At 35.4% G+C, this 144,179-nt stretch overlaps 2 protein-coding genes across 2 annotated transcripts; one reads left to right on the forward strand and one right to left on the reverse strand.

Moving 5' to 3' along the window:
• Positions 1-3,750: 3,750 nt before the first annotated feature.
• LOC138309721 (uncharacterized) lies at positions 3,751-91,192 on the forward strand. Its single transcript, XM_069250940.1, has 4 exons — positions 3,751-3,880; positions 75,013-75,717; positions 82,824-82,982; positions 90,834-91,192. Exons 2-4 carry the CDS (start codon positions 75,156-75,158, stop codon positions 90,998-91,000), a joined length of 888 nt encoding a protein of 295 aa, XP_069107041.1. The 5' UTR covers positions 3,751-3,880; positions 75,013-75,155; the 3' UTR covers positions 91,001-91,192.
• Positions 91,193-117,724: 26,532 nt separating this feature from the next.
• LOC138309078 (cholecystokinin receptor type A-like) lies at positions 117,725-120,566 on the reverse strand. The gene is made up of 2 exons (XM_069250211.1): positions 120,280-120,566; positions 117,725-119,118 (listed from the first exon to the last, which is right to left on the reverse strand). Exon 2 carries the CDS (start codon positions 119,114-119,116, stop codon positions 117,788-117,790), a length of 1,329 nt encoding a protein of 442 aa, XP_069106312.1. The 5' UTR covers positions 119,117-119,118; positions 120,280-120,566; the 3' UTR covers positions 117,725-117,787.
• Positions 120,567-144,179: the final 23,613 nt, after the last annotated feature.

Raw genomic sequence — 144,179 nt, forward strand, 5'->3', positions numbered from 1 at the left:
CCAAGAACTAGATCTCCCCGAAGGCTCTATTCCATCATTATTTTTAAAAAAAATCCCGATTATGGAAACGCTAATAAGTCTTTTTTTGTTCTAACCGTATAGCCCTTGCTCTTATCAATTCGATATGTCAACCAAAGCCATTGGGAATTAGCAACACAAGATCAAGTTTGGTGTATTGCCGGAAGCAAATTTTACGTAAAATATTTTTGACTGGCTTTTCAATATTTGGATGCAACCTTCAAAGATATGATGTGAAACAAAATGTCAAATAAATTACCATCAATTTAATATTGTTGACCGTCTTTGAAACGCTGTAAAGAAAAACCTATTTGGTATCATTCAGTTTATGTCGTGTCGCTTAAGGCAATACTATTTAAAAAACCAAAACAACTTTTGCGATAAAAATAACTGAATTTGTCAATCAAGTGATAGTGCAAGGTCCGAGTCGAAATGGAGAAATACGGAACAAATAAATAATCTAAATAACGAAATTTCTTGCGAGCGCTTATGGCCACTTGTGTGCTTTTCATGCCTTTTTGGTAATATTTTGCATGTTCAAGAATATTTCAAACTGTCAGCCTACATTTGTACATTGATCCAATCATTATTTTTCTTTCAAATTCATATCCCGAATGCTGAATAATTTGGATTTGTGCGCTACATGACAAAGCTGGTTAGTTCCAGCCATAGGCATTCTGCACTACGTGGTTATTAGCTGTACCTAGTCGCACGTTCTTTATTCACATTTGATAACAGAAGCGTGAATTCTAATGAAAGTGAAATGCCGGGCAAAGGAAGGCTATAGTTGGTAAAAACGGTGTTGATAAATTCGGTATAATTTCTTTTGAAAGAGAAACAATAACACTTCCCATCAAAATCGATCTACATTCATGCGAGCAAAGAAATTAGTTTATATTATAGGAATCCTAAAATGTCATACCGGCTGACTTTGTCCGTGTTGACATTCCCACGAAGCACTGCTTTCAGAGTTTATTTTTTGAACTGTGCTAAATTTACACGGGGCTTTTTCATACTTCAACGGTCAAAACTGGACAATGTAATCAGGACGTTCGGAAGGCCAACAAACGCATTTGGACTGGTTTCATTGCCCGACTATTCACTTTAAGCTGTAATGTTTGTTTGTTTGATTAATGAACGTCCTATTAACAGCTATGGTCATGTAAGGACGGCCTCCCATGTATGCTGTGTGTTGTGTGTATGTTGTGCGAGGTGCGTGTTTCGGGAGACTGCGGTATATTCATGTAGTGTCTTCTTGTATAGTGGAACTTTTGCCCTTTTTATAGTGCTATATCACTGGAGCATGCCGCCGAAGACACCAAGCAACACACCCCACCCGGTCACATTATACTGACAATGGGCAAAGCAGTCGTCCCACTCCCTTTTTGCTGAGCGCTAAGCAGGAGCAGAAACTACCACTTTTATAGACTTTGGTGTGTCTCGGCCAGGGGACAGAACCCAGAGCCTTCCTCACAGGGGCGAACGCTCAACTCAAGGCCAAAAATGAGGCGGTGCCAAGGGAGGCATTAGGAAAGATAAAGTCGGTTAGGAAGAATAGAAAAGATAAGATCCTAAATTTAGTCGCCTTTTACGATCATGCAATAGGGGCAGCAGGTACAATTCTAACGCCCTACCTGCAGGGCCAAAGCTGTAATGTACGGAAACAGGTGGAAACGATAGTTATGAACATCGTTCATTAGCTTTTTGCGCTTTTGTGCGGTGAAGTCAGGAACAAAACAATTGGAATAGTATCTCCATCCGGGAATACCGTAGATTAAATTGTTATTTTCGGGGGCTAATATTGTGGTGAAGTCGCGGGACAGTGATTTGATCTTGAAATTTTGATTCGCGAAATATTGAGTAATAATGAAATGATATCCTTAAAGCCAGATCGAGAAAATAAAAAAAAAATCTTAAATTTAATTATTCTTTTTTTTTCATTTTAACTTGGAATCGTAAAAATATTGACCTGCGTAGATGAAATACACTACTGTAAATCCTATTAATTTCGCATATACAAGATTTCAAATCTTCGTTTTTCTCGATATTTTAGCGATCAAGGTCTCTTTCTGACAATCGTGCATTAATATATACGCTTCATAGAATTATTCGCGTATCATTTAGGTTTGCGTTCGAGCTCTCTAGAGCTATTACGTACAAATATTCAGCTCGCCAAAATATAGTGGTTTACAGTACACGGTATCAGGGAACATACGCGGTGGGTAGATACATGAGTAGGGGACCTACTATGATAATTATGTGTCAATCTCTAGAAAGTATGATTTTAATGAATATCGATAACTGAATACTAACGCACACATACAGCTGGTTATTTACACGGAACGGGTTACACATTTAGCAATGCGAAACGTGAATTTTAGCGGTTCTATATTTACTCGATCTAGACAAATGGTCATTTATATGTGCCGCGGAACCTCGGAATCCGCGAAAATAACCGGTTATACGGTATTTCTAAAAGTTTTGGAAATTTCAGATAGCCAAGGTACCAAAACCTACAAAAAACAACGAGATACCGAATACATTCTTAATACTTTTTCAATTTTATTTTATATCTTTTGATATAATTTTTGGTCTTTTATTATTTTTTTTTGCATTATTTTCAATTCAAGGAAACAGCCACGTTATGACCATTTGAAGACTGATGGTGTATTCCTACATTCTGCAAATCAACTGATTTTCTTGGTTCCGTAAATTCGCGTCTTCATAACTAGCGACGTTTTCATGGAGATGCAATTTCGCGATTCAAACTACATGTACTTTAAATATCTTAAACATTTTCGAGACGATTTATTTCCCGGGTTTCCTATTTCTCGCGAAAAACGACATTAAATTGGTTTATGACATGTTCATGTCATGATGCTCTGTTCGCATGTTGAGTGATATATATCCCATTTATACATATATAAAACATCCACTTTTCACTTTTTTTGCAGATAATGTGTTCTCAATGACCCCTTATTTGTTAACACTTAGGGGATTGAAGTTTATACATACCTCCATTTATCCTGTACCCAAATACATCAATAAGAAAACATGTGCATCAATAATCACACCATGATTGGAATTGAATTGAAATGTCTTTTTAACAGGCAGGTGTAACGTGAGAAATATATCCCGTCTATTTACAGCGATAATGAGGTCCCCGGCTGAATGGATACTCTGCATGTGGGACTATTGAGTACATCAGTAGAATAAACAACTTTCTCAAAAGCTCTCTCCGTGTTGTTATAATTTTATTTACCGGTACAAATTACCTTTCTACATCTTTACTAAGTTATCTTCTACTAGTTTTAAGTTTTGTTTTAAAGTACCATGTGTCGCCTTTAAAACATTTATAAATTAATTTACTGAGTCGACATTGACACGCTCCGCTACTTTTACCATTAAATATTAAAATGTTTAAAGTTGTGACTGATATTAAGCTAACTTAATAGCGTTATAAAAGTTAACAGTACTGTAGATAGTTGAATGTATTTATATTCATAAATTAAAAGGTTTGGGCATCTATATACAAGTTATATCCTTAGTACCAAGCACGATATGTAATCTGTTCATTTGTCATGCATGACTTGCCTTTTTATGTTAGACCTGATTCATATATTGAATTCGTTTTATATAGTTAATATAGGGTGACCGTTCTATCTAGTTATTGAATTTAGATTTGTTGACTTATTACGACAGAGACGGTTAAACATATTATCTTTAGATATTCTAACCAGAATAAAATGACAAGGAGCAATAGTGAAAAGTTGTACGTGGATTTAAAGTATTGGTCTAAAATTTGAAGCCTACTTTTCGTCTGATCTGGAATCGAAATCGATGACTGCTTGTTACTCAAAGGGTAAGTGCTATTTATTTTTATCATTTTTTCTTTATCGCAGTGAAATATATTTTTTTCGGTGAACGTAAAAAGATATACTTAATTTTTGATATTTTCACTGGAGTGAAGTATATCGCTTTTAATATGTTGATATTTTCACTCGATTTTGACTAATCGGAATGCAGTATTAACAGCGAAAACATAATTTTGACTGTTACGTCATAAGATTGTACACAAAAGTGACATTATATATTTGTGTAGAAATATTACGTTATGCTCACAAACATGCGACGTAATAATCGCGACGGAAAATAACTCTGTAAAAATACAATGGCGGAATAACCTTTGGCAGAAGCGAGAAAATGTAAATAAATGGAATATTCCTTGTTTCTTGATAAATACCAGTAATATTTCATCTCGATATCAAAGTTTCCACCTCACTCGATGAAACACAAATGGTATTCATCGAGAAACAGGGGATATCCTTTATATATGTTATTATCATCATTTATTATATAAATATAAGACTAATTTGATTCATTTACGTTCAATATCAGGAGGTAAGATGTTAACGGTTGAAAAAGCATTAAAGCACAAAAAGCGGCCTCAGAAAAACAAAAAAACAAAAACCTGTGGCCGAATAAGGGTCTGTACCTAGCAACACACATATTATATCGAAGCAAATAGTTGTAAGATATTTTGATTAGAGTTATTCCCGTTGATTTCCGGAAGTTTATAATTATTCTTTAATTAATTAAAGGCTAATTAATGGGCAGGTCTGAAATATTGTAAATAGTTTCTAACTTTACAGTTATATGAAGGGCTTTACAGTTATATGAAGGGAAGATATATTGGGAATGATAGGTTGATCACAGTTGAACTAATAAGTAGTTAGTAAATGAAATTCTGTATGCCAAGAATAATCCACCAATCATAACATATATAGTTTAGCTTGATTGTCGATAGGGAACACGATGTAAGAGGCGAATCTCTTTTTCGGCAAGAATCTGTCGGTGACCAAGCTGAATAAGTTTGGGCCCAGCTGAGAAAGTTGGAGTTCCACTGATGCTTTCATTATGGGGTATACGTTGAAGAGTACTGCAGTACAAGGTAACGGGGTGTCAGTTCGATACCATGTGTTCAGTAACACAGGGCGACGTGTTGCTTGAACAATGAGACAAGATTTGCCAAAGCACTCGGTGCCGCGGTAAAAGGGTGATTCGGTATTGTAGTCACAGGTGTCTCGGTATAGGTGTCGTGATACTGTGTACTTCGTACACGAGGAACTGACTGTCATAGTGAAGCAGCCTCTTTACTTAGACCTGTGGTATTGAAGACACAGGGTGCTCAAGGTGATTCAGTTGTTGTATTTACCATGTGTAAATGAATCGGATCATGGCTGTTAGCATGTGATTATGAGTCAGGTAGACTAACCATTTATTTATATATATTGTAGGCAGTATTTAGTTTGTTGTCTTTAACAGTGCCTGGGTCCAAGATAGAACTTGGAAATGGACCGTTGTAGTTGCAGCACAGAGTAGCAACAGGCATAGTCGGTCACGCGACCGTTACAGTATGATCCAAATTTTTTCAATATGATTCATAAATTTTTCAGAAACTTAGAAAAAACAGAATTTCTTGTGATAAAACGTTCATGTAAATTTCCCATGAGATTCATGTATATTTCATGTGGCAAAATAATCCCATATGAATTAATAATGTGTCGGTAAAGGTGGTTACAATGCCGCTCGGGCAATATCTACACTAGTATGCGGTACCGGAGTGAAATGAAATTCATTGCATATTTTGAAATGTGTGACGTCATCGATCAGGACATGTTGTCGTGCAAATATACAGTTTACTACGTGTTTCACATTAGAATTATCAAATCATTGACTTAGAAGGATTATAAGTTTTGATTACTATACTTATCAAAGGCTTCACCAATAAGGTTTTCCTTGAATCGAAACTGATTTGCATATTATGAAACACCGAAGCTTTCTCACTTATTCATAAGTGTTAAGGTAATAAACACTATCTAATCAAAATTAACACACTGCAGTTTACTTTTCAATCTTGACGTCGTGAAAGATTTTGACCATTTGATTAGCCAAAATCTTTCACTCTGGTTGAGATATCCCTTTCAATTTGACAGACCCATGAAAGATTCTATTACTCACCTTCATCAGTCAAATGACGTTAGATAGTAATATATATAGCAAGTGTTAAAGTGATGAAGATGGCAGTGACACATCGTTCTTCTCATCGAGAACCCCACACATGAAATAGACACTGGTGGTGTAATAATATATATTCTACCGAGGGTCACAAAATGTTGTAAAACCTGAGGCTTACAACATTTTGTGATCCCGAGGGTAGAATATCCCTATCCTTCATATCCATGCATGAAAGAGTATTTTCTCTCTCAAACCTCGACATTTTATTGCAATTTTACTACTTATTTTCTCTGCCATTTTGAAATTACTGCAATATACTTTATACATGAAAATGTCATGATATTTTCAACGCAAATTACTTTGTATCTTTAACGTTAATCTACCCTAGTTTCTAAAAAATTAAAAAGTTTAAATTGGACCTAGAAAATAGTAATTTTGTTGACGCTGTAACGTCACGAGGCTTTACTGCATGTGCAGCTATGCAATACAGATTCAGGAGACAAGAGTATATTGCCCTAGACCAGCCAATATTACATGTGTAGGTATGACAGAAATATAATTACACACCTATGTTTAGAAAACAAAAGTTTTACGATTGGGCAACAAATAAAATAGCATGTTAATCATGTGTTTGCCGAGAATTTTTTATCCTTAAATAATTTCCAGTATATTCTTTTTGGAAAAAGGAATTCATATTAAGTAGAAAATGATAGGCGATTGTATGTTGGTTTGCTCAACTATAGCTATTTTCATCTATTTGAATATATGGAATTTAAAATTATGGCCGTACACTAGAAACACTGAAGCATTACTTTCAAATGAACTGTATGTATGTTTATCAATAAATGGATAAATGCTGTTAAAACTAAAACACCATTTAATAATATAGGGCCCCAGTGAGGCTATAGAGTTATTTGCTGATGAAGTCCCCTGTTTGAAATCTATTATGCCTTGGGATATAAAACCGTTTGAATCAACTATTGATATAGTCGGGTGATATAAATCATATTCTGACAGTTTGATTTGATATTTATACCGTGTTTAATCATTTATTATTCTCTTGATTCTCTCAAACTCTCCCCTAACTCATGTCGTACATCACTATTAACTCCAGCGGACGAACAAAAATCGAGATATTAGTTGATAGTTTGAACTAGATCAGTACATATTTTACACTTAGTGACGCTCTGTTGATGGGGATATTATTTTCACGTTTTAATGTCATACTATTTCTGCCAAATGATTGTAAACATCCTAATAAAATGTCAACATGTAATGAATATTTCTTTTAACATTTTCAGCCTCCGAGATACTTAATATCGTTATATATTATATAGCGTATTTGTACCTTCTCGTTGATCAAAGTACCGTTACAATTTATAATTATAACTTTATATTTTTTCGTACTTTTGACATGCTATGAATTTCTTGTTTGTTGTTGTGTTAGTAAAACGCAATCTGAAAACTTTCCAATGATTGATTTGAATTGTGTGCTAACCTCAACGTCCTTTACGATGCAATGAGAGTGCTTTTACAGTTAAGGAGACTATGGTACATTTCATATCCGTGTTGTGCTTCTTTGTTATAGTGGAACGAATGCATTTTTAAGTGCAATCCCACTGTAACATGCAGCCATTGTACAGAATTCTTATGATAAATATATGTCAGTAACGCAAATAATGTAAATCTTACATATATGTAGAGTTGACAAAACATTCTCAGTAAAACGGAACTCAGATGTCACAACAAGATTCACTATTGCACAAGACCATCTTCAAAGTCACACTCACGGGATATTACAAAATTGTAACTTTTTATAATTAATACAGTTATATGTGCCTCAATTTTCCTACTGACGAGTCCAGAAGAGCTTTTCTTGTTTTATTTACAACAAAAACTACCACCAGTTTGAAAATTACAATACTTAAAATGCATAGGTTTTAATTTTAAGTATGAATAAGAGCTGAAAATGATTTTTGGCAGTACTGTCAATAAATCATTATATCTACACTTATAGTGCAGTGAAATGAGTACATACGGTCAGACCATGAAGCAAAATGAAGTCTACAATTTCGTTTAACATAGTTACAATGTAATCAGTAATTGTAGAATTGCTTCTGCAGGTGTATTTCCATCTAAACATACATATAAGAATTTTACATTGCTTGAGTTCTTTCTTGTAAATAATGCTCAAATTGTTTCGTGTAAATAATGTTTAAAATGCGTCATACATGTTTTTCTGACCATTTAAATGATTTTCACGGCATCAGTCATCAAACCTGTTAGTTTTCAATAGAATACTGAAGAAAAAATAAACATGTCAAAATTTTCGCCCAGTTACGGCACATATAACTTTTAATAAAAAAAACATTCATAAAAGTTAAAGTCTTAAAAGGAAATGTAAACATCAGCTTACATTGACATTTTGTTTTCATTCGTAACTTCAGAGTCGTTTATATGGCAAATGTGAATGACATCGAGATATCGTTAGCCGCAGTCATGTATTTGTGCTTCAAATGAAACGATGCCGCAAAGGTGTATATGTTTAATTTGGAAAAATGCTTTATGTTAAGGTTGTGATACTTATTAATTGTCGTCTCTTGTCCATTCCATCATGCTAAACTTAATGCTGAAAGCTCTAAGTGGCACACCCCTCGCGGTTACTTTATACTTGGTATATTTGTAAACCAGTCGTATCACTCCTCTTAGTATACAGCAGAAGAGAAAATGTAGCGGCCAGACCGAGGTTCGAACCCACCACCGGGCCACCTCTTAGCACTTACAACTGGATTCTGTAGTGATTTAGCTACCTAGCCACCTATTTTCGACCCAGCCCTGTCCCGCTTCATTTTTTAAACTGAAGGAAAACAGTTTGCTTTAATGTTTCGTTGTTGGTAAAAGCAAAAAATCACCAGGGCTCGGCACCAGACAAATTTTTTACTCAAGGCTATGGAAAATCATATACTTGAGTAAAAAATCTGTCTGAGAATAGTTATATGGTGCAAGGCCCTGGTATTCCAGAAAAGTGCTTAAATAAAACATGCGTTAGTGATATGAGTCTCTGTTGAATAATAAATAAATTACCTGTAGAATTTGCATCCGGGATATTGTGTACTGATACAACGTAATACCACACTTTTAAGTCATCTGATTTTCCATCTCACCAGGTCAACGGGAACGCACAAAAGTTCATCAACCACATTAAAAAAACTTTTAAAGTACACCGTTGCAAAACATTTAAAAGTGCCTATAAAATTATACGATGTTTTTACCGTCAATATATGTTGTATATAAACGTTAAGCAGGTGTTAACAACTATCATTAGATTTTATTAGTGTAATACAGGTAGGAATCTAGAGTCAAGATACAGGTCATATCATGGAGGAAGTAATGTATTAAAAACAAAATACAGACATAGAAACACACTAACGACCACCAGTATATAAAAGTTATGTCCGTTTGGGGTGACGTAACAGCTAGTTAGAGACCAGATTAACAAACCAAGATAATTGCGTTGTTTTTAGGACTCCGCATCGGTAATAATTAGTCCGTCAGCCTGTTTATTATTTCATACCATTACAATGGAAGGATTTTTATTTTTTATTCTGAAATTCGAATGTTTTTATGCCATCTTGGGCAAACCGAATTTAAAACACAACTGAATCTTTGATTGTAACATTGATCAAAAGAGAGTTTTATATAAAGGAAGTATACTTAAATAGATGGAATATTGTTTTTAAATTTTGTGGCAGGATTCCCTTTGGATTCAAAATGATTGCTCAGTGGTCATATTTGATCTAAACAAAGACACAAATGAGAGCGTTTTATAAAGGATCTGGAATATTATTCGAAAATTTTGTAGGAAGATTCCGGATGCCATGTAAAAATGTGATGTTCTTTTTTCGCATAACTGTATTCAAAGTGGCTGTTCTTCGGCCATCTTGAATTTTAACAGACAAAAATGAATATTCTGTATTGATCGTTTGTTGAAGTTTTACGGCCCATCGACAACTAAGGTCATTTAGTGCCAAACTTCAGGTCAGGCATTAATATCAGAATATAATTAATGATTGCATTTAAAAGACCGGGCTACCTATTACATATGAATGTGGACTTTCGGTAGAGTCTAATATCCTGGTGTAATCGTCATCTTACGGAGCCCTCCATGACTTGCAAATATAACCTCTCCTCATTACAAGGTTTATTTAAAACCAAACTGTCTATTGTAAGAGATTGAAGGAATACGTATTTAAAGGTAATACTTTAAAGATGCTCCACCGCCGACAGAGCATAAATGATAGTCGTCATTTGAACAATAATAGGTGTTTAATCGTGTATATATATATATGGCTAATTAACACAAAAAATAATATAAAATAATTTATTTCGCTTTTAGTGCAAGCGCAATCAGTGCTTCATTCCATATAGGATAAGGTGTCACGGACTTTTTTCGGAATACAATTAATTATTTTTCAAATTTTTAACTTGAAGTAAAATTAGAAGCTCAAACATTTCACTGTTGGTGATGGTGTAAAGTAAGTAACTTTTGTAAGTGAAGAAAAACACTAAATCGTCTGCTCCTGTTTTTGATAGTGAAAAAAATACCATTTGTCAGCGGCGGAGCATCTTTACCGGAAATGGTTCTAAATTTTAAATATTTGAATGGTAAACGAATTTTGTAGAGTCACTATGATGACAGCTACCTAAGTACCACAGATGTCAGCTCATGAACAATTTAGATAGGTAAATTATGCATTTGGTCGGTGTTATAATATAATATAATCTTAGGTCGGGGATAAAAACAATTCCGACTTTATTATTCAATAGATTAAACTTTTAATGTTTGCGTTGGAAATGAAGAGGGCCTTTAAGAAGATGTTGCCGTATATTTGTTTGTTTGTTTGATTTATTAACGTCCTATTAACAGCAATGGTCGTGTAAGGAAGGCCTCCCATGTATGCGGTGTGTTGCATGTATGTTGTGCGAGGTGTGTGTTTTGGGAGACTGCGGTATATTCATGTTGTGTCTTCTTGTATAGTGGGACTGTTGCACTTTTTATAGTGCTATAACACTGAAGCATGCCGCCGAAGACACTAAGCAACACACCCCATCCGGTCACATTATACGGACAACGGGCGAACAAGTCGTCCCACTCCCTTTATGCTGAACGTTAAGCAGGAGCAGAAACTACCAATTTTATAGACTTTGGCGTGACTCGGCCAGGGGACAGAACCCAGAGCCTTCCTCACAGGGGCGAACGCTCAACTCAAGGCCAAAAGTGAGGCGGTGCCAAGGGAGGCATTAGGAAAAATAAAGTCAGTTAGGAAGAAGAGAAAAGATAAGATCCTAAATTTAGTCGCCTCTTACGATCATGCAATAGGGGTAGCAGGTACAATTCTAACGCCCTATCTGCAGGGCAGTGTTGCCGTACAATTGCACAAACCTAAACCAGTCGATAACGTGTATATTCCACATTTAAGTAATTATGAACAAGACTGGTAATGCTTTAACCCTTGTTTAGCACTTAAAGATGAACCGTCGTCGACTGAGCATAACCTATACTCATCATTTCAACAACAATTGGTGTTTAATTGTATGTTAATATGTAAAAAATAATTTAAAATTTATTTTGATTTTGGTGCATGCACACTCGGTACTTCATTCCCTACAGGACATAATGCCACGGAATGTTTTCGGGATGTAATTAATTATCTTTAATAGCTTTGTCTTCAAGTAAACTCATAGGCTCAAACTTTTCAATGATGCTAATGGTGTTTAGTTAGTGATTTTTGTAACTGAAGAAAAACACTCGTCTGTGGTTGATAGAGAAAAAATACCATTTGTCAGCGGTGGAGCATCTTCAAAGTGAATAGTCGGGCAAAGAAAACTAGTCTAAATGCGTTCATTGGCCTTCCAAAAGTTCTCACATATTAATACGACGGTCAAGTTCTGCTTAGTTTTCCAGTTCTGACCATTAAAGTAAAGAAAAGTCGAAAGCATTGAAAGCGAGGCTGCGTGGAAATGTAACCACGGACATAGTCAGCCGGGAGGACGTTTTAGGATTGCTATAGTTTTAATAAAGATTTTGACGAGAGATTTTATTTTTTCTATTTCATAAGAAATTATACTGGATACATTAACACCATTTTTACCGACATTAGCCATCCTTGCCCGACTGTTCACTTTAATTCTGTGGTTCGACCGGATTTAGTCAGCAACAACAGCTGTAAAAAACTCTATATCAAAGAATGTAGATATTCAATGTAATGAATCTATTCATCTAAAGGCGATTTTTTTTCTTTCAAGTTTCTTTCCCCCCCTAAAGGCGATTTTTTCTTTCAAGTTTCTTTTCCCCTAAAGGCGATTTTTTATAAGCTGTTACTTAGATCAATATGTGTCCTCGATATATAATATCTCCCACGTAATTCTTGCAAAATAAAACCCCCAGATTAATTGTTTTATAGGTCATCTCGTCTAGTTAAATCGACCAACTGTCTCATCCAGCTGACTTCGATATGACTTGAAGACTAAACAACTACGTTTGTAATGATGTTATATAGCGAGTCGGGCGCGGGTGTACTTTAGCGATAAAATTCATAGGAGGAAAAGCAATATCATCATTGTATAAACCCCCTAAATATAGCATATGGAAATATCACCAGTTCCATAGAAACATGTTTTATGGCGATGTGTTGGTGTCAAGAAATCATTACCGTATAGATTTATACTCTCGGTTGAGGAGTTCAGCTTAATTGAACCAAGGCTTCTTAAGGAGACAGAGGTCAATAGTTTAAAGTTTCTTCCATTGGCAAAGACAACACCCTCCAAAATAATATCATAGAGACATATATTTGATATATATTTTGTTGTTGTTTATCTATTCAGTTTTAATATGAAATGAGAGTGGTAATTGTACATTATATATGAGCGGACCGCCATGATTTTCAATTACGATATCTATCTTTTTATGGCATTTTTGCTCTGGTTGCAATAAGATATAGTTGCCAAAGACAATGAATAAAATATCAAGGGAAATATACTGATACAAACACATCACAGGGGCAACGCCCTGGTAAGATCGGGAAGTGAAAAGTATTCTAAACCATCTTACTGTAAATCTACCTATATTAGCGATAGTTTTATTTTAGCGCTTTTTGCACTGATTTTTAGTGCTGTCTTTGGAGCGCTCATTCATAATCAGCGCTAAATGTTGTAAAAAGGTGTTTCCGATATTGAACCACTTTTATACGACTTTATAGAGTGCGCAAACTCTTGTGATAGAGGTGTCTCAGTAACGTTATTATATGTAATTCATCCATATATGTAGAGTTGAAAAACTTTTCGTAAACCGGAAACCGGAAGTCAACACAATATCCAGCATCGCGCAAGACATTATCCATAGTCACACTCTCGCGTGATTGCAAAATCACACTCTCGCGTGATTGCAAAATCACACTCTCGCATGATTACAAACAAGTAACGCTTGGAAAAATTGAAAATGAAAACATTAGTGAAAGATGAACCTTCCAATTTATTCTTACCTGAATCTAACAATTACACTTTGTCTTGAATCTTAACTTAAAAGCCGTTTTACGTGAGCAGTTGCTTCGGAATTTTCCCCCTGGCAACGGAGAATGACGTTGAGATATAATTTGTAGCCACAGTCACGTATTTTTGCAGAAAGTGAAAGAAGAAATATCCTGTGTTCAATATTGTTTTTCTTGTTATTAACTCAATGCAAGTAATTCAGCAAAGCTATGATTCTAATAATTAATAATTCTATAAATGATTTCTAGCAGTACAGTTATTCAGCGCAAACAATAAGCTATAAAACAAAACACATGTCAACATCGATAAGACTGATGGGTCAGGGGAGATTACTCTTTCGCCGTTGGAAATCCTTCATTTACCTTGCATATTTTCTATTAAGTTACACATTTAAAATAACAACAAACGAAATCCTTCATTTACCTTGCATAATTTCTATTAAGTTACACATTTAAAATAACAACAAACGAAATCATGGCTTAACTGCTGCGCTCTCACATAGGCTTTGCCTAAATTATATTAATAAATATAATAATACATACGTAAGTAAGGACCCAAATGTTTACGAAAAAAATAATAATCTCTATTTTCGCGATCAGGAGACCTTTGCGTATTTAGCGAAAAATTTTCCCTCGCTTAAATTTCCATGTTTCCAGTATATGTTTGTACAGAATGGGTAACAGATGTATTAGTCTCATCGACTTTTTAGTATAAATAAACAATAAATATATAAAATGAATTACTATAAAATAGGAAACCAGATTATCCGATAACCTGGTGGTGTGTAGCCACGCCTCGTGCTCGTCGCACACGTGAACATATACAATGTAGCAGCAAAACAGGAAGTCCACACAAGATACAGCGTTGCGCAAGACAGTATCCAAAGTCACACTCTTGCGTGATTACGTCACAACCCGGACAGCTGTTATCTATTACAGTGAACTATTTGTGGATGCATGTTTTATTCTGCTGATATTCTGACTTTGTTTTGACGAGTGAGTTTTATCAATTTTTCTTTTATTTTTGCGCTGAAATTCTTCTCGATTTTTCTCGCCGTCAAAGACACCCTACAACAAAACCTAGCCCGGTCACATTACACTGACAACAAGCAAACCAGTCCCACTCCCTTTTTGCTGTGGGTAAAGCAGCAGGAGCTAAAACTATTACTGATACATATAAAGGCAATTTTATGACCTTTTGGCACACAGAACGACTAATTTGTGATCCCCTTATCTCTTGAAATCAATTAATGTGATTTCATGTGACAGTTCATCTAGTAGCAACAATGATATATATTCATTTTTACGTTCTGATTTATATTGACTTAAAAAGTCAACATCAAAGTTTCTCTCAAGACGAACGGGCGTGTAGGCGAGCGTTTTTATCTTTGCTGTAAAATTGCTATGAAGGAAATCTATGTAATCATTACTGAAGCCCCCCTGACGCTGAGAGATGAAAAGTGCACCTGTTACTCCAAAAAATCCCGTTTTATACATGTATCTGTGTTATTAAAAATGTCATAGTTATTACTATCCTATACTGTAGGCCTTGTCTGAGTTAATTTAGGTTAATTTAGTAGCTGTAGCTTAAGAGCAGTTGTAAGCTATGTTCTTAGAACATAAAATATACAAAGGAGTAATTGTCTTTTCCGTCTGTTTCCATTTTAGTTGCTTTTCCACACACCCACATAATTTATACGAAGATCCATCAAGATATTTTATGGCAAAAGCGTTATCAAATCTGTCGTCGTTATAATTATTCTTATTATATGGTGCAATTAAAACTTATAATCAGAAGAACTTGATAATTTTTTTTTGATGATATCAAAAATGTGTATAGACGCGGTTTCTCGTCGACGTTTTATGACGTTTTTCACGGGGTATTTCGCAATTTAGATTTAAATGATTCCACTTTTTAAATTCCTATGGCAATTGTTTAAGATTATTTTAAAGTATCGTTGGCTTTTTGATATCATTAATGCCATAAAAGTCAGCCACCATGCTCGTGATTGAGTATTGTAAACATTTAAAATGTTCGCTAAAGCTAATTGGCTTAATGCAGTCAAACGAAAGCATGCGAATCCAATTATAAATATCGATCGGAGACTTAAAGTACACCAAGTTCAAAAATCGAATTGAAAGATGCTAAATGTTAACCTCTTTACACATGGATTTCTCGGTCTTGGTTTGATTTTGTTAGTTGATCATTCAACATGTATTAACAGCCAGGATCATTTTAGGAGTTGTGAGGAAAGACGGAGTTCTAGAGAAAAAACACCGAACAGCAGTCAGTTATACATTTATTCGCGAAACGTTTGAATTCGTGATTGAGTTTTCTCGCAAAAAAAGTATCCGAGAAAATAAATGGGTTAGTGGTACATTTATTCATTTGCTTAAATTAGTGTCCATATCACAAGAGATTATAAAAAATAGTCATAAACATTTAAATGATTGCCTAGCTTTTGCATGCTTCGTTGGGTCATACTTAAGACTTGGGTAAGTCTCATAAGCAATGATCACAAATTAGAAAGACATTTTATCACATGGCTACAGCCTACATTGCAACAATTCCAACCTCAAAATATATAGAAAAAGTCCAACGGAGGTAGCCATTTAAATTTGTCAGGCTGTCCTGGAATCCTTACAAGTTCCGTTATTTTTGTGACGCCACAACGATTTTGCGACTTTTGTCAGATACTTCAGAACTAATGTCATTATTTATTTTTAATTTCAAAGGGATATGTAAAGATAGCGGATTCTCACAGAAGATTATGGAAATAGAGATATGAGAAAATTAAGAAAATACATATCGGCCAGAAAACAGAATGTCAGATTATGCATGAATAACAAAGAAATATTATTTGCATACTACAAGGAAACATTTTTCATCCTCTTCCGTAGATCAAACTATCCTATAATTTAATCTTTCTCTCATTCTCCGTATTTTTTATCACATAATCGGTCTGATATCCAGTGACTTAGCCAAGATTTTTGTACCTATGTCATTCTGAAGACCCGCTCCAAATCCATGTGTTGGGTTTGGGTTGAATATATCGATCGAAGGGGGATATAGCTGCGGCAGAAAAAAAGTTGTTTTTGATGTTCCATTTGGTCACCTTGAATATTTTAATTTTTTTTCCATCTCGATCCCGAGGGGTTGCGATCACATTAGCTATCTCGTAACGAGATCGGGAATATTTTTTCCAGTGTTGGCGATAATTCATAGTGATATTCCGTATTCAAGAGGCGATTAAAGTGTGCTATTGCGGTTATGAAACATACATTTATTGCCATTTATTTCACTGCGGCATTTTGTTGATCACCTTTTTATGAGATTCCAATATATAATGACAACTATTAATTCGGGAGTAAAACATAGATTTAAAAACGATTTGATCGGAAATTGATGTTTATTAAAAAACAAACGATAGCGAGTGCAGATAGGTGAGGCCGATGAAAAACGTACTAAGCTTCTCTACGTCTTAATGTGGTAATTCATGTTGATAACATGCATAGATAACTGGAATGTGAAGGTAACATATTTCATAAACAGAAAATTAGTGCGGTCGATTTTCAAAATGATTATTTTCTGTTTAGTTCCCGGAGCATATTTTGTATTTCATATTACAAAGTTATCTGCCTTTGTTAGTGGGTAATACACTGATATATACATTATTTTTTACGGGACAAGGTAGTAATTCCAACCATGTGGACAAAAAAAGTCAAATTTTCGAGGCGATCTATCCCTTTATCAAGACATACCAAACGAACACGATTACATAATAGGATACGAACAGTAATGTGGGACAAAGTAGACAAGTATTTTTTATGAATATAATGCCATAGAGAAAAACGAAGTCAGGTTTGCTTCCTAAGTTAAAATGTCAAAGTCGATACCTACCTACAAGGGAGTAATTCTGTAACATACGATATATACTTGAAAATATACTGGTTTTGAAAATAGGCCGAACTTGAAAACAAGCCTTGGATTTAATGCAAGAAAATTATCTAAAACATCTAAAAGTTTATTTTATCATATGCATACATGCATATGTATAAATAAATGCAAATTTGCATTAATTATCATAATTAATCCGTGTAGGACAGTTTCCAGGTACTGAACGCTGATTGATGATTTTTTCCTTCAGGTACTCCGGTTTTCCTCCACCAAACCTGGCACTCGTTAAGTGACCATCGCGGTTCATAGGACGTTAGGCAATTAAAACTGAACAATAACTAAGCAAATTCAGAGTTCGTCTGTCATCTATCCGCTGGTGTAACATCAAGTGCAGATGCATGTGACATGGCAGCAACATCTCATACATTACAAAAGGCTACACGTCAATATACGAAATTGTTCTTTTGGCCATTTGAGATTTATAGCTATGAAACCAGTACAACTGAAGTTATGAGGCAAATTCATGCTTGAATGCCTTAAGTGAACAATTGAACGTTCTAAGCATGACTTTGGGTATCTTTTGGTGACAAATTCAAAAGTGTCACACATCAGTAAGTATAGAAAATTTTAAAATAAAAATGATAAAAACAATTCACACATTTAAAAAAAAACAATCTTCAAATGCATTTCCCTGATGTCCTTTTATTTAAAGTTATAAAATACTGTGCAGTATTGCACTCTTATTTGAATTGATATTTTATAATAGGGCACATCGACAGTTTTCCATATTATTAAAACCTCCTATTAATAAAGTGCAATGATCAGCTACAATGAATCAGTTTTTGGTTATTGATGCTTGTCTTCCACATATTTCCTTTCAACATTGTTAGTTAACACGTGACTCATGTACCAGCAATTATTGTCCTCCGGTCATTTTTTCAGATTATTAATAAGAAGCCAATAACATGAGAGTTACAAAGCAGATCCAGATTTCGATAACCTGTTATACCTACGAACGACTAAACACGGCAAGGTACGAAGAACCTAGATATATCATTCAAGATACTTCATTTTATGAACCATCTGTACTGATAAAATGGTCTGTTATCTAGCCAAGATAAACCAAAATTGGCGTTTCTGCTTAAAAATTCTACACAACTGACGAATTCGGGTTTTTTCGCTGTCAACAACAGGAGTAGACATTTTAGCATTTTTCTTCAGTTGCGCATGTCCTGTATGGAATAAATACTGATTGCGCATGCACCAAGATCAAAAACAAAAGATTTTTTTATGTAATTTTGTTGTAATTTGACATATAACATACATAAGATTAAACATCAGGTATGCTCTGACCAGGAGAGCTTAAGGTTATATCCCCTGACTTGCTCCTGCTTAACGCCCAAACCACACGCTCAATCAAAACACAACACATCGCATTTAGGAGAGGTATTTGGCCTCAGATGATATTAGGACAATAAAACTAAATGTGCCGTAATTTATATATTTTATATATTGAGGAACGAAGAGGAGCTTGCATATGTTTTAATTTCACACAGATAAATCAAAGCACAAAATGAATTTTGGTAGTACTGCCAAATAATATAATATTTACGTTTACACGTCCACGTACATTGCAGTTTTTAACATCCAGGGTCATGTAATGACGACCTCTCATGTATGCAGTGTGTAGCGTGTGTAAAGTACGAGGTGCGTGTTTTGGGAGACTGCGGTATGTTCATGTTGTGTCTTCTTGTACAGTGGAATTATTGCTCTTGTTATAGTGCTATATCACTGAAGCATGCTGCTGCAGTCAAATGCGGATGTACGGTCAGACAATAAAGCCAAGATGTGATCTACAATTCTGTTTCATATTTTAATCTGTATTCAAAATCATAAGTGACTTCTGTAGATATTGTTCATCTTATCTTACACAAGCCACAAGTACAAGAACTTTAAGAAGTCATAAATGTTATGCTGTAACCAATGTCTATAGAGCACCATACGGGGTTTTTTCTGTGCCTCTGACAATGTTTAAAGCTTTAGTTATCAAACCTCGTGGTTCATTACTTCTATTGACCACGGCACATCTACTCCGGAGGCACACACACCCACCCCAAAACGACAGCTTCGCTACTTATTTTCAATGCTTTCTCTTTCTTTAAAATTCTTTAAAAAAACGGATAGTGGTAGAATGAGAAATTCCAACAGTTTTGGCAATATCTATAACTTTCCTACAGTATTTTTTAATCGTATCACTTATTCTTTTTCACAAAATATCAATTCTCATCAATAATTGTTGACGTCTGCTACAGCGCTTAAAATAGTCCCACGCGGACAGATATGGGAGATAACCTCGACACTGCATCTTGCGTAACACCAGAGTTTTGATTATGGTACAAACTATTACGTCGCGATGAAAGAAAATGCAATTATATCAGGGTATCGACCGACGACGCGTCATAACATGTGAAAGAGACTGGAAGTTTTTTTTAATTTCAAGCTATTCTTACGGTTTTAGAAACATATATGATATGACAGACATGCTGGTATGTCATTGTTTTTGTAAACAATATTGCATTAAACAATCTTACTTGGTTGATACGTTCACACGAGAAAGTGTTCTTCGACGTATCGTACGTGTCATGCGACGCACATGCGAACATAAACTGTCACATCCAAGGTCAGAGGTTAATGAATAAAGCAAATCAAGACAACGGTGTTGCAAATGCAAGTATGTGGTTAAGCTAGGCTTGAATCTTTATAAACATGATTCTCAAAGTATTATTCAGCGAATTTGCAAGGCATCACTTTATCTGGCAAATGAAAACATTGTTGCAAGCAGGCGAATTAAAAACGGACTAAGGATCGGTTTATTTAGGACCCAGTCGGTGATCAGTGGAATCGTGAAACACAAACTGGTTTTAATTCGGCGGTTTTAACTACAACTCACACACTCAGCACTCAGTGCTATTAATGGTCGCACAGAGTGCAGTGGGATGGGCTCTAGTGATTTTTTTCACTTTGTTGCTAAACATTATTTCTATTAACAGCAAAATGGATGTATCTTTAAAGAGCAGAAGCAATTCCTAATTTGTATTGTAGAAAGCATAAAAACCTTAGAGAAGTCTATTTACGTCAATGTATACTTTTGATGTAATGTGGATAAAAACAACTTAAAAAGATTATTTGGTCAGAGGGTACATTGGTTTGTATCGGTGCTTAAAGATGCTCCACCGCTGACATTTTTCCTCTATCCAAAACAATAGCAGACGATTTGGTATTTTTCTTTATTTACGAAAGTTACTTGCTTTACAACATTACCTCCATTGAAAAGGTTAAGCTTACAATTTATTTCAAAATAGAAATATTAAAGATAATCAATTGCATCCCGAAAAAAATCCGTGGTACTACGTCATATATAGATTGAAGTAAAATAAAAAAGCAAAATAAACTATTTCATATTACTTTTTGTATTAATTAGACACACATATATACACATGAATAAACACCAATTATTTTTTTAATATGATGAGTATCGTTTATGCTCTGTCAGCGATGGAGCGTCTTTAACCAATTATAATGTACGTTGGAGTAGTTGGTATCAACGTGACTTGCCTATATATGTCTATGTGATCTATGTATGCGATGCGAAGAGTAGCTCGCGCTGCGCCATAATAAATTGGTGGTAACTACTTCTTGCACGTCGAACCCGTACCTGCTCTATTAGAATAATGCACCTTACAATTGTATGTCTAGCTCATCTTAATGAGCTCTTACAATAGTGTATTAACATTAATCTTGTCTTTAAAGTACCATTTTCTAACGACATTGGCTTTTTTTCTAGGATTTAGGAATAGGCTATACAATTGCTTGATCGTACAGTGATTGGATTAGGAATCAATTGAAATAATGGAATATGTCATTTTTGTTGTATACGAAAGTAGAACAATAGTAATATATAACATGACGTTGTAGTTGTATGACAGAATACAACAGTCATACAATATAGGAATATCGAAAATTATTTATCATTCTTTCTATCCCCGGAAAAGAGACACTATTTACAATTAATTTTACTTTATACAAGAAGTTGCTTATTTTACCATGTTTTACACCTGTGAATATATTCTAAAAAAACATGATTGGTGTTTTTATTTCAATGCCTAACGGAAGTCTGCGAAGGTCTCCATACACCTTGGAGTAGATAAAATTACATTGCTTGCTAATTTCACTGTAACGATATGTCACTGAAACATTTGATATTAGAACATTGACATGTAACTTGATGATTTAGTTCCCCAAAAGTATTTGGGATCATATATTCCTAGTTTTGAATTAAGCGCCTTCAATCACAGCTATGTTCAGTGACTTCGGGTTTTGTCGGATTCCTCATCGCATCACGTGACTGACGTTCGACACGACTTGCACGTGGTGAGCCAGGTAACTAGTGTAAGCGCATGTGTTTGTTTACGTTTTCCTTCTGGCTATGAGCAAATAATGCTGGTATATGTCCACTGAATGAGTATTTGAAACATCCAATTCCCACATTGCCGTAAAGTATTGTGTGTATCAAATATTTTAATGTGCGAGAATTACTTTTCTTTGTAGATCTAGTCTGCTGATATCGACCACATGTTTTATGAAAAATTGTTGACATTTTCTCTTGGTTTCACAACGCTCGTGTTATTTCGAGATTGTCGCGTCGATGTTCGGCAGAGTTCGGAATGATTCGGCATCTTTCGAGTCTATTTTTTACGTGTACACATTAAAAAGATTTTTACTTTTATAATTAAAATTAATTCCAGTGCTGCAACTTTAAGTGGTAAAATTAGAAAGTTTTAAACTCACACAGACAGAGAAATATGTAAAACACTTTTCTCTATGACAAAAAGAGCGAAGATTATAGACCATACAACTTTAAAAATGGATGTAATATCTTACAAAATTTCATGATATGGGCTGTTATTAGTCCAGCTAATCAACTATACAATTCAACTGTCGTGTGAATAACCTATCGAGGGTTCATGAAAGAGACTAAAACCTATCAGAATATGAAAATGACGACGTTCATTTTATATTTTTATCACGCTGCGTGTGATGATAGCAGCATAAAAAGGTCTGGCCCTTTCCAAGTGCACAGAGGTGATTATGCACTAAGTTGTGGCGTCCATGTACATCAGTCAGGGATATTGTTCTTTAATGACGTAGCTGATGTACGCCAACGATACAAAAAAAAACCCATTTCTATCGGTTTTGACGTGTGTATACATAGAAAACGGTCCCTTAGGGTAGTTACAAAACAATGATGAAACATATTAGATTGCGATTCTGAGGAAATATTAATGGGACTTCTCTGTATAGAAAGTCGTGGAGACAGTTCTCATATAAATATACTCCAAAACTCCTTTATTTTTCGTATAATGTTCTTTTGTCTGTGACGAATATGAGAATAGATTGTCTGAGGTCAATGCCCCCCCCGAAATAAATGATCTCACTTCAACACTCAATATTCAGTTACACATCGTTCCGAGTTCAAATATGCTCCACCGCTGACAAAGTTTGTTTTTTTGTCAATAAACTGGATAAGACGAATCCGTGTTTTTCTTCAGTTATAAATCAAATAAACTTTATTTACACTATATTAACACAGTGAAATAGTTTGATAGTTGATGAGCTTTAACTTCAAGATAAATATATAAAAAAAACAATTGCGTCCCGTCCATAGTACTGTACCCTTTGTATAATTCAGTACTTATTGCTTGCGCATCAACCAAAAGTAAGACAAGGATTTTAGGATTTTATATTATTTTTGTGTTATTTAGAACTGAGTAAACGCCAGTTATGCTCTGTTGGCGGTGGAACATCCTTTAAATTTCAGTCGGGGCAGTATATAGTTGATAAAGAGCAAAAAAAAAAAAAAAAAAAAAAAAACAAGATTTGAACAATAAGTGGTGTTTACTCATGTCAATGTATATGAAATAACCCAAAAATTCATAAAAAAAAATAACTTGTTTTGGTCGATCTGCGATCAGTACTTCATTCATTATAGGGCAGAGTACGGTGGATTTTTATCGGGAAGCAATTAAATAGTTTAAATATTTCTGTCTTGAAGTAAAATAACAAACTCAAACTTGTCAATGGCAGTAATTATGGTAAGTAAGTAATGTTTGAAACTTAAAAAAAAACCTAATGTGTTTGCTTCAATTTTTGATGAAGAAAAAAAAAATGTCATTCGTCAGCGGTGTAGCATCTTTAAATTTTGCGGGTGTAAAATGTCGTGGTTTAGTAAGTTCAGATTATTGGCAATGGTTTAAATATTTGAAAAGATCATTTACGTTTGCAAATTTTGGTATGTCTGCGACTTCAGCGTAATTAAAGTCCCGCGAATATTAGCAATTATACAGTTTGGTTCTGGTAGTAAATATAAACAGCGATCAAACTGTTGACATTTGATATTTGAACATTGACATGTAACTTGATTTAGTTCCCCAAAAGTATACGAGATCATATATTCCTGGTTTTGAATTAAGCGCCTTCAATCACAGCCATGTTCAGTGACTTCGAGTTTTGTCGGATTCCTCATCGCATCACGTGACTGACGTTCGACACGACTTGCACGTGGTGAGCCAGGTAACTAGTATAAGCGCATGTGTTTGTTTACGTTTTCCTTCTGGATAATATGAGCAAATCATGTTGGTATTTGTCCACTGAATGAGTATTTGAAACATCCAATTCACACATTGCCGTAAAATATGTGTATCAAATATTGTAATGTGCGAGAATTATTTTCTTTGTAGGTATAGTCTGCTGAGGTCAATCACATGTTTTGTTTATCAAAAATTGTTGACATTTTCTCTTGGTTTCACAACACTCGTGCTATTTCGTGATCATCGCGACGATGTTCGGAAGAGTTCGGAATGATTCGGCATCTTTCGAGCCTCTTTGTTAGTGTACACACTAAAAAGATTTTTTACTTTTATAATTAAAATTAATTCCAGTGCAGCAACTTTAAGTGGTAAAATTAGACAGTTTTAAACTCATACAGACAGAGAAAATATGTAAAACACTTAAACAGTTTTCACAATGAAAAAAGAGCGAAAATTATAGACCATACACCTTTAAAAAAATATGTGATATCTTACACAATTTCATAATATGAGCTGTTAATAAGAAAACAAGTCCAGCTAATCCACTATACAATTCAACTGTCGTGTAAATACCCTATAGAGGGTTCATGAAAGAGACTAAAACCTATGTTTGTTTGTTTGATTAATTAACGTCCTATTAACAGATATGGTCATGTAAGGACGGCCTTCCATGTATGTGGTGTGCTGCGTGTATGACATGCAAGGTGCGTGTTTTATGAGACTGCGTTATATTCATGTTGTGTCCTCTTGTATAGTGGAACTGTTGCCCTTTTTATAGTGCTATATCACTGAAGCATGCCTCCGAAGACACCAAGCAACGCACCACACCCTGTCACATTATACTGACAACGGGCGAACCAGTCGTCCCACTCCCTGTATGCTAAGCGCTAAGCAGGAGCAGAAACCTATCAGAATATAAAAATGTGTAATGATGCCCGATGTTCATTTTATATTTGTATCAAGCTGCGTCTGATGATAGCAGCATAAAAAGGTCTGGCCCTTTCCAAGTGCTCAGAGGTGATTCTGCACTAAGTTGTGGCGTTCATGTACATCAGGCAAGGATATTGTTCTTTAATGACGTAGCTGATGTCCGTCAACGATACAAAACAAAATCATTTCTCTCGGTTTTGACATATGTAAACATAAAGAACTGTCCCTTAGGGTAGTTACAAAACAATGATGGAAACATATTAGATTGCGATTCTGAGGAAATATTAATGAGACTTCTCTGTTTAGAAAGTCGAGGTGACAGTTGTCATATATATATGCTCCAGAACTCCTTTATTTTTCGTATAATGTTCTTTTGTCTGTGACGAATATGAGAAAAGATTGTCTGAGGTCAATGCCCCCCGAGATAAATGATCTTACTTCAGCACTCAATATTCACAGTTACACATCGTTCCGAGTTTAAATATGCTTCCGCCGCTGACAAAGTTTGTTTTTTGTCAATATACTGGATAAGACGTATACATGTTTTTTATTCAGTTAAAAATTAAATAAACTTTATTTACACTATTTATTAACACAGTGGAATAGTTTGATAGTTGGAGCTTTAACTTCAAGATAAACATATAAAAAACCAATTGCGTCCCGTCCATGGTACTGTACCCTTTGTGTAATTAAGTACTTATTGCTTGCGCATCAACCAAAAGTAAGACAAGGATTTTTTGTGTTAATTAGAACTGAATAAACGCCAGTTATGCTCTGCTGGCGGTAGAACATCCTTTAAATTTCAGTCGGGATAGTATAAAAATGATAAAGAGCAAAAAGATTTGAATAATAATTGGTGTTTACTTAGGCCAATGTATGTCTAATTAACCCTACAATGATCACAAAATAACTTGTTGTGGTCGATCTGCGATCAGTACTTCATTCATTATAGGGCAGAGTACGGTGGATTTTTTTCGGGAAGCAATTAATTAGTTTTTTTTATAATTATTTTATTTTTCCAAAGCATTTTTACAAATACAAAACAAAAGATTATCATCACTCATCATCTGCCACAGCAGTTTCATTCACCATCATCATCATAATCTGCTGCATCAGCTTCATTCATCATCCTCATCATCATCATCTCATCATCATCATCATCATCACCATTCATCATCATCATCACCATCATCATCATCATCATCATCATCATCATCATCATCATCATCATCATCATCATCATCATCATCACCATCACCATTCATCATCATCATCATCATCATCATCACTATCATTATTCATCACCATCATCATCATCATCATCACTATCACCATTCATCACCATCACCATTCATCATCACCATCACCATCATTATCATCATCATTCCATGATTTTCATCATCATTATCATCATCAATATCATCATTTCATAATTTTCATCATCATCATCATCCATCATCTTCATCATCACCATCACCATTCATCATCATCATCATCATCATCTTCAGCAGCAACATTCATAATAGTCATCGTCATTACCATTCTTCATCATAATCATCATCATTTGCAGTCGCAGTTTCATACACCATCATCATTGTCTGATTCATCAGCTTCATTCATCTACATCATTATTGTTCATCATCATTTATCATCATCATCATCATCATCATCATCTGCACTATTTACGAACATGATCCTCACTCCCACATCCACACAGACACATATACGCCACACACGCCTACATAAAAACCCTCGCACGCACGTTCTTACACAAGCACTCTAAGGAAAAGAATATGATACCTATTAGAGAAGGAGAGAAAGAGAGGGAGATCGAGAGAGAGAGAGAGAGAGAGAGAGAGAGAGAGGACTAGAGATCGAAACAAGATTTATGTGGTGTTATAAACTCCAGGAGCTCAATGAAGGATAACTAATTTATGTACATGGTAAAAACGTTATAGTACATGATACATAGTTACATGTATATATTGTCATGATAAGACTATCATAGATTGTCGCATTAATTAAAGAAACATACAAATAGTTAACTAGTCAGCTAAATCAATAAGTTTTTCCCAATTTCTCCATTCATTTTCACATTTCCGCTGAGCACCTCCACCTTTACTATTGAAAATATGTTTTTGAGAAATGTAGTGTTCTTTAATTAAGTTAAGTAGAGCATGTAGACTTAAAATTTTATGCAAACATCTGGTTTTGTATATGTAATACTAAATAATAATCAAAATTTCATTGTCTACTCTATTTATAGTATGATATCTATTTTATAAAAACAAACCAAAAAGAAAGCTTTGTTTATTGAATTGAAACGGGATATAGAGTGCATCCAGGAATGTCTCTACGCTTTGCAAAAATCTTTGAGTTTCTCAGCATTTCAAAAGAATATGGACAATGGTTTCTCTTTCAAGATTGAACAAGTTACATATCGGATTATTAGCTAATCCTACTTTACATAAAAACGTGTTTGTTGTTAAAATATTTTGTACTATCCTATACTGAAGCCATTGAAGTTTTGTGTTTTTAGTAACCTTGAAAGGATTATTATATATATTGACCCAATTTAGTTCAATATCTTCAAAAAGATCATCCCATTTTCTTCTACCAGTTAAAATGAGATTATTTTTAACCATAATATTATAAAAATCTTTTGTACCATTTAATTTTTTCATAAAAAGTAAGATAATATTAGGGATAATTGGATAGACTATTTCATGGTTCATATTTACAACATTAAGTCTCGTTAAAGTCTTTTGATAGATGAGATTATACCCTGAAATTGAAGGAAATTTATATCGATATTATAAACATGAATGAATTCTTGATATGTATAGAAGGAACATGTAGTGGGATCTTTTACTAAATCATTAATTATTGTTACACCTCTATCATACCAGGACTTATAAAAAACTACCTTTCCTCCAATAGTTATATCTTTATTATACCATAATGGCTTTGTCTGTGTACATGATAATATATCTATTTTTTCTCTCACCCCATCTACATCATTGAATTTTTTCCATGCTTTAAAAACATCTTTCCAGAAATTATTCCTGCAATGTGACCTACATTCCTCAATATACTCACTACCGCATATTGATAACTTTTGCAAATCAGTATGTGATTTAAAAATAATTTGCCACTTGCATGTCTTTTTAAAAGCCGGCCTACCCAAGTAAGTTTCAAGGAATCAATAAATAGTTTCACATTTACCATTCTTAGACCGCCTTCATTAAATTTTGCACAAAGCCACCCCTCTTTATTTCATCTACCTTACTGTTCCATAGAAAGTTAAACAGGATAGTGTTAAGTTCTTGAACTTATTCATTAGGATTTGGTAATGAAATATAAAGTGAATAAATTGAGACAAGAAAAGAGACTTAATTAGGGCTATTCTGCCAATGGGTGTGAAAATTCTTTTGCTCCATGTCTTTATTAGTGCTTTAAGTTTAATTAACTTCTTATCGAAATTTAATTTTGGAATCTCATGCATGTTCACACTAGATTCAATTCCAAGCAGTGTAAATTTAGTTTTATCCCATTGTAAATTTAACTCCGGTAAAAAGGTATCACCACTATAACTTTTGCTCCCTATCCAAATGACCTGTGTTTTATCAACATTAAGTTTTATCCCAGAGATTTTTGCAAAGGAGTTCAACTCACAAATAGATTCCTTTAACGATACTTCTGAACCATTTAGCATAAGTGTGGTATCATCAGCATATTAGGAAATAAGAATGGGAAAACTACCAACATCTATACCCTTAATCTTCTTGTTATTTCTTATCCTGATACCTAGAATTTCAACACACAGCATAAAGATGTATGGAGCAATCGGGTCCCCTTGACGGCAGCCTCTTCTGATGTGGAGAAGACAGATCCCCCCCGGTTCACAGCAGCAATAATATTAGTGTTAAATATTTTAACCCATTTTTGAATATCTGGACCAAAATTGAAATATTTCAAAACTTTATTTACAAATTTCCAAGACACAGAAAAAAAGGCCTTTTCAAAATCTAACATGAGTAACATATCTGGGATATTTTTTTCTTCGGCATATTGCATGATATCGTAGACAAGTCTTGTATTTTCTCCAATATAGCGACCACTAAGAAATCCTATTTGATCCTCACAAATTAATTTATCTAGAACTTTTTTAATCCTGCTTGCTATACATCCTGAAGCTATTTTATATACAATATTTAAAAGAGTAATAGGACGTCAGTTTTTCAAAAATTGCCTGGGTTTATCTCCCTTAGGAATACATGTGATTACACCTTCTCTTTGAGTTACAGACAACGTTCCCTTTATATATCCAAAATTTATAGATCTAACTATGAAAACCCCTAACTGCTTCCAGAAACATTTAAAAAATTCTGAAGTGAAACCATCTGTGCCCGGACTTTTATTGTTTTTCCATATTTTTCAGAGTTTTAGCTGCCTCATCTAAAGAAATTATCCCTTCCAAACTTCTAGCCTCGTTATTATCTAATTTTGCAACATCATACCTACCTAAATAATCTGTTCAGTTAGCATCCTCTGTATCAATGTTTTCATCATATCGTAGCTTTTCATAATTAGAATGAACTTCCTTGAGAATATCATCCTGATCAGTAAGTATAATATTATTTTTTCTATCATAGGTATAATATTAGATGTAAAATTCCTATTTTCTAAACTAAAAAAGTATTTTGTTGGTTCTCACCTTCTTCTTGCCATCTTGCCATCTTGCCCTCGATCGAATAACACTGCCTTTATTTTTTTTAAATCTGATTTTTTCCAATTCCCTTTTCTTATTCTCTAATTCCTCAATGTCTACCTGATCTTGTTCTTCTAAACTTTGAATAGCTTTCTTGAGATTATCTTCATTTCTATTTAGCTGTTTCTTTTGAATATAATGAATAGGAGATAGTTTTACCCCTAATTTCCATAAGCAAAGTTTCAAGGAAAAGCTGGTCATTAATCAATAAATCAATATCTGTATCTGAAATATTTCCTATCTCACCCCTATTGTATACTGGTAAGCAGTACTGACTTTTTATATCTAAAATAACTTTATTGATTAACTTAAGGAAATCTTTATCATACAATAGCGAAGAGTTAAATTTCCAAAGCCCTATAGGAAAAGAATGATCAGATCTATATCCTGCTTCAATTATTGCATTAACCGTACTAGTTAACAAATTATCAGATATCGGATAAAAATCCAGTCTTGTCTGTTTTAATGGTGATTTCTTTCTCCAAGTATAGCGTTTGGCATCAGGGTGAAGATCCCTATAAATATCTACCAGTGACAATCTGATTAAAATACAGATCCTTATAACCACTCCGTTATATAAAGGATCTGACAATATCCCATAGGAGGTCACGTCCAGATGACCTTTATACCACGTGGTCTTCATATAGGATACATTTTCTACACCTGTCACATCCATTGAAAACGATATTTCGTCCCAGTATAGATAAACAATTAGCTTTATTGTGCTCTTTGGGCGAGATGACTACGTAAACCAAAATAATTCTGACAGTTTTTTCAAACTATTTCGGCCCTGAAATTCACTGTCAAAATTTTGCAAGTAGCAATTTGATTGGCCATTTCCAAAGGTCACCTGGACATGACCCCTAATGGGATTTTCTCAGATCCTCTTATCAAACGTAGTGATAATAAGGATCTGTATTTTAATCAGATTGCTACCAGTGACAAATTTTCAATAATTTTTAAAACTTTATCTCTTCTAAAACTTTATCTCTTGCCTTGGGGTTATTTATATTTTTGTAGCAACTGTCATAGTCTAGATCGGGGTTGATGACTAGATTGAAATCTCCACATATAATGTACTTATCATTACCAAAATCTTCTAAAGTATTTGAAATAGTATCAAAAATGTAGGTGTATCAATGTCAGGACCATACAGTGTAATCAATGTCATTTTAGAGCCCTAACTACAATATCTAGCGCCAAAAAGTTCCCAGACAAATCTTTTTTTTTTCTTTTACAACACTGATTTCACAATTACTGTTAAGCAAGATTGCAACCCCTCTAGAATTAGACTTAAAAAAACTAAAATAACAGTCAAAACCCCACTCAGTTCTTATAATGTTATGATAATCTTCTGTAAAATGGGTGTCCTGTAAACAATAGATACTGCAATTGTTTGCCCTCAAGTATAAGAAAACATCTTTTCTTTCCATTTTATCTCTGCGCCCCTGACAGTTTGCCGACAGGATTGATATACACTCCGTCATCTTATACTGTAATTAAGTAGATTAAGTATCACAAACACGATCTCTAGTCCAGAAAAAGAAGAGGGAAGAGAAAGTAGAAGATTAGGAGAATAAAACATTTCAAAATGGTCAAATTTAAGTACCACTGTCGACTCACGTATCCACACAATCAGACAAGAAAACACAAGGCGAATCTGCGGAAGCAACATGCAAACCGGAAGTAGTACACTAATATTGGAAGCGGGAAATTAGAAGAACGATATAAAATATCCGGAAAAGCATTCGTTAGGAAAGCAACGAATTTACATTCCAAACTAAATTACTACGACAAAATTACTACTCACTCGATTTTCTCTTTGGATCATATATATACCAATGAAGATATTTTCCAATGTAATAGGGCGTTGTTAAAATGACTTACTAGTTTATATGGATGTTCCATATATATGTATATATCGTACAAAATTAACCATATCATTATATGATTTTTACACATACGTAGTGATTGCATGTAATCCAAAGTTGGCGGATAATGATATAAAAGATTATAATAAGGAAACACTAGATCCAAACTGCAAATATAATTTGCGTGACACGAAAATTACTCATTTGGGTTTCCTTTTTGAACTATACAGTACCAGAGAATAAGATACAGTGTAGTATAGAAAGGAAGATATTTTCTAATTTAAAAAGTTGTAAACGTTGTAAAATAGCGACTTACCGGTTATATAATTTTTTCCATACACAATCCAATGTTATGTGTACACACATATGATCCAAAATTAAGGAAAACACGTCATATAAACAGATTTTAAAATGAAACACTAGATCCAAAGAATTTTTTACGAGTGTCCGATTGATAAACCAGAGAAGTACTTAATGTACCTAAAGTCACTTATCGATCACATGGAACACACAAAGAAAAATACACTAAATATCAAAATTAATAGATCCAAATGTGTTCATCGGAAAAATTAAAGTCCCTTTCGAAAGTTCCTGTCATCTGCCAAAAACTGATCTGTCAATTCAGTATCGTCACGCAATCTGCGGTTCTTGTCATTGTCCAGTACCACAAAGAGTTTTCCATCTACACTGTACGTATGTTTCACACTCTTAAGTTTGTATGCCTCTTTGAGAATGTCCTGGTTCCGCTTTGTAAGGTCCTCAAAAATCACTTGTGGTTTCCCCCTGAGTTTCCGCCGGTTGTTGATAATCTCTGCCTTTTTCCTCCTGTGGGTAAACTTGCAGATCACAGTCCTCGGTCGGTCTCTGTTGTATCGTCCGAGCCGATGGGCAATATCTATGTCCTTGTCACTGATGTTAACCTTAAGGGAATCTTTGACGAATTTTACAATTTTACCCACACAGTCTTCTACTGATTCCCGTCCATTTCCATCCTTAAGGCCTATAATTCGAATCGAATTTTTCCTCCCTTGCTGCTCAATATCATTCAACTTATATTCCATGGTTGGGTTGAACTTTTCACTTTCCCTGACGTGGTCAACAAGTGATGCTACTTTGTTCCTCAGCAGTTCATTTTCCTTTTCTAACTCAAAAATTCTCCCTTCAATCTGTTCAACCAACACACAGTTTTCCTGTCTAATATCCTCTCTGAGTCTTTCCAATTTTTTGTCAATAAGTTTATCCATGTCACTCTTTGTAACCAGTGAGGAGATCATTCCGAATAACTCTTCTATTCTGTCCTTTTCCATGGATTCTGACAAAATATCCAACTGTTATACGGATTTCGCCCTCCCACCTACACTTTGTCTAGATCTGTTAGCCATAATAACAAGATAGTTCGTCAGGTAGATACACACAGGTAACACACGTGTAGGTAAGGTATATATATACACACTAGAGTGAGTAAACAGTAGTCACTCTACTGGTCAGTCCATTGTGCTCGACGTAGTCATCAAAATCAACATTTCCACTGAATCTTCACTAAAATGTTTATGGAATAAGGTTCACTGAGCCATCAGCCTGCTGCGTGCCAAATATAAATGTTCCATCTTCGATATAAAGTAGTTAGCTTCGATGAAATACACGGAGCAAAAAATAGCTGGACATGCGGTAATTTTGCAGCGTTACCATAAAAAATAGCCAACGGGGTGTCAACTACCCAGGTCCGGTACTGACCATTTGGGTGGTTTTTGACCTCCAATTAATTAGTTTTAATATTCCTAGTTTCTTGAAGTAAAATAACTAAAAAAACTCAAACTTGTATCATTTCAGTCAATGGCAGTAATTGTGTGGTAAGTAAGTCAAGTAATCGTTTTGAAACTAAAAAAACCGATCTAATTTGTCTGAAACGCTTCAGTTTTTTGATAGAGAGAAAAAAAATGTCATTCGTCAGCCAGCGTAGTAGCATCTTTAAACTTTTGCAGGTGTAAAATGTCGTGATTTAGTGTAAAGAGAGTTCACCAAAAGATTATTGGAAATAAATGGTTTATATATTTGCCAAACACTTTGAAACAGATCATTCACGTTTGCAAATTTTGGTATCTCTGCGACTTATTCGCGTACGTATTTAAGTCCCAGCGAATATTAGTAAAACTATACAGTTTGGTTCTGGTAGTAAATATAAACAGCGATCAAACTGTTTGCGAATGCTAAGGAATGAATTTAAAATTCCGGATTCAATTTTTCAAATTTGCTTGCAAATCCAAACCGATGCAATGTGCAAGATATCAGTAGAGTTCTTCAGGGTGGCGTCTGTGACCATTGTTTTTTCTTGTAATTGCATGCTTATTGGAAAATCTGTTTGACATTTCTCAAAGAAATTACTTTTCTTTCATACCTACACGTGTAATTACTGGCTGGTCTAGAGCAATACAACCATGTCGCTTGAAGCTGTATTGCATGGCTACCTATGCAATATAGCCTCATGACGTCACAGCTTCAATAAAACTACTATTTTGTTAAGCCTAATACTCGTTACAAGTAACAATGAATTATATAGGCATATTAGATATAACATACCCATTATGGCGTAGTTGATAGTGCACTATTCTATCTCTCAACAATATCATGAGGCAATAAGGCCCTCTCAACCAGGTCATAATTGATAAGTACAAAATAAAAGACGAAAATCTAGATAGAGTGTCATCATTGTGTCTACCAAGAGCACCAATCAAGACAAAATGCTGAAGCAATGTCATATTTGTCTAATTGTAATAATCATGGGACCATGTTACATGGGGGAACGAGACAGATACGTAGTTATACAAAAACAATTTACACATTATTTAGTAATATTTACAGTTAGTGGTGAATTGATAGTATAAACCCCGTTTATTTCAACCAAAGGCAGATACATTTTATTTTTGAGTATGTGACGCGCGATTTGGAGCCACGCTTATGGATATACATGTATGATAGTTCGAATAAGAAACTGTTAGTATTTTCAGTACCGATCGTACGGTCGAGGAACATGTAGGCCTATCTAAATAGGTTTGACCACATGTGTACAACTACATGTAGGTATGTACATACAAATGTAGAAAAGTTACTGTGTTATTGCTACTACCGTCTCTCTTTGGTGCGTATGATAAATATACAATTTTGTACAATGTACAGTTGTTCGCATACCGATGACGTCGCAATGTTTACATGTGTCAGCAACGCTGTACTTGTGTTGTTCATTACAAGATGTAAATGGGAATGCAAACATCATTTGTGATTGAAACAGCGATAAAACGTTATGCTTAAATTATAAGGGTTGTAGATTTGATCATAACGTTTCACGGTACACCATACTCTAACTAGGCCCACCTGTGTGTTTGTACATGTTCCTCGATCGACGGCCGTTTCATTTGAAAACCTCCAAAATTCGGAAATTATGTCATGTTTCTGAACGGAACCATGTTTTTGAACATCAGATAAATAAAACGATTTATAGTTTCATATCGGACAACCCCCAGATATATGCTTTATCTGATGGAACTCATTTTAGTTGTATGTTCATTGATACTCGTTATATTTCTAGGACTGCGTGAAATGAAATCTTCTAATTGTTTTGATACTACTGTTCAAGACGCCGGTTTGATATTAGTCTGGTTTATATTGCTGACAACGACCCATTATTAGATGAAATAAACGACATTGACATCGTCAAGAATGCCCCCAAGACATCATTTTAGTGACGTCAGAACCGGATGGATATCGCGCTGTTGAATTGTATTTCATAAATTGTGAGTTCTTCGAGGTGGTGTCGTATGGCTATTAGTTTTTTTGTGTGTTTGGCATGTTGTGAAATAATTTTTATCTGGCCTCGTCATGTGCAGTCAACATAATTTCCTGCATGTCCTTAAGATACTCCTGAAATGGAAGGTTTTCTATTGGTTTTCCAAATATCAATTTACTGGAAGGTCTAGTTCACGGCCTAACATCAGTTATATGAAATATGTAGCCTTACTGATCAACGTTTTTATAAAACGATATCTGTTTCGGGTGACACGTTTCCGTTTATTGATACCACCAATCGAGACAAACTGCTGAAACGGTGCCATATTTGTCTAGCTCTTACCACTGCGAGACAGTATTACATAGCGAAACGCTACATATATGTAGTTATACAAAAACAATTTACACATTTGTTAGTATTTCATCACAAATCTGCCATCCACTTTGATATCAAATAGCATTTATTTGTTCTTGGAATATGTTGTTCCTGACAAATCAATGTACATATATACAATGTCTTTAGTTCGTAAACCGATAGAATGGCCAACAGAGCCACCCAAGGCTTGCCGAGAGTTAACGATAATTTTTTCCCATTATTTACCCATATTTGATTATTTTTCTCCCATACTTTAATGAAAATATGGTGAAAATTCAGTTGATTAAAACAAATGCATAGCGCCGTCATCACATAGAGGGTCGCAGTGCTAGAGAAATATTGACGTCGCCGACGATAATGATTATCGCACAAATGCTGATGATGTTAATGCCGAGAGTGCGTGGACCATCTTGTCCCTACCCTGGTTACAGTTATCTTTTCCCTAGCAACCACGTGATAATCATGTGAAGCATGGGTAAATAGCCTGTCAAGTATGGTTGACAAGTATTTCTTAGCTTCTTAGCTGAATTCTAATTCTAAATTATTTATCCTTTCCCAGACAGGTCGCAGATATCCAAATTGCAGTGATCTTATTAAATATCCTAGAGACTACTGGTGTGTCTAGGAGAGCGAAAAACACAACCTTCTAATGCTGATACCAATGATCATGACTAAATGTTCTTATGTCATTATTGTCTATGTAATTAACATTCACATCAGAGAATATTTCATCAAAGAAACTAAATATCTAACAATCTAACTTTTAATTCGGTCTTTATCATGTTATACTACCCTGGTAGAATAAGTAATGATCGAGGGCGTTATTATACCAAGACGGTTTTCTACGGTTTTCTACCATAACTGATAACTGTTACTTAACCATAAACAAATCAGTTATTCTTTTATACGGAAGAAGGACGAAACATGCCTCGAGTGACACGTTCCGTCTTCCGACACCATTAATCGAGACAAACTGTTGATGTAATGTCATATTTGTCTCGCGCTAAATACCATGAGACAGTGTTATATGGCGGAAAGCGACGGTTATGCAGTTATGCAAAAAACAATTTTCACATTTTATCACAAATCAGCCACCCTCGATGTAATAAAGTGGAATTTGTTTGTTCTAAGTATAGTTTATTTCTTACAGGTATATGACTGACAAGTGATGGATGATGACCAGTTTTAACTATTAACTCCTGACATTCATGATGGGCTGGTCTTTTCTTTGATTAAGAAGAGCCTAAATGTGTCTTCAGGGGTGATGTTATAAATATATTTAGTTCATAACAAACAGTAGTCTGGTCACAAGTTATTGATAAAAGTGTCTCGTTTGAATCATAACAATACATTATCTACCCCGTACTCTTCAAGGAAGTCTCTGTAGGCCTGGGATTGGTCTTGTTTTCACCTGAACTGCCTTGAGTTTTGCTATGGCATATTCCAGGCGTGCCTATTACGACAGAGCAGTATTGAGGACGCCCTAACTCAGACATGACGCAGAACTTTGCAAAAATCACCAAGCCAGATTTTAATGACATTTCATATTCTGGAGATTCCTGGTATATCTAGGATTGCCTGAAATACAAACCTCTAATGGTAATACCAGTGTTAACGGCGTGATTTTGTTATTGGTCTGATTTATATTGGCGACAATGACCTACTGCGAAAAGCAAGAGACATTTTTCAAAGACGATGTGACGGTGAATTTAGGTCAGGTGAACCACGTTGTGACGCAACACGATAGGAAATGGATGTGTTATGTGATATTTAGTTAGAGATAAGAGTCACATAAGAGACGGAAATCAATTCATGTTTAATGCTTTTCGACAGGTTTTTCTCGGAAGTTACACCCGCCGTGCCCACATAAGTGTCTTGTATAACACATTAAAGTTAACAAATAAGAAATAGAATGTCCTGTATGGTGTCCTAGATACAAATGTACTTGGCCTACTTTGTGATTTATTTATCGTCCTATAAACATCAAATGTAAATCTAGTATGTGTGATTGCGATATTCTGTATTCAAAAATTGAATAGAAGATTTATATTTGTGATTTTCGTTATCGTCAAAGTTGAATCTCAGTAGTAGGCCATGGTCTAGGAGGGTCCCACATACACCCCTCAACCTCCAAACCAATATTTTTCTTAACCTTTATGACCAACTGATCACAAATCAAAATGTTAAAATTGCATAAGTTGGGATGAACTTCCGGTTATGACGTCATCAAGATGGCCGCTATCTCGAATATTACTAAAAAATGAAAAATAGTCATAACATTGTCATTTGTCAACCGAAGTAGACAAATGAGGTATCAAAATGACCACAATATAGCAACAAATACATATCCGGACAAAATTATCCAATATATGTAGTGATTTTTACGCAGGAAATGAAAAAATAGGATTTTAAGCTCAAAAATGATAACTTTGCAGCAAATTTTTCATATTTGTCTTCACGCAGCAAAAATGTTTCCCAACAATTATTATTGATCGTAATCAGTTATTTGATCTCTTTTCAATTAGTAAAAACAACAACAAAAATATATATAAATGCATAAGATAATTATTATTATACCCTCATTAGGTTTACAAAACATCACCAAGTGCTTATAATGGGCATATGCTATTTTTCGAACTCCAAACCAGCGTCTCAAAAATAATTTTTACAGCACAACACCTACTGATAGAGTATCATTAACAGTTTTCCAGAATGTTTGTGTCCTTGAAAATGAGAACATTCATTGTTTATTTGCTATGCATAGCATAATCAAAAGAATAGATGGTTACTACAGTGTCAGATAACCCTTAGCATTGTGCGTGCGTTCTTGCCTCGCTGCTCCATCCACTGAAGAGACTCGGCATGTTTGGTAGCTGGTAGTCCAAGTCATCAGAATAATCGAGATATCAGTATTAAATTCGTTGAAAGCCAGAACGTCGTCTTCAATGTCGATGAGCTGATGTGACACTACATTACCAGTGTTGTTCTAGCCTGTCATCTTTCGTGACCCATCCAATGTCAGAGTTCATATCAGGAACAACAGGTTCAGAGATATGGGATCTCCCTCAAATTCTAACATATCGTATATGCTGTTTCAGACTTCTCCGGCATAATGGAAACTACATCATATCCACATTATTCGAATGGTGGAATTGGTTCTCCTCAGAACATAGCTCCATAATTTGTATGAAGTACCATTCATCAATCTCGTGGACCCTCATGCGCCCATAAATGGCAAAGGTGATAACATCGAGGTCATTAATTAGGTCATAAATGTAAATGTTTTTCATTGGTCTGACTTTTCCCACTCCCTTGAAGGTGCTGGTTGTGTCACATTTTTTGTATGCGTAAAGAGACCATTGAAGACTCTCCAGAAAAAAAAGTTCTCTACAGTGTCATCTATGGTCGCTGAAGGTTCACAAGAATGAGGAATTGTGCTTCATACGAATTAAGGAGAACCAGCGCAACCCTTTGCAGAATGTGGATCTGGTGATCTGCCGGGGAAGTCTGGAACATCATATACGATATGTGAATCACTAGGTTGGAAACAGGAAGAACTCCCACATCCCTGAAACCGATGTTTCTTATGTTAACTCTGGCCATGGACGGTTGACAAGTTACAACCACGATGGCAACCCGGTAATGTAATATCACATCAGCTCATCAGCTCATCGCCATCGAAGACAAAGAACTAGTGAAAGAAATATTTGACACTGTTAAGTAACCACCTGACATTTCCTTACGTTATACACAGGAAATAACACTGGATGTGCACATTCTAAAAGGCACAAAACATTTCGGAAAGTGTCATGGTATTAACGGATGACAGAATTACCTCAGTTTTGATTTGATACCATATAGCTGTTAGTTGGCGTTTTGCTGCAATATTCTGTTTGAGACGCTACTAGTCTACAATATTTCGCACATGAAAATGAATTTATTTGAAGACCTACTTAAATATTCAGCCAACTTTAAATTCAAATTTGTTAAAGATATAAATTTTCAATAGCCATTGTTATATTCAGGAAATTCAAGACACCAGGAAATTGTAGTGTCGGGGGTTTGGGGAAAATAACAATCATATGCCCTGTATACGCAAATAGTGATGTTTTGTAAACCAAATGATGGTATAACAATAATTCTCTTTTGCATTTCTATAATTTTATTTTTTTCATTAAAAAAATTTGTTGAAAAATTATCATTTTGGGGCTGAAAATCTTTTTGTGGTCATTTTAATACCTCATTTGTCTACTTCAGTTGAAAAATGGCAATGTTATGACTATTTTTCATTTTTTAGTGAAATTCAAGATGGCGGCCATCTCGATTACGTCATAAGCGGAACTTATACAATATTAACATTGTTTTTTTATTACTGTTGTTGATTAAACTGATTTATAAGTGGACAGAAAAACGGTATAGAAATAATAGTTTGCTGTTGGAAAGCATTTTTGCTGCGTCAAGCAAAATATGAAAAATTTACTAAAATATTACCACTTTTGAGCTCAAATCCTATTTTTTCATTTCCTGCCTAAAAATCGCTACATAAATTGGATTATTTTGTCCTGATATGTATTTGTTGTTTTATTGTGGTCATTGTGATAGCGCATTTGTCTACCTCGGCTGAAAAATGTCAATGTTATGACTATTTTTCATTTTTTTAGTAAAATTCGAGACGGTGGCCATCTTGATGACGTCATAACCGGAAATTCATCTCAACTTATGTAATGTAAACATTTCGATTTGTGATCAGTGGGTCATAAGGGTTAAGAAAAATATTGGAGGGGGGGGGGGTGCATGTAGGACCCTCCTAGCCCTTGGCCTATAGTAGATATTGCGAGCGTATTGTACTCGTGTTGTGTCTACCTTTAACAGAAAATATTCTTTTATTATCAAAATAAATTAACATGAAATAGTCAAAACGACATAAAAGTCATCATGCTTCCTCCATTGTCGTGCGTTATCAGTCGTGAGTCTGGCGTAAACTACATGTCAAATAACAAATCATTAAAGTTATATGTGCCGTAATTTTCATACTCAAGAATCAAGAAGAATTTTTCATAAATTAGTCACCTCCAAAATGTACCTACATTTTCATAATTACAATACAAACAATGCATAAGTATAATTTTACAAAGTCAGATACCAGTTCTGCCAATTTTTTTTTATATTTACGCACACGGTGTAAAGAACCGAGTGCATTTGGTCAGACCATGAAGTCAAGATATGGTCTACAATTTCATTTGACATTTTCAGAATTATTAGTTTTTGTTAAGTGATTAAATGCAGATATGTTTTTATCTATACGTACATAAAGCATAAAACAAGAACTTTTACATTACGCAAACGTTTTATGTTGTAACTTTGTTTGATTAATTAACGTCCTATAACATCATAAATAATGATATAAATCCGATTTCGGAACAAAAAATAGCATGCCAAATTTATGTCCAGCTACGGCATATAAAACTTTAAACTAAAGAAGGTCACAATGATGACCAAAATGAAGACGGCAAAATGAAAAATAAATTTATTCAAAATTAACAATAAGTCCATAAGCCTGAACATCAAATGTTCAAAATACCCAAAATGTTTTAATCTCATCCCCTCAATAAATATGGACTTAAAATGCCTGATATTGTGTTTGTATCCTACGTTGGACAATTATGTTTACCTTGATTAGATTTATTTCTGTTATGTTACAAGACACACCACACAGTAAATAATAAACAAACTTAATTTGCGAGCCTGGGTAATTGTTTGTTTGATTAAATTTACTTCCTATTTAAAGCCCGGGTCATGTGAGGACGGCCTCTTATGCTTGCGGTGTGTAGCGTGTGTGAAGTTCGTGGTGCGTGTTTTGGGAGACTGTGGTATGTTTAAGTTGTGTCTTCTTTTATAGTTGAACTCTTGCCCATGCGAGCCTTTTCAAGCAAAATTTTAAACCTTTGAGACGAGTGTAAAAAAACTCATATGTGAACAGTAGTTTGAGACCGCTTCTAATATTAGAACAACAACATACACTTTCACCTTGTAAATTCGTGTTAAGTATTTCAATCCCCAATTTCCAGTGTATCATAAGTAACCGTTAACCTCTGACAATTTAGGATGGGATATTGTATATACGGTATTCGTAGCGACTCCATCGTCAGCTGTCATGACTCGGTTGTCAAGGTAAGTATGTATAACATGGCAACTAGACTTGGCTAGGATCATTAGGATGTCTGACGGTCTACATCTGCTTTTTAGTTTAATATAGATCTTGTTAGGTACTGGTAATATGATTGTTGATCATTTGTGACGGTTCAGGGATATGGACATTTAGCTGTATAGTCCTATGGTTAGCTTTTTATAACTGTCAGTCTCTGTATATCGTTATTAAGCAACGTTGAGCACCACGGGCTGCTCTTGATAGGTGGCTGCTGCTCCGTTGGTTTGGGCTACGGCCTCGGCACGTGACACGTTTCAAAATAATCTTCAGCCTGAAGGACACTGCAGACAATAATCATGGTATGTCCAAATAATGTCTTTTAGTGATAACGGGAGTTGGTTTCTATTTATTGCTCTCGATATGAAACATTAACGTATAATCAAGTAAACTAATTTGAACATACAGACTTAAATAGGCGTCGTTCTGGTTCCTCTGTAAATTCTGTTAACAGCAGAGAGAAAAAAATTGCATTCTGTCAGATAATAGCAGAGACCGTAACAGTATCTATTGGACAATGGGCCGTCAATACCACTATCTGTCAGACATATTTGTCTAGTGTGTACGCGCCATGAAAAGTACGATTTTTCTAGATTATGATCTAGACCTCTAACTCCTGTATCAATGGTATGTGGTCACCCTGGTGGTCAATATATGTATACAAGCTCTAACTATTTCTCATGTGCGTCCGTCGACGACTTAGATCATATTAAGCGTCACATTATTACATAGCAAGCTTTTCAACAACATGAAAATGTAGATTATGCATACATAGTTCTTTCAAAGGCTCCAGAAATTTGTTTTGGGAGGTAAGCTATGGTATGGTTTCTAGGTTAAAGAATTACCATTGACGACATAGGGAAAAAAACGAGAAAATAAATGAAGAATGTGAAGACTTCAGATGCTGAAGAAATAAGCCGATTTAAATATTAAAAGAATAATATGTGATGCAATAATATGTAAAAAAAAAGTGTCATGACATAGGTTTTTCCCACTATACAAGACGACACAACATGAATATACCATAGTCTCCTAAAACATGCACCTCGCACAACATACACGCAACACACCGTATACATGGAAGGCCGTCCTTAGATGACCATAGCTGTTAATAGGACGTTAATTAATCAAACAATCACAAATGTTTGGTTGATTGCTTAGATTAACGCCCTTTTATTAAATCAGGACCCGATTTCTCGAAACAATCTGAAGTGATAAATTTTCAAATAAGTTACATAAAAAAAAAATTGAGTCAAGTCGTAATTTTTGTTTCGAGAAATCGGGGCCAGGGCGTTGAAGTTGTTTGGTCTGTGATTTGTCGTATATTTGGCATAGAAAAAGTATTTCAAGTGTTCTACATATTTTTCTCCGTCTCTCTTAAACGTTCGATATTTACCGACTTTTGTAAAGTTCGTATTCGCAAAGTTGTTAAACAATTAAATTAAAATATTGATTTTTAGCGTGTACACGTTTAAAATAGTTCGGAAGTATCCGAACTAGTTTCGATCTATTCCGATCTGTACGGGTATTGTCGATATTGGCCACGTGAAACGCTCGGGAGGTATACGGATATCGCCGATGTCGGTCACGTGATGCAGCTCGGTTTTCCGATATAACCCGAAAGTTTGAAACAAAAACGTGTGATGGTGCATTCGACATTTACCGCTATGTCAATAGTATATTGGTGCTTTCATGGATCTGAACTTTCATATATAAGCATCCATATTCACACATTGTATGTTTTATGAGAGTTTGTGACGGTGAATATTACAAGAAATACAACTTTAAGTAGATTCGATCATTAAAGGACGACCTCTCGTGTAAGGGGTGCTTTGCTTGGTTGAAATACTTGTACGTTAATTTTTTTAGAGATTGCGGTAAGTTTGTGTTATGACGTATTATAATAATGAAAGTTTTGCACTATTGATAAGTGTAAAGAAGTGATTCCTCATTTCGTATTCTAAATGTATAAAATATATAATGCAGAAATAATACTAACTTCATCATTTGCGCAGGTATTTGTTCTAATTTTATCGAAAACAAGCTTGACAAAATTCAGGTTTTCGATTTTTTACATAGTGATATAAGGATGTTGTTATGTATGTCACTAAATACATGTAGTTATTAAATAAGGGAGATAACTCCTATAGCTATATCATCAATATATCCTATAAAGGTCATATCATTAATTTAGGTTATAGAACTTTCTATAATATTATCATGTATAAACAAATATATTTGTAAACATGTTGATTATAAGTAGGGATCTAGAATGATCTATTTCCAGAAAGTTCTGTGTGTTTATTTGTTTACTGTTTTTAGTTAGATATTTCTAGAAGTAGAAGGTTCTCCAATATTCTTGAATTGGGGTTTAACTATATATAGTCCAAATGCCAAAGGTTAATCAGAACTGTAATGAGATCTGTGATTAGACATATCAAGAATTGTACAGCGCCATATTAGATTATATTGGGAGAGCTATCGCGACTTTATCTGTGGAGTGTTACAACGCATTGTGTGAATTTATTCATATTGCCTGGAACAATACAAATTATCTGTGGACATTCATTTTCCTCGTGGAGTTGTGAACATCCTTAATTAGGAACCTGGAAGGATTAAGGATTATACCAAGACATTCACATACAGATAAGTAATATTTTAAATTATCGTATTAATCTTGTACCACCCCAATTACTTTAGATATTGTAAACCATCTCTGTATAATATTGTATGTAAGCATTGATGTCACTATTTTTTTTATTTTGATCGGGGTATGAAAAAAAAAATTGTTTGCAAACTGTAAATCCGCGTATTTTTTTCATACCCCGATAAAATTAAAAAAAAAATAGTGACATCATTACTTATAATTAATTTGATACTCTGTTTGATAAAATGAAGTGTTTAAATGTAACATCATAGTGGTTTTTCAAAGGATTCTTTTTCCGAATCAATACGCAACGTCAATATCTCTATTGTGATGTCACGATAACGTCGGGGTGTCGCGTCATTCTCGGATTTTTTTCATAGTGGTATGCAAAACAAAATATTGGCCAATCAGAAAGCCAGATTTGGTATGAAAACAAAGAAAAATTAATTATATATAAATAAATTGTGTTTTGAATCAAGCTGCTGGTTTCTCACTTCTATTATTCTGGGTCATAACAGATTGGGGGCTCTTGTCCGAGATCGATATTTAATTTGTTAAATCTAACTTTAAAAAGTTAATTAAGAAATCATAAAAATTGGCGTACAAACTTTGAGTTTACATTTGAAACCAACAGCTAGATAAATATGACTACTCTGCAGGTAGAACAGTTTGTTAAAGCGCCATCCCTGGAAGTTCTTTTGCAAGTTAGTAAGAAGGATTTACTGTTATTGGGTAAACATTTAGGCCTAACTATCAAAACTAGTTTGAGGAAAGCTGAAATTAGGAATGTAATTATAACATATTTTGTTGAAAATGGCAAATTTGACTCTAGTGCATTAGATAGTATAGAGGAAACAGTCACTTCAGAAATTCAAATTAGACAAATGGAACTTGAACATGAAATGAAAATGAAACAAATAGAAAAAGAAGTGAGAGAAAGAGAAATTGAACGAAGAAATTAAGAGAAAAAGAGATTGAGAGAGATTAGATGTTAGAGCTAGAGAAGCAGAAATTAAAGCTAAAACAGAATTTAGAATTAAAGACTTAGAGCTAGCTTCTCAAGACAGTTCAAGTAATCCAGCTTTTAGGGGTTTACAAGCAAACAGGGTTTTTGATGTAAGTAGAAACATGAGGTTAGTTCATCCTTTTCAAGAGAAAGAAGTTGACAAGTATTTTCTGCATTTTGAGAAAATAGTTGCCAGTATGAAATTGCCTGAATATAAGCTAACAATGCTTCTTCAGAGTGTCTTGATCGGCAAAGCTTGAGACATTTATTCTTGTTTGTCTGTAGATGACATTTCAAATAACCACGTAGTCAAGAAAGCGATTTTGAAAGCTTATGAGTTAGTTCCTGAGGCGTACCGCCAGAAATTTCGAAACTCGAAAAAGAGAGATGAACAAACTCATGTAGAATTTGCCAGAAAAAAGAACAATTGTTTAATATGTGGTGTGATTCTAAAGAAAGTGATGACGATTTCGGTAAATTGAGAAAATTATTGTTGATAGAGGAGTTTAAATGTTGTGTCAACACAAACATAAAAACTCATTTATATGAGAGAAAAGTTGAAACACTTAGTGAAGCAGCTACAATGGCTGATGATTACGCTCTCACCCACAAAGGCTCATTTGTTAAAAACAGTTCTCAAGACAAAAGCAGTACCACAGGTACTAGTAAATTTGGTCCACATGGGAACCCAACCTTAAGTGGCCCTTCTTATGCGTACGACAAACCTAAATTAGGTGATAAGACTAAGTCTGATTCTAAAACAGATCATAGGGCAGGTGTGGGGCTCCTTCTGGTCCTGTTTGCAATTACTGCAAGAAAGTAGGACATGTTATGTCTGAATGTTATTCTCTCCAGCGTTAGGAGCAAAGGCATAAACAGTCAGTTCCTTCTGTGTTAGCTATGTCAAAGCCTTGTCAGAAAATTAGTGATATTGTGGAAGATTCTAAAGTGTCTGTTGAGATTAAGAGTTCAGAGTCTGATAGTGTCTTGGAGAAGTACTCTCCCTTCATTTCTGAAGGTTTTGTTTCACTTACTAGTGATATCACCAACTTGAAACATGTGAAGATTTTGAGAGATAATGGGGCTTCTCATTCTTTAATATTAAATGGCGTAGTGTATTTGTCTGAGGAGACCTCATGTGGTAGTAGTGTTTTGCTTCAAGGTGTAGAGTTAGGTTTTGTTAATGTGCCTCTCCATTGTGTTTATTTAAAGTCAGACTTGGTAACTGGGCCTGTCACCATTGGTGTTAGACCGGAACTTCCCATAGAAGGCGTGTCGCTCATTTTAGCCAATGACTAGGCTGGAGAGAAAATTAGGGTAGATCCCTTAAGTGTCCAGTATTCCTGATAAAACAGGTGGAACTGAGACTTTTCAACAGGAATTTTCTGGTATTATCCCTTCTTGTGCTGTAACTCGTTCAATGAGTAAGAAGGTTTCTGATGTTGCAGTAGTTGAGGATAATTATAGTCCAGGGTTAGGTGACACTTGCTTGGCTCATGATATAGAGGATGTCGGGGGCAAGTGTGATCTTTTGAGTAATCCTGTAGACTTTGATAGTGATAGAGATGTTCCTAGCAAGGGTACTTCTTTGTCTGACATGATTAGTAAATCATCTTTGCCTAGAATGGAGCTTGTAGTAGAACAGTAAAAAAGATCCTGCAATCTCCTTATTGTGTAATCGGGCTTTGAGTGAGTAAGAGACTGAGAAAGTCCCAGTTTGTTACTTCCGTAAGTCAGGTGTGTTAATGCGCAAGTTGCGCCCCCCTGATGTGTCTCCCGAAGAAGACTGGAAGGTTGTCAATCAAATAGTTGCCCCACCGAAGTATAGGCAAGATATTCTGAGTTTGTCTCATGACGTACCTATGGCAAGGCATTTAGGTGTGACCAAGACTTATAACAGGATCCTGGATCACTTCTTTTGGCCCAAGCTGAAACAAGATGCGGCTGAATTTTGTAGGTCTTGTCATACTTGCCAGGTGGTAGGGAAGACATTCCACTCAGAAATATTAAGGCCCCTAATATAGTCAAGGCTTTGGTTAAATTCTTTACATTGGTTGGTCTTCCAAAAGCTGTCCAATCGGACCAAGGTTCGAATTTCATGTCTGGTATTTTTCAACAAGTCATGTACCAGCTCCAGATCAAGCAGTATAAGTCAAGTGCTTATCATTCAGAGTCTCAGGGTGCTTTAGAACGTTTTCATCAGACATTGAAGAATATGATGAGATCTTATTGTTTTGAAAACAAAAGAGATTGGGACGAAGGCATACACATGTTGTTGTTTGGCGTTAGAGAATCTGTACAAGAATCTCTTCGCTTCAGTCCCTTTGAACTTGTGTTTGGACACACTGTTCGTGGTCCTTTAAAAAGTTTGAAAGACAAAATTTTGGACAAAGATTCTACAGTGAATCTCTTAGAGTATGTGTTTAACTTTAAGCAAAGGTTGACAAGGGCATGTGAATTGGCAAATAAAAATTTGGCCGTTATTCAAACCAAAATGAAAACATGGTATGATAAAGATGCCCGTGCAAGAAGTTTTGATCCAGGTGACAAAAGTTTGGCTCTATTACCAATACCGGGGCAGCCTTTTCAAGCTAGATATTGTGGACCTTATGTTGTTGAGAAAAAGGTCGATGATGTTAACTACATTGTACAAACTCCAGGGAGGAGCAAGAAAACTCAATTATGTCATGTTAATATGCTTAAGAAATATGTAGATAGAGAATAGAGCAAGACCTCTCAACCTATTGCTACTTTGGTCTCTGTACCATCACAAAGTGAAAGTAAAGCTGATATTTGTAAATAAGACTTAGATGGTGGTGCACAAGATGTAGGTGTAGACTGTGGTGTTAAGTTACACAACTCGGATGTGCTCGCAAAATTGGACAAGAAACTGTCATCGATCGGAAAAGCAACGCAATGAACTGAAAGATTTGATACTTGAGTTTAAACATTTGTTTCCGGACACACCAGGCAAAACAGATGCCATTTATCACGACGTGGATGTGGGCGATGCGTCACCTGTAAAGCAACATCCTTACCGTGTCAATCCTTTGAAAGAAGAACACTTAAAGAAAGAAATTCTATACATGTTGGACAATGATATTATTGAACCAAGCAAACGTGAATGGAGCTCTCCATGTTGAGCCCCATGTGTTCTGGTGTCAAAGCCAGACAAGACATACCGGTTCTGTACTAACTTCAGAAAAGTAAATCTGTCAGTAAAATAGACTCTTATCCAATTCTAAGGATTGACTCGTGTATTGACAAAGTTGGCAAAGCCAAGTACGTAAGCAAGTTTGACCTGTTGAAAGGTTATTGGCAGGTGCCATTAACAGAAAGAGCTAAAGAAGTGTCGGCATTTTTAATATCGCAAGGTTTGTATCAGTACTTCTTCGAGAGACTCACTACCATAAAATTGACTGTAAACTTACTGAAATGTGAATTTTGTCATGCAACTGTTGAACTTTTAGGTCATGTTGTAGGACAGGGGCAGGTAAAAAATGTCTCTGTTATAGCAGCTCCACATACTTTTTTGTTAAAGAAAAATGTCAAATTTGTTTGGTCACACGAATGTAAGTCTGTCTTTGAGAAATTGAGAGCCATACTATCAAACTCACCAGTTCTGACTGTTCCAGATTTTAATAAACAATTTAAACTGTTTGTTGACGCCAGCGATGTAGGTGTTGGTGCTGTTTTGATGCAAGAAGATTCTGAACAAATTGACCATCAAATTTATTATTTCTCGGAAAAGTTTGACAAACACCAAAGAAATTATTCCACCATTGAGAAAGAATGTTTAGCGTTGATTTTGGCCTTGAACCAATTTGATGTGTATCTGCACTACAGTTGTGCCTGTGTTGGTCCTCACCGACCACAACCCTTTGACATTCATTTGGAAAATGAAAAACAAAATCAAAGAATTCTCAGGTGGAGTTTGACTTTGCAAGAGTACAATCTTGACATCAAACATATCAAAGGGAAAGACAATATTATGGCAGATGCTTTATCAAGGATTTAAACGATATTTCAAGAAAGTTTCCTTTTCAAGAAAACTTTCTTTTCTTTAAGGAGGGGTGTGTTATGTAGTGAAACTAAATACATGCAGTTTTTAAATAAGAGAGATAATTCCTATAGCTAATTTATCAATACATCCTATAAAGTTCATTAAGAATATTATCATGTATAAACAAATATGTTTGTAAACATGTTGATTATAAGTAGGGATCTAGAATGATCTATTTCCAGAAAGTTCTGTGTGTTTATTTGTTAACTGTTTTTAGTTAGATATTTCTAGAAGCAGAAGGTTCTCCAATATTCTTGAATTAGGGTTTAGCTATATATAATCCAGATGCCCAAGGTTAATCAGAACTGTAATGAGATCTGTGATTAGACATATCAAGAATTGTACAGCGCCATATAAGATTATATTGGGAGAGCTATCGCGACTTTATCTGTGGAGTGTTACAACGCATTGTGTGGATGTATTCATATTGCCTGGAACATTACAAATTATCTGTGGACATTCATTTTCCTCGTGGAGTTGTGTACATTGTTAATTAGGAACCTGGAAGAATTAAGGATTATACCAGGACATTCACATACAGATAAATAACATTTTAAATTATCGTATTAATCTTTTACCACCCCAATTACTTTAGATATTGTAAACCATCTCTGTATAATATTGTATATATAATTAAATTGTGTTTTGAATTTAGCTGTTGGTTTCTCAATTCTGTTATTCCTGGGTCATAACGATGTATTTTTTATCAGAATGTCAGATTAGTAGAAAAATAATTCTTTGAGAATGTATTTACAGTCTCCCAAAAACGCACCTCGCACAACATACACGCAACAAACCGCATAATGGGAGGCCGTCCTTACATGACCATAGCTTTAATAGGACGTTGTCATACAAACAAAATTTACCAAAAGACGTGAATATAATTGCATGTGCCTACGGGGCCTGCTCATCTATGATTTAATACGCCTTACAAGGCCACATAAATCATAAATACGAAAAATTAGCGTGTCAACGACCGTATTTGAACTTTGAATATCGACCACAAAAAACTTGATGATAATAAAGTCGATGTGAGATTATGTGGATTTGATTCGGGAGTACTTTCATCGAAAATCTGATACTAAGTTTTCGACTTTGTGTAAAACTATAACCCACAGAAATGTACTAAATAATGTAAACGACAAACACTATCTGTAATCAGAGTTGTCAGACTGAATGTAGAGTCCCCATAGTCAAATTTTAAACCGCTTAAGCTCGTGTGTTTTACAATTAACTAAAACGAGTTTGATAAAACATGATTAACCACAGTTGTTTGTTGGAGAACCTCTATCTGTAATATTCCTGCTGGCTCGTAGATGACTAAGGTCATTTACGGTCAAATGCTTCAAAATTTGTTGCGGGAGGTAAGCTATGCTATGGTTTCGATGTTTTAGAATCAAAATTGGCGACATAGAGGAAACAAGAATTTGATACAATCAGATGAAGGCAGATAATGTTAAAGTTAGATGTGCCGTATTTTTCATACTCATGAATCGATACAAGCTTTTATCATGTTATTTACCACCAAAAGTTACTAACATTTTGATAATTACAGTACTTTCAATACATTAATTTTAATGTTACAAATACAAATAAGAGCAGAAATGATTTTTAGCAATACTGCAATAAATAAGTATATGTACATCTATAGTGAAGCGAACTGAGTACCTACGGTCAGACCATGAAGCCAATTTTTTACAGTGTTATTAGCAATTGTAAAGTGATTTCTGTAAAAAAGTTTCCTTCTAAACAAACACAAGACATAAAAACAACAACAGTACAGTACATACTTTCTATGTTATAACTAACGTTTATAAGGCATCTTAAGCCATTTGAATGTTTTTCACGGCTTATTTCAGCAAACCTTAAGGTTTTCAATAGATTAATGAAGAAAAATTAAGATGACAAAATTTTCGCTCTGTCACGGAATACGTACCTATAAGTTTCAACACTGATGGAGCAAGCCAATTAAAATTTTTAAAGATGCTCCATCACCGACAAAGCTTAAACGATACTCATCATTTTAACAATAATTTCTGCTTTTTCGAATACATATATGTGTTATTAACACAAAATATAATAAAATAAAACAATTTATTTTGCATTTCGTGCATGCGCAATCAGTACTTCATTCCATATAGAACATAGTGCCAAAGATTTTTTTTCGGGACGCAATAAATTATTTTTTATATTTCTAACTTGAATTCAAATGAGAAACTCAAATGTTTCAATGGTGGTAATGGTGTAAAGAAACTTTTGCAGCTGAAAAAAAAAAGAATTCGTCTGGTCCTGTTTTTGATAGAGAAAAATATCATTTTCAACGGTGGAGTATTTTTAATATAATATCAAGTGTTACAACAACGTTTTGATTGGTTGTAGAGTGATTAGATTGTTGTATGTTGGAGTGGTGATGTTTTAATATGTGAAGCGCTGCATTTTTTCAGAAAAATGTGAGAATTTCACACTGAATCATTGACGTCACTTTTTTTAGGCCCCTAACATAGTCAAGGCTTTGGTTAAATTCTTTACACTGGTTGGTCTTCCAAAAGCTGTCCAATCGGACCAAGGTTCGAATTTCATGTCTGGTATTTTTCAACAAGTCATGTACCAGCTCCAGATCAAGCAGTATAAGTCAAGTGCTTATCATTCAGAGTCTCAGGGTGCTTTAGAACGTTTTCATCAGACATTGAAGAATATGATGAGATCTTATTGTTTTGAAAACAAAAGAGATTGGGACGAAGGCATACACATGTTGTTGTTTGGCGTTAGAGAATCTGTACAAGAATCTCTTCGCTTCAGTCCCTTTGAACTTGTGTTTGGACACGCTGTACGTGGTCCTTTAAAAAGTTTGAAAGACAAAATTTTGGACGGAGATTCTACAGTGAATCTCTTAGAGTATGTGTTAACTTTAAGCAAAGGTTGACAAGGGTATGTGAATTGGCAAATAAAAATTGGCCGTTATTCAAACCAAAATGAAAAACATGGTATGATAAAGATGCCCGTGCAAGAAGTTTTGATCCAGGTGACAAAATTTTGGCTCTATTACCAATACCGGGTCAGCCTTTTCAAGCTAGATATTGTGGACCTTATGTTTTTGAAAAAAAGGTCGATGATGTTAACTACATTGTACAAACTCCAGGGAGGAGCAAGAAAACTCAATTATGTCATGTTAATATGCTTAAGAAATATGTAGATAGAGAATAGAGCAAGACCTCTAAACCTATTGCTACTTTGGTCTCTGTACCATCACAAAGTGAACGTAAAGCTGATATTTGTAAATAAGACTTAGATGGTGGTGCACAAGATGTAGGTGTAGACTGTGGTGTTAAGTTACACAACTCGGATGTGCTCGCAAAATTGGACAAGAAACTGTCATCGATCGGAAAAGCAACGCAATGAACTGAAAGATTTGATACTTAAGTTTAAACATTTGTTTCCGGACACACCAGGCAAAACAGATGCCTTTTATCACGACGTGGATGTGGGCGATGCGCCACCTGTAAAGCAACATCCTTACCGTGTCAATCCTTTGAAAGAAGAACACTTAAAGAAAGAAATTCTATACATGTCGGACAATGATATTATTGAACCAAGCAAACGTGAATGGAGATCTCCATGTGTTCTGGTGTCAAAGCCAGACAAGACATACCGGTTCTGTACTGACTTCAGAAAAGTAAATCTGTCAGTAAAACAGACTCTTATCCAATTCTAAGGATTGACTCGTGTATTGACAAAGTTGGCAAAGCCAAGTACGTAAGCAAGTTTGACCTGTTGAAAGGTTATTGGCAGGTGCCATTAACAGAAAGAGCTAAAGAAGTGTCGGCATTTTTAATATCGCAAGGTTTGTATCAGTACTTCTTCGAGAGACTCACTACCATGAAATTGACTGTAAACTTACTGAAATGTGAATTTTGTCATGCAACTGTTGAACTTTTAGGCCATGTTGTAGGACAGGGGCAGGTAAAAAATGTCTCTGTTATAGCAGCTCCACATACTTTTTTGTTAAAGAAAAATGTCAAATTTGTTTGGTCACACGAATGTAAGTATGTCTTTGAGAAATTGAGCGCCATACTATCAAACTCACCAGTTCTGACTGTTCCAGATTTTAATAAACAAGTTTAAACTGTTTGTTGACGCCAGCGATGTAGGTGTTGGTGCTGTTTTGATGCAAGAAGATTCTGAACAAATTGACCATCAAATTTATTATTTCTCGGAAAAGTTTGACAAACACCAAAGAAATTATTCCACCATTGAGAAAGAATGTTTAGCGTTGATTTTGGCCTTGAACCAATTTGATGTGTATCTGCACTACAGTTGTGCCTGTGTTGGTCCTCACCGACCACAACCCTTTGACATTCATTTGGAAAATGAAAAACAAACTCAAAGAATTCTCAGGTGGAGTTTGACTTTGCAAGAGTACAATCTTGACATCAAACATATCAAAGGGAAAGACAATATTTATGGCTGATGCTTTATCAAGGATTTAAACGTTACTTGATATTTCAAGAAAGTTTCCTTTTCAAGAAAACTTTCTTTTCTTTAAGGAGGGGTGTGTTATGTAGTGAAACTAAATACATGTAGTTTTTAAATAAAAGAGATAACTCCTATAGCTAATTTATCAATACATCCTATAAAGTTCATTAAGAATATTATCATGTATAAACAAATATGTTTGTAAACAGAAAAATGTGAGAATTTCACACTGAATCATTGACGTCACTTTTTTTTTTTTTTAATTTCAGGTTATGAAAAACAATTGTTTCCGAACTTAAAGCTTACAATTAATTTTTAAGACAAATTGCGTCAGGTTTTCGGATTTTATTTTCATAAAGGTAATAAAAACAGAATTAGGCAATCAGAAAGTCGAATTTAGTATGAATACAAAGAAAAATTAATTATTTGCAAATGAAACATTGATTAAACAAAATCTATGTCAACCTAAAAAATAAACCTTGATTGGTGCAAAAAGAGCCAGATCATCTATGATTAAATACGTTTTGTAAGGCTGTAATTGCTCGTAAATGCGAAAATAAGAATATTAATGACTGTATTTGAGCTCTAAACAAAAAACAGAATAAAAATAAAATATGATGGTCATGAAGTTGAAGCGAAACTATTTGTATGTGAATCGGGAGTACTTTCTTCAAAAATTTTATTTTATGTTATCGACTGTGTGTAAAACGTACACATAAATGCATTAAATTACACCATTAACGATAAAATAGTATAAAATTATATTGATCATTGCGCTCTCAGGACCATTGTATAATGCCTCAAAACCAAAAATAAATCCTAGAGCTCTCATGACTATTGTATAATTCACAAAATTACATATCGGATGGCTCATAAGATGGTATATCTATGTGTAATGACGAATTATCTCTTTCGCAGCTGTGCTGTCGAAGTTTCTATGGATAAACAACGTGCGCGAATCACATAAATATAATTCATTTTACATTCCCTCTGCTGCAAAAGAAGTAGGGTAATGCAGTGTCATTTTTATGTAAAAGCAAAAAGTTGGGATGATTACCATCGCTTGAAGTTCATAGTTTATATGACTGGCAACTGCGCTTGGTAAGGTTACATAGTGGGACTGCAGTGAAAATGTAAATATAAATGCATACACACATGCATACATACATATATACAAACATGAACACACATACTCACATGCATACATACTTACATACATACCATCACATATTGTACACACTTAATGTCTCCATCATCTACATACTCTATATATAACATGCTATCTATTCATCCAAAAATATCCATTGTAAAAGTATTGTTGGTTTATTTGCTCACTTAACATTCTCGTTGGATGAATGATTATTACTTTATTTATATATATTAAAAAGTTACTGAATAAAGTATTACAATTTTGTCCATAACCATGGATGCTTATATTATACGTATAATCGCAATGCATACATGTAGGCGGAAAATAGTTTTAAATATTTTTTTTTAAATTGACGCGAGAAATAGCATATGATATAAATCAGAGCTTGTCAACCCGATTCCATTGTCTTAAATAGGGATGTCAACACAACTTCTACTTTTACTAAGTGTAAAGATACTAATTTGCTTACTAGTCGATCTTGTATTTTAATGTTCTTTTAAACGTCCAAGCATCTACTGTAATTCAAATACGGCCATGAATCTGACCGAAGTTAAAACTTTATTATTTTACTTTGATTAAAGTTTCATACTCGAAACGTTTGCAGAAGACTGGTTTTTAATACCTTTTTAATACTTGCCTACAAAAAAATCAGAATAATCTCGTTAATTTTTTCTTTGGAAGATTTTAATTTGTGTCCTAATCGACATATATCGCCAAATAAAGCCGGAAACATTAAAATGAAAATAGTTTAGATAACAAATGGTTTGTAGATGCTCCCTGTATAACGGCCTACAATTCTAAGAAAGTTGGCTGCCATTATTCTTTCAAGGCGTTTTAACTGACGTTGATCTTGCCATGTACAGTATGCGGCGTGCATAATGTATAAGTATGATATGGTGTGTGTTTGTGCAGTTGACATCATTGATATTTACGCGATTTGACTCTTTGTGGCACAATTGTCTAAAGTTTGATACCAAAGAACTATACTTGCTACGGTATTAAGCATCAGTTTACTTTTCAGTATTAGACTTCGAACTACGGGAATGTAACCTTCAGAAATAGAGACAAAATATAAACCATTTTCAGACGGTGTATTTTGTCATTGCAAGTTTTTATATGTCGAAAGAACACCGTGTGCTGCATTTATCCTTTAGTAGATCACGTGTAATCGTATCCAGAAGTAACTAAGTATACAACCAGACTGGAAACTGAATACAAACCAGTTTATGGTGATGGTTATATCATCATGACAGACGACATGTTGGAGACGATAGCCTTGGCGATATGTGGAGATTTAGTGTCTCCTCACCCAAACGTTTTGTCTCTATAGCATCTTAGCACGCCATGCTGAAGCAATAAGGTGGAAACTTAGATGATCTAATGTAATAAAACATAAAAAGGACGGTCGTATAATCGGTTTGGTTCGACAGTTTGTCTGTAAGAAGTCGACAGCTTGACTACTTGATCAATCTATTTATCGGTTTCCTTACAAAATTTCTTTTCCTCTTTTAGATTCTCTTAAAAACGATGGAAGTAAAATGAAATGAAGTATAGAAAAACTGAATAACGTATAACACACTTATTTCAGTCGATGATCGGGAATCGGAGGACTCGTATAGAATGATCAAGGGTAAGATAATTCTACATGGTATACATTCTATACCTCTTTTCCCGAAAAGCCTGTAAAATAAGTCTTCAGACAATTTTATTTTCTTATTTAAAAAAAAAAAAAATTTGTCAAACAATATATCAATTTTACATTAATTACATAATCATGAAATACTAATATATTTATCTTCCATGCACATCTTTTACTCTTCCATTCTTTCATTCATCAGTATAATTACTTTGTTTGAGTGCTTTTTGATTGAGAGGGAGGGGGGGAGAAAAAATAAAATAAAAAAACAACAAGTTTGGAAGGAAAGAAGGGATAATGGGATGAACTAGAAAGGAGAGATTGTGAAGAATAAGAATTAGAATTATATGTAGATATATTCTTAGATATATGTGAAATAATGAATAAAATAATGAAAACATGAGTAAAAAATAAAGAAAGAAAGAAAGAAAAAAAGAAGCAAGAAGTTAGATACACATTTTATTTTTGATAGTGACAATTTAATTAAATATTACTGCTTAACATCCGGATCAATAGCAAGCATGACACATGTATGTAGGACAACAAATAAATGTATATTCTATTTTAATAAAAGATGTGCAACTGTCAGGGATTTGTAAGTTCTACTAGCTTTATCCATTTTGTCCAAGTCTTCAGTCAATTTTACTGATTCATGTACACTATATCCCCCACCATGCACACAGTATATTATCTCTGATGTTGTATTGATGTGTACAACATCGATTCCATTCAACGATGGTTACATTTTACTAAAAAATGTAGAATAATTCTAAAAACATTTTTTTTTGTAACTTAACATTTAAAGTCATTTGTGGGATTTTTACGTTTTTCTTCCATATCAAACCATACATTAGCTAAGTAATTACAAAATAAACCGATGTAACGAGTTTCCTTTCCATTTCAATCGAATAAACATACCTAATTTTGTTCACAATTTTTTGAATCGCATCGGATTGTGGTGCGTGTTTGTCACTGTATGTTCCTCTATAAAGACTATTTCTCACAGGCAATTGTGTTTGTCTCTGATATATCACTGAAACATATGATGTGTGTATTCCTTCACTACTAGTAGACAACATACCTATCACTGGGGACTGTGATATGTTTTCTCTATAACAAACATCAGGGAACTGCGACTAATTTGACTATAATACACATCAAACACAAGGAATAGTGACAATATCAATCTGCCAACTGTCAATCAAACCACCCGGAAATCGCACGTGACTTGGGCGGTTGCTCTGTACATGTATACGTTACGAAGTTTGCCTCGACATTGAATGGAAACGCATGTTTTTTCGAGCACGAGGCGTGGCTACATGCACTGTCTAGCGATCGGCCAATTCTACTGAACAACAAATTCATCATATTTTATGATTTATGTGGAGATCTAGGAAAAAAATCAAAGCGTTTCTAAGATCGTGTGAGGTATAAGGGACAGCAAATTATAGCATACATGTAGTTCGAAAATCTTAAAATTGATAGAAAAGATTTGTCCATATAGCGGAGTAAAAAACATAGTTTTGTATGAAATAATAGATCATTCGTTAAAACCACAAATCCTGATATTCAATAAGGGACATTTTTAGGTCCATTAATATTAATTATGTATATAAATGACATGTCTAATAATTTTGAATGTCTTTCAAAACTTATTGCGGATGATACATCAATATATTCCGAACCGTCATTTTAAAATACTATAATTAAAATAAAGACAAAAAGTAGGTAGAAAATGGATGGTAAAATTTGATATCCGGAAAAGTTTACACATTTTCATGACCATGTTATTGATTTGAAGTTAAATGATGTTATTGTAGAATTAATATATAATCACGAAAGAGTTACAGTTTTTAAAGACCAAATTCAAACAAGAGCCCTAGAGGGCCTGTGTCGCTTACCTGGTTTGTTATGCCAAGTTATGTTCTGACTACAGATTCATTGTTTCTTTTCTATAGGAATTTAAATATTTACCTCTATTTCCCCAATCAAGCCCCACTCCTCCTGCCGCCAACGGGGTGAGAGCCAAAACTTATACCAAAGGATTTACCTCTTTTCCCCTATTGGGCCCGCCCCTCCTGCCCCAGTGGGGCAAGAGCCGAAATTTAAAAAAAAAAACTGTATTCCCCTTTCCACAAGGATGTTTCTGGCCAAATTATGTTACAATCAATGCAGAACTTTATGATAAGTAGCAATTTAAAGAATTTGCCCCTATTTCCCCTATTGGGCCTTGCCCTCCCCCCCTCTGCCCTCGAGGGGTCGGCACTAAAATTTATACAAACTCTGTTTTCCTTCCCCCAAGGATGTTTTTTGGCCAAATTTGGTTAAAATCCATGCAGAACTCTAGGACAAGTAGCGATTTAAAGAATTTACCTCTATTTCCCCTATTGGGCCCCGCCCCTCCTGCCCCCGGGGGTCAGAGCCAAAATTTATACAAGTTCTGTTCCCCCTCCCCCAAGGATGTTTGTGGCCAAATTTGGTTACAATCCATGCAGAACTCTATGACTAGTAGCGATTTAAAGGAAATGTTGACGGACAGACGGACGGACGACGGACGCCGCACCATGACATAAGCTCACCGGCCCTTCGGGCCAGGTGAGCTAGAAATGTAAATTATGATTTTTTTCTCCGATATAAATTCTCGCAATTCGGCTGTTCAACACAGGAAATACTCTTTTACAAAATTTAGTGCTGTACGTGAATTAGAATGAATATACGTACTCGGCCTACTATACCGTTTGGACGGATACAAATTGGTCCCTGTGTGTCCTAGTGGAACATTGCCTTCAAAATCACTCGGGCACAATTTTCAATATTTTTTGTGGGTTTCCAATTATTTCATGGGTTTATACAAGCTATTACATAATATTTTTGTCCAAAACAAACATAACTACCATTCGTAATATCTACTGTACTGCTTACAAGGTGTCAAGTTCATAATTTGTAGACTTGCCTTATAAATTGTCTTTAGAAAGGCCATCATATATATGTAAAGAAATAATGTTTCGCTGAGAATTTGATATTTCATATGGTGCAGTTTTATTGCCTAGTAGGTAAGCGATATAAAACAACTACAATATGATGCTTGCAAACGTTTTGATAATGGTTTGCATTACCATTACCATTACTTTGTTTCATTAGCAGTAATAGGCACCAATTGTAGCTCAAAAGACGACACCATTTTCTGTCTAAAAGTCTTTTTTGCTACAATATTGCAGCTATATATGAATTAGCACTGGGGGGCCAGAGCCAAAATTTATACAAGTTCTGTTCCCTTTCCACAAAGGATGTTTTTGGCCAAATTTGGTTACATTCCATGCAGAACTCTATGACAAGTAGCGATTTAAAGAATTTACCTATATTTCCCCTATTGGGCCCCGCCCCTCCTGCCCCCAAGGGATTAGAGCCAAAATATATACAAGCTCTGTTTCCCTTCCCCCAATGATGTTTCTGGCTAAATTTGGTTGCAAACCATTTAGAACTGTAGGACTAGTAGCGATTTAAAGAATTTACCTATATTTCCTCTATAGGGCCCCGCCACTCCTGCCCCCGGGGGTCAGGGCAAAAATTTATACAAGCCCTGTTTCCCCTTCCTCCAAGGATGTTTCTTGCTAAATTTGGTCAGAATCCACGAAGAACTCTATGACTAGTAGCGATTTAAAGGAAACGTTGACGGACGGACGACGGACGACGGACGGACGACGCGCCTTGACATAAGCTTAGCGGCCCTTCGGGCCAGGTGAGCTGAAAATGGTTCAAAATACGTAAGTATATTTTGTACGATGAAATATATTTCAAAAAGACATATTTTAATTTAAACTTGTAAGACATATATAATGCTATTATCTGAATACTGCTTTGTAGTTTGGGGTCGATGTACTCTTTGTAATGCAGATAAATTAGAAAAAAATATGTAAGAACTGCAATAATTAAAAAAAGGTTTACCATCTTTTCCCATTAAATTATCATTATACTCTGAAAGCGGATTAGAACCACTTGCTATTTTTCTTTTACAAAATTACTAATACCCAACTATTTGTCTAATTTATTACTACCATTAATTCAAGACAAATCCAATCTTTACCTCTGCAATACTAACAACTACGCTTTGACCACGCTACCAACTACAATTGCAACTCACAAACATATTTTCCTCAACTACTACACGACTATGGATTCAACTAGATTTACAGATCCACAAAATAGTTTCTATACTGTTTTTAAACAAGAGGCCCCAAGGGCCTTGTCGCTCACCTGGTTTACAATTCCAAGAAATGTTCTGAATACAGATTGATTGTTTCTTTACTGAAGAAATTAAAATATTTATCTCTAATTTTCCTATTGGGCGTCATCCATACCGATCCAGGAGGTAAGTTCCAAAATTTATACAAATTATATTCCCCTTCCTGCAAGGGTGTTTCTGGCCAAATTTGGTTACAATCCATGCAGACCTCTAGGATTAGTAGCGCTTTAAAGGATTTACCTATATTTCTCCTAATGGGTCCCACCTCTCCTACCCCAAGGGGGTCAGAGCCAAAATTCATACAAACTATGTTTTCTCCAATGATGTTTATGGCCAAATTTGTTTACAATCCATGTAGAACTGTATGATGAGTAGTGATATTCAAAGGAAATGTTGACGGATGGACGACGGACATTGCGCCATGACCTTCGGGCCAGGTGAGCTAAAATGTACCTTTGATAGACCACATGTCGCTAATTTGAAAATAGGAAATCTTTAATGTAACATTAATTAACGTCCCAAAGTGTATAAACAGCCAGGGTCACATGAGGACGGCCTTCCCTGTATGCGGTGTGTAGCGTGTATGTAGCGTGCGGTGCGTGTTTTGGGAGAGTGCGTATGTTCCTTTTATATCATCTTGTATAGTGGAACTCTTGCCCTTTTATAGTGCTATATCACTGCCGCATGCTACCGAAGATACCAAGCAACACACCCAACTCGATCACATTATACTGACAACGGGCGAACCAGTCGTCCCTCTTCTTATGAGTTGTCACAGAGGACAACTAAATTCTGTTTTTTACAACCATAGTATCGAGTATATTTGTCATCATCATAAACATTTTTATCACATATAAGTGATTATACCGCTACCCTGTACCCTGTACATTATTTGGCCACTCTGTTGCGTCCAAATATCGACACATTTGTTTCTGTGAATATATCAGAACTGTAACTATTTTTATAACCTTGTGGGAAAATAACGAAGGTAGTCTCATTCAGCCAGACTCTTGTTGACAACGCAAGCTACGAATGATTATCTTAAACTTCACCAATTTGCACCGGAACTAGGTGATTTGGTAAATTGGTAACCATGGTCAGAAAACGTGTATTAACAAGCTTCTGGTTGAACGAGACTATCACGTGGGGCGATTCTCTCTAGCGACTGTTCAATGTAAACTTTCACCACAAGATAGACTGTCAGACATCCTAATTATCTTAGTCAAGTCTAGTTGCCATGTTTTACACACTTACCTTGACAACCGAATCATGACAAACGACGTCTCAAGATATTTACCCAGTGACGTTTTAATCAAATTAAGAAGCGCTGGATTAATAAAGCTTAACATCAGGATCAATTTATTACGAAGGGACGTAAAAGAGGATTTACCTTCACATAGTGATTACATGTACGTCAATAGAGATCTTATTCGACCACTGTGTCAGCTTCCTCGCTATCGAGGAAGATTATGACATATTAGTATGTGACGCCATATCCATCGATTGCTGTAATCCCGTCGAGTTGGCCCAATTCTGGTAACACTTGCTTGCCTGTTTTACGTCAAAGATGCTCCATCGCCGACAGAGTATAAACGATACTCATCATTTTAAAAATAATTGCCGTTTGATCGTGTATATGTATGTGTAATAAACACACACAAAATATAAAATAATTTATACTGCTTTTTGTATGCACAATAAGTACTTAATTCGATAAAAAACATCGTGCCAAGTAAATTTTTGCGATGCAATTGATATTTTTGGTTTTTAAGTAATATAAGAATCTCCAACTTCTCAATGGTGGTAATGGTGTAAAAGTAAGTAACTTTTGTAACTGAAAAAAACCACCTCAATCGTCTACTCATGCTTTTAATAGAGAAAAAAACCAGTTGTTTAAAACAATAAGCAGGACATACACTTTTGTGCCCTCAAACAAGAAGGATCCGTTCAACATACATCATTCACACAAGACATTTACTATTTGTTATCTTAGTTTTGGAGATTTTTCAATATATGATATCAAAATTATTACTATGGTGTAATGAGAGTGACCATTGGTTTTGGCTGGACGGCCTCCCATGTATGTGATGTGTTGATACTTTTATGATTTGGGAGGCTGCAATATGCATCGTGTCTTCTTGTGATAGAGGAACTCTTGATCTTTTTATAGTGCTAATACACTGAACCATTCCGTCAAATACACCGAACAAGCACATCACAACTTACACTATACTAAGCTGAAAAATTGCTAAATATTTTACATGCGATCATAGGACACATTAAAAGTCATATTTGTTTGATACAAAACTGTAAACAGACTTATTGCTTGTCGTTTAATTAAATCTAATCGTGTTCACAATTATCCACTATTGCAATTAATATCTCAGACCAAAGGTTTATCTCATTCTGGTACTACTTTGATAGTCACACAGAGTACATCAACTGCAGTGATTAAAGGCCCAACACTTTACCGAAAAGGCTTTTATATTTCTGTAATAGGAATGTAAAACGAAATGTATTATTTTGTAGAGTCACAAAAGTTTTCAGCTTATTTAAAATACTTCATTTATCATCACCTTCTAAACAACTTAATTGCGGTAAATTACATGTTAATTATCTTAAAGCGGGTCGTCTTATGTTTCCCGCTGTCGCCTAATTACCGCGCAATAGCTGACTATAAATGCGCCGGATGGCAAAACAGCGAAACGAATCTTCACTGTTAACAAAGATTACAGAACGAATATTGCCATCGATATATATAGTTGTGATGTTACTATTGTTTTTACGAATATTTTTATTTTTGTTTCGGAAAGGTAGTGGGCCTTTAATATCTTAGACCAAAGTTTTACCTGAATCCGAATACCACTCTCGTGACTGGTACCTTAACACACTTTTAACGCATGCTATTTGTGGAGTACTCAATAACAATATCCGCACTGACACAATTGTATTTTATTGGTTTAGTTTTTTTTACTTAATGATCCACAAACAATTAATGTTTCCTCCGCAGAAGGACACTTCTAATGGTTCTGAGTGCTATGGAAACACAAATTTCTCTAGGTAAAACATTTCCGGCAATTAGTATTTGGATGTGTTATCGGGAAATCGAATCAGGCAGTATAACGACTTGTTGGCACGTTGTCAGTATAATGTGACCAGGAGGCGTGTGTTGCTTGGTGTCTTCGGCAGCTTACTTCAGTTGTTCAGCAAGAATTCCACTATACAAGAAGACACAACACCGCAGTTTCCCAAAACACACACCGCGCACTACATGCAAGCTGCACACGGCATACATGGGAGGCCATTCTTACATGATCCTGGCTGTTAATAGGACGTTAATCAAAGTAAAAAAAATGAACTGAAACTAACATTTTATAGCTCACCTGGTTTGTAATGCCAAGTAATGTTCTGAATACAGGTTCATTGTTTCTTTTCTGAAGGAATTTTAATATTAACCTCTAAATCCCCTATTGGGCCCCACCCCTCCTGCCCCCAGGGGGTCAGAGCCAAAATTTATACAAGTTCTGTTCCCCTTCTTCCAAGGATGTTTATGGCCAAATTTGGTCACAATCCAAACAAAACTCTAGGACAAGAAGTGATTTATAGGATTTACCTCTATTTCCCCTATTGGGCCCCACTCGTCCTGCCCTCGGGGGGCCAGAGTCAAAATTTATACAAGTTCTGTTCCCCTTCCCCCAAGGATGTTTGTGGCCAAATTTGGTTACAATCCATGCAGAACTCTATGACTAGTAGCGATTTAAAGGATTTACCTCTATTTCCCCTATTGGGCCCCGCCCCTCCTGCCCCCGGGGGGTCAGAGCCAAAATTTATACAAGTTCTGTTCCCCTTCCCCCAAGGATGTTTGTGGTAGAATTTGGTTACAATTCATGCAGAACTCTATGACAAGTAGCGATTTAAAGGATTTACCTCTATTTCCCCTATTGGGCCCCGCCCCTCCTGCCCCCGGGGGATCAGAGCCAAAATTTATACAAGTTCTGTTCCCCTTCCCCCAAGGATGTTTGTGGCCAAATTTAGTTACATTCCATTCAGAACTCTATGACTAGTAGCGATTTAAAGGATTTACCTCTATTTCCCCTATTGGGCCCCGCCCCTCCTGCCCCCGGGGGGTCAGAGCCAAAATTTATACAAGTTCTGTTCCCCTTCCCCCAAGGATGTTTGTGACCAAATTTGGTTACATTCCATTCAGAACTCTAGGACAAGTAGCGATTTATAGGATTTACCTCTATTTTCCCTATTGGGCCCGCTCCTCCTGCCCCGGGGAGGACAGAGCCAAAATTTATACAAGTTCTGTTTCCCCTCCCCCAAGGATGTTTGTGGCCAAATTTGGTTACAATCCATGCAGAACTCTATGACTAGTAGCGATTGAAAGGTAATGTTGACGGACGGACGGACGGACGGACGACGGACGGACGGACGACGGACGCCGCGCCATGACATAAGCTCACCGGCCCTTACGGGACGTTAATCAAAGTAAAAAAATGAACTGAAACTAACATTTTATAGACTTTGGTTTATCTCGGCCAAGGACAGAACCCACTGCCGTCCTTACAGGGGCGAGCGTTCAACTTAAGGCAAAATGTGAGGCAATGTAAGGGAGACATTAGGAAAATAAAGTCAGTTAGGAAGAAAAAGGAATATTTAATGTTAAAAATTTAGTCTCTTTATACGACCATCAGGTACAATTCTATTTACAGTGCACATTAATTTATTTTCCATTAGAGAAAGTTAGATAATGCTCGATTTTAACACCGCGCTGAAATAGATGTCTTGTTTTTATTTCAAAACAGGTGGATTTTATGTTATTAAGAGAATACATTTTGTTTTTAATTCAGTTTCTCTCTTACCGTTTCTGTGCGATGCGACTCATTATTACTGAAATTCCAATGAAAAGAGGTGGCGATGCTTTCACAGTCACCATTGCCAATGTGACGACGCTGCAGTTCGTTTTTATATATCTATTACGATTCCTCGGAGCAATATTTACAACAGCAGATGCTACACTATCTTGAGGTATACACACATTTTCACTAATGGATGTATATTGATCAGACAGGCGTCCTGCCCAAGATACACAAAGACAAACAGAAAGCATACCTATTCTTTATTTTACATTGACATTATCCCTGTTACATCTGATCTGAAAGACAAAACAGAGCTCGACGCCGTTGATACAATTTCCAAGATCAGGTTTTTTTTTGTCATAAGTTGTTAGATTCACAATGTTTTCTTTATATTATATTGACATTTATGGATGGCATTTATGGAAACATAATGGTATACACAGTACATAGGTATGTCGGTGTTACATCTCCAACAGGAAAACCTTGGATTGATGGCGCTGATACCATTTCCAAGGTCAGCTAATAGAATAACGACGTGCTATACTGAAACTATTACCAGATAAAACTGTGGGAAAACCTAACCCAAGGGAAATAGGATAGTCTTAACACCTTTCAAAGACCCCAATAGATACAATAAAAATGTGCTGCTCCAATTTACATGATCGTTAAACACCGACTTAATGGTATCTTTACTGTTATTTCTGATGTCTCCCTTGAAACTGCCGGGCCACATTTGCCTAGAACTGAACTTTCGCCTCTAATGGTTTGAAAGAATAGTTTTAGTTTTTATAATGACTTTGTTGTCCTTTGCTTGTATTCGCTTGGTTTCCAATTATTTTGACACCGTTTTTGTACCCGTTTTAAGATCAAATCTGAATATTCAAATGTTATCGTTGACCTATATAAGGGGTCTGTTCTTCAAGTTTGCATTCTGTGACTATGGTCTCACATCTATTGAACAAGTTTCTGATGTAAAATGTTGAGTTCAGGTATTTTCGGACCTGTTCGTATCTGCGAAATACCATAAACTATGAAAAGTGTCATTTGTCAACATTCCCAGGACACGAAAGGTTCTATATAAGCTTGGTTTCGTATGCAGTAATACAACACAGTAGAGCGATTTCGCTGTCCCAAAAAGACACATACAGTGTACACACGACAGTCTTCCAAAATATCTGACGATCGGTCAATGAAGACGAAGTCGGATGCGTTTGTCATAAGCAATCTGAAAGTATTTATCCTTTTTTACATTAGGTTTCGTAATCAGTACACATTTATAGATCTATAAGTATTTAACGGAGAAATTATCATTGACATTATAATGCTTTCCATTCACGTTGACATTTCCGTAAAAAATGATTAAGATGTTAATGCTAAAACAATTTCTGTCATTGCCTTGATATTTTTATCAAAAATCCCATTAGGCAAATCGGCGGGAAGCTTCCATTCAATATCCGTTCAATCGCATGTTATTCATCATATTTGATCAGATCAAGATGATGATATCACAACCCTTTTAAAAATGATGTGTTGTATTAACGAGATCAAATGTTTGAAGTGCATTAAAATCAAAGGATCGCTATGAGCCAGTGCACATTCATTCGATCTGCAGCCATCATCCATTTTCTTTTGTTAGTGTAAATTAACAGAGTGATATAATTACACGTAGGCGATTACTTGGTAGACTGGTAAATCAAGATTAGATAAGATTTATTCTGGTTCAGGACTACATTATGTCCTCTGTACCAGACTCGTATAGATACATATTACATAAGTAAAATACATTAATAATATATAACACCTTATTCAAAATTATGGATGGTTTTCTATGATATTGTTGCTTCGTCATGCTATTTAATATCATAGAAAACCATAATTTACCATATCCCCCATGTTCGCGGAGTGATGCGTCAACTTGTGAACTTTGTGTGTATTTTTGGAGACTGTATATTACACTCGTTTTATGCTTCTTTGCAAAAGTGGAAATCTTGCACTGTGCTATTACATTGCAACATGTCGCCTAACATACTATTGTAGTAGACACCTGGCTTTTAAGATGTAAATAAATAGAGTAAAATAACAGTTGACTCTTTCATACGTGAATATGAAGAATCGCGATTTTTTACTGGATGGTTTTGCATCATTTGTGATTCAATACATAAGAATGCGTGAAAATTTCAACGTAAGTGCCATTGCTTGTATATCTATGATAGTAAACCAAGCATAGTTTCTGACAAAAATGTTAAGATTATATCGATAAAATAGTAATTTTTGTGACGCCATAAGGTTATATTGCATGGATAGCCGAATAATATAGCCTCAGACGACACGAGTGCATTGCCCGACACTAGCTAGTATTACACCCGTAGGAATGAGAGGAAAAAAATGTAGAAGAACTTGGCGTTGTGACCCAAAATAACCACAAGAATAGATAAATGTGGAGCGATTTATTGTTCTTGCCTTTTGTACGTGATTGAAACTGAACCTTATAAGTATTGTCATTGATTCGTTACTAACTCACGATTACTACAAACCATTTATTTGCACGAAATCCTTAATTTGCAAGAATGCTCGAACGCAAATTTTAATGTTTGCGCAGTCAGTAAGAACCATTGGTCGCGAATCGATGGATTATCGAATAACGCAGTCTTACAATTTTACATTAAATGTGTAATCATTTAAGAATCGGCAGTATCGGCTGGATTATAGACACCGCAGAACCAAACTAAAAGTAGATTCTTGGAAATCTCTCAAGAGTGCGATGTGTTGAAATTGTTATCTTTTTTCACGCTGAACATAATGGAAGATAGACGCTCTGAAATAACCGTGTAACAGAATGGTATATCCGAGATATTTCTATACACACTTGTATGAGATAACCTACCTCAAACGCAACCAGACTTGAAAATTTTATATAACCACGATCGTAACAAGTGATAAAATTGTCGTCTATCGAAAATCATTTGGTGCCACGATCTCTATAGAAAAGAACTCGAATGATCTGTACTGATATTGGCTCTTGCGGTTCTTCACCTTTTTGCACTTACACATTTACATTAAACATTTAGAAGTCTTTTGTCTAGATAGCTAGCTGGCAGATATCGGATAGCTTAATGCTACCTTGTCTCCTACAATCCTCTTCATTTCACGCCCTACACTCAACAAAACCAATGTACTGCATTAGCTGACCTGGTAAACTCATCGCAGCTTTAAATACGGAAGACAGGATTTATCGCTAACGAGCACTGTTGATCTCATAATTCATGATTAGTGGAACCGCCAGAGCGATCCAACCTACGGGGAACGTCGTTTCAGATACGTATTGGCCAAAATGTCAAATGAACTTTTATTAGGCCAATGCATTGCGTCTGAAGACCATTTTCAAACGCGCTAGCGGAATGAAACGATTTGAGACATCTTCGCTTAATATAACTACTGTATGTGGTTGTATTGTACATATATATGTTCCTGAAGACAGATGGCAGCTGTGAAATACATGATTGTTTTATTGGTCTTTTTTATATAATTTAAATACAGTAAAAAAAACGTTTTTGAGTAAACATCATTCTTTTTGTAATTGTGTCGTTTGAGGAACTTTTTTTTTAAACTTCCTGTGCCCTTCATGTATGGTGTTTGATTTGTATTCATTGCGCGTGCTCTTATTGCAGTTTTTGCATGGCGATAAAGAAAACGACAATGCTTGGAATATTTCAATTTATATAATGTTGTGGCGACCTGGGTTGATCATGGATGACCAGTTGGCTTAATCGGTAGAGTATCCAGAAAGTTTTTTCAAGTTTGAACCCCGATCTAGCCGCTAAATTTTCTTCTATTCTGTTACATTTGACGAACATGTTTCCTTACCGTTGCATTTCAATTGTTTTAAGTTACGTAGTGGTATTACAAATTAAATTTTGACACAGATATTTCATTTACCATTTTCCATGTTGATGCCATTAACAGACATTGTGTTATGGGTTTTTTCGAGATGAAATTAATTATTTCAAATAATTTTATTTTGATTTTTGTTTGTTTGTTTGCTAAATTAACGTCCTATTAACAGCAATGGTCATGTAAGGACGGCCTCCCATGTATGCGGTGTGTTGGGTGTATGTTGTGCGAGGTGCGTGTTTTGGGAGACTGCAGTATATTCATGTTGTGTCTTATTGTATAGTGGAACTATTGCCCTTTTTATAGTGCTATATCACTGAAGCATGCCGCCGAAGACACCAAGCAACACACCCCACCCGGTCACATTATACTGACAACGGGCGAAACAGTCGTCCCACTCCTCGTTTGCTGAGCGCTAAGCAGGAGCAGAAACTACCACTTTTATATTATAGACTTTGGTGTGTCTCGGCCAGGGGACAGAAGTAAAACACGAAGTTGAATCTTTTTGATGATCGTTAAAGTGTAAAGTAAGTAACTTTTGTCACATTCTTAGTGATAAGAGTTACGTCCACTCGTCTACACTTTCTTATTTATCAGAGTTACGTCCCATTGTTTCACTGCGTCAGTTGTTTATAATGCAGTTAACTTGTTAAAATGTTCGGTAGTGTGACAATGTTTTCCAGTCCCGCTATTATTAACACAATCAACGTCACAATGTATTTGCAATCCCTTTCGCGTGCTCGGGAAATACTATCTACTATATGCATGCTTTCTTCTCATATAATGTATCAAATAAGTAATGCTGTGTCAAACAGCTTTTACTTTGTATGTCTTTACGGTAACTTGATGCACAAAAAACGTCCTCCGCTGTAAAATATCCCGGTTGTACATAATGTGCGTTCGAACGAGCTAATGGAATCAGACATCGATTGTTGTAATCCGTCATTGATACTTAAACCATTCTTATGTAATGCAATGTATCCAAGTTCACAAGTACCCCATATTATATTAAAAACAGATTTACTTTATAAGAAAAAATCAATCAGATGTTGAAATCATGTCTCCTTCGGGTAACGTAATTTTTGTCTTAACGATGAAGTTCGTATTTTTTCTACTAAGTTTGGGAAAATCAAATTTGAAAGTTTGCTTTAAATCACTTAAGCTTTTGTTTTTACACAAAAAACATCAAATGAAATCACAAAAAGATATTAAAGGCATTTTTGAAGGAGTATGAGTAGGGACTTTTGATGTGGCGTCAATTCCCTGCGGAAATTAGTTCGTGTGCACTTTGGGATGTTGGAAAGATAGTTAATATCGCTGCTGTATAACGAACTCCTACATAATTGGTATGTCTTTCCAGATAGCTATGACTCGATGTTGGATGTAATGTATCTACTGAATAGATATTGACCAGTCAACAGATTATTTTGTTTATAGGTAACTATGAATCTAAGTTTCACAACGCCTAACTAAAGTCATAGCAAACTGAACTCCACTTGTATAGTTGTTAATATCGTTTAATTATAGAGTGCTTTTGGTTTTATCAATATTTTTAAACTTTTAAAATGATCATGGCTGTTAATTGGACGTTAATCAATTAATCAGATTTTCCAATGAGTCATATATTAACGACAAAATGAGGCCTAGATGTCACCATTAACTAACGTCACATACAAAAATCACAAAATAGTTTTTATCTAAGTTAATGATGATATTGACAGCTTATGATGATAATATAGTGTTCTTTCTTTGATAGAGAAATATATTCAAGTTAATACAAGTATAATTCAATCTTTTTACCTATAATTCCGCTTTTGCTGATGGACTCTTTCCTCTCAGAAATCATAATGCTTCAACTAATCAAATGCAACGTTATAAAATATTCTTTTCTTTATGGGCTGATTACATATTCTTTAAGCCAATGAAAATGTTTGTTACAACGAAAATTGAATGATGATGTTTATTTGTACAGGTTTTTTCCCCATATCGTCAAAATAGTAAACAATCACATGATTTGTGTGTTAAATGCACTACGGTTGATACAAACACGATGATGCGTTTGATACCGTGTGATTTCCTGGTTTGTGGTTTGGCATTAATCCACGATTTCAACGGAGGATTGAAATAGGAATCGAAAATAAGTCTGAAATGTACGGATTCCCAATTCGTAATAGAAGTGATCATTGATTATCGCTGAAATTGAAACATTCTGAAAATAAATATCAAAAATAATTTTTTTATCAAATCGAACATTTTATTCACTGGCATCACACCTTAATGAAAGAAAATATCACAAATCCTGATTGTCATTTAAATGTCATTTTTTCTATTGTAAAAAGGTAATTGAATTTCATGAAACTAATACTCTATCAGTGCTTGTGTCCTGGAATCTATTCGTGAAAATTGCATTAAACATGAAGCATTAAATATGCTTTGATTACGTTATCCACAGCAGATTGTTTTTATTCGAAATAATCTAATATCATTTAATGTTGCAATCAGGTCTTAAAATACTTGTGGGATATCTTCTACACAGGAAATGATTCAAAACATTTAGAGATTTTTATCTTCTTTAATAAAAAAACAAAGCGAGTGTCTCAAATATTTTACACGTTTTGCTGAATCTGATCGACCTTAAGTCTAAAAGAGATATTTTATTGCTTCTCTTCGCAGAATCTTAATTATATAGTGTTTCCCGCAGGAAAAACGGGCATGGTGCTGGGTTTTGAAAAGGGCACCTTGACCGCGATAAATAACAATCAGAGGGGCACAAAGGTTATATCGACGACTTCCAACACAAGGGAAAATCTTTAAAACTGTCTTGTTGTTTATATAATTCTGGTTCAACTTAATATCATTCAAATGCTTTAAACTCTCTGAGTTGCTAAGCAATATCAGGACATATATTTTATTATTCTAATATTGTAATCTACCGATCATATGATCATGACTATAATTGATTCACATGAAAGATCTAAATTTTATGTATATTAATTAAAAGAATGAGAAAGTGCGATTTCAATTCAATTATCTTTATTTTAAAATATCTTTATTGAAATATTAAAAATACTGTATTGAATTTAATAAGATTACATGTTTCATAATAATGAATAATTAATTAAAATAGTATTCTTAAATTTACAAGCACTAAATTAAGAAAATACAGATAATTGTAACAGTAGTCTTCAAAATGTAATTTAATCTGAGAGAGAAAAAAGTTGATTTCTTTTTAATTTGATTTACATCCATCAGATATTTTTAATATTGTCAAATAAGTTTATAAACCTGTGATCGTACTTGAAGCAATGCAAATTAGACCGACTATCTTTAATTACGAAAAATATCAGGCGGGTGACTCAATTCTGCGGTGATGAACAGCAGTTCAACTCAACTTGTATGTTCAAGATACTAAGTTGTACGTACAAGATACTATCTTGTACGTACAAGATACTATAAGTTGTACGTACAAGTTACTATAGTTGTACGTAAGATACTATCTTGTACGTACAAGATACTAAGTTGTACGTACAAGATACTAAGTTGTACGTACAAGATACTATCTTGTACGTACAAGATACCAAGTTGTACGTACAAGATACTAAGTTGTACGTACAAGATACTATCTTGTACGTACAAGATACTATCTTGTACGTACAAGATACTGAGTTGTACGTACAAGATACTAGGTATTTGGTTTTGTAGTAATGCTCAGTAGCTGTAGTCATACAACTTATTGAAAGACCAGCTGATTGTTTTCTAGGCTGCAGATCGGCTGCTTGACTTCAGCTTATGTAATACACAGACGTGAAAGTGACCCAACAAAGCAAGGTGGTAATAGGGCTAATTTGTTACTGGGGGATTGATCAGGGGGTCAGAGATTGGTTCAAACCTCTTTTGTTTACTTAAATATCAAGCGACTGCCTGGTATTTTGGAAGTTTAGTAAAAATATACTGGAGACAAACAGGGAAGGGTGTTAGGTTATAGGGGCATGGCGTCAGGTAAAAAGGGCCCGGCGCGGCGCCATGCTAATCGGGGCTGTGGGAAACACTATTATAGGAAAGTTGTGTTGTGGAACGGGAGACTGCAGTATATTCGTGTTGTGTCCTCTTGTAAAGTGTAACTCTTGCCTGTTTAATAGTGCTATTTCACCGAACACACCAGGCACCGAACACACCAGGCAACGCACCCCACCTGGTCACATCAGGGTCATATAATGACGGCCTCTAATGTATGTGGTGTTTAGGGTGTATGAAGTGCGTGTTTTGGGAGACTGGAAGAGGTGTTTTTCATGTTGTGTCGTCTTGTATTGTGGAACTCTTGCCCTTTTTATGATGCTTTATCACTGAAGCATGCTAACGAGCACACACGTCCTTGCATGATCATGGCTGTTAATAGAACGTTAATATAAACAAACAAACAAACAAAAAGTGGTATGATGGATTAGATGTGATCCATTCATTGCCACGTGCAGCCATGGTTGTGGAGTTGTTAAGATATACGATTTTTGCCCCAACCTCTGGGTCATGAGTTCGATACTTATGTAGGGATGTCGTTGCCAGGTACAGACCACTGGCAGTGACTTTCTCCACCTGAATCTGATAAGCCCTTAAATGATCCCTGCTATCGATTTGTTGTTGATAAAAAACATTACCACCGATCAATCATTACCACGTTTGTTGTTTTGAATTTATTTGCAGTTCGATTTATCATTTCGTTTAATAAATATATGCCAATACCACTAAAGATCCAATGTGTTAAATCATTGATGTTTTCTTTTATTCCGCTTCACGGGATTCGCTAATGCATCGTCCACCAATAATATCGTATAATACATTATTAAGTCTTAGCATGCTTAAATAAATTGTCCATGCAGTAGATAAGAACGATAACGTAAAAATTTATATTGCTACGTCATTATTTTATGTGCACATTTCATACTTTGTTTTAACCACATTTATGAAATTTGTTTTCTTTTTCAGATTTTGAAAGCAATCATCCTTTCATAGAAAGACCACCGCTTTTTTACATTTTCACTGAACGGCAGAGAAACAGATAGAGAATTATCGGTCTTATTTAAAGCAATAACTTTCTGTTGGCTACCCCTACAACACTTACATAGAAAATGGCGAGCAATAAGATCGCCAGTGATTTTGTTAATACTCTAACAGGACCGCAAGCTACCAATGACGAAAGCAAATCAGGTATGTGGAAGGACATGTATTCAAAACTTCGCAAAAACAAAAAGGACCTAAGAAATGGTTATGCATTTGGTAAGAAACCTCCAAAATATAAAGCGCAACCGCCAAGCCAACCTCCGGTCTCTACGGTGATGCCTTCCACCTCGTCATCGTCAAGCAAGAGTAAGTCTCCTGCGTCCTCTGCGACTTCCAACAGTAAAACTGCTGCAAGTGTAACAGCCATTAAGTTATTCCAGAATAGTGATACGCAAACAGATGATGACGTCAAGAAGGACACGGACACAACAGATGATTGTATAATGGGTCTGGCGCTTGCCTGTATCATTATCCTACCATTGGCTATCATTTTTGTTCTCGTTGGCATGGCAACGCCATTTTGGTACCAAACCGGAACCGGAAACCTAGGGCTCTTCCAGATGTGTTATACAACTTCGTCTGGCTCATGTGAAAGTGCTAATTCCTTCCTATCGTCGGTATCGACAACAGGTTAGTAAATACTAATTATCACATTATTGACCTCAGTCGGCGAGACAAAGCCTAGCAGTAGAGACTAAATTAGACTAGCAGTAACAAAATTATCATCTTTGTATAACACAATTTCGATTAGAAGTATACTTTTGCCCTTTAGTATTCGACCAGATTTTGCAAATATTCAAACGCTTCTTCAACTTAAGTCCCAATAAATATAATTTGATGTTAGAATACTATTTTCTATACTTCTACCTCTTGCGCATAACTTTGGACCATCATATTTAGCAACATGCATGGACAGTTTTAAGTAATTATCATTCGTTTAAGTAAGGTAAAAGATAACTTTTGAAGCATGGGTTCTCATATTTTTGACATGCATTTGTGTGTAACATTTATCGGTATTCAAGTGTATACAGTTGTCCGCGTTCGCGTACTATGAAATATACTAGAACATCAAATGAATGTTACGCACCAATGCATGTTAGAATATGGCAACGAATGTTTATATTAACATTTAAACTATCATTATAATTTAGAAAAGAAAATAAAGAAAAAATAACGCATTAAAAACACTTACACGTCTGTTTAGAGAAACATAAAACTTAATGGAACAGTCTATGATTTGGCGGGAAATAGTGGCTGCGAGTTTCTTCCGGTGTGTTGTCATGGATAGCCGTGTAAACAATAATGTTAGATGAAATAGTCCTATCGATAAACCAGATATACTAAAATAGATACATATCATTTCAATCCATTTCAAATAGTTAATTAGAATACATTTCTATTTTGATCAATTAAAACTATTCTTTCAGTGAATTCCAACGTTGACTTAAACCTTTTTCGAGACCACTTGAACGAACTCAGGTGAAGGTAGTAGTACACAAGAGCATAAATGACAATGTAAATATTGGAAAATTAACATACAGTGGGTTTAGCAGGAAGATACAGGTACTGTGCAGTGCAATGTAAATATAGATGTGAGGCTACCCACGGGGGGATCTAAACCGCAATCGTCCCGGATTTAAGTAATCCATGGGAACATTTAAAGTCAACACCAGCTGTTGTAATTACAGTATTCAACCTACCCCTTAGCAAAGATTAAGAAATATACATTTTTAGAACAATTGTGAATTCTTAGACATCGTTTTGTTCAACTACGAAGAATAACTGAAATCCTACAGTATATTGTTGATTTAAAGATACTCCATCGCCGACAGAGCATAATTGATATTCATTATTTTAACAATAATTGGTGTTTAATCGTATATATATATGTCTAATTAACACAAAAATAATATATATAGAATTTATTTTGATTTTAAGTGCATGCGCAATAAGTACTTCATTCCCTATGATATAGTGACACGGATTTTTTTTGGGATGCAATTAATTATTTTGCATATGTTTAACTTGAATCAAAATTAAAAAAGCTCAAACTTTCCAATGATGGTAATGGTGTAAAGTAAGTCACTTTTGTTACTGAAGAAAAAGACTTTATCGTCTGCTCCTGTTTGTATTAGTGAAAAATACCATTTGTCAGCGGTGGAGCATCTTTAAAGATACTAAAATGAAACTGAATCTAGGGAACAATTTCATCAAAATATGTCGGGGATTAACGTTTCAATTTACGTCACAATAAAAACGACAGTCATCGTTACAACAACTCTCGAGTGTACCTTATCATAAGAAATATCCTGAAGTCCTCACGACTGTATAGATATAAGTACGCTTTATTTATTTAATAGTCACGTTCTGTGGAAATTGTACTGAATATAACTGCTTACATAATCCTGAAATAGAGGATACGGTAGCCGAGTGGTAAAGATGTGTACATATTACCACAAGCCCTCCATTTCTGCTTCAAGAGTTCGAATATCAAGTGGGGCAATCGCCAGGTACTGACCGTGATACTAAGATTTTTCTCATGGTACTCCGGAATTCCTTCACATCTGAAATTCTGCACGTCCTTCAATGTACCTGGCTATTAATGGGACGTTAAATAAACAAGTATCAATTGCCTTTCTCCATATTGCGTCATGAGACACATTTCATATTATATTGCATCCTATCAGGACTTTTATTATCAAACGATGATTGATTGTTTAATTGGATTTATTTTTTTAAGGACAACATGACTTTCAGCATAAATGAACCGATTAAATTCATAGTCACATCTCAAAATTGCTGTTAGAGCTAATTTCTGCATGAATCATGCCATTGATAACAGAATGCTCTACTCCACGTGTTGATTGTCCCTAATGGAAAGTTGTTGTGAGTCAAACTAATTTTGTAATGCGGTGTGTCACAAATGGCACTCTCTGATGTAATAATTGTAGTTTGTTGAATAGTTCATTGGAAATCTTTTAATCTTGGTTTCACACATTGAATTGTAACAGTGATTTCACATATTGGGTTGCTACAGTGATTTCATATATTGGGTTTGATACAGTGATTTCACATATATAGGTTGCCATAACATGTCACCTATTTGGTCGCTACAGTGATTTCACATATTGAAATAAGAAATATTTCACATATCGGACTGCAACAGTATTTCAGATACTGAGTTTCTAAATTATTTCACATATCACATATTTGGCTGCTACATATTGGGTTTCTACAAAATTTCACATATTTGGTTGATATAGTCTTTCACATATTAGGTTATTACACTGATTTCACATATTGGTTTTCTACACTGATTTCACATATTGGTTTACAACAGTGATTTCATTTATTGGTTTACAACAGTGATTTCACATATTGGGTTGCTATAATGTTTCATACATGAGAGGTTGATATCGCGATTTCCTATATTGGGTTTGTAAAACTTATTTCATATATTGCGTTTTTTTCAGTGATTTCAGATATTGGGTTTGTTTCAGTGATTTCACATTTGTTTTCACACTCCTCTACGGTATATACTAACAACCTGAAGTCGTGTGCTTCAAAAGGCTAGATGTTTGAGAATACCATTCTAAAACTTTGCTGACTAACTGACTGATTGATGTATGGTAGGCCCTTCTCAACTGTATTCGGTGTTGATCAATGTCTCGTACATATTATAGGAGCTACAGTTATCCATGAGCTTTCATCTTTTGTGATTTAATTGGGAAAGACATGTTTCAATTCCTCGTCTACTGACACCGCGGTGTCACAGCAATGTATTGCCTATCACCATCTGAAGGTCGTGGTATATATTCAAGAATAATATACAAACAAAAAAATGAAGACAGATGGGTGGCAGACGGTGTAAGCGATCGTTTACTTGCCTAGAAAATCGTGTTTCTAAATCCCTCGTGATTATGGAGGCTAACACTTTTACCACCGTCGCTGAACGGAGACCGCAGATAAAATCTAGTGTTTCCGACATTTACAATAAACTTTACCTGTAATTACCATGTTATTTATGTATGCATAGGGCAACAATAACCCTGACCGCGTTGTAAAATATATTGTCGAATGTTCAAGCAGTCCGCCCCTTTATCAAGGGAATCATAAAACAATCAAGGCCTCAAGCCATACGAGATCACGTTCTGACGATCTTTCGAATTAACCAATCAAATTGTTACCTCCTTTTGCCGTGGAAAGATACACTAAGCAAGAAATATCAGAATAATTTCGCTGGTCATAGTCATTTCGCCAAAATATATTTAACATAGCTATACATTGATGTGCAAGAATATGCATGCTCTGACAAAATGACGTTTTCAGTAATAAATGCAGCTAAGTGGAGTAAATACATATGAAGGTCGAGGTACATTTTCAAGAATAATTTAAAAATATATGAAGACATATTGGTCACATTTGCTGTAACCGATCGTTCACTTGCCGAAAAACTCGTGTTTATAAGGCCCTAGGGACTTTGGTGGCTAACACTTCTAGCATTTTCCCTGATCGACAAAGCTTTACATAATCTAGTGACATTCACAATCAACTATACCTGTAATTATAATGTTATTTATGTAAAGGGAAAGGAGTAACCTTGACCGCGTAGAGTAAATATATTGTTCAAGGCAGTATGCGCTTTTATGAAGACATATGGATAAACAATAGAAAATACAAGTAGACAAAGGGGCAAATTATTATGATAAATATTTCAATATCTTCCCGTTTGTATTTACTTCTTTATAAAATGATCGTAAAAGGTGGCTAAATTTAGGATCTTATCTTTTCTCTTCTTCCTTACTGACTCTATTCTTCCTAACGTCTCCCTTGACACCACCTCACTTTTGGCCTTCTGTTGAGCGTTCGCCCCTGTGAGGTAGGCAAGCCCTCGGAAAATATTGCACCTTCGGGTAAATAAACCTTCAAATCACACAACCACCGGGTTCATCAATGTATAATATGTAATGCTTATTTTCTAATTGATTAATCATTTTATACTTGAATAGCTGAAAAATGCTAAAAGGGTGTATCCCAATCCATTTCATATGAATTCCAATTAATATTGCTCTGATAATCACCCCGTATCCATGGAAACTTATAACAAAAGGGATAATTTGGGTTGTTTGCATTGACCTTTAAGGTTTCTGATAATAAGCAAATTAGTATATGGAAACGGATCTCATAATTTTGTAAAAGTCTAATTTCTACTCAAAATGGTAAAAAGGTAATAATCGAAAATCTCTGAGTGCTATTATTGATTTGACATAATAGCTGCTACTTTAGTCACTTTATTAGTTGAACGTAATGACGTTGTTCCTTTGTCCATGTGTGTAAATAGGACATTAATTAATCAAACAAACAAATCATTGTATTGACATTTCTCATTGAATAAAAGATCCTATTTTACAGATAAAGCAAAGCTGGAGAGTGGTACCTTGTCTGTCGGCGGCCGGGAGTTATCTCTTCATCATTGTTCTTTTTAAATTTTATAGCCCAGCAAACCTAGTCTTTCGATGACCGGGATATCTCTTTTCATCATTTCATTTTTGTTATAGGCCAGCAAACCTAGTTTCTCGGTTGTCGCAATATCTCTTTTTATCAATTTTTTAACAGCTCAGGAATCCTAGTCTCTCGATGACAGGGATATTTCTTTTCATAATTTCCCTTTCTATTTTTATAGGCCAGCAAAATTAGTTTCTCGGTTGTCGCAATATCTCTTTTTTCATTTTTTCTTCTTTTTTACAGCCCAGCAATCCTAGTCTCTCGGTGACCGGGATATTTCTTATCATAATTTCTCTTTTCATTTCTGCAGCCCAACAAACCTGGAAAATGGTATCCTCTGGGTAGATAGGACCTCTCTCGTCATCGTCGTTATTTTTAATTTTTACAGCCCAGCAAACCTTTAAGCCCACGTCACACTGTCCCGATATTGATATCCGATGGCCATACGATATTTAATTTTCAATTTCGGGGGAAAACCGTCCCGAAGGAGGTATAACTCGACGTCTCCACCAAAGTGATAGCCGATGGAAATACGATGCCTAAAGGCTACACGATTGTATTCGAATTAAACACGATGTCAACGCGAATATGTGTTTTTATGAGGATATAGATACGAAGGCTGAAAGAAAGACTCACGAATGCTGAACGAATGCGACACGGTGGCTATACTACGTCGTGTTAACAATACGCTGCGCGTACGAAGACAACACAAAACCCCTCGTACTAGACAATATAGAGAATAAAAGAAAACATTACAAGAAATGCAATCAAATATCGTTAAAGCTCAAACAAATATATTGTTTTAAGCCCATATTAAATATTCAATTAACTCAAAATGAAATAAAAAGTTGTAGAATTTGTAGAAGATATATTTTGACATGTTCAAGTTTTATATGCCATAACTGGGGGAAAATTTTGACATGTTGTTTTTTCTTCAGTAATTTTTGAAAAACACATTCAAAATCATACAAAGGCATGTGGAAATATGTATGATGCTTCATAAACATTTGCAACAACACAAAATTTATGCACTGTGATAATTGTTGCCTTTTTATGCTTTATTATTCTTTATGATGTTTGGTTGAAAAGAAACCTGAAGAAGTGTCGTTATAATTATTAATATCACTGTAAAAATGTGAACTTCGTTTGATAACTACTCATTTCATTGCAATTAAGACCTAAATATCATAATTTTTAGCAGTATTGCCAAAATTCATTTTGAGCTCTAGTTTGACTTTAAAAAATTATAAGACATGCATTGTAAGTATTGCAATAATCGAAATATTGATAAATAACATTAAAATATCTTCTTTATTCGTGAGCATGCAAATTACGACACTTTAAGTGTTATAGTTTCAACGTAAGTGTAATCTTGAATCAGTGTAGGATCGTTATATTAATTATATATCTTCAAAATCTCAAAATAAATTTATAATGAAACAAATTCTGTGCCTGCAATGGTTGTTCATCTTGCTCTAAAAGTTGAAGTTATAGAAGAAATGCAGCTACCTGTTTTTCCTATTTATTATCATCATAACATATCATTTCTGCTGTTACCCAGAATGACTGAGAAAGATACTCTGGTGAGTTTCATACAGGTGTTTATGTGAGCAACTAAAATTACATTGTCTTCGTCAGCACCGTAGTTCAATCGTGATGTGATCGTACTAGGATATGATGTCTTCAAGACGGTCATACGAGGGCTTCCCGTAGTCGTGTTGCTTTCTTAAGACCATCGGAATACTTCGTGTTTCCTTCGTATTGCATTCGTGATTATAAATGTGGCTATAGTCGCTGATGATTACATAATGGTAAGACAAAGAAGACACGAATTGCCAAGAAGTCCTCGCGATTGTCTTACGAAGGGCAAGATGGACTCCTTGTATGTTGTTCGGGCAATTTTGTGGCATGCCAATTTTTGCGTCACTCACGAAGTTACTGCCGAAGCACGAGAAGGTTCCTCGGCGATCTTACGATGGCTAAAGAAGGCCTCGCGAATGGCCCAATGCGCTCAAGATCAGAGCCGAATTTTGAAATTTTCTTTTTCGTGTGTCCATCATGTGTCAACTTCGGGACAGTGTGACGCAGCATGAGAGTGGTACCTAGTCTATCGGCGGCCGAGACTTCTATCTTCATCATCGTTTTTTTTTTTTTTTTTTTTTTTTTTTAATTTTTACAGCCCAACAAACCTAGTATCTCGGTAGTCGGGTTATCTCTTTTTATTTTTGCAGCCCAGCAAACCTGGAGAGTTGTGTCTAGTCTGTCGGTGGCCGGGACATCTCTCTTCATCGTCGCTCTCATCTTCCTCTGTCTCTACATGTCCTGTAAGAGGATTGACAACAAGAAGATCTGTTGTGGAGTGGTTATCTGTTTCATGCTCATACTTGCAGGTAAATTAATTTGCGTATTGAATGAATTTGCGTAATATCTTATTAACACTACAGGTAAAATGGTCCTAAAGTTATATTGCGTACTTGGTTGACTTTGTATAAAATCTTATTCAACCTGCAGGTGAAATGGTCTTAAATTATTTTTTTCTGATTGGCTGAATTTCAGTTATGTCTTATTCACAGCTGAATGAGATGTGTTGTGTGGGGAGAACAAGTGTGTTGTGGAAGACTGCAGTAAATGTCACGCGGTGTCATGTTGAAATTATTGTCCATTTTATTTTCGTTTGGATTGCTATCATGAGAATCCAATGAACAGCCAGTCATTTATAGACGGTCTACCCTCAAAGCAACGTGATGCATGCGCGAGTGTTTGTATGTTTTTGGAGGCTGTGGTATATTCATGTTGTGTCTTTTTGTGATAGTGGAAGTCATGTCCCTTATATAATGTTATATGACTTAATCATGCTGCTAAAACAACCATACAGTACATCACATACGTAAATATTACGGGATCGAGATGCAACAAATCGTCCATTTTTGTCTTCTCAAAGTCGTATAACGCAGCCTATTGTTTCATTGATCTGTATCACGCATTAAAATATAGTCTACTTTAATACGCTGTTAAAGACTCTGACAATAGGCAAGACTCTAATGTCATGCACTGAAGACACTACACAAATGGGAGGGCATTAAGCTCTTCATAAGACTTTTAAGCCTACTTAAAGATGCTCCACCGCTGACAAATGGTATTTTTTCACTATCAAAAACGGGAGCAACCGATTTAGTATTTTTCTTCAGTTACAAAAGTTACTTACTTTACACCATTACCACCATTAGAAAGTTTGAGCTTCTAATTTTGCTTAAAGTTCAAATTACCAAAAAATAATTAATTGCATCCCAAAAAAATCCATGGCACTATATCCTATATGGAATAAGGACAGTACTGATTGCTCATGCACCAAAGGCAAAATAATTTTTTTTCTGTTAATCAGACATGTATATACACGATTAAACACCAATTATTGTTCCAGTGATGAATATCATTTATGTTCTGTCGGCGGTGGAGCATCTTTAACCAAAGCAAATGTTCTTTCTCACCGTTGTTACGTTTAAGACAAAGACCAAATTTCTTCAACATTCAATGACTCTGATTTGTCAATGGATTACGTAGCTAATAAAAGAGATGGTCCTTTCTCTATTGTAGAACATCCATTTAGTTTTTAACATTTGTTAGGCTTGCTCAATATCAAATACCTGGCGTTACACATTTAAAAAGAACAACACTTCATAACTTTAAAATTGCACAACGTTGGGTTTTATGCTAATTACGCGAACATTTCTTCTGCACATTATTTTTTACATGTATAAAATTTGTTATTGAATGTCTGACAGGGTATCTATCGCAAAAGAATATAAAGCCTAATATCGCAAAAGTATCATGGGTGCAAATCACTAAATTAAGAAATTAAATCTAAAACAGACATATTTATCGCGAAAGTAATAGCATCTGGAAATTAAGCACTCGCGAATATGTCCCCATTTATAGTATTTTTCGAGGTTAGAACAGCACGCTTAATTAAGAATGTATTGGAACAGGGTCAAATAAGTGAGGTTAATCATACTACATAACAACTAAACAGAATGCTACATAAAGCTTTTGTTCATACGTAATACAAATTCGAAACTAGAAATATGTTTGTTAGACATTAAGTGCTCGCTAACTACTTCCTAACCTTTTCCAGTATGAACTCATCCTCGACAACAGGGCCGTTTTCGATTATACGGTTTGACTGGTTAGACCTAGTTGTTCGTTTATTAATTAAATACGGACCTGGTGATTTCATATTGTTTTCAATCAAGCCTTGAAAAAGCCCTCACATACCTGGATAAAAAAACTGCAGATCCGCCAGGATTTATACTTGAAATAATGACTTCAACCAATGGTGGAACCGGTTGTTCCAAATAAACGAAAACGGCCCTAGGCCCGGCACCATAAAACTATTCTCAGACAGATTTTTTACTCAAGTATATGATTTTACATAGGCTTGAGTAAAAAAAATCTGTCTGAGAAAGTTTTATGGTGCCGGGCCCAGGTGTCCCCGTGTACGTAGCACTTTCGCTAATTATCCTTGGGACTATTGCAAGGAGATGGTTTACGCCTTTGGTGTATTGAAATAAATCAGAACTTTAAATGTGAAATAACTTTGAACTTTGTTAAGTGTTTTCTTTGTTACATAGAAGTGTGTTTATTATTATATATATATTGAAAATGGTCGTCCGCTAGAGCACTGTCCAGTCTCTGTGCACGTGGTGACTTACCTGTGCCACGCTTGTATGCCTTTCTGGGGTAAATTAGATCTAGAGCTCAGACACCCAGACTGATATTTTATATTGTCTTTTTTTTGTTTATCTTGCGCAAGGATGTGTGATTTTAGAAATATTTCTTAGAACTTGCAGCAAATGCGGACTGTGGTCACATGATTTAGTAAACGACAGTGGAACGTACACCTAGGACCTAGGATGATATGAAATAAATTAAATATGTGGCCTGTACTAAAAGTTATCCGGTTCGTCACTTTCTTTTATTGACTTTTTAAATCTGATTTGCATTGTATTGTTCCGGAAGTTTCCGAATAGGATCAGATGCTTATAATATCGTGAGCGATGCAAGAGTTTGTATGATACGCCGCTTGAAGGTTACACAAAACAAATGCGTTTAGCACTATGTAATGTTACTGTTCTTAATTTATAGTAGATTATCGCTGACAAGTATGTCTTAGTATATGTTTTTGAAAGATTGAATTCACTAAAATCACGGCGAAATCTATCAAACGGTATGAGACACCGACTTCCGGTATCGCGTGCGCAGTTGGAATCTGCCCATATTTCGGGTGTACACAGACTCTACAACCGACAAGGAAAATTATAGAGCGAGTACACTCGCACTAAAAATCCACGGTGTTGTTAAGTATTTCAATTGCCATCGCTGTAATTCCTTACCGTACAACTATACGATCAAGCAGGTACAATGTCTACGCTATACCCGAGCCAGGTCGGGTTCCTGTAAACTTGGTCGTCTTTTTATTAGAGAAAGTTATTTTGAAAACACGATCATATATCTGAAAAAATAAATATGCTGTTATTAAGGCGATCTACTCCACTGGGTTCGGCCAAGCAAAAAAGTAGCTATCGCCAATCTACAATAGCGACGAGCGAGCTCTGCTTTGATAGATTTCAGCAGATAATTGTAGGCAGGCTAGAGTGATATACTACTCCAACTTTCTTTAGAACCGGTTCAATATCGATATAAATTCAACTTTTACAACTACCTCAGACTAAATTCGTGATATAATATAATTGTTAAATATCTTAGAAAATTTATTTTATTTATTTAATATATTTTCCATGGGTGTTGCAGTTGTGAATACATTGTATTAGCCTTAGGGGTCTAAAGGGTCAATGAGATCGGACGATATGTCCTTTAAATGTTTCGATCGGAAAAAAAGGATTAACTTATCACTATGATTAAAATACATAAACATAATTTTTCTTTACATATACTGAAAACATTGTACAGGTAATACTATCAGACCGACCAGTTAAATTACTGCTTTCAAATTTCTAGATGGAGTAAACAAATATACTACATGAACTAGATAAAATACAGGTAGTACAAAGGTCTTCATAATTTGACCGGGTCACCCCGACTGGGATGTTGTCAGATTCTCTATGAAATAAAGTGAAAATAAGGATTTGCATATAATAAGATTGAACTTAAATTGTCGATAGACCATTGAGTCACAGCATAAGGTAGCTTGTACTGTTCCAGTAGTAAAATAAATATTTATATATCTTGGGAACATTTGACCTTCCTTGAACGACGGTGATTTTCCTTTAAATGTTAAACAAATAAGGCAAAAGATAGTTCATGAAAGATTCCTTTTTGCATTTCCCATAGGTTTAAAATGTCCTTTAATCCTATTTGTGCAGAACTAACGCTTTAAATTTATCTGCAGAAGGTAATTTTTGATGTTAATTTTATTGACTGTAAGAAGATGTTTCAGATACCTAAATATAACAATTTAAGATATGTCTTATCAAGGAAATTTTGAAGGTACACTAATTAAATTCACAAACTTTGGTATTTTCTAGGGGTTGGCAATATTGGTTTGCTTCTTTTTCGATTAAAATAACGTCGTACTAATAACCATGGTCATGTAAGGACGGCCTCCCATGTATGCAGTGTATTGCAATGTGTTGTGCGTGTTTTAAGAGGTTGTGGTACATTTGTGATGTCTTGGTACATTTGTGATGTCTTCTTAGATATTGATATATCACTGAAGCATAAAGCAGAAGACACAAGGCAACATACCCCATCCTCTCATATTATACTGGCAACGGGCGAACCAGTCGTTCCATTCCCTTCACCCTGAGCGCTTAGCAATCGATAGACAATCAAATTATCTGCGATCAAAATGTTATTTGGTTTAGGGCTTGAGGCAAACTGTCAAACATAAAAAATAAAATAATTTCTTTGTTACACACTGACCAGCAAACAAGTCGTAAGTATACTTAAAAAAACCAAACACACCATATACAAACAAAAAACCCATAAAAAAGCGCGAAATGACTGACCTTGACCTTCAATATCAAAATATCTAGATGTGTTTCGCCTCGATTTGATTAGTCTAGTGGTATTGACCTTCTACTGACTAGCTATAGTGTTCGGCCATGACAATGAATTCTGACTCGAAATCAGACATACTTTGGCTTCCGGGCGACGTATCTTATGACATAACCTAATAAGTATCATTTATCACTACTTCGACGCGCATTAGTAAAACTTCAATATTTCAGAAAACCCAAATATATCTGTCTCGGATCCAATTCTGACATTGCAAGAAGTGAAGACCGATACAGTATTGGTCTCGAGTGTGTCATTTATGTGTTAATGATACCTTAAGGGGTAAAATAAACTCCTCAAACAGGTGTCGATTTTAGTATGAACAATGAGCCCCATAGCACACAAATTTACTGTTACCACAAGTTGCATGTATGAACAACGAAACCCCAAATGCCCGTATGATTACCTCCAAAAACGATTTTTAAACAGAAAACGTGATATTGTAAATTTATCTCGTTGCAATGACAACGAATCATGCAGTTTGCTATAAAGCAAAATCGTCCAACAAAATAAACCGGTTCACTATTATTTCTTAGAATTTCTTCATCTTTCATCCTTGGATAAGTGGCTAATCGCTGTCTGTTATATCGTCATCTTAAACCATAGAAGGTTACCACTAGTTTGTGGTAAGCCTTTGGTAATTTTTGGCTGACAAAAAGCCGTTTTCATATATTTCTACCACAATAGTTAGTGTTATTCAACTCTCAAAAATAACTTGCGAGTGTGGAATAAATTCCATATCCAACAACCATGAGTCGTGTGACCCGTTTCTATCACAATTATATCCGCTTTTAGCCGATAGAAATACGACGAGGATAAGTACGATATCCAACAACAGTTTTGGCGTCAAGCGGCGATAACAGCATAGCATGACGTCACTCGATTATTGGTGACGTTGACAAATGATGGCACGACACTCAGAAAGACATAGTTCGGTCAAAGTTCACCGTGTCAGCCAATCAGAATGCGTACAGCTCGCGTCTTTTGTAACTTTTAAAAAATAACTCACTCGTGTGGAATAAATTCAATATCCAACAGCCACTCGTTGTGTAACCTCTATATATCTCATAGCAATGATAATAAGTTCTATAGTTTGCTACCAAGCAAAATAATCCAAACAAATTATACTGTTTCCTTATAATACGATAACTTTGATTACAAGATAAGTGTGAGATCTATAGCCGCATAAACTTGTTTGAATTTCTCCATGTGTGATTATAGGAATTTGGATATGACCACCAATGCATGATTAGCCATTGTTTAATCTGCTGTGTTTATTTTCTGCTGGTTGTATCTATGATAGTAATTCTGACCACCATTTGTGATGATGTTAAGTCTGTTTGATTTCCATGGACCTGGCTGTATTATCAGTAGCGTGACTCTGATTGTAGTTCTAAATCACATTCCCTAGAATTGGCAGTTTCTTCATATTTGATTATAGGATTTTGAATACGTTTCATTTACAACTAGCTGTTTCATAATTGACGAAGTGACAATATCACTGTAGAATTACTAGTTTCTTCGTCTTTAATTTGTCTTTGATAAAGTAAACTGGTAAACCCAGACCCTTAGTATTTTGTTGGTTTTGTTCCAGATCGTAAAGTTTGTCATGAGGTAGAGCCTGGCTTAAAAATAAATATTCTCCATATAACTTATATAGGTGTACTTGCATAGTTCCATGTTTTGCCGTTTTTTTTAAGCTCACCTGGCCCGCTACTAGTCATAGAGTTCTGCATGGATTGTAACCAAATTTGGCGACAAACATCCTTGGGGGAAGGGGAACAGAACTTGTATAAGTTTTGGCATTGATCCCCAGGGGGCAGGAGGGGCGGGGCCCAATAGGGGAAATAGAGGTAAATCCTTTAAATCGCTACTTGTCCTTGAGTTCTACATGGATTGTAACCAAATTTGGCAAAAAACATCCATGGGGGAAGGGAAACAGATTTTGTATAAATTTTGGCTCTAACCCCCCAGGGGCAGGAGGGGCAGGGCCCAATAGGGGAAATAGAGGTAAATCCTATAAATCGCTACTTGTTCTAGAGTTCTGCATGGATTGTAACCAAATTTAGCCACAAACAACCTTGGGGGAAGGGAAACAGAATTTGTATAATTTGGCTCTAAATTTTGAGGCTATAAATCCTACCCCCCCCCCCCAAACAACCTTGGGGAAGGGGAACCCACCCCCCCCCCGGAGCAGGATTTGTGGGGCCCAGTAGGGGAATTAGAGGTAAATATTCGAATTCCTTCAGAAAAGAAACGATGAACCTGTATTTAGAACATTACTTGGCATTATAAACCAGGTGAGTGATACAGGCCCTCTGGGCCTATTGTTTAAATCTGTCTTTACATTCTATCATAAGAAGCGTAAATCTGCTTGTTACATACCTGTATCTCATTTCCTAGAGATGTTAGTTTCTTTATATTTGATTTTAAGGAATTTCAACATGACTGCCTTTATGACGATTTTTGTTATGTATTTTTTATAATTTCAAGCTGGCAGTATCATAAGTGAAACATATTTGTTACTCCCTAGAATCTTTTTATGTGGTTAAATTTTTTTTGTATTTTCTTTTACCGCATTTGACCCAATGAGCGCGCAGGGCGTTTGAAAAATTGAAAAAAAATGCAAAGTTACTTTAAAAGATGAAATTATCGCAAACTTATACAATTTTGATAGTTAAGGAATTATGTGAAATTGAGGCTACAAAGGTGGAGGGGCGCATACAGGGACATGGACGCTTATTAGGTCGTATACGTTATGCATTTTTTCCATATCATAAGTACCGAGTATTTGGTTGTATCACTATATATTATCCTCTTGCATTGATGGTTTAGATATATTTAAATTAAGGATTTTGAAAGTGACTGCCATTTGTGATGATTTTATTTTCAGCTAATTTTAGCATAAGAGATGGATCTATGTTTGCAGTCCTGTACGTTATACCCTTAAATTGCTAGTTTTTCGTCTTAGGTTGCAAGAATTTGCATGTGACTACCATTAAGGTGATTTTAAATCTGTTTTATTTATAGCGGGATGTATCATAAGTGTCGTTTCTTTGGCGGTATCAATTATTTATTCCCAAGAATTGCTAGTTTCTTTATATTTGACTGTATGATTGTGAATGTTACCGCCATTGTGATTATTTTAAATCTGTTTTTATTTACAGCTGGCTGCATCATAAGCGGCGTTTCATTGGCTGTATCTCTGTATCTACAGATCGGCAACAACTACTCTTTGGACTGGTCGTTTTATCTAACTGCCATTGGAGGAGGCGTAGGCTTCATCGCTTTTGTACTCTTCGCCATACACGTTTGTTTTCTTGTAATAGATTGAAACATAGCGTGCTTCGAACACATCCATCGTGTATAATAAGAGGACTACGTACTGTAAGCAAACACTTTTGTTACACAATGATCGAATTTTACACTTGACATTTTTTTCATTAATTCTTACTTTAGAAATCGATTTTCAGAAATACACGACACCGAAATGATAAAAAGAATGATCACAGGGATCATATTCTGTCATCTATCTCAAAAGTACTTGTTACTTACGAAACGAAAATCAAGGTAATTGGTTTTACATATCCACTGTTAGCTGAGAACATGTCAATCTAATTTTAGTTATACATCCAAATGATAAATATTTGATAATATATGATGTTGAACCATTCACAATATATTGGAATGTTAAAGATGCTCCACCGCTGACAAATGGTATTTTTTCGCTATCAAAAACAGGAGCAGACGACTTAGTATTTTTCTTTAGTTACAAAAGTTACTTACTTTACACCATTACCATCATTGAAAAGTTTGAACTTCTGATTTTGATTCAAGTTAAATAATGAAAAAATAATTAATTGCATCCCGAAAAAATTCCCTGGCACTATGTCCTATATAGAATGAAGAACTGATTGCGCATGCACCAAAAGCAAAATAAATTATTTTATGTTATTTTTTTGTGTTAATTAGGCATATATATACACGATTAAACGCCAATTATTGTTCAAATGATGACTATCATTTATGCTCTGTCGGCGGTGGACCATATAAATTAATACTAGTATTCTCAATGGACGTTTCTGTTCTCACTGTCCCGATGTTTGTTGTGTAATTAGTAGATAAGGTCCAAATGAGGGCTATTTGTGTGTTGAACTTTTAAAGATGCTCCAACGCTGACAATTGGTATTTTTCGCTATCAAAAACAGGGGTAAAGGATTTAGTATTTTTCTTCAGTTACAAAAATTACTTATTTTTCACCATTACCACCATTAAAAAGTTTGAGATTTTGATTTTACTTCAAATTAAAAATATAAAATAATTAATTGCATCCCGAAAAAAATCCGTTGCACTATATCCTAAATGAAATGAAGGTTTTTGGACTGAAGAAGGCCCTATAGTGGCTGAATATATATTCCATAGAAATGATTTTGATTTTACTTTTAATTTATTTTGGCCTTTTATTTCGGATTATTAATATACTAGCTTTATACCGTTTTTCCTCATTAGGAATGAAGTACTGATTGTGCATGCACCAAAAGCAAAATAAATGATTTTATATTAGTTTTTGTGTTAATAAGACATATGTACACACGATTAAACGCCAATTAATACCATTTACGCTCTGTCGGCGGTGGAGCATCATTAACCTTTTAACTTTTAGCCGATGTCGTATCATTCTCGATAGTTCTATGCTTCACTTGGCTCACATTCACTGTGTCTTATTTAATGATAAAAGTCCAAATGTTGTAAGTGGTTGTGTTAACATTCCGGCTTATATATTACGTTGTATAATTCACGATAGTTCTTTCACAGTTTATTGATATTGCAAGCCAAAACTATGCTATCTAATTTTACTTTTTTATTCTTGATGTCATATCTCTTACGAAAGTTCAAATGGATAGTTTACGTGCTTGTGTTTATACTGTATTTGCATATTACAGAGTTATCTACCTTTGCAGGTAGGTATTAATTGTGACGTCATGTCTTTGCGAGCGTATAACAAAGAAAACAACAAAGAAAACAACGTGAATTACGCTCACAAAATAATGACGTAACAATCGATACCTACCCACAAGGGAGCTAACTCTGTAATATGCAAAGACGGAATACTTAGATTCATATCTTATGTCATACATGTACGATGATCCACAATGGTTCTGATAACACTAACTGATATTGTATTTCAAAGCTGGACGCTCTTGCCCAAGATTTGTTATGATATATGTTAGGAAAGCCAAATAGAGGGTTTTACGTGATTGTGATAATATTAAGACTAAGATATTATGTTGCATCGTTTACAATAGATTTGAACGTTTAGCCAGTCCGGACGCTTCCGGTATCATATTATCTCTTTTTACTGTGCTATTTATAAGAAAAATCGAAATAATTGTGTAAGCCACAATTGGAAGATTTGGAGCTAAGCCACAATTGGAAGATTTGGAGCTCACAACCTTTTGTTTGATTGCCTTTAATATACGTTTTTTCTTTGTCGCCTGCAACGGAATCACTTTGTCGGCGTCGTCGTTAAACTGTTCCGTGCGATGACGGGAAACTTTAGAGATTAATTGTCCGATTTTAACCTAATATTTATGTATTGTATAATATTTACAGTAAGTCAATACTTGTCCCAAAATCCTGAAAAGCTCAATACTTTGTAAGAGTTATTGAAATTCGTCGAAATTCGTCAAAACAGATAAATCTATATATTGCTTTATAAATAATAAGATCTCTCAGCGGTTTGATACTGGTCAAAATTCATCGATATTTGCAAGAGTTACGGGACTTGATAACTTCACCGAATTATTAAAAACATTTCAACTGTAAATAACTATTTTTTGTGATGCTGTGCAGGCGACACATCCACATCCGTGGAATTCTTGTATTTGCTAAGAAATTCCAAATGAGGGTTATAAACGTGCTTGTGCTAACATATTGAACACTAATTGACATTGTAAGCCAAAACTGTACGTTGTGGTAAGGATATGTCCGTGTCATCTTCACGGAAGTCAACTTCTAGTACTACTCGTACGTGACACATGTATGGTTTTCAGTGAGATAGCCCATGGCGTCAAAGAGGCTTTAATATACATTTGTAATTGATGTTTTCTGTTTTTGGTTATCTATAGTAGTACATTTAGAACTTTTAGCTCCGATATTACAATTCTTGGCCTTGATTCAGGTGACACCTGAAGGGAGTTGTTCTTTGATTTTGTATTGGAGGTTATTTTCGGTCATCTCTCATACAAATATACAAGTATACAAATTGTGAAATACTTATCCACTAAGTTGCTTTTATGAGTTGCCATTTCTGGTGGGTCATAAAGGGCAAAAAGCCATATAGTCCTTCAATAGTATATTTCCCTGTTTATTATACAAATTTATGTGGTTTAAACATACATTTTACATTGTGTAGTGGATACTTATAGACTGTTTTACATGAATGATATTTCAGTAGGAACAGGAAATCACTATGATTTTGTAGCATTAATGCTAGTTTGATTTTCTCAAATACAAGCATTAAGTGGTTTACTAAAACATGAATCCACGTCGTTAATTTGTTCAGAAATTCATGAATCTCGTATACTTCAATAACTGTCACGTGATTTTCTTGTATTTATGTCAGAGAACATAACGGACATCACTTTTTTTTCTTCTTTTTTGTACTTGTACAAATTAATAATTTTTCTGGTATTTAAGTTTTTCAAAGAAATATAATTTCCCCCATTTAACTTCCCTTCACATATAAATAAAACGCCCTTATCGTGTCCATACAGATTAAAGAACGCAAACAATATGACACTTGTTTTTAGATTGTCACGAATTTAATGACTTACTTAAAAAGGTTTTTTTCTGGTACTATGGTTCATGAAATTGTTTTTAGACTGGGGCATGCACCTTATAAGGTAAATAAACTACTGTAAGAGCGATTTCAGTAGCTCTACTTTACTGGCAAGGGCAGGGTTAGGCACATGGGACGTCCGACCGCAATATGTAACGGAAGACAGCGAGCAAGTTCGAACATATTTAACACAAATTTCATCACAGTTAACTTTGCTAGCACATCATAGTAAAACCAAGTCTGACTTCCATTAGAACTGATTGGTTTCTGATATATGTATAAATTTTAATGTATTTTTAGACTGAATTGTCCCTTTAAGGTGTAGCCCGATTTTGTAATTTTAAGGACGCAATATTGCTTTGTGCAATCAAGAAAATGTGGCTATTATTTTGTCTTTCTATCAAATTCAAATTCAAATATTTTGTGAGAAATTTTTTCAATAATTCTATGAGAAAGAATTTTATAAAAAAAGTTTTCTCACCTCTTATGGTATAATTGTACAATATAAATGACTGTGATATAAAAATTATTTTTGAAAGTTCTTACAAGCATATGTGTGTGAAACCAGATATAATACAGTGTTATTTCGGTATTAAATACTGTGCATGAATTAATTACTATTAAGTTGTGTTTTTCATGAACGAACCAGCCCCCGAGGCCCTATTGACAGGAAAAATCAAATGATTTTATGTTTGTTTGTTTGTAAAGGACTGTCTCCAGTTATGCGATGTGTAGCGTGTGTGAAGTGCGAGGTGTGTGTTTCGGGAGACTGCGGTGTATTCGTGTTGTGTCTTCTTGTATAGTTGAACGTTTGCCCTTTTTATAGTGCTATATCACTGAAGCATGCTACCGAAGACACCAAACATCACACACACCCGGTCACATTATGCTGACAACGGGCGAACCAGTCGTCCCACTCCCTGTAGGCTGAACGCTAACTAGGAGCAGAAACTACCACTTTAATAGACATGGTGTGTCTCGGCCAGGGGACAGAGGCCAGAGATTACATCACGGGGGCGAGCTCTAAACAAAAGGCCAAAAGCAAGATGTGTGAAGGGGGAGACGTTAAAAAGGACAAAGTTAGTTAGGAAGAGGAGAAAAGAAAAGACCCTAAATTATTTGTTTTTTACGATCAGAGGCAGCAGGTGCAATTTTACCATCATTTGGGTGAAAAAGATGTTTTATCACACGTTCTCCACTTATGAGTTGCTAGGTCAAATTTATTTACTGCAGTTACAAGGTACTGACCGTTGGTCGGCTGTTTGCCAATACATATATGTGCCAGTCAAATGTTCTGAAATGCTCAAATACGCACATCCGTGGCATCCTTTCATTGACTGATATTTATAACCCTTTTCAATTTTATCAACATTTTCTGGTGAATAACATGAATATAAACTAATTACATATATTCAAGATTTATTTTTTTCTCATACCTTGATCGTCTGCTTCTAAGAGTCATCGGTAAAAATTGTTCTTTTTGAAGCAAAACATTTTTATTTGCAGTTCTGTATTAAAATCTATTATTTTATTTTAAATGTTGTGCAACAATTTTTATAAAAAATATAAAATTCAAACAAATTATATTCGTACACGTATATTTATAGCACGTTTCCGGGTGTATGTTATGAAGTGTTAGATGTGTCTATTGAAACCCGAAACTAATATGTGGAAAACCCACGAAACTTCATCCGCATTGGCACCGTTTTAATCTCTTTCTATCATCAATTTTACGAAATAAAATATATCTCTATAGTAACTGTATCCTACTGTGGTATAGGAAATAAATGTTAACTCGTTACAAAATCAATTAGATTGTGATTGGAAAGATCAGGAACTTTGTTTCAGTTCAAAAGCAACAATAACATGATATATATTACACAGTTATGACTCTCTGTGGATAGATACATCTAGGATTGTTTCCCCAGAAAGAGTTATTTATCGAAGTTGGAGCCCAAGAGGAAATAAATCTTTTCAGAGAGTCAACTCTAGATGTCTCGACACATAGGGACATTTAAATTATTTAGCCTACCGAAGAAAATTAATATAAACCCATGAATATATCATATTCAATATATATACATAGCTAAATGTAACTAGAAACATTTGATAGATTTTGTAGTTGTTTGTAGCATCATTGCCGTAGAAAATGGATGAAGGTGCATATGACGTCCACTTCCGGTCACGTGGAAAGGTGTTATTTCACTAAGGTTATTTCCCGACCTTCCTATTCTGGTGAAATATATCAAAATTGGTATCATGTGATCACGTTTAATCCAATTAAAACATTTTATATGGAAGTGAATTATAATAACATAGATTGTTAATTCAGTTTTACTTATTATGTATCTATACGAGACTTTTAACGGTCCTGAACCTGAATGAATCTTATTCCATCTTATCATTTTATGCAGCTAATTAATGAAATTAATTAATTTAATTTAAGATGCTTCACCGCTTACAAATGGAATTTTTTCTCTATCAAAAACACCAGTAGACGAATTAGTATTTTCCTCGGTTACAAAAGCTATTTACTTAACACCATTACCACCACTGAAAAGTTTGAGCTTCCCATTTTACTTCAAAATAAAAATATTGAAAATAATCAATTGAATCCCGAAAAAAATCCGCGCCACTGTTTCTTATATTGGAATGAAGTACTGATTGCATATGCACTAAACGCAAAATAAAGGATCTTAAATTATTTTTTTGTGTTAAATAGACATACATATATATATATATAAATACAATTAAATCCCAATTATTGTTCAAATGGAGAGTATCATTTATGCTATGTCGGCAGTGGAGCATCTAAGATATTCCTATATACTACGTAATAAACAAAAACATAAAACAAATAGTTAATGGTCTTACTCCTTCATTAGTCTGATGTTTTGTAAATTTTACACATTATGAAAATGAATGATTCTCGGAATTTTCATAACGATACACAGATCTTCCGCATTACGGGAACATCGAACCAGACGACCCCTTCTATTCGAATAAATTTATGAGTATATTGACCTCGACTAGTTATTTGTGGACGATATTAATAAACTTTTCACTTCCTTCATATTAAAACAGATTCTACTCAATTACCCGAATAACTTCAAAGGGTTTTTTCAACGGCATTCAAGTTAATGAGTGCAAGTAAACCTCGCTGAACAGATTTTTATTTTCCTTTGAACTGAGTTTTTTAAAGTTGATTAATGGAATCAATAAGACATTAATACTTCGGGGTCGTTGTAGACAAATGTAGGTCATAATGATTTTTAGGGATGTTACAAAATAGGTTTTTTCCCGACGTAGCTAGTGCAGCTATCGTTTCTTCCGGGTGAATTTAGTTTTAAACCATCTTGTCATTATTCTTTGATAGAATAGTGAAAGTAACTTTGGTCCAAGGCCATATGGACGGAAAATGAAATTGATGGAAATGTCAAAGTCAGAATTTTGACCTGCAAGCAGCAAATTATTCAAATTATTTATATTTGTTAATTGATTATATCTGCGTTTTATTTTCAGCCAGGATTATTTAAGTACATGCACGACTTACAGTACATACGGTATGTTACGTGTTTTAGGTGCGTGTATGTTTTCGGAGACTGCAGTATTTGTCGCCGACATTTTTCGACAGATGAGCAAGGAATTGCATATCCTGTTACTGGACAACCCGGATTTTAATATGCCGACAAACAATGATTTTGGAATGTCTTTGTTTGGATTTCGACACTCCAAATAAGCACGTGGCATACATTCTGATAACGAGTCATATGAAAAAAAACCCGTCATAGTAGAACCTATAACAATTACATAGTATGAAAACAGCAATACATAACTCATGTAACACATAACTAAGAAGTGTGGGTGTATGGAAATCATTTTTAGATTTTTGTTTAATTTTTGCTTTGTGATATTTCATCGAATGTTTTATTTAACATGTACAAATGAACAATGTGGCTATTGCTGTTTTTTGAATAAAATTGTTCACAAAGTTTGTGTAGAATTTGTTGTATTTTGCTGTTTTAAAGTGGTTTTCCGAAGCAGCACAGGAATTATACTTCAGGTTTTAGAAAAAAAAATCAATGTTATACTTCTCCTTCCGTCAACACGCTAATGCGTTTAGTTCAGTTTGTAATGAAAACAATGCTCTTACACATCCAAGTGTGGCGTTTGATATTCAAATAGGATTTATCCTTTTACAAAGCCATTACCGATAAAATTCAAAAATAATAAAAAGCAGCGAAAATGTTTCTGCATCATCCTGTAGTTAGATTGGCAATGCATGATATTTGCTAGAAATTTATTGATTTGCGCTCTTATCTTCCAAATGAAATATGTACTGTTCACTTTATGCATTTTATCTTTGTATATCATATATCAGATCATATCAAAACTTCTGTGCAAAACTGTCATTCATGATATGCCGAGAGACTGCCGCACGCTATAGATTTGCTAAAATAATTTTGCAAATGAATGATATATCAAATGTCATTTCGCTTATTAGAGTGATCGATTCGTAAGATAATCAATTCCTCACAAAATCCAAATGAGCATTTAAATCAAGAACCTATTTAAATGACAAGGACTTTCATACCACTATTATTATTCATGGTACATGTATAACATGCAATGTCGTTCAGATATAAAAATAAAATAATACAAAATGGAGATTGGTATATATATGCTGCCAGCTAAACACCTAGAATATTCTAACATGATACTAATTCGTTTCTTGATAAATTGGAACCGTTTGATTTCAAAGAGATACGTTAAATCTTATACAAAATGCCGCTATGCATTTTGGTGGGTGTAGTGTTCTTCATATTTAAATATCAGCTATTTTCCCAATAAAAAGCATCTTCAAGCTCGTTTAAAACTTGTTTGTTTGTTTGTTTGATTAATCAACATCCTATTAACAGCTATGGTCATGTAAGGACGGCCTTCCATGTATGCGGTGCGTTGCGTGTATGTTGTGCGGGATGCGTAATCAAATATTCTTTATTTTGAACATAAGTTTCTAAAGATCGACAAAATGATACATACATGAGCCTTTTCTCTTGCAGGTAATTATTTTACAAGAATCCAATCAATAGACAGACATGAAGGTATAAGCATGATTAATGTAACAGAAGTACATGTATATGTGCATTATCGGATGCTCAAATCAAGGTCAAAAGTGAAATGTTTAATATGTCTTCCTATTAACTTGTCATCATCATTCTTTTTTTTTATTTGAAAAAAATATACATCGAACATTTACCAGCACAGAAATTGTGTATGTTGGCAAAACAAGTATATCATCTATCTTTTTAACCCACGCTTTGATAAATACTATGAGTGTATGTATATTGACATTTTTTTATTATGAAATTTTGCATCAGGTATACAATTCGTTGCATCTCTTGACATTTCCATTTTTCCGGGATTGATACCGTATGACATTACTAACCAAAAAGGGAATTTATGGTACAGTATCATAAATCTCTTATAACTCTCGTTGGTGTAGTGATATGTAAAACATATATTGTGAGGTTGTTATGAACGACGTCATGGCATAATGACGCAATCCTACCGCGGTATGATTAATTTGTGTATATTAAAGTGTACATTAGAGGTTGGCTTAACATAACTGAAAACGGAAATATAATCATTAAATTGCCTTTCGGGGGGATTTATGATCCCATAAATTTCCAAGAATAGCAGACAAATTGAAAAACGCGCGTTAGCACGTTGTGATTAATTATGTGCATTGCAGTTTACATTACAGCTTGTCTTAAAATAACAGAAAACGTAAATATAATATTAAATTGCATTCTTAGGATTTATTATCCTATATTCCTCCCAGGATTGTAAACAAATTAATAATAACCCGCGTCATTCAATTTGTCTACAAATCTTGGGAAAATTATAGGACCATAAACCCTCCAAGGAGACAATTTCATCCTTACATAATTTATATGATTAGACTGTACGAATTCAATGCTGCAACCTGTCTTAAGCAATTTATATCCGTCTGTTGAATGGCCGCTTAACAAAGGACCGTACGTCTATATTCTTCAGATTACAATGCAGCAACTCAACCATATGCGCTGTGAAGATATTATCTACGTCTATAACATTCATGATTAGTTATAATGATTCAGTTGGTTTATACAGTCATCATACTCTTGCAGTCATTTGTATCGGTCCATTGGCCGCCTAACAAGATGGACTGTACGTCTATATCATCCTATCTTAAGCAGGCATTTTGTCCTCGCTTGGGTGACTGTTTATCACAGGTTTGAGTTATATCTATATTATTAGTTATATGATTTGAATGACCTTGGCGATGCAGCCAACATGCTTTTGCAGTCATGTTTTGATCTTTTGGGTGGCCGCTTAACACGCGTACGGGTTTTAGAGTGCAACTATATTCTTATAATTAGGTATATGGTTTGCATGACCTGTGCTATACTTTTAAGATTAGAAGCCCTTTGCATCTGTCGGTCCCTTGGGTGGCCGCTTAACACAGGTTTGAGTGTACATAAATATTCTTATGATTAGTGATATAATTTGAATGACCTGCAGCCATCATGCTTAACAGTCATTTTTATCGGTTTCGTGGGTGACCGCTGAACAAGGTGAACAGTAGTCTACATTATCTTCTCATTAGCAGCCATATTGTTATCCCTTGGGTGGCCGTTTAACACAGGTTTGATTGTAAGATATTATTTTCTAAATGATGGACTGCGTAATGAGGTAGACCAGGCAGACTTTACTCTCGGTGCGCGGGTGATTCATAGCTCCCTGACATCATGGCCGCTGACCTGTCGATTGGTATTACGTCAGCGTAACACACGTAATTACTTTTTCTTGTCTTCTTCACGAGTTAAACGATAACTGAAGCCTCGGTATTACACCCTGTTAAAGCTACTTCATAACAAAATCGTGTATCTCTGCAATTTATCATTTGAATGTTTTTTGACATTTTTTCTTGCTTCGTTCTAATTTATCCCCGTCCGCACCCCCTGAAAAGGTGAGTGAACGCTGCTCATGCGGCAGCGACATATGTCACAGTTATGCTTAATTGTGTTCCAAATGCATTAAATACAAGAATATTTTTGTGAATGGATTTGGGAGTCAAACGCTCTTTGCATCGTAACTCAGCTCCCGCAGGCATTGTATCTCATCTGTATGCTAATAGCCTGTTGGAACAACAAAGGACGATCAAGGTTTATCGCGAGGTTTCGGAACTTTTGCATTTGGAAACATGGAAATTAATAGATTGGAACAAATCAACAGGAAAGTAGGGAGTGAAAATACAATTGTCTCGAGGCAAATTTGCATATTGCTTCGTTAAAAAACAACATATGCTACTAAGAGCACGTACGGATGTTAGTTTCTAATTGCTCTCTGAACAGCTAATAACAACACGTAGAGTGTATTATTCTAGAGTTCGATCTGGAATAAAAAAATATATGTAAAATGTGATACATGTATTATGATGAAAAAATGAACATGTTTGTAATGCATTAACGTGATGAACAGAAATAATTAGATAACTCTATAAAATGAGAAAGAATTTTCACAATTGCAAAGAAATTGCCTCCCAAAACATATAAACATTCATACATACAGCGCACTGCATACAAAGCACACCGTTCTTAAATGATCCGAGCTGTTAAAAGGATATTCTACCACAATTGGCGGTGTTGTTCAACTCTCAGGTATCAAATAAACAGTGCAGCTGTTGATTAACAATTTGTTTATACCACACGTGGCATTAACTCTATGCATTCTGATTGGCTAACACGGTGCATTTTGACCGAACTACCTTTTTCTTTGGTGTTACGTCATCATTTATCAACGTTATCAATAATCGAATGACGTTATACTATGTTGTGATCGCCACTTAACGTTCTAACTGGTGTCCAAACAATCAGTTGGGTCGTGGTCGTTGTGTGTAAATACGTGACTTGTTCATGCAGGGTGTAAACCGACATGAAATACTTAAAATAACAAGAGGCCCATGGACCTGAACGGTCATCTGACTATTGGCACAATACAACATAGTCATTTAAAGATTTTAGCCATTTTGACCCCTGTGATCTTGAATGAAGATCAATGTCATTTTTTTAATTTGTTTGTTTGTTTGTTTGATTTATTAACGTCCTATTAACAGCTATGGTCATGTAAGGACGGCCTCCCATGTATGCGGTGTGTTGCGTGTATGTTGTGCGAGGTGCGTGTTTTGGGAGACTGCGGTATATTCATGTTGTGTCTTCTTGTATAGTGGAACTGTTGCCCTTTTTATAGTGCTATATCACTGAAGCATGCCGCCGAAGACACCAAGCAACACACCCCACCCGGTCACATTATACTGACAACGGGCGAACCAGTCGTCCCACTCCCTGTATGCTGAACGCTAAGCAGGAGCAGAAACTACCACTTTTATAGACTTTGGTGTGTCTCGGCCAGGGGACAGAACCCAGAGCCTTCCTCACAGGGGCGAACGCTCAACTCAAGGCCAAAAGTGAGGCGGTGCCAAGGGAGGCATTAGGAAAGATAAAGTCAGTTAGGAAGAAGAGAAAAGATAAGATCCTAAATTTAGTCGCCTTTTACGATCATGCAATAGGGGCAGCAGGTACAATTCTAACGCCCTACCTGCAGGGCCATTTTATTAAAATAAATATGGTAGCCGTTCATCCTAGCATATCACAGGCCCAATATCAGGTCTCTAGGCTCCTAGTTCTCGAGAAGTCAAGATTTTAGCCTATTTGACCTCTGTGACCTTGAATGAAGGTCAAGGTCATTCATTTGAACAAACTTGGTAGCCCTTCATCCCAGCATGCTGCAGGCCCAATATGAGTATCCTGGGCCTTTCGGTTCTTCAAAAGAAATAATTTAAAGATTTTAACCTATTTGTCACCTGTGACCTTGAAGAAAGGTCAAGGTAATTGATTTGAACAAACTTTGTAGCCCTTTAACCCGTCATGCTGCAGGCCAACTATGAGTATCCTGGGCATTTTGGTTCTTGAGAGGAAGTCATTTAAAGATTTTAGCCTATTTGACCCCTGTGATCTTGAATGGAGATCAAGGTCATTCATTTGAATAAACTTGGTAACCTTTCATCCCAGCATGTCAGGGACACAATATCAGGTCTCTAGGCCTCTTAGTTATTCACAAGAAGTCGTGTACAGATTTTAGCCTATTTGACCCCTGTGACCTCGAATAAAGGTCAAGGTTATTCATTTGAACAGACTTGGTAGCCCTTCATCCTAGCATGCTACATGCCCAATATCAGCACCCTGGGCCTTCTAGTTATTGAAGGAAGTCGTTTAAAGATTAAAGCATTTTTTGACTCCTGTGACCTTTAATGAAGATCAAGGTCATTGATTTGAACAAACTCGATAGCCATCCATCACAGCATGTCAGGGGCCAAATATCAGGTCTCTAGGCCTCTTAGGTATTCACAAGAAGTTGTTTAAATGATTTTAGCCTATTTACCCCGTGACCTTATATGAAGATCAAGGTCATTCGGTCATTCATTTGAACAAACTTGGTAGCCCTTCATCCCAGCATGCTATAGGCCCAATATCAGTATCCTGGGCCTTCTGGTTCTTGAGAAGTCGTTTGAAAATTTTAGCCTTTTTGACCCCTGTGACCTTGAATGAAGGTCAAGGTCATTGATTTGAACAAACTTGGTAGCCCTTCATCCCAGCATGCTACAGTCCAAATATAAGTACCCTGTGCCTTATATAAAAGCTAAAGCTCGTGTCTTTTGTAATTTTTAAAAATAAAAAATAAATCACTCTTGTAGAATGAATTCAATATTCAACAACCACTCATTGTGTAATCTCTATTTAAACTTAACAATCCATAACATTCAGACTAACTCGAACTTTCCAAGAGAAATATATATTTTTTTTTTGGTTGAAACTAGAATGGCAACAAGAGATATAAGAAACACAAACCATAACATTAACTTGTGCGGAATTTAAAAAGGAGTTAAATATGTGCAATTTAATCTTTTAAATCAATATTGGTAAATTGAAAAAGGTCATGTTCGTTACCATAGCAACTGAAATTAGGGACTTTTAGATTGCATTAATTTTAAAATTTAAATTTATAATTCTTAAGACAATATGATGTGATTTTATAATTCTTAAGACAATATGATGTGATTTTACAATTCTGAAGGCAATATAAAGTGATTTAAGTGTCTTTTTATCTATTTCATAATCAATAATATAATTGAAGATTTTAAAATTGTATTAAATGCCATAATTTAAGTTTGTTTTGATCGTTACTTTAGAGGTTATTGACATGACAACAACGTCGACCTACATAGAATCTGGATATCAGATCAATGGCCTGATTAAATATGTAGTAGTGAAGGTTAGAAAAATAAAATGAATTGCACAAAAAATCCTACCTTATTTTAAAAAGATAGATCAAAATAATATAGTTCATGTTAAAAAAGATGATTTACATAAAACCTTTCAAAAACTGCATCCTGCACTTTAATTTCAATCCCTCCGATTGCAGTCGATAGTTGCACCCAAACAAATGACATGACAAATTATCTCCTGTGATTAAAATAAAAGACTTGATAGGTCTTCCAACTCTCTAAGTCATTCTTCTTGTGGGGCTTTCCAATTGTTTAAACCCTTTTCATTCTGAAAAAATATGATTTTCTGTACGTTCTAGTTGATATTTTAACCAACTTTTAATTTAAATTGATTTTCTCGAAAGATGTTAAGGTGGATCGGAAGAACAAAACACTATTATTCTGGTAAAATCCACATTTTCAAAACCGTGTAGGTTGACCCCATTTTTATATAAAACATTTTGCAATTGGCCGATCGCCAGGCTGTATACATAGACCAAAGTGTTAAAGTTTTGTAATGTATTATCTAAACAATGAAATAATAGTTAGATATTCTGTTCTATAATTGAAGTCTGTTCTCATATAACACTAGGTACAAAAAGTTGGGGTCCTTCAGCTCAATCTCCAACCAGGTTATATATTAAAACCGGAAATTCTAATGTTTTTACCAATTCATTATCAAAATTGATATTTTGAACCTGAATCACAATCTGAATTTCCAAATTCATATCATGGTTATCTAGGAATAATTACCTGTCAGAAAACATTTTTACTTTTGAAATTCTTAATTAGCCCACCAATCAGCTGCCAGGTTAATTTCTATTCTGGGCTCAATCTTGTATACACAGGGGGCAATTTGAAGGTCCTTTTTCATTTAGTTGGTTGTTCCCTATAAGTCAAGAATTGTGCTCGCACACATACAAGTACCTAGTTATCCAATGTCGGAACAAATGCCTCAGTATACACAATTCAAATGCAGAGATAAAAGCAGTACTCGGGATATTTAATTGACAGATGGCGAACCGTCAATTGGATTATGGTTTTATTGAAATACAGTCAGTTAAAACTGCTTCATCAGAGAATCTCAGAAAAAAGATACAATTAATAGATATACAAACTTAGTTTGATAACGTTTAATGATCCGTTGACCATTGCTAAGGTCATTTATGCTCGAACTATTGCCCTTAAAACTCTTAAACAAAATAAATGGTTAAGAATACAAACAAGAGATCCCAGAGGGATCTTGGCGCCCACCAAAGAATGATCTATGTCTGACAAATGAAAGAGGGATCTTTTCTCTGCTTTTCAAACTTTTACTACATATTACTACAAATGAAATTTGAGAATGATCCGTTGAGAACTATCTGAGATATATAACGGTAACAAATATCAATTATCAAATTCCAAGATGGCGGCCTGTCGGCCATCTTGTTCACCGATCTGTCCGAAAATTTGATATGCACAGCTAGACCCCAAGGGGAACCTGCACATGCAATTTGACACAGATCCCTGAAGTACTTTCTGAGATAAAGCGGTAACAAATATCAATTGTCAAAATCCAAGATGGCGCCCTGTCGGCCATCTTGTTCATCGATCGGTCCCAAAATGCAATATGCACAAATAGACCCCTGGGGACCATGCACATGAACTCTGATACAGCTACCTTCAGTACTTTCTGAGAAATAGTGGTAACAAACTTGAATTGTCAAAATCCAAGATGGCAGCCTGTCGGCCATATTGTTCATCGATCGGTCCAAAAATGCAATATGCACAACTAGGGCCCTAGCGGGATCTACATGTGAAATTTGAGAACAATCCCTTTAGTACTTTCTGAGAAATAGCGGTAACACACTTTATCTATCGAAATCCAAGATGGCGGCCTGTCGGCCATCTTGTGCATCGATTGGTCCCAAAATGCAATATGCACAACTAGACACCTAGGAGAACCTACATGTGAAATTTGAGAACAATCCCTTCGGTACTTTCTGAGAAATAGCGGTAACAAACTTTATCTATCAAAATCCAAGATGGCGGCCTGTCGGCCATCTTGTTTATCGATCGGACCCAAAATGCAATATGCACAATTAGGGCCCTAGGGGAACCTACATGTGAAATATGAGAGAGATCCCTTAAGTACTTTCTGAGAAATAGCGGTAACAAACTTTATCTATCAAAATCCAAGATGGCGGCCTGTCGGCCATCTTGTTAATCGATTGGTCCCAAAATGCAATATGCACAATTAGGGCCCTAGGGGAACCTACATGTGAAATTTGAGAACAATCCCTTTGGTACTTTCTGAGAAATAGCGGTAACAAACTTTATCTATCAAAATCCAAGATGGCGTCCTGTCGGCCATCTTGTCGACCGATTGGTCCCAAAATGCAATATGCACAACTAGGGCCCTAGCGGGATCTACATGTGAAATTTGAGAACAATCCCTTTAGTACTTTCTGAGAAATAGCGGTAACACACTTTATCTATCGAAATCCAAGATGGCGGCCTGTCGGCCATCTTGTGCATCGATTGGTCCCAAAATGCAATATGCACAACTAGACACCTAGGAGAACCTACATGTGAAATATGAGAGAGATCCCTTAAGTACTTTCAGAGAGATCCCTTAAGTAATTTTTGAGAAATAGCGGTAACAAACTTTATCTATCAAAATCCAAGATGGCGGCCTGTCGGCCATCTTGTTAATCGATTGGTCCCAAAATGCAATATGCACAACTAGACACCTAGGAGAACCTACATGTGAAATTTGAGAAGAATCCCTTCAGTACTTTTTGAGAAATAGCGGTAACAAACTTTATCTATCAAAATCCAAGATGGCGTCCTGTCGGCCATCTTGTCGACCGATTGGTCCCAAAATGCAATATGCACAACTAGACACCTAGGAGAACCTACATGTGAAATTTGAGAACAATTCCTTCAGTACTTTCTGAGAAATATTGGTAACAAACTTTATCTATCAAAATCCAAGATGGCGGCCTGTCGGCCATCTTGTTCATCGATCGGTCCCAAAATGCAAAATTAGAGCCCTAGGGGAACCTACATGTGAAATTTGAGAAAGATCCCTTCAGAACTCTCTATGAAATAGCGGTAACAAGAATTGTTAACGGACGGAAGGACGGACCACGGACCACGGACAAAAAGTGATTTGAATATATTATTTCGGTTATGAACATTGCGAATAGTATGATATTATTCAATCTTGTCTAAACTTGGACTCTTTTCTTTTTATGCGCTAATTTACGTGTACGTTTTTGTTTGTTTGATTGATTAATTAACGTCCTATTAAGTTTTGGTTATGTATAAGGACGGCATCTCATGTATTCTGTGTGTTGCGTGTATGTTGTGCGAGGTGCGTGTTTTGGGAGACTGCCGAACATGTTTAATTTTTGTTATTTTTTCCCTATTTTCATACATGACATTGGATATTATAATTAATTTCTTGCAATTTAATAAATTACTATATATAAAATCAGTTATGAAAATTAAAAGTGCATTCGGTCCTCTTGCTCCTCACCTTGTCCCCAGACCTGTCTCTATATGTATTTCTTCATAAATCTCCTCCATTTTCTTTACCTACCTGCACATCTTCAATTTATCTCATATGCCCATTTTCCATTTCTTTAAAAAAAATATGCAATGCTTTCACTTAAAAAAATAAAGAGTAAATGTGTGGATTAATGTTTAGGATACTTACTTCTGTATTGTATATGTTTAAAATTATGTCATATAGCATTGCTTTGAAATATTTTTGAAAAAAAAAAGAAAGATATATAAAAAAAATATTATTCAGTTATGAATGAACTGAAGTCAATGTCAAATGTAAACAATATGAGTGAACATTGAAACCGTCGATAATGTGATCATTGATGTCATATTAAGATTACATTTTCACACTTTAGGATGACAATGAGTTTGATTATATTGGAATACTAATTTCGATAGTTTCCACCAAGAGGGTATAATAACACTTGTTATACCTTTACTATGTATTCATTATAGTACATTATTTATATTTATATTTATTCTGTATGTCAATATTTTAGATGTTTGCGCTTGTGAAATTCTAGAAGAATGAAAAGTAGCTCCACATAAATTAGTTTACTAGGGTTAGTGATAGGGTTAGATTTTCCTTATGTTTTAAATTAAGGTGGGGTTAGGTAGGATTAGGGGTTTGGTAGGATTAGGGATTAGGTAGGATTAGGGGTTAGGTAGGATTAGAGGTTTGGTAGAATAGGGTCTAGAATAAGGATAGGTGATCAAGTGAGTTTTTCAAGATCACTTAGGAATTATTTTACCGTATAGTAGACTTTAACCGACGGGTCAATTTTGAAATATTGACAGTTATGTCATGATGACGTCTCAATTCATTAGTATTTGACACTACTCGGCAACTTCAGTCGATGTGAGTCAACAAATTGCAGCACTCGTAATTACCTCAACATCTATGTATGTGCAGTAAACCAGACGGGTCAAGACAAAATCACTTTGACAAAAAAAAAAGAAAAAAAACAATGATTCACTCGTTCTGTTTGTTTAACGTCCTATTAACAGCTATGGTCATGTAAGGATGGTCTCACATGTAGACGATGTGTTGCGTGTATGTCGTGCGAGGTGCGTGTTTTGGGAGACTGCGGTATATTCATGTTTTCTTCTTGTATAATGGAACTGTTGTCCTTTTTATAGTGCTAAATCACTGAAGCATGCCACCGTTCTGCCGTATTACCATATAAAGTATCACTGACATACATATAATCCACCTTTTTGTAGTATTTGATTACAAAACTAAAATGGCTGCATCTGTTTTAGTTGCATTTATATAAATGATAGGTTTTTGGTCAACATGTATTATCCTGAACTCACGGTCCGAACCGTTGCCTTCGGCCTCAGACAACATTTTGATTCTCCATCTAGTTAAACATTAAACATATTGACCTCAAACGCAGTCAACAAATGTATAATGTTGGATATTTATGGATTGTCCATTAAGAACCATTTTCTTTATAAATGACTGGGTAATGGGAATTTTCATATCTGTCAATTATTTAGCACTTATAAGTCATTCTTCTTCCTCCGAGAATAACATAAAGTGAAAGGCACGTGTGAAACAAATCTTAATTAACAACGAAATAAGACAAGATGACTTAGAACAGTTCTCGTTAAAGGTCGAGTTGGGCTGTCAATAGGATATAAATATTTGCCTCATCAGTCATCGGATAAGGAGCTTCAGTGATTGTATAATTGACGCGCGACCTCTAACAAACAGGAAATAGAGATGTTTACAAGTGGTGTCAGCGGGTTTCACCATTCAATGGGGCGATGGTCGAGTACTCGAGAACTGGATACTTTAGGCTATGATTAACAACCAGACACGATTTGCACAACGTGCTATAGTTGTTATAGAGATGTATTGTCAGTAGTACAATCTCTTATGAAAGATGTTTTGATTATTTAAGATATATATTATAATGCTAGTGATACTTAAATTGTTCACGTAAGGTTCAATATATAGAATATATTGACTTGGTTGTTTCAATTTTTCGAAACATCGAGTCGATTTTCATTTTGTGACGTTATTACCCAAAGATTGAGTTCTCCAGTGGGACGTCTTATGGCTATCGTTAATCTTGAATTTAACATATAATACGATAATTATTTTAACATTAGGAACAACATACCTAGACGTTATTACCCAAAAATTGAGTTTTTCAGGGTGACGCGTTATGGCTATCGTTAATCCTGTATTTAACATTATGATAAGATAATTATTTTGACATTTTTAAAAGGAACTACATATCTAATATAAAATTAAGAACATTCGATTCGGTACATTATTGATAAGTATAAAGTTGTATGGATGATATTGATGAATATATGTAATGTCGAATTATCCTATCCGAAAGATGCTTACCATATGATTCTAATAGGATATTATTGTGTTATTCTATTTTATGGTTTGTTTGTTTGTTTAATTAATCAACGTCCTATTAACAGCTATGGTCATGTAAGGACGGCCTCCCATGTATGCGATGTGTTGCGTGTATGTTGTGCGAGGTGAGTGTTTTGGGAGACTGCGGTATATTCATGTTTCTTCTTGTATAGTGGAACTTTGGCCCTTTTAAATGTGCTATATCACTGAAGCATGCCGCCGAAGACCATATATACTATATATGAATTAATTTACGTTGCTTTTAGTAGTACAGTCGCAATCAGAACTTCACTCTATGTAGACCATCATGCCATGGACTTTCTTCGGGACACAATTAATTTTTTGAAATATTTTGGTCTTGAAGTAAAATAAAAAGCGCAAAGTTTCCAGTTTCCATTGTTACTAAAGAAAAGAACTAATTGGTCTGCTCCTGCTTTTGATAGAGGAAAAATAACATTCGTCAGTGATGGAGTATCTTAACTATTGTAAGTTAATTTTGTGCGTTTTTATCATGATCACGTTTCCATTCACATGAGTTTCTTACCTCTATTCACTTTCAGCTATTTCAAAGTAAGTTCGTCGACCTTTATAATTAGTTTTCAATCACTAAGTCCGTTTCAGTTTGTTTTAAGTTGAATTATATGTATCCCCTATAACAGATGTTACGTTTTCTTGGATTATAGCCCGATAATATAGTTTCCTTTTTACCCTTGTTGAGACAAATGGGTGTTTGTGACAAAATAATTGTAGAGTCGGTAGCTTGGTTGATTATTTAACGTGGCAGTAATAGTCAAGGTCATTTTAAGACGACATCAGATATATAAATGTGTTGCGAGTGTAAAGGATTATTTGATTAGCAACCAAGACTGGGTTCTGTCCCCAGGCCGAGACACACCATAGTATATAAAACTGTCAGTTTCTGTTCCTGCTTAGAGCTCAATATCCAACGAATAGACCGCGAAAGATTAAACCTCACAAAAATAGCCTGCTACTGCATCATGGTTGCAAAATTCAAATTCCTATACGTATTCAGTGGATAACACAAGGAAATTGCATAGATGTCAATTCTCATCATTAGATCTTAATTGTAGTTGGAAAATACAAAATAAAATATCCTGGAACCTCATGGATGTATATATGTTATGTTTGTGCTCAAGTAAACTGCTACTTTTAATATTCCTACTTTCGCGTGCGAATTGGCGATATGAGTTCAAGAGAAACATAACTGTGCTGTAGAAAGTGTCAAATCAAGTTGTCCAGTTGTGCGTCAACCGGGAGCTCAGATTGGAAATGGCAAAGACCATCAGGCAACACAATGTTAAGTGTGTAGTACTTCATACTAACATACATACTGACATTTCATTTATACACAATGGTACAAAATAAAGTCTAGAGTCTAGAGGGCATCAAATTATATCGGTCAATAATAGACGTTATGATCGACATTCCCGTCACACAAAAGCAATATCATCGTAACAAAAGAAATATATTTGTTATTAGAAACGCCAATTAAAAATGTTAAAAAAATTACTGCTTTATAAGTTGAAGAAAACGATTATTATTTTTCTGATTTCATACTTAATCTGACATTCTGATTGGCTCATTCTTCTTTTCTTCTTTTTCGTTTTGAAGAAAAAAAATCCGAGAATGTGTCACAATAGGGACATCGACTTTACGTATTGATTTGGAAAATTATTCCACTGATAAAAGTACGTTTAAACGTGTTTAATTTTAAGAAATAGTCTAACAAAATAATTGTTACCAACAATGTCGCTAATTTTTCTAATTTCATCGGAGTATGGAATACATATTGTTTGCAACTATTTGTGAAATTCGCTACCCACAAAAGTTTGCAAACAAAACTTTTCATATAGAGATTGAACAGTGTTTTGATAAACACTCTTCAATCTTTATATTTACATAAATAAGTCTACTTTTACGTCAAATTTAAAACGGTGATGGTTGCGTAGTTGGGTAACTACGGTAGTCAGGATGACCGAAGATATAGTTCCGATTGTTGAATGTTATAGCTACAGTTTGATTTGAAATAGCACAATGACACCTTTAAATTATTTTTAAATTACATTTTTTTTCAATTTGATAATGTATCAATAATGTTCATGTCGAATAAAAATTGAGATAACCGAGGCGGAACGATTACCGGTATCTTATCGTTGTAAGGGTAGTGATGCGGTCCGAAGTGGCGCGAACCGCCATATTTGATTTTCAACCGAGGAAAGTACATATGTAACTGTGAAATAGCCTGTTGATCAAATGGTATGGCTGTTGAGCTGCTGAATGTTTCTAAGGTATGTATCGGTCTACGTACGCGATATAGACTAAAATCTTCATAGTCACTACTTTTATTTTATTGTACGGATGATAGACAAGTGTTTGCATGGTGTCTGACTGACTGACGTAACTATGGAATTCTTCGAACATTCCTGAGGAAAGCCCCCAGTTGTATCCTCGACCTGCAATTATTTTTGTTGTTTATTACCGATATCACAAATCCAAATATGTTAACATTGCATAAGTTGGGATGAACTTCCGGTTATGATGTCATCAAGATGGCCGCCATCTCGAATTTCACTAAAAATTGAAAAATAGTCATAAACATTAACATTATTTTAATCCAGTATGATATTGTCTGTGCCGCCTAATGTATGAAGTCTTGAGACAAAGACCGAAATCGTTTTTTAGTTTATTATAATTCAAAGCAAATCTGTCATCTGTGAAAAGGTAAAATGTAAATTAAGTAATTAAAGTTTATTTAGATTATCATATGACGCAAAATCATACCGAAACGTGTATTAGAAGTAGTCCGATCCTACTCTGGGTTTGTACTCATACGTCGTTGCGTTTACGCTAATTTGAACTCCCCTCCCGTTGACTATATAGGGGCATATGTAAATATACCCCGACGAAGTTAAAAAAGTGACATCAATGTATAATTTAATTGTAGATAAACGCCTATTTTAGCAGCTTCTCCATAATCATTTTTATAGTGCTATATCACTGATGCATGCAGCTGAAAACATCAAGCAACACACACCATTCAGGTCACATTATACTGACAACTGGCGAACTAATCACCAGTCGTTCCACTCCCTTTATGCTGAGCGGTAAGCAGGAACAGAAAATATCATTTATAGGCAATAGAAAGTCTCGGCCAGGGGAGAGTCCCAAGGGAGACCCGAGGAAGACAAGATAACAATTCATATTTATTGAGAGCAATTCCTACTGCTTTTACCTGTTGCAAATCACGTTTGCACAAACATTTGATCGCGCCTAAGAAGAAAGTATGTGTTTCCCTTAATTTGAAATTGTAAAATCAATTATTAGATGACACATGAATGTGAATAAATATATATGCATTCATCACAAAAAAGTGCATAAACGTTCGTTTAAGAATTCGATAGAATCTTTCATATTTTTTTTCTGATTACTGACTCAGTCGTAAACTGTTTTCCTCCGATTCGATAAGATGCCAATAAACAGCGTTATGGTAATTACTAAAACAATACGCCTTTTAATCTATTTTTAGTAACAGACTGTGGGTGTCAAACAACATTGAACAACATTCATCTATTCGTTCTCAAGGTATCGTCTGGAAACCATAATTTGCTAAAAGCAATTTATGTTTAGCGTCAATTGTCTTTTTAATTGACAATTTTACCCAGACAATCATACCAAGCGATGATACCTAATACATTATCATTGTATGAAAACATCCATCTGTGTTCATTTTCATCCGTAGTGGACACAATATCTGTAATGCCTGGCAATTATTAGGACTTAAGGGTTACGTTCAATTAATTTGCTGCAACTAGACACTTGATTGAAGACGAAACAGTTTTAAAAAGCAATTAGAATTATTTTTGTGTAAGTAGACATTTCGCCCAAAAAACACAACAAAGCTAATCGTAAATGTTTACTGGGACGAAATGGCAATATCAATTAATGTAGCAATGTATAAAAATGCATTTTATTTGAAGTGCAAGTGGTATAAAGATAAATCGAACACTCTATCGAACGGAGTGGTTATAAATATATGTATTATTGTGATTTTGGCATTAACCGTATGAATTTAAGTGTAGCAGTTAAAATTAAATACACAAATTCATCACTGCGAAACCTATCCAAATCAGATATGTGCTTAACTTTAATTTTGCAAATATGTGTACGTATGCAGAACTTCAGATAACATACAACCGGTAATTTTCGCAAGGATAATATTTCAATGATTTCGCATTAAAAATTGAAATGTGTGATAGCATACGAATCGGTGGGAATTACATATACACTCAAAAGTTAAATCTTTATTCTTTAAAGATGCTCCACCGCGACAAAGTATTTTTTCACTATCAAAAAACAGACGATTTAGTATTTTTCTTCAGTTACAAAATACTTACTTTACACCATTACCGCCATTGAAAAGTTTAAGCTTCTAATTTTACTTCAAGTTAAAAATATGAAAAAAATTAATTGCATCCCGAAAAAATCCGTGTCATTATATCCTATATGGAATAAAGTACTGATTGCGCATGCACAAAGGCAAAATAAATTATTTTATATTTTTTTTTGTGTTAATTAGACATATATTTACACGAGTAAACACCAATTATTGTTCAAATGATAATATCATTTATGCTATGTCGGCGGTGAGCATCTTTAAAATATAATGTTCTAGCTTTAGGTCCATATCGCGAAATTTTGGCCCGCGAAAATCACCGGTTATACTGTTTGTTTGTTTGATTCAATTAACGCCCTATTAACAGCTAGGGCCATGTAATGACGGCCTGCCATGTATGCTGTGGATTGCTTGTATGTAGTGTGAGGTGCGTGTTTTGGGAGACTGCGATATATTCGTGTTATGTCTTCTTGTATAGTGGAACTATTGTCCTTTTTATAGTGCTATATCACTGAAGCATGCCGCCGAAGACACCAAGCAACATACCCCTCGAGGTCACATTATACTGACAACGGCGAACCAGTCGTCTCACTTCCGGTTTGCTGAGCGCTAAGCAGAAGCAGAAACTATCACTTTTATAGACTTTGGTATGTCTCGGCTATGGGACAGAACCCAGAGCCTTCCTCACATGGGCGAACGCTCAACTCAAGGCCAAAAATGAGGCGGTGCCAAGGGAGGCATTAGGAAAGATAAAGTCAGTTAGGAAGAAAAGAAAAGATAAGATCCTAAATTTAGTTGCCTATCATGATCATGCAATAGGGGCAGCAGGTACAATTCTAACGCCCTACCTGCAGGACCAACCCAATTTTGGTGTATATTAAAATTACTCCACCGCTGACAAATACTATTTTTTCACTATCAAAAACAGACGATTTAGTATTTTTCTTCAGTTACAAAATTTACGTACTTTACACCATTTACACCATTAAAAAGTTTGAGCTTCTAATTTTACTTCAAGGTAAAAATATGAAAAATAATTAATTGCATCCGAAAAAATTCCGTGGCACTATATCCTATTTAGAATGAAGTACTGATTGCGCATGCACCAAAGCAAAATAAATTATTTTATATTAGTTTTTATGTTAATTAGACAGATACATACACGATTACACACCAATTATTGTTCAAATGATGAATATCATTTATGCTCTGTCGGCGATGGAGCATCTTTAAGCAAAATGCTTCGTGACCTCGATCTTTAGGCGAGATCGTGTTTTCCCTTCAAAGTATTTAGCTAAGACCTATCACGGAATTAATAGGATTTGCGTCGAAATAAACAAATAAAGAAATAATAAAAATTAAACCCAAAGTTAGACGTGCCCGGCATTGAATATCTGAAAATCAATCAAGAAGCTTTAAATTTAATTATAGTTTGAAAACTGACTTAGAATTAAATTAACCCTTCATTTCTAACATCAGATACTACATTGAATAGGTAGAACGACAGAAATGTTGCAACGAACATTTCACACGTGCAATTCAAATTGAGATATAATTACCTTATTAAATTAAATACGACAATGACGCACAGCAGGTGTCAGTTTTGATAAGGCGAAATGCTAGGCTACCGCTTAGGCGATATCATGTCAATAGTATTCCCGGGATGAAACTCAATTCAGTATGCTAAATATTCAATGCAATGCCATAACATAATGATGTTATCCTAATTACACGCAGAGGAAAACGTGTTGCGATATTACACGTGCAGTTCCACATGACGCTAATCAAAGAAATATCACTTGCTATCTTTGGTAATTGCTTTTGAATCACGTCTTGGCATATCTTGCCCCTATAACGAGCATTACTACATATAATACGTTGATAATTTACGATGAAATCAGAGTAAATTTGTCGGTGAAACCAAATATTTTTAATGTTCATACAAATTTGATTTTAATCAGTGAAATCTTTTCTGGGCAAATGCATAACACTAATGAAGGAAACCTTAAATGTGTTCTGTTTTAATAGGTTCGAATCAAGTGCCGACATGTTTTTTTTTACAATAATAATATTTTCTTGGTTTGTTTGAAAATAACGTCTTATCAACAGCCAGCCAGGATCATGTAAGGACGGCCTCCTATGTATACAGTATGTAGCTTGTGTGAAGTGCGTTTTTTGGGAGACTGTGGTAAGTTCATGTTTTGTCTTCTTGTAAAGTGGATCTGTTAACAAAGAATACTTTAATGACTCACGATGTAATAAAACAATGTAAATCAATTCATTGTGCGTGCGTTTTAATTTTGCAGATGATTAGAAACCACAAAAATTAATTGCGTCGTCGCAAATAACTCTTAGCACAGATGCCGTATTATAACAATATTTTGTAAAATTGCGAAATTAAATTGAAGTGAAAAATAGTATGGCCAGAAAACGCAAAATTAAGTCGCCGCAAAATCAAGGTGGTTGATTTTAATATATATACGTAATAAACTATAGTTATTTGTGGGAAAAATGTCTTTATTCAATTACATCGTATTGTTCATACAGCATATTATTAAATCAATGAAATCGCTTTAGGTCAAAGCAATGCTTGAGTTGAGCATACATTTTCTTACACTCGCGTCTGAAACGGTCGTCTAGAAAACAGTATACAAGTGGGTTGGTGGCATTACTCAGGAAGTAGCCCCTGATGAGGATAGCACTGAAAGATCCAATGGAGACGGAAATGTCCTCATAGGTGGGGCGGCTGATGCCCTGAATGATGATTAGGACAAGATGAGGCAAATACCCCGCGTAGGAAATCGCCGTCGCGACTAGAAACATAAAAGTAATTTGTTTACTCCGGTCGAAAATCTTCAATTTCTTCGCGGACATTTTGATAGCAGACACGGTTGACAATGACCGTGACAGCGACTTCCGGTTGTGATGGTCCCCGTAACTTGACTCCTCGTCGTGAATGTGTGCCGAATTGTCTTCCTTTTTCAGCGTTGTGGTGGCGCCCCCGTCTGAGCTAATCGGTCCACCTTTACATGAGGATAAGCTAGTGAGGCGTTGTTTGGGCAAAGTGGTTTGAGACGCACGTCGGAATTTCATCTGTCGGTAGAGAACTCTTCCTATAAATGTATACGTTACGACGCATACTATGAATATTATTGTACATAACAATAACAAAAATGAGGAATAAATCTTGAAGAAAGTTTTCTTGTAACTACTGTAAACTGTACAGTCCGACCCGACGAGTTCCGGGAAATTGTCAACAGGTTTTGAAGTTGGTCCGTAAACAATAAGTGCAGGGATAGATAGCGCAATGGAAACAATGACAGTTATCATGCAGGAGTATTTCGCTTCTTTCGCAGAGAGTTGTCTGCCCATTGGGACACATGCCTTCCTGTAACGTTCCACAGCAATTATCCCAAGCAGTAAACCTGAACACAAGACCACAAAGTGGTTCAGGAAGCGGAATATCTTACACGCACTTACGGAAGTAAATGTATAGCTGTGCCTGGCATCCATAATCTCGAAAGGAATGCTCAGTGAGCAGGCTATAAAGTCTACTGCTGCTAGCCATACTACAAAAATCTTGTGGTTTGATGTTTTGTAGCGATACAAATAAACCAGAAATGCATGTGCATTTCCAATAGCTCCAACAACACAAAGAAGCGTAAGATACACAACAACCGGAATGTACTTATCCAAAAACTTTTCTGATTCTAATTTATATAAATCCGGTATGACATCCGTAACATAACTACCGGAAGTCCAAGTAGTGGTGACGACATACTGATTAGTTGCGTTGGCACTTAAAACAGTTGAAGCTGTTTGGTCAAACGCAGTTGTCCATTGTTCTATATCCCCTTGGGTCGATATTTCGTCAAGCAGAAGCGACATATCTGGAAAGGGAAAACAATCACAATAAAAAAGTCCCGTGAGGGAAACTGAAATAGAAATAATTGATAGGATATACATGTACCATATTACACACTAAATTATGATTTAATGTGTCTCATCATCTGTAGTGTAATAGAAATCGTGTTATAGCTATTATTTGAAAAAACTGAAATAGAAATAATTGATAGGATATACATGTACCATATTACACATTAAATTATGATTTAATGTATCTCATCATCTGTAGTGTAATAGAAATCGTGTTATAGCTATTTATTTTCTGAACATGTTCCTGAACGCTTTATTTGTAATACAATACAATGTATTCGACAATTTGTGTGGCTACGAAACTCGGAAATTATCACTCAGGTATGGATTGTTTATGGAATTTGGCAATCAATTTCTTGGTATTTTGTTTTGGTTTTTCACAATTTTGGTGAAAAAGTGTGATCGTAACTTCCATGTCGTGTTTCACGTTTAAAGTGACTGTATTACTAAAATAACGGCATAAGTTCTAATATTGATTACAAGGAGACACAACAACACGGACATACTGCAGCCTCCCAAAATTCACACCAAACACAGCATACATCGGAGGCCATCCTTAAATGACACTGGCTGTTAATAGGACGTTTAATCAATCACTTATGAACGATCCATGTAAACTTGTTTCTTTTTTATTATTTTATTAGGTTTAACATCCTATTAACAGCCATGGCCATGTAAGGAAAGCATCCCATGTATGCGGGGTGTTTTGGATATGAAGTGTGAGGTGCGTGTTTTGGGAGACTGTGGTATGCTCGTGTTGTAACATCTTGTAATAGAGGAACTTTCCCCCTTTTTTATTCTGACTGAACTACTTTTTCTTACATTCATAGACTCTTCATATTGGAATAAATTTCGGCAGGGAACACTCGGACATCCTAATTAAGTGGGAAGGATCGTTGTAATACTCTTAACCACTTCGTTTTCGCAAAAGCTCGAACGCGAATTTAAATATTTCATGAACCATTATTTCAAACGTAACAGGAATGAATGGTTGTCAGTAAAAAGTCATTGAGAAGTCCTGCGAAAATCATGTATTTGCTTATGTATTGAAAACAAAGAAACAAAGACAAATAATTGTAGATGAGGAAGTAATATGATCTATGCTTTATTCTTACCTGTTCTTTTGCGAGGTCAATGCGGTTCCTTTAATTCTCACCGGTAGGTTTCCTTAATGCATAAATCGCTCATAAAATGTTGCAGATGACGACAAAAATATCCATTTATGTCAAGATTATGTGTGATTATGTCTCGTGTAACCAAAACATCTGTGGTCACAGGACTGACATTGTGCAACAGACAGACGCGTCACTCGGCCAAACAGTCCAAAGTGGTGTCGGTGTATCGGTCTTCAACATAGTACTATGCTCCTTACTTAACCCATGGGACACGTCTCCTCATAGCCGCATCAGATGATGATATTAATTGGGTTTAAGGACTTAAGATGTCAAGTGTTAAATCAAAACTGTCCCTAACCGGAAGTAGGCCATTTAGGCACTATCACTTGATAATACGATGTACGATGAACCACGCACTTGCCATGTGGAAAACACACACATACATTACAAAAGAAAAAGGAAAAAACTAATTCACAGAATTGAAGAAGTAAATTTATGAATAAAATATTAAAATAACGTAAATAACATGTAATGGAAACTCGTGTTTTATTGTCTGCTGTCTATTTATAAGATTGCAGCCCTTCGTGCTCGCCTGAGCACTTCTAAAGTAACACATAAATGGAAGTTTATATAAAAAATAAATCTTTAACATTCAATCATATATATATATACTGACAACTTCAGTTTGCGGCGGTCATTTTTGTACATTGACGCTGTGATGCTTTGAAGTAAGCTCCTTATATAATCGTTCGGTTCAAACGTTCTTGTGATCCGATAATCGTAATCTTTGTCCAACAGAAAGCTCAAGATATTTGGACCAGCTTAAGTGGCTGACCAAAAACAACGTCTGTAACGGAAATAAAATATATCCCTTATCAAATGTGTGTTTGGGGGCGAATATAATGTGTGAATAAATGAATAAAAATAAACACTTAATGGTAACTGTAACTGAACTGTTATCCTTTAAGGCTTTGCCTTCAGTCATTAAAGTCGTTCCGTATAAGAGCGGTGCCCTTCGTACACAAAGGGCATGGAGTGCGAAGCACGTATGTAATACGCAATTGAAGATTTAATAAAACAAAATTAAGGCCTGCACAGTAATAGCTAAATTTTTCGGGGACCATATCAAATTTATGCGTAGGATTATGGGTAACAATCACCGTGGATATGTTGCATTGCTGTAAGCTCGTTATATTACCATGCGGTTCAAACGCTCTTGTGATTTTAAGGAGTGTATACTTGTATCCGGAAAAAACTCAATGATATCGCTATAATTTCAAAACGTGTAAGTAATTTGGAAGATATCTAATTTATATTAATTGATTTATTTATTCTTTCACATTTCTTTTGATAATACAATTATCGTTGCTATCGATCACAGGTTGTATCAAATTCGTTTATTTTATTTTCATAGATTTTTAACCCTTAAATAGTACAGTTGGTAGTAGACTAAAGGTTACACATTGTATATATTGTATATTGTATGCTGTATACATGTAAAGTACTAGGCTTACCTAGGTGTACCCACGGACTACTCTGACATCACAAGACCACGTGACCGCCTAGCTCATTATCTCTGAAATGCAGTCGACACTACCCGTAAATCACGACCAAAACCAACCGATAGCGCTAAACGCTAGACGATTCGTTGGGTGGGACTTGATTTTTCATTCATCTAAAGCAATATCCTGACGTATTATCAAAAAAATTTTTGGCTGCACAAATCCTTTAAAAATAATCTAAATACCAAGTGTATAATTAACTAAAACATTTATTTCAAGATTATTGGAATATCATATTTCATCCAATATCTTTTCATTAATTTAAATTTTTTACACTGGCTTTTTACATATATCAGAAACCTGATAATCATGACTATGCATATAAAATACCATATTACACTGTTGAATAAGTACCTAATCTGAATTAATTTTGATTATAATATATATATGTATTATGGGTAAATGCAAGGTTGTGACAGACATGCTTGATTTACGCATTGTACAGCTCCCTATAGCTACAGCTCCACTGCCCGTCATGACAATAATGCCCCCCCCCCTTCCGGGAAATGGTATACACGTTTACCCAGGCTCTACAACATGTGTTTCAAACTCATGAACCTATATGATTTTTAAACGGTAAAGTATATTTGTTTATCTTAACAAACTTCCATAGAAACAATTCTAAAATGACATATTATAAAAAGATACTGCCCCAATTCTCATAAAGCCGTGCAAACACATGTACGGAAGGCAACGATTCTGCCATCTGGCCATCTATCGATGGTCACCTTGAGCAAGGATTTATAAGTGAGGCACCTGTATAGCTGCATACTGTGGCTCACCTGTATGCTTGACAAGTTATAATTATTGAACTATGACGCAATATACCTCGCGGGATTGAGATCATAAACATATTGTGTGTACCGGTAATTAAGAATCAAAACAAACGGAATTGGGTACTTGTAGGTAGACTAGCCACAAATTAGTAGAGGACGTCATATAGTTTAAAGTGGATTTAATTCTGTATGATCTTTTAAAGACGTTCAGTTTTTAATAAAGAATAGGTAATTAAGCTATTTTTACGTACAATACTTTTAGAACTTAAAATAGCAAGAAAAATATTATAAAAGTGTATATATTTTAATGAAAGACGATCTACAAAGATATCGCTAGAGAACTTATTGATAGGCACCAAATCTTTTTATTTAAAAGCTATGTACTGTATTACCCGGTATATGATTGTGTTACTGATAGCTTATTATAAAAGAAAAAGTGTCTCAAAAGCACATTAGGACTGGTTTTTGCCGCAATTCAAAGTTGTTTTTGACTTGTGAAAATGCTTGTATTTACTATTTCATGTAAATAATATATATTTATATATATTTCATGCAATTTACCCATAAAACATTGACTTTTGAAAACGTAATATAGACAATTTAAGATATGAAATGGAAACTACTAATATAAAATTAAATAGACATATACTTAATGAAAAAAATAAACACTTAAAAATTATAATTATGTATTATTTCAAACTGAAGAACTTATTCTTCCCCGATCCTTAACTGTAACACATCACCTTGTCTGTCTAGGTCTCAATGTACCTGGACACGATGTCCACCTGTAGTGGATACCGTGTTCACACGTAGTGCACTCCGTGTCTACCTGTAGTCTAAACCTCGTGCACTCCGTGTCTCCCTGTAGTCTAAACGTAGTGCACTCCGTGTGCACAAGGGTGTAACCTTTAGTCTACTACCAACTGTGAGTGTTTATATTGGGTGCCGTTCAAATAATACACTCCCCCTTCCAGTTTCCAACATTACCTGCTGACCAAAAACGAAATATATGTTACATAATACCATTTGTTTCTTCTCGTGGAGGAGGCCGACAGATAAACTGTGAAATACATGAATAAAAAATAAACAAAAAGTTAAATCAATTTCGTTATCCCATAAAGTTCACTTTTCATTATATTGCATCCATGCTGCCTAACTGCATTTTGTTATAAAAGGCATTACCTTCAGTCATTTTATATCAATGTTGAGTCTAGAATATTTTTGAGTTAGTAATGTCTTGTAGTTCTGAACCCACAATAGCAATCGTGGCCACTTCCGTATATGATCTACATTCAATATTGGTATCCATATAAATAATGTTATGGGAATATACACAGAGTTTGAAATTAGTAAGTATGGTTCTTCTGCTGGTCTTTTAAGTACAGCCATCCCATCACGCAATAAGTTGTGTGTGTGAATTTATATTTTGAGAGGCATATTAGTGTTATATTAATTTGTAATAGTGGGACAAGAGATAAGTTTAGGCTACTGAATACTCGGGGATTTTCCCGAGACTTGACAATGTTTCGTTTGTGGAAAGATATTTGGACATTTCACAATGCAAATACGTTTCTTTATAACAGCAAGTAATATAATTCTTAGCTATTACAAATAATCATCATTTTAAAACAAGAGTCATTACGAATTGAAAGTGGCTCAATTTATTCCAGCATTCATGGCTTTTTTGCAAGTAGATGGGTAATAGTTTTTTGTCAAATTATCCACATATATACAGTGTTCTATCCTACAGCAGCGGGAGATTAAAAGATAAAGACAGATGTCACGATGTACTCGGGAAATTGGCCTCCTATGAATATTCGTTGACACACATTTTACGAAATATCCAACAGCGCAGGATATGGTGGTGACAAATCGCTGTTTCAGTTGTTTTCTCGTCTTAGCTTTTCTCTTTCTGATCAAATCTGTATACATGAACGTTACACAGTGTGTTGTTGGCGTTTATTCAACACCAATGATTTAGTATCGACAATAGCTTAACGAGTGCGTAATAAATTCCATATTCAAAAACTAAATAATTTTGTTTCTTCCACAATAATGTTCAGGATTCAATAACTATTTGATTGTGTGAGTTTTGAATAACACCCACCTATTGTGACGGATATCTTTAACATTTGACAAAATCTAGTTCTTTTCGCTTTCATCTGAAATTAAGGTAGGTCCATGCTTTTGAAAACTGCGCCTGTTCATATGACGCGAAACCGGAAGCTGCCGAAGATTTGAAATCCAGAATTGTTTACAATACGCTAAAACATTCAACTAAGATATTTTTTTCAATATGTGGAAACTGTCTACATATAATATTGAATGTTTAAAATCAATTAATAAATCATTAAATCTTTGACCTGAATAAAATAAGGGGTAGAGTTGTGAGTTACCAACTTCAAGCTTACAAAATATTGAAAATTTGATTGTGGACCCCATGTTTTTATATGATATTTAAAAAATACATTGATTTGGGCATATCACATACAAATATTGTGAAATTGACATGGATTTCATTTCCTTTTTTTGCCTGTTCATCGATTTCTAAGGGGTTACAATATGGCGAGACATGATAATTGCGTATAGAAACGGTCCTAGGAAATAACGACAAGAGGCCAAGAGGGCCTTATCGCTCACCTGGTTTGTAATGCCAAGTTATGTTCTGAATACAGGTTCATTGTTTCTTTCCTAAAGCAATTTTGATATTTACCTCTATTTCCCTGACTATTGGGCCGGCCCTCCTTTCCCCAGGAGGTCAGAGCCAAAATTTATACAAACTCTGTTCCCCTTCCCCCAAGGATGTTTTTGCCAAAGGTTAGAATCCATGTAGAACTCTATGACAAGTAGTGTTTTCAAGGATTTACCTCTATTTCCCCAATTTGGCCCTGCCCCTCCTCCCCCCATGAGGACAGAGCCTAAATTTATACAAACTCTGTTCCCCTTCCCCCAAGGGATGTTTCTGGCCAAATTTGGTAAGAATCCATGCTGAACTCTATGACCAGTAGTGATTTAAAAAATTTACCTATATTTCCCCTATTGAGCCCGCCCCTCCTTCCCCCATGGGTCAGAGCCAAATTTTATACAAACTCTGTTCCCCTTCCTACAAGGATGTTTCTGGCCAAATTTGTCTAGAATCCATGCAGAACTCTATGACTAGTAGCGATTAAAAGAATTTACCTCTATTTCCCCTATTTAGCCCCTCCTGGCCCCAGGGGGCCAGTGCCAAAGTTTATACAAACTCTGTTCTTTTTTCCCCAATGATGTTTCTGGCCAAATTTACTTAGAATTCATACAGAACTCTATGACAAGTAGTGAATTAAAGAATTTACCTCTTTTTTCTCCCCTGGGGGGCAAAGCCGAATCTGATACAAACTCCCCTTCCATCAAAGATTTTTGTGGCCAAGTTTGTCTAGAATCCGTGCAGAACTCTGTGACTAGTAGCGATTTAAAGATTTTACCTCTATTTCACCTATTGGGCCCTGCCTCTCTGCCCCCAGGGAGTCGGAGCCAAAATTTATACAAACTTTGCTCCCTTTCCTCCAAGGATGTTTCAGGTTAAATTTAGTTTGAATCCATGCAGAACTCTACGACTAGTAGCGATTTAAAGAATTTATGTTTATTTCCCCTATTAGGCCCTGCCTCTCCTGCCCACAGGGGGTCAGAGCCAAAATGTATACTAACTCTGTTCCCCTTCCCCCAATGATGTTTCAGGCCAAATTTACTTAGAATCCATGCAGAACTCTATGACAAGTAGCGATTTAAAGAATTAACCTCTATTTCCCCTATCGGACTCCGCCCCTCCTGCCCTGGGGGGGTCAGAGCCAAAATTTTATACAAGCTCTGTTCCCCTTTCCCCAAGGATGCTTCTGACCAAATTTGGTTACAATTCATGCAGAACTCTAGGACAAGTAGCGTTTTAAAGCAAACGTTGTTTGACGGACCGACGGACGCCACGCCATAGCATAAGCTCATCGGCCCTTCGGGCCAGGTGATCTAAAAATTACTTAGCATTTGTAAAAATACACTAGTTGAGTACATTGTTATATCGTTAGAAATTAAGGCCAAAAATCAACAGGATTGAGACTACATTCACCATAGTATTACATGAAACAAATTTTCATGAATTGTTTCTATTTTCGGCCAGGAGATGTGTACGGATGATATATTTCAAGCTCATATATCTCCAAACGTATTTCGAGAATACCAATTTTTCTATACATATTTGAAATCTGCATGAAAAGTGCAAGAAATTAAGACCTGTAAGAATTAAATGACATGGGTTTCTGTAAGAGTATGGAGCTTTCTTAAATTCGGCTCAAATATCCGTTCAATCTGATTAAAATACAGATTCTTATTATCACTACGTTTGATATTGGACGGAGTGGTTATAAGGATCTGTATTTCAATCAGATTGATATCCGTTGTACCAGCTATTTGATTATCAATAAAATTGTACACCCAAAGTGTTATCTATTGTACGATATGTACTTAACTTAAACGAAACAATTATTTAACTTTGGAACATCGCAGTGAAGTAAGAAAATAATAACTTCAAATTGCTATTTTCCAAAGCCATAATAGGTACAAAAGATTCGTGATAGCAAAGTTCCTCAAAATAGCACTGGTTGTGTATGTAAATATCCGGTGTCCCGGTTAGGATACCTCTAACATTCTTAAAAATATATTACATCAACATCAAATATTGTTTAAACCTGGGCTTTCAACACGCCTAATCATGTCAACAAACGATAATATCGAGTACAGATTTGTTTGTTTGATTCAATAACGTCCTACTAACAGCCAGGGTTATGTAAGGACGGCATCTCAGGTATGTATGTTGCTTGTATGTGTGCGAGGTGCGTGTTTTGGGAGACGACTGTATATTCGTGTTGTATCTTCTTGTATAGTGGAACTGTTGCCCGTTTTATAGTGCTATACCACTGAAGCATGCTATCGAAGACACCAAGCAACACACCTCATCCGTTCACATTATACTGACAAAGGATGAACCAGTCGTCCAACTCCAACTTGTCTCGGTCGGGGACAGAACCCAGAGCCTTCCTGACAGCGGTGAGTGTTGGCAAGGAAGAGGTTAAGAAGAATAAAGTAATTTAGGGAGAAAGAAAAGATAAAATCCTAAATATAGCCGCCATTAATGGTCATGTTATAGTGGCAGCAGGTACAAGTCTTACGCCCTTCCTGCAAGGCCTTCACGTACAGAACAATGTATTTGGGTTTATCAGTTTTAAGTCAGTGTTATTTAAGGCCACACTATAGAATTAGGTAATTATCAACAAAAAGTCAAGTTAGATTAGACTTTGATACTGTATTTGTAGATGGAGTTAAAATTAAGCTATATCAAAGAACATTTACAATGGTTTCTTAATAACAATGGTACAGCATTTGTTGAAAGTCGATACTTGTAAACATGTCTTCATTTTAAACTGGTCGCCATAGAAGTTACGATTATTGCCAAACGGGAGTCGGAAAGTTCATGACTAGTTCTCGGAAGAGTTCTAATACATATTACCTAGTTACGGTTGTTACATGACGTTCTAGGCAACGACGGGGGGGACGTCACAATGTCGGCTAACTTCGGCTTGTTTTAATAAATGGGACCCACCTAGTGTTGTTCAATATTTATTTGATTTTTATCAAAAGTCTCTAAAACAATATCGTTCAACTTGACTTCGATTTAGTCCTGTGATATTTTTTTCCACGTTATTTTAAATCATGAAAATTAATACGAGATACGGATATTTGGACTTCAAAGTTTATAAGCCAGACAACCAGGAGACAATAATTGACCAGTGGTTAATAATACTTTGAAATATTGAATCCGAAACTCTCAACCTAGAGGTAAAGGGCTTTTAGCAACTTGTCGGAACATCTTAACAACTCGGCCACCGACTCAATTATTTGTATAAGCCTTATCTGTCAAAATACAAGCACTCTCCATACAGACTCACTACCTTTCCGAAATGACTTTTAAATTTCAAAATGGGAATGTAAAACAAGATAATTTTATAGTCGCAAAAGTCGTTAGTTTAACGTTAATATTGCACGTATTTTCACTTTCTGAACAAATTATTTAAAAGAAAGAATTAAATATTAATTTTCATAACGCTGGTAGTCTAATGTTCCCGCCGTCGTCCTAATTACCGCGTGTTAGTTACTTACCACTGCGCTAGACGGCAAACAAGCGAAGTAATCTTTACTTTTTACTTAGATTACGCAGGGAATCTTACGTTTATTTGGTGTTGTAACCCCATCTTAGATAATTGATACATATTTTCGTATGCTACGACTTCCCATCTATGTTGTGGGATGCTTGAAAGAAGTGCAAGGTGCGTGATTGGGAGACTACGGTACATTTGTGTCGTATCTTCTTGTAAATTTGAGCTCTTGCCCTTTTTAGGTCACCTGATCATAGGTCATAGTGACCTATTGCAATAGTCATTTGTCCGTCGTCGTCCCTTAACATTTCCTTGTGAACGCGATAACTTGAATAAATATAAACTGAACTTTATGAATATGCACCCACCTTAATTTAAACTTTGTATGTAGACTAACATTGGAAAGATCTCGGATGAGTCCGAATATCATCTTGATTCGACATTAATCAAATATCAGGGTACCGTTAAGGCCGATGGGCCTCTTGTTGCTTTGAAGCTTTTGATCGCTGATTAGGGAAGATAGTGTCCTTTAATCTTAAGATAAATGTATACATGGACGTATAAAAACTATTCATGATACGGTATTTCGTTAATGGGTATTGACTTTTCATAAACGTATTCCAAGTTGTCGGAGCACGTTCGTTGGTTTCTTATTTATTGTTCTGCTACCAGAGAAACAGAATATACTATGTAAGGTTTTCTCCGCGGATTGATATAAAATGCCACCAAAAGTGGAATTTTTTTTTATAATCCAAGGAAATTGAAGCTAACGACAATAGATGCGGTTTCACAGTAGACATCGCGTAAGACCGTGTTGCGAGGCGAAGATATTACAGCAGACAGATTGATTTGTAGAGAATCAAAGGATCTGGTAAATATCTGGCTTTGACGTTTATCTTATCATATAAAAGTCACAAAAGAACGAATCCCATAATCCCATCTTGGAATCGTCTGATATACATTTAATTTAGATGTATCAAATCATTTGTAATGCTGTGTTAAATTGCTGTTTGCTATGGCTTAATTTTTATACTGTCCTATCAATCTAATTAAAACATAGTTCCTTATTATTTCCATATTCTTATCATTTTATTAATTTGAGAAGATAAAACCGCCGTCAGAATTAATTCCTTGCAAGTAGTCAACTCGCCCAACGAAAAAACAAAGCGTTATGTATATGTATATTCTGGGACGTAATGTCGTTTTTAAAACATGTAGCTAGGTGTAAAATTACAGGTAGTATAAATGTTACCAGAACGTGACCCGCTTTGGAATAATTTAACGAATTATTGTAAGCATCTGTATTTACATCAGATCGCAGCCCTATACGATATCTCTGATAACATGTTGTCACTTTCTGTTTTGATCACAGTGCTACCCTTTATTTTCAACATCAGTTGTCGATATGGTCTAAAAGCTTAAAGATAATCCACCGCCGACAGAGCATAAATTCATGATCATATTCATCATTTTGAACAATAATTGGTGTTTAATTGTATATATATATGTCAAATTAACACAAAAAATAATATAAAATTATATATTTCGCCTTTGGTGCATGCGCAATCAGTACTTCATTCCATAAAGTATATAGCGCCATGGAATTTTTTCGGGATGCAATTAATTATTTTATCGTACTTTTAACTTGAAGTCAAATGAAAAGCTCAAACCTTTCAGTGGTGGTCGGTGTAAATAAGTAGGTAAGTTTTGTAACTTAAGAAAATACTTAATCGTCTGCTCCTGTTTTTGATAGTGAAAAAATACCATTTATCAGCGGTGGAGCATCATTATCATTAAAATATCTTCAGATAATAATTGAACTTGATATTAATTCAAAATAGCAACCTAGGTTAATTCAGGTGACCAAATCCCTTATATGTATAAGTTCGCTATTCTAGCGCTTACAGCGAAATATTTAATATTTTCACTGCAGTTCCACTATGTAACCTTACCCAGCGCTGATATACCGTGACCGTTCTCAAATTTCATGTATAGGTTTTCTTGGTCCAGAGCTCTACAATATCACAATTTTGAAGTGATCGGGAACGAAATGACCAACATCCAGTCATCTTGGAATTTGACAAAAAGTGAAATGCACAACTAGGGACAAAGGGGAACTGTACTGGCTGAAAATCCTTCGGAGTTAATGGTTGTTTTTCCAAGTAACAGTGCAGCTTCATGTAAATCATGTACTTAGTTTATAGCTTTATGCTCGTTGGCGGTTTCAGAGACAAATTCAGATTTACTACATTTTTTCTCATGTCTTTGTATGCAGTGTTAACACTTGCAATTGCATTATTTAAACATTTTGATCAGATCAGCAATTGTTGGATATTTATAACCGCACCTTTTGTACTTCTACTTCAATGTAAGCGAGATATACGAGTTCATTTGCCGGAATTACGTAAGCCTTTGTTCCAGAAAAAAAGTAAATAAAAGTCAATGGAAAACTTTTAGATAATCTGTATTTATTAGTGTTCGTTGTTCTGCCTTGATCCAAATCCATTTAACGATATATAAATTTGTTAACAAAGTGAAATATCCCCATTTTTCTCTACAAAACCCACCTTGTTTACGGAATTTTTGTACTAACGCGGATAAATTTGTTTTTGCAAGCCCGCGTTGTTTTTCATACATTTTTATTCAAATGGTTTATAAATGCATAATTACGCTATAGTATTTTACAAATAAATGACAGTAAATATCAGTCAAATTTGATTCTCTCATACTGACATTCAAATTCTTTTCATACTTATGGTTTATCCTTATAATAAAGTATATTAATATTAATTGTGATTATAAATCTCTTTAATTAATAACTGTTGAAAATAAAGACATTTTTAGTAATATTAGTCTATCAAAGGTTAATGGCATGATTTCGTCAAATGCAAAATCAGGAAATAGTGCTCGTATATACTTGTTTTGACGTAGAGGATCTTTATAGAGGGGAGGAGAACTCGCAAATCAGAACGGTCTCTATCATCAAGTAGTTGTACTGAATGAGACTACAGTGACTAAAACAACATCCTGTAAGCTCCACGTGTAGTGTACTGTGGTTCTAAATTACGGATTCAAAGCATAACGGATAAATGAGCTTCCTGCACCGCTTGTTGTGAATCATAATTTGTACTCAAATGGTTTTCACCTTCCCAGAGGGAAGTGTTTGGCCAATTTGATCAGCATAACGGCATGGGACGCGACTGGATCTTCTAAAGTAGAGACCCCTTTTTCTCCAGATTAGGCTTATATTTCCACTAGGCATGATATTTAGTCAATTTAGGTCTGATCCCAAACTGGGGATCCGAGCTGAGGGTTTCATGCAGCCTCAGGGAGGTGGCTTTCTCCCAGAGTTTCTAACTAACAAAGGCCAAATTTGGTTATAGTACAATACTTAGAAGTAGTGCCAGGATAACGTGGCAGTGTATATACTGGATCTACTGTTGTCCACAACCCAGTTTCCAAATTAGCTTAATTTGAAACTCTAGGCATCTAATTTTATTCCTATTGGGTGTCTGAGCCCCACGCCCTCCTGCAGCCTGGGAGGTCAGGAGCCAGGGAATTTATACAAGTTCTTTCTCCTTCCCCAAAGGTGTTTGTGCCAAATATTTATCCTCAGAATTCCCCTATCATTAGCCCCATGGGCCCCGTCCCTCCTGCCCCCAGGAGGTCAGAGCCAAATTTATACAAGTTCTATTCCCCTTCCCCCAAGGATGTTTGTGGCCAAATTTGGTCACAATCCATGCAGAACTCTAGGAAAGTAGAGATTTATAGGATTAACCTCTATTTCCTCTATTGGGCCCGCCCCTCCTGCCCCCGGGGGGGGGATCAGAGCCAAAATTTTTACAAGTTCTGTTCCCGATCCCACAAGGATGTTTGTGACCAAATTTGGTTACAATCCATGCAGAACTCTAGGACAAGTAGCGATTTATAGGATTTACCTCTATTTCGCCTATTGGGCTTCGCCCATCCTGCCCCCGGGGGTCAGAGCCAAAATTTATACAAGTTCTGTTCCTCTTCCCCAAAGGATGTTTGTGGCCAGGTGAGCTAAAAATTAAAATTTATCCGGTGTCCCGTAGATTTTCATATTCCGTCACATACTGTATGAGTATCTTCCGAAATCCTGCCGAGAATCGAGCGGCAGTCACACCGTCCAACATTCGGCCGGGCCTGGTACAAATATCGTTTGCTGTCACTAGGATGCTCAGGCGATATTCGTTCAATGTCCGATGAATATGCCGATTACCGCTTGGACATTATATGATATTCGGCAATCTAGTATTAGATATTTGGTCGGCATTCACTTATTCGCCGGCCCTCAAAAATTCTTTTCATGAGTAGACGACGGACGATTACCGCACGACTTCCTTTTGATGTCAATGACGTGGATCAACGACAAAAACATCTATTGAGCATTTCAAGTCCAGAAATACATTACCGACACTAATGGTTATGGATTGTATCCCTTCATCAAGTTTCTCATAGAACTATAATCTATAAATTGCCATGGCGTGTCACCATCTCGTATATCGTCTACAGTTAATTGACCGATCGTCCCATAGTGTCGACAAATCATATACTAAACACTTAATTCTCGCGAGACACGAAGTTTTGTATAAAAGCGCAAGCGAGTTCAAATCCGAATTAGGTACTTCGCAAATTATTTCATAGTCGATGTTTAGTACAATGTGTCCAGGTGGAGTCTGTTGCTTGATTCAATGATATAGCACTATAAAAAAGGGCAAGAGTTCCACTATACAAGATGACACAACACAAACATATCGCAGTCTCACGCAACTCGCATCTGCACTTCATATAAGCAATACAATGCATACATGGGAGGCCGTCATACATAATCCTAGCTGTTAATGGGATGCTTATTATTCAAACATCATAACATGTACAAAATGTATATAGTTATAACTACATGATTATCATTCAGATCCATTGATTGTGAAAACAAAATGGTGTACGGTATCAGGTGATGTGCATTTATTATCAATGTAGCTAATGGCTGATGTTACATTACATATGGACTGGGAAGATGGCCAATAGTGACATCTATTTTGTTCTACACTTTTAATATACTGAAGTCTCCTAAAACATGCAGACATTTACACAACGCAACACAATGCACACATCGGATGTCGTCAATACATGATCCTACCTAGGACGTTTATCTGATAAACAAAATAAAGAAATGTAGGGAAGTAATAGTTTTTGCACCTGCTTCGCGTTTAGATTAAAAGGAGTAGGACGACTGGTTTACCAATTGGCTGTTCGTGACCAGGTTAAGTGTGCTTTGCTTGGTGTCTATACATGAGGACAACTCGAATATATATTGCAGCCGCACAAAACATGCAGACACCTAAACACCACAACACAATGCACACACTGGGACTGTCCTTTAAGATGCTCCACCGCTGACAGAGCATAAAGGACATCCATCATTTGAACATTAATTGGGTGTGTTTAATCGTGTATATACATGTATAATTAACACACAAAAAATGATATGAAATAATTCGTTTTCATGTATAATTAACACAAAAAAATGATATGAAATAATTCGTTTTGCCTTTGGTGCATGCGCAATCAGTACTTCATTCCATATAGGATATAGTGCCACGGATTTTTTTTGGGATGAAATTAATTATTTTACATATTTTTAACTTTAAGTAAAATTAGAGCTCAAACTTTCCAATGGTGGCAATGGTGTAAAGTAAGTAACTTTTTAACTGAAGAAAAATTCTAAATCGTCTGCTCCTGTTTTTGATAGTGAAAAAATAGCATTTGTCGGCGGTGGAGCATCTTTAAATGACTGTTAATAGGACGATAATACAATTAACGAAACCAAATTGTCCTTAGAAATATGTAATCAAAGCGTAGATTGACATAATATCTATTTTGCACAGTGGGATCCCGAAGTAAAATCCAAACATCGATTCTCAAAGAAATTTAGATTTTGTCTCCATGCCAATACACACAGAAGTCTACAAAGGTGGTGGTTTCTGCTCCTACTTCGCGCTCAGCATAAAAGCAGTAGGGCGACTGGTTTACTCCTTGGCTGTTTAATATGACTGGATGGAGTGTGCTTTATTTGTAATCTTTCCGCTATTTTATGGGGACACGGATATACCGCAGCCTTCCAAAATATACACACACAGCAACATATTACTAGCATGGGATGTCGTTCTTCAATGACGCTCGCTGTTAAGCGTCCTCATTTATATTGATATTTTTTCTCGATCAAAAACAGGAGTAAACATAATTCGCTTTTTTCTAAATCTAAAAAAGTAGCATTACTTGCACCATTACTACTATTAACGATTTTGAGTTTCTTAGTTTACTTAAATAAAAATATATTGAAAATAACTGCGTCCCGAAAATCTCCATTGCACTATGTCCTATTTGGAATGAAGTACTGATAGCGCATGCACCAACAGCGCAACAAATTATTTTGAATGTATTTTTGTGTTTATTAAATCACACATATATACAGTTAAACATAAGTTACTTTTACAATTATGATTTTCGTTTATGCTCTGTCGGCGTTGAAACATCAAACTAAATTAATTAAAAAAACCATCTGGAAATGTCGTCTGTTATCCAAAGCTGCAATATGACAGTTATTAGTTATCGATTTACTTTTTTTCTGATTACCTTATCTTTTTACTCATTAAGTTGCAGACGTTGGCGGTTCCTGTCATTAAGTCTTTCAGTTGTCTCAGCAATGCTAATGTCACATCTACAATTCAAATATAGTGTGTATAGGGCAATAGAAATAGAATTCAATATGATTAAAATGTATGTTACTCCCACTCTTTTTTCATAGATAATCTGATAATATTCAACTACGTTCACGTTCTGATGACCTTTACACTTTCTGTACTTCAGTTCAGATGAATTTATTCTACCTTGATACATTTACTGAAAATGTCATTTCATCTCGGTATCCATATGCATGTATATGCTGCGCACTTTGGGCGAAACGACTACACACCGACACATAATCCTGACAGTCATTGTAAACACTTTTATCGCAGTCAAGATAATTTGATTGGTTGATTTGGGAAACCTTCAGTAACATCATGTTATGTATGAATTAAGATGTGGGGAAGTGTGTTTGTCTTGTATAGTCGAACTCTTGCCCTTTTTATAGCACCATATCACTGAAGCATGCCACAAAAGACACAAATAACTACATACCATCCGGTCACATTATACTAAAATTGGGCGAACCAGTCGTTCTACTTCCTTGATGATAAGCAGGAGCAGAAAGTACCACTTTTAGACTATTGTGTGTCTCGACCAGGGGACAGAACCCAGAGGCCACCACATAGACTCTTTATGACAACGACTTTTAATAATACAGATATTATATGTAATATACCAATCGTACGCATACAGGGGAGACATTCTCCAAATGACCTTAACTGTAATTATTACGCCCGACCAACCACCGCTAGACAAAACGACTTCCCATCGTCAGATTAATCTTATCCATTGTCATAGAAAAGCTTGATTATCATTTTTCGATCGTTATAATGAAAAACATTGTTGGCTCAGAGCCTAACTCTTTCGCCTATAGAATTGACGAAACTGCTTTTTATTTATTGTGGAGACGACTGGTTTTCTTTCCCATAACATACTGACGTTACACTCACCACAGAAGGCCACAGGGGAAGCTGTCCTTAAAATGACGCTGGTCGTTCACAATCAAACTTAATAAAAATCAAACACTTCTCGAAGTTTCGTCCGTTATCCAAAGCTTCATTATGTCGTTTATTAGTTATCGATTTTCTTTTCTTTTTTTCTGATAACCTTATCTTGTAACTCATTAAGTTGTAGACGTTGATAGTTCCCGTCATCAATTCTGTCAGTACCATTTACCTCACCAATGGTTATGTCATAGCTACAACTCAAATAGAGAATACATGGTTAGCATCTTACAATATAAGGTATATTTTGGTGGGATTTTTTGGAAATCGGAAGCTTACCTTGTCAAGCACCAAAATAAAACTTATATGTAAGATACTTACCGTGTATTCTGTTGATCTTAAAACCATTATGACATTCAAAACTAAAGAAAATTGCCAGTTGTTGACTTAGTTTGCGGAGGAAGATTCATTCACTAAACCGAATGAGAGTATACTCCTTTTTACTACCGTGTGAAATATATGAGCGCATTCGAAAACAATACCAGTAATAATATTCAGTGTGCAAAGGACAAAGAAGTAATTGTAACCGTGTGAACAAAATATTGTCAAATTTTCGAGGCAATCTGCTCCTTTATCAAGACACATAAAACGAACACGATTACATAATATGATACGAACAATAATACGGGACAAAGAAAGTCGACAAATATTTAGCAGAACAATAGAGCGCAATTAACCCTTCGGCAAGTGGCAACCGATGGACGGATCTACCAAAAGTCCATAAGGTTGAAATAACTTCTTTGTCCTATTTTTACCATTTGAAGTAATTCGTACTTTCGTATCCTACAGACTTATGTTTGATAAGATTCCGTGTCATCTGGAAAATCCTGTTGATATTACATGTACTTTTTTGGCCATTATTCAGTTTGTAATAACACTGAAATAAAATAAAAATACTTAAGGATTAACTTGAATAGATTTTTTATGTTATGGAGATATAACACAAAAATTTGAGTGTACTGAAGCGGTTTATGATGAGAAAAAAGTTCTGTCAGATATGGAGCAAATTCGCATGATCGTATTGACGGATAAATCATTTCATATTGACGGATAAAGCACAAGTTTATTCGGAAGTAGCTATCGGTAAGTATGTGGGACAGTTGCATTCATCGGAAGGTTTCAACTTCTGAGTCATTTTAGAAAATGTTCAGTCAGACGTGGAACAAATTAACATGATCATATTGACGGATATCCAGCAGCAGTTATCGGCTAGAATGTGGGACAGTTGCAGGATAAATATACCTCTCGGTATAGTTTTGTGCTGCAGATAGGGCAATAGAAATATAGTTCAATCTGATTAAAATCTATCTTACTTCCAATGTTTTTCAGAAAGGATCATCGAATAACGTTTACATGCATGCAAAATGAAATACACTGAAAATGTCATTTCGTCTCAGTACTATATACATAAAGCTATGTAGTACGATTTGGGCGGAAAGACTTCACACTGGAACATCATCCTGACAGCTCATGCAATCTCTTTTATCGCAGTCAAGAACAGAACGTGACCCCGTATGAGATGTTGTTAGATCTTTTATGAATGGAGAGATAATGAGAACCTGGTTTTGTATATTATTTGTTTATTTAATTGAATTACATCCTTTTAACAGCCAGGGTCATGTAAGGACGGTTGCCCACGTTTGCGGTGTGTAGCGTGTATGACATGTGTCGTTCCACTCATGCTGATCCAGATTGCAGTAACTATGATGCTATATATAAATTACGCTGTTGTGGGAAACGTTCACGGCAGATAGATGACATGATATATTCGCGGATGCCTTCTTTCGCAAGTTAGCAGATGGAAAAGCAATATCAATAACACATAAATTACGATCCGTTCTTTTTAAAATCGTGTTCCATAGCAGCTACAGAACAACAGTGACATATACAGGTGATTTTTATCGAGTGTACTGACCAGGAATCGAACCCGGTCTCCGGTGTGAAAAAGCAAATTCGTGGAATTTCAATTTCCCGCTTTCAGGACATATTGTAGATAAACAATAATGAGGTGAGGTTTAACCTTGGTCAAAATATGAAAAAAATAAACTGAAGTCTTATTCGGAAGTAAGACATTTAACTTTGTTACAAAGTTTGAAGAAAATCGATTGATATTCATTACAGTAATTATACGGAAGTGGCAGAATATAAAGTTTTTATTAAATGAAAAGATCTGATTGATATTCATTACAGTAATTATACGGAAGTGGCAGAATATAATGTTTTTTATTAAATGAAAAGATCTGCCAAAAGAGGCGATCCAATTCAGCTAAGTCCTTAAGGCATTTAACTTCGTTACCAAGATTTAACAATATTAGTTTTAACGTCTGTTAGTTATTAAACAGAAACTGCTGAAAAAATGACATTTGTAGTAAATTAAAGGGCCATAACTCCGCTAAATAAAGTCCGTTAGAAGTTGTGATCGAACTTGGCCGAGTCCTTAGGACATTTAACCTTGTTACTATAAGTTTGTTAAGTTTGAAGAAAATCGGTTAACATTTGTTACACTTATTGCACGAAAATGGCAGAAAATGACGTTTTTAGTAACTCAAAGGGCTATATTTCCGCTAAATAAGGTTCATCGACAGACGCGATCGAACTTGGCTGAACCCTTAAGGCATTTAAGCTTGTCACCAAGTTTGAAGAAAATCGGTTTACATTTGTTACAGGTATTGCACGGAAACTAAGTGTTACATACAGACGGACAGACAGACAGACGGACAAACCCAAATTAATATCCACCGTTTCGGAGAAAGCGGGGGATTAAAACTACGGCTCTACCGACTTAAGTAACGTGCTCCGCCAGCTGAGTGACAGAGACCGTAGATAACATTATTTACAATTGCGCTCCATTTACAGCAACAATTCACATTTCTACACAACGGAAGTTTAATGATACGTTATACGCTTAGTTTATTATGTTTACGTCCTATTAAGAACCTGGATCATTTAAGGACGGTCTACCCTCTGGGCAATGTGTTGTGAGTGTGAGATCTTTATGTTATGGGAAAGAAACCCAGGCGTCTCTATGATATATGCCTATCAGTGCCATCAATGTTATCAAGTCTCGACTATAGACTAATGACTCTATGCCAACAATGGTCTTCGTGATAAGAATGGGAAAATGACAACAAAGCCTTTCAATGACCATGGATACGAGTAATCAGACGATAGGAAGTCGTTTTGTCTAGTGGTGGTTAGTTAGACGTAATAATTACAGTTAGGGACATTAACGGAACGTTCCCCCTGTACGCTAAGGTTTAACGTCCGTCTTGTTAACATCCAGGGTCATGAAGGACTCAAAGTCTATGAAGTAAGCTCTTGGTTCTCTCCCCTTGTCGTGACACACCAGAATGTGTAAATTTGGTATTTTCTAGTCCTTAGCGCTAAGCATTAAGGGAGTAGGAAGACTGGTTCGTCCGTTGTCAGTATAATGTGATCGGATGGGGTGTGTTGCTTGGCGTGTTTTAGGGACATTGCACTATAAAAAGGACAATAGTTCAACACGAACATACCCCGGCTGTTAATACGATTCAATATAATAAACGAAACCCAACTCAAAGGATCATGGCTTTAAAAGGGGCAGTCAATTGATGTTTTTGCCTTACCCTTTTGGAATACATTATAATTCAATCTAGATTTATTTTTCGAGGCCAGTAAAATCGAAATTATATTTAACCTGACATAAATAATTTCAGTTTTACTTAGGTATAGTTTATCGTAAAAGAGTGTTTGTTTGTTTGATTTATTAACGTCCTATTAACAGCTATGGTCATGAAAGGACGGCCTCCCATGTATTCGGTGTGATGCGTGTATGTAGTGCGAGATGAGTGTGTGTGTATTTGACTACGTGGATTTGAATAAAGACAAAAGAATCTGTAAAAAGTGTTGAAAACAGTGACAAAATGGATTGATTAAGCACGGGTGTAAGTGACAAGTGAGTTTCCCGTTAAAAAACAATACGATAAGAGAAGTGCCACAGGATATTGAACTATTCAACTGTCGTTCATGAGTACATACATGCAATTACACCACAGTCCGCTACACCATTCGCACATCTCAACTCTTTACAAACATAGGAGCCGTTCTTAAATTACTCTGGCTGTTAATAGGACGTTAAACTTTAAAAAAAAAAAAAAAAAACAGACAAAAATATACAACTATACACTTAGCAATACAAGCGGAAATTACGATAAAAGATTTGTCGATGTTATATGGCGTAATCTGGACCTTTCAAAAGGTAAATGTCGATTGTTAAACGACAACCTCCAGATAGAATGGATAAACTTAATTTTAAAGAGTGGATGGTGCTGGTATAAACTTATTTTGTAAGTCGGAGAAGACAGCCACTTTACATGGTCTTGTGACTTTCATAAAAAGCCTTTTGGTGATTTCTCTGGAATGTTCTGGAAGCAAACACATTTAAAGCATAACCAAATTACAAATTATTTACTACAAATGATCGTGTTAACACGACAACCTCAGCTAGCAATATGGTTGCAAATGAAAGTTTGGGGATAACGAAATGTTTTTCATAATTTCTCTTACGTATGTATGTTACGTTGTTTACTATTCTAGTGATGGTTATATATAATATTCTTAATATCTTCTGTGCTGTAGGTGCAAACAACTGTCTCACCTGTTTTTAAATTTGACTTATTAAGACATTATCATCTGTAGAAAGAAAACAGATCTAAAAACATTTAATACTATATAATGATTTTAGACGATTTTTCATTGTGCAGGTACGTTATTACAACAAATTTCCTTCAAAAGGGGCACATCTGGGAATTTGTTATAATGTTAATGTATATGTGTATACATACTCCAACTGACACACATATGATAAAAATAACGTACCGCGTTATAATTTTCATTTCCAAGTTTGTATACGAATCAACAAAGGACTTACCTTGAAATATCTGTCGATTATCTGGAAGTTATTTCCTGTTTGGATTGCTGTCGAGCTAAGAAAATGTTTTCTGGCACTCGTTGACATGAACAAAGAACCGGAAGTGACTAAATAAACGGCGCAAAACCAAACAAATCTTTACGGATCACATATTGTTATTTTCTGTAGTGTCTGGGAAAATTGTAAAATGTCATATAACATAAAATCACAATTTATTGGTATAAAAAAAACCTTTATTCTAATGATTTTAATTTTTTAGTTTTAAATAGTTAATTAGCGGATAAATTTGAAAGGGATGGTAAAACACAACTCTTTTACACTCGGATAGTTTATTTACGGTATTGACTGCACATACATATATAACCCACAAAAGTATAAACAAAATGGATTAATTAATTTTTTTTTATTAGTAAATAATTTATTAATATCGTGGTAGTTGCCCACTAACACAATAAAAACATTCTCAGGACGACGCAGGGCGTTTGGAGAAAAATTACTTTGTCAGTTCATGCAAAAAAAAAACAAAATGTTTGTCCGGGACGTTATGTGCCCACTGGCGCTTGGCCATAATTTCCGACGCAAAAATAAAGGTTCTGAAAAAAATAAATGTTCATTAACAAACAAACAATTTGTATATCGATGAGCTAAGGTCGATGTTACAACACCAAACAAATGCAAGATTTGCTGCTTACTTATCTACGTAAACATTGATATTCATTTCACTGTATTGCCGTCTGACCAATCGTTAATTAAACAATGCGCAGTAATACAAAATAACAAAATGCGACACCTAACATGGAAACTTATATTTTATTTCGTTTTAATAAGATTGTTTAGAAGGTAATGATAAGTGTAGTACTGTATTACAATCAGATATTAGAAATCAAAAGCCGTTCTGGAAAGGTAGTATGCCTTTCAAAGTACAGGAAACAGCTTTTCGACACACCTTTATTTCTGCCACAACTCCCCAAAGGACAACAACCTCGCTTCTATACTAATCACCTATATAAGTCTGTCTGAAGTCAACACATTAACAAAAGGAAGCTGTAATAACTCAATGTCAAGACAGATTGCCCTGTAGTAAGCGTTAGTAATGTTGCTGTTGCGAGTCGTAAATGGCAACTAGGTTTTGGATATTATCTTTCTGATCTTCATAACTGATTTTGTTGTTCTCAACGCCTCCCTACACACCGCCTCACCTTTTGACTGGAGCTATATTTTTGTCCCTTGTGTTATGTCCTCTTTAAAACTATTTGTTTCTATTCCGGCTTCGCTCTCGGCATAAATGGAGTGGGACGACTGGTTTCCCGCTTGTTATATAATTTAAGCGGATTGGATGTGCTGGCTGATGTTTCTGACAGCAATGCTTATAATTAGTAAGATTACACTCGAAAACGGGAACTATTTTCCACTATTGCAAAAAAGAAACAACCGTGCTTTCCCAAAACTTAAACATTCACACACATACTCGCACTCACAACCCAATGCATATATTGATGACCGACGAAACTAATAAGCATATTTGTTAATAGGACGTTATAGCTGATAAACCAAACCTAATCATAGTTTGATCTAAGTATGTGTTACTCAAGTTCTGATTAGTCGTCATACTCCTTTAGACGTGACATTAATCAATGTTTTGTTTGTTTGATTTTTAACGTCCTATTAACAGCCAGGGTCATGTAAGGACGGCCTCCAATGTATGCTGTGTGTAGCGTTTGTGTAGTGTGAGTTGCGTGTTTTGGGAGACTGCGGTATGTTCGTGTTGTGTCTTCTTGTATAGTCGTGCCCTTTTTATAGTCCTATATAAGTGAAGAGCATACCGCCAAAGACACCAAGCAACACAACCCACCTGGTCACATTATACTAACAACGGGCGTACTAGTCTTCCCACTCTCTGTTTGCTGAGCGGTAAGCAGGAGCAGAAACTACTACTGATATGAATCAACAGAAGCTGATATCCGTGTCTAAGTTTCCCCCCTCCTTTTCATATGGAGATAAGTTATCCCGGCCTTCCGATATCGTTTTCTACTGTCTAAACCACTCCGTATAAAAAAGTTCCTTTCAATGCCGGCAGCCTATCATCTTTTCGCAGATGACATTAGTCGTTTGTGTATGCAAATTTCTAAATCAGAAGTCTGGTCTCTTGCAAGAAATTAATGGCGAAATCAAGGCACTTGCCTCTGGTAGGACTGTATAATGTACAGGGATTTCTTGTCTATTGTTTAGAATATTTGGTTCGCATTTTCTCTGCAGAAACTGGATACATTTGCGATCTTGTTATATGCTTTTTTTCATGTATCCTTTACTACCATAGCCTCCCAAATATACCAAATATACGGACATGGAGAAGGGAGCGTGGGGGGGGGGGGTCCTAACATTATTCTGGCTGTTACTAGGGCTATTTACAATAAGCGGTATACGTATACGCATTCGAAGGAGCGACCATTATTTGTAAAATTGTATTTATTTTCTAAATCTATAATTAAACTATTATTATCGTAATTTATTTTGATTGAAATTGATTGGTTATGAATATCTTAGCGTATGTTGTCCAATGAAGTGTCTCTGAATAGCTACCTGCTTGACCTAGAATGCACGATTTTGCATGGCTATCGAGTGTACCATTGGCGAACTTGTATACCACCGTACTGTCCTGCAGGTAAGGCGTAAGAATTGTCCCTGTTGCCCCCATTGCATGATCGTAAAAGGCGACTAAATTTAGGATCTTATCTTTTCTCCTTCTTCCTAACTAA

Source organism: Argopecten irradians, chromosome 15, assembly GCF_041381155.1.
Source record: "Argopecten irradians isolate NY chromosome 15, Ai_NY, whole genome shotgun sequence".
Lineage (NCBI taxonomy): Eukaryota > Metazoa > Mollusca > Bivalvia > Pectinida > Pectinidae > Argopecten > Argopecten irradians.

Coding starts and splice junctions, on each gene's coding strand:
- LOC138309721 (XM_069250940.1), top strand. CDS start 75,156: ATGGCGAGCAATAAGATCGCCAGTGATTTTGTTAATACTCTAACAGGA. Junction 75,718..82,823: donor ATCGTCGGTATCGACAACAG/GTTAGTAAATAC, acceptor TTATTTTTGCAG/CCCAGCAAACCTGGAGAGTT. Junction 82,983..90,833: donor TTTCATGCTCATACTTGCAG/GTAAATTAATTT, acceptor TTTTATTTACAG/CTGGCTGCATCATAAGCGGC.
- LOC138309078 (XM_069250211.1), bottom strand. CDS start 119,116: ATGTCGCTTCTGCTTGACGAAATATCGACCCAAGGGGATATAGAACAA.